Genomic DNA, 116,333 nt, shown 5'->3' with positions numbered 1-116,333 from the left:
CCATCTAGCACTAAATCAATCCACCCACACTGTTAAAGCCCATACTGAAACCAATATTCTCTAATGAAGACAGACAGTGAGTGTACAGTGTGCAGTGTGTAGTGAGTCTGTCCATCTAGCACTAAATCAACCCACCCACACTGTTAAAGCCCATACTGAAACCAATATTCTCTAATGAAGACAGACAGTGAGTGTACAGTGTGCAGTGTGTAGTGAGTCTGTCCTTCTAGCACTAAATCAACCCACCCACACTGTTAAAGCCCATACTGAAACCAATATTCTCTAATGAAGACAGACAGTGAGTGTACAGTGTGCAGTGTGTAGTGAGTCTGTCCTTCTAGCACTAAATCAACCCACCCATACTGTTAAAGCCTACATGTGGAAACCAATATTCTCTAATGAAGACATACAGTGAGTGTACAGTGTGCAGTGTACAGTGTGTAGTGAGTCTGTCCTTCTAGCACTAAATCAACCCACCCACACTGTTAAAGCCTACATGTGGAAACCAATATTCTCTAATGAAGACAGACAGTGAGTGTACAGTGTGCAGTGTACAGTGTGTAGTGAGTCTGTCCTTCTAGCACTAAATCAACCCACCCACACTGTTAAAGCCTACATGTGGAAACCAATATTCTCTAATGAAGACAGACAGTGCTTTCAGGAAGTGTTCAGACCCTTTTATTTTTTCAACATTTTGCTATGTTACAACCTTAACCTAAAATTGGTTAAATAAAGCAAATTCATCAGGCCTCCATTGTAAAATAAGAATTTGTTCCTAACTGACATGCCTAGTTTAATAAGGTTAAATTAAAAAAAGAAACCCATAATAACTAAGTGAACGCAAGTTTTGAGAAATTTTAACAAATTCAATTCAAAACAGAAATATCTTATTTACATAAGTATTTAGACCCTTTGCTATGAGACTCAGGTGCATCCTGTTTCCATTGATCATCATTGAGATGTTTCTACAACTTGATTGGTGTGCTGTGGTAAATTCACTTGATTTGACATGATTTGGAAAGGCACACACCTGCCTATATAAGGTCCCACAGTTGACAGTGCATGTCAGAGAAAAAAAACATGCCATGAGGTCGAAGGAATTGTCCGTAGAGCTCCAAGACAGGATTGTGTCAGATCTAGGGAAGGGTACCAAAACATTTCTGCAGCATTGAAGAACACAGTGGAACACAGTGGCCTCCATCATTCTTAAATGGAAGAAGCTTGGAACCACCAAGACTCTGCCTAGAGCAGAACTGAACAATCGGGGGAGAAGGGCCTTGGTCAGGGAGGTGACCAAGAACCCGATGGTCACTCTGACAGAGTTCTAGAGTTTCTATGTGGAGGATGGGAGAACCTTCCAGAAGGACAACCATATCTGCAGCACTCCACCTTTATGATAAAGTGGCAGCCCACTTATGACAGTCCACTTGGAGTTTGCCAAAAAGCATCTAAAGGACTCTCAGACCATGAGAAACTAGATTCTCTGGTCTGATGAAACCAAGATTAAACTCTTTGGCTAAAAGCCAAGCGCCATGTCTGGAGGAAACCTGGCACATTCCCTACGGTGAAGCATGGTGGTGGCAGCATCATGCTGCGGGGATGTTTTTCAGCGGCATGGACTGGAAGACTAGTCAGGATCGAGGGAAAGATGAACAGAGCAAAGTACAAAGCGATCCTTGATGAAAACCTGCTCCAGAGTGCTCAGGACCTCAGACTGGGGGCGAAGGTTCACCTTACAATGGGGCTACAACCCTAAGCACACAGCTAAGACAAGGCAGGAGTGGCTTCAGGACAAGTCTCAGAATGTCCTTGAGTGGCCCAGCAAGAGCCTGAACCCGATCGAACATCTCTGGAGAGACCTGAAAATAGCTGTGCAGCTGTGTGAGAAACTCCCCAAATACAGGTGTGCCAAGCTTGTAGCGTCATACCCAAGAAGACTCGAGGCTGTAATCACTGCCAAAGGTGCTTCAACAAAGTACTGAGTAAAGGATACTTATGTATATGTAATATTAATCGTTTTTAATTGTTTTTTATAAATTAGCAAACATTTCTTAAAACCTGTCTTACTTTGTTAATTGTGTGTAGATTGATGAGGGGGAAAACAATTTAATCAATTTTAGAATAAGGCTGTAACGTAACAAAATGTGAAAAAAGTCAAGGGGTCTGAATACTTTCCGAAGGCCCTGTATGGCCAGTTGAATTGCTTTTCAAGAGTGATTTCCCAATCCCTAAAGAGTGGCATTTATTGATACTGTTCAAGCAAATGTTAAATATGTTTCATGTTATGTCAGCGGATATCATATGCCCATGTTATTAATTGTATATTATTTAGTTTGTATGCAGGTTGCGTAGTTCAGCCTTGCACTGCTAGCGACAGTACTCTATGTGTGGTGTGGTCAGATCTGCTGACCAATTGATCAGTGATGGCGTTTCTTTGTCAGTAGAGGGCAATCCTACCCTTGGCTTGGCTTGAGCTGCTAGAATAGAATAGAATGGAGTAGAATATAATGGAAAATAATATAATGGACTAGAATGGAATGGAATATAATAGAATGGATTGGAATGGAATAGAATAAAATTGGATAGAATTTAATACGATATAATAGGATTGAAGACAATAGAATATAATTGGATAGAATAGGATAGAATGTAATAGAATACAATAGAATGGAATAGTTGTCTTATCCCAAAGGGAAGTGCAGGAAACAAGACACATAACTGACAGCCATAATGACTCTCACTCTCCTCTCAGGAGGGTCAACATAGTCACGGTTGTTAACAAGTCAGGAATTGCGAAACGCAGCCAATTTTCCTCACCTGTCATTTAGTTCAGTAAGCCAAGGAAACTCACACAAAATGTCAAGGTCATCATGTAATCTTAGAGTGCTGCCAGAACATGCCTGACGTTTCTGAGAGGTGAACCATGTACAATGAGTTTTTAAATGACTAGTCTACTCCTGTGTTAGGTTAGATAGCTTGCATGTCTGAAACTCTGAATCCCCGGGTACCTCATTTCGACCTCGATCTTGTCCCCACACGTAGACAGGCAGGTCCACTCGTCTTTCAGAGAGATTTCACCACGCTGCTCAGCTATGTAGCCTGGAGGTGTGTATCTAGGCGTTGTGTTTCTAGGGCCTTCATTTCAGAGCCAGACTCCATCCATCTTCCTCCACAACTTGGGCAGTGAAAGCACAGGAAGTGACATTTTCAAGGTGCCACTTAAACTGTGACTGCATATGAACGTTATTAGTATAACGTTTAATATATATATATATTTTTTTTAATCCAGTAGGATAAACATTCCAAACAGCCTACCCGACCGCTCGGAGGCATCCACATGGTCCTAAAGCACATCGTTGCCTCGTTTTGTATCACATTCCAATTATAAAACTGGGGGGGACAAAAATGCAATTTCAGAATGTGTGTTAGGGGACATGTCCCCAGTGAATGGCATTTTATTTTACAATCAAATAAGGGATCTATATCCTTTGACTATGCTTTGACTAACTCAATCAAGAACTACCAAATGAATTTTGAACAAAAGGCCCACAGGAAGGGGAACCTGAACAGGACATGTCTTTTATTTCAAACATTGCACAGATAAGGACAGCAGTTCTATAACTCTCTCACTACAGGGAAGTGAGGAGACCAGTCTCTGTGCTTCTGCCAGAAGTATAGCCATAGTATCTCTTTCTGACAAGTGTAGTTAGAATGAGGCTGCCAGTGGTGGGGTAGAGTGTTTAGCACACATCTGTCCAACTCTGACTAGAAAAATAGTCATGATAAAACATTGAATTATAAAATCATATTTTTTTGCCATTTGCTAGCAAAAAAAGTTTAATAGTATCATATAGATGTTTCGTGTCCGGTACGATTGTATCATTATTTAAGCGGCGCACATTATGTGCAAAGGTGATACGTTGTGTAATTTCATCTCACCTATGAGAGTGAAGAGAAAATTCAGCAACTCTCCGAGAACACTGGAAGTTGATAAAATAGTTTCTTTGTTGTCAACCATAAAACCTACGGGTTTCGGCCCTAACCTTCATCAAGGTGTACTCTCTTTGGTTTTTACAGAAGAAAATGAAGGTGAGGTTTATATATATTTCAAAATTGCCTCCGGTGAGTTCAGGGACCAGTCACAATGGGGATACAAAACCTGAGGTGATTGGTAATCACATCACGGGAGGCCATTTGGAAATATCTACAGGCCTCCTTCATGTATATCAATCAATCAATCAAATGTATTCATGAAGCCCCCTTTTACATCAGCAGATGTCACAAAGTGCTATACAGAAACCCAGCCTAAAACCCCAAACTGCAAGCAATGCAGATGTAGAAGCATGGTGGCTAGGAAAAACTCCCTAGAAAGGCAGGAACCTAGGAAGAAACCTAGAGAGGAATCAGGCTCTGAGGGGTGACCAGTCCTCTTCTGGCTGTGACGGTTAGAGATTATAAGAGTACATGGCCAAGATGTTCAAACATACACACAGTGGGGAGAACAAGTATTTGATACACTGCCGATTTTGCAGGTTTTCCTACTTACAAAGCATGTAGAGGTCTGTAATTTCATCATAGGTACACTTCAACTGTGAGAGACGGAATCTAAAACAAAAATCCAGAAAGGTAGTCCTGAGGCATGGTCCCAGGGCTCAGGTCCTCTGGGAGGGGAGGGAGAGTGAGAGAGTTAGAGGGTACGTTAGCATACCTAAATTCACACATGATCTCTAAACAAAGAGGGAAGGGCCAAAACAAGTTTTTACATTAACAATAACAATAAGCACTTTTCTCAACATCCATTGTCCTGGTTGGAGAGCGAGGTAGCTGCATCAGTGGTCTCTTTGCATCTATGACAACCATGAGCACTGGCAGGGCTGATTAGGCATCGTTAGGCCTACCGCAGTCTCTAATGCTGCAATCATAACCAAGTGGGGAGGTGGTGATTACCAGTTGTGAAGTCGTAAATATTAGTTGGATGCATTCACCTGCTTTGAACTCTCGGAGAAATGGCGATTTGCCAATGGCCAACAAGCTGCGTCAATTATAAACTAAAAGTATAGCTATCATGCTTGTAAACAAATTGTAGTGTTCAAAAACCACGTTAATAGATTGCTATTTATAAATACTGTTTTGTTGTTGCATTTAACTGCCAAAAATGCTGTTATTGAGGTAATTTCCTTAATAGGTGACATCAGAGCATGTGGGAGAAGTCAGAGCTCAGAGATGCTAGATCAGTTTACCACTCGTATTTAAAGATGCACTTTGCAGAAATCGCTATGCCATTTCCTGGTTGCTAAAATTCTAATAATTAGCTTAATTTTTGTTTATGTGACAAACAAGTAAGTATAGTGTAGAGAATCATTGTACCATCTAAACATCTGTGAAATATATTTTCCATAACCCTAAATATTGTATTTTCAGCTGTTTGAAGCTTGTGTACAAAACAGAAAGTAAAAGACAACAACAAAAATTAAGAATGGGAGCATAGAAATAGGGTACATAGAACATATTCAATGAAAATGACAGATCTATAACACACTTTTCAATGTGAATTTGGTCTGGTTGCCCAAAAAGTTACATATTGCAGCTTTAACTACCAGTTGCATTTTTTCCAGTCATATGTGTTAAATACCACCTTCCCACTTGGTTATGAATGCAGCATGAGTACCACATACTAGAGAACAACATCTTTGGACAGTTATGGTTGCACCTGTAAATGCAGAAAACCACTTGTCTCTAGCGGTAGCCTTGCCCCAGATCTGTTTGTGCTCTTGCCTACTCCATTGCTGTCAACCCAAACAAACTCAGATAATTCATGGCCAAATAGTAGATCTTAATTATTTTAAATCAATCGCTTTTTCTCTTTTTTTTGCTCCTAACTTATTCAAAGTTGGGAGCACTATTCAATACTCCCGATTAAGAAAGAAAATGTACATCCCTGACTGCTGTTGATTTTGGATGGAGGGGATCAGGACTGACCTGTGAAGAGATTAACCTTCATACTGCTGTTTGATATTGAAATACAATCTCAGAACAGAATCTAACACTATGCTTTTGATTCCTATGACTGTCCTCTTACCCAGCAGCTGGTTAGAGATAACTTCATGAGGGTGAATGTCAGAGGGACCAGCCCCCTTACATGGACAGGTGGGTCATTGTTTTAAAAAACAAGCAAAATCATATAAACTATGGTTTCTCCTTTTGTCAGATAGATATTTCCTACATGCAACAATGATAGGTAAAAATAAACATTCTTTATCCCATATCTCCATATCCATATCCCACATTATATTATATACCACATTATATCATATCCCACATTATGTCATATACCACATTATATCCATATCCCACATTATATCATATACCACATTATATCATACCCCACATTATGTCATATACCACATTATATCATACCCCACATTATATCATATACCACATTATATCATATCCCACATTACATCATATTCCACATTATATCCATATACCACATTATATCATATACCACATTATATCATATACCACATTATATCATATACCACATTATATCCATATACCACATTATATCCATATACCACATTATATCATATCCCACATTATGTCATATACCACATTATATCATATACCACATTATATCCATATACCACATTATATCATATACCACATTATATCATATCCCACATTATGTCATATACCACATTATATCATATACCACATTATATCATATACCACATTATATCATATACCACATTATATCATATCCCACATGATATCATATACCACATGATATCATATACCACATTATATCATATACCACATTATATCATATACCACATTATATCATATCCCACATGATATCATATACCACATTATATCATATCCCACATGATATCATATACCACATTATATCATATACCACATTATATCATATCCCACATTATATCATATCCCACATTATATCATATCCCACATGATATCATATACCACATTATATCATATCCCACATGATATCATATACCACATTATATCATATACCACATTATATCATATCCCACATTATATCATATACCACATTATATCATATCCCACATTATATCATATCCCACATTATATCATATCCCACATTATATTATATACCACATTATATCCATATACCACATTATATCATATCCCACATTATATCATATCCCACATTATATCATATCCCACATGATATCATATACCACATTATATCATACACCACAATATATCCAGATCCCACATTATATCATATACCACATTATATTATATACCACATTATATCATATCCCACATTATATCCATATACCACATTATATCATATCCCACATTGTAGATATCACTAAGATATAGAACCAAGATCTAGGCCAACCTTTAAAGACCCCTAAAGACAGACATCAGGGAATAGCTGGATGATGATGATGATGATGGTGGATCCATTTAGATCGAATAGGGTCAACGTGGAGAGGGTTGTCAACAATCGTCATCCTAACTAAATGAGTGGATCCTGAAGCTACAGCATGTGACCTTCCGGAGGTCATCTTCCTCTGATGCCAAGTGTTTGTGATTGGCTGTGGTGGACATTCCGCTATCGTCTGAGAATGTGGGGGTTGTATGTCAACGCTGTAGTCATACTGTTGTTATGGGCCCAGTCTTTCACCATACAAGCTGTAGTCAAACTGTTGTAATGGGCCCAGTCTCTCACCATACAAGCTGTAGTCAATCTGTTGTTATGGGCCCAGTCTCTCACCATACAAGCTGTAGTCAAACTGTTGTTATGGGCCCAGACTCTCACCATACAAGCTGTAGTCATACTGTTGTTATGGGCCCAGTCTCTCACCATACAAGCTGTAGTCAAACTGTTGTAATGGGCCCAGTCTCTCACCATACAAGCTGTAGTCATACTGTTGTAATGGGCCCAGTCTCTCACCATACAAGCTGTAGTCATACTGTTGTAATGGGCCCAGTCTCTCATCATACAAGCTGTAGTCATACTGTTGTAATGGGCCCAGTCACTCACCATACAAGCTGTAGTCATACTGTTGTAATGGGCCCAGTCTCTCACCATACAAGCTGTAGTCATACTGTTGTATTGGGCCCAGTCTCTCACCACACAAGCTGTAGTCAAACTGTTGTTATGGGCCCAGTCTCTCACCATACAAGCTGTAGTCATACTGTTGTAATGGGCCCAGTCTCTCACCATACAAGCTGTAGTCAAACTGTTGTATTGGGCCCAGTCTCTCACCATACAAGCTGTAGTCAAACTGTTGTATTGGGCCCAGTCTCTCACCATACAAGCTGTAGTCATACTGTTGTAATGGGCCCAGTCTCTCACCATACAAGCTGTAGTCATACTGTTGTAATGGGCCCAGTCACTCACCATACAAGCTGTAGTCAAACTGTTGTTATGGGCCCAGTCTCTCACCATACAAGCTGTAGTCAAACTGTTGTTATGGGCACAGTCTCTCACCATACAAGCTGTAGTCAAACTGTTGTAATGGGCCCAGTCTCTCACCATACAAGCTGTAGTCATACTGTTGTTATGGGCCCAGTCTCTCACCATTCAAGCTGTAGTCATACTGTCGTAATGGGCCCAGTCTCTCACCATACAAGCTGTAGTCAAACTGTTGTAATGGGCCCAGTCACTCACCATACAAGCTGTAGTCATACTGTTGTAATGGGCCCAGTCTCTCACCATACAAGCTGTAGTCATACTGTTGTAATGGGCCCAGTCTCTCACCATACAAGATGTAGTCAAACTGTTGTTATGGGCCCAGTCTCTCACCATACAAGCTGTAGTCATACTGTTGTTATGGGTCCAGTCTCTCACCATACAAGCTGTAGTCATACTGTTGTAATGGGCCCAGTCTCTCACCATACAAGCTGTAGTCAAACTGTTGTAATGGGCCCAGTCTCTCACCATACAAGCTGTAGTCAAACTGTTGTAATGGGCCCAGTCACTCACCATACAAGCTGTAGTCAAACTGTTGTTATGGGCCCAGACTCTCACCATACAAGCTGTAGTCAAACTGTTGTAATGGGCCCAGTCTCTCACCATACAAGCTGTAGTCATACTGTTGTAATGGGCCCAGACTCTCACCATACAAGCTGTAGTCATACTGTTGTAATGGGCCCAGTCTCTCACCATACAAGCTGTAGTCATACTGTTGTAATGGGCCCAGTCTCTCACCATACAAGCTGTAGTCAAACTGTTGTTATGGGCCCAGACTCTCACCATACAAGCTGTAGTCAAACTGTTGTTATGGGCCCAGACTCTCACCATACAAGCTGTAGTCAAACTTTTGTAATGGGCTCAGTCACTCACCATACAAGCTGTAGTCATACTGTTGTAATGGGCCCAGTCTCTCACCATACAAGCTGTAGTCATACTGTTGTATTGGGCCCAGTCTCTCACCATACAAGCTGTAGTCAAACTGTTGTAATGGGCCCAGTCACTCACCATACAAGCTGTAGTCATACTGTTGTAATGGGCCCAGTCTCTCACCATACAAGCTGTAGTCATACTGTTGTAATGGGCCCAGTCTCTCACCATACAAGATGTAGTCAAACTGTTGTTATGGGCCCAGTCTCTCACCATACAAGCTGTAGTCATACTGTTGTTATGGGTCCAGTCTCTCACCATACAAGCTGTAGTCATACTGTTGTAATGGGCCCAGTCTCTCACCATACAAGCTGTAGTCAAACTGTTGTAATGGGCCCAGTCTCTCACCATACAAGCTGTAGTCAAACTGTTGTAATGGGCCCAGTCACTCACCATACAAGCTGTAGTCAAACTGTTGTTATGGGCCCAGACTCTCACCATACAAGCTGTAGTCAAACTGTTGTAATGGGCCCAGTCTCTCACCATACAAGCTGTAGTCATACTGTTGTAATGGGCCCAGACTCTCACCATACAAGCTGTAGTCATACTGTTGTAATGGGCCCAGTCTCTCACCATACAAGCTGTAGTCATACTGTTGTAATGGGCCCAGTCTCTCACCATACAAGCTGTAGTCAAACTGTTGTTATGGGCCCAGACTCTCACCATACAAGCTGTAGTCAAACTGTTGTTATGGGCCCAGACTCTCACCATACAAGCTGTAGTCAAACTTTTGTAATGGGCCCAGTCTCTCACCATACAAGCTGTAGTCAAACTGTTGTAATGGGCCCAGTCTCTCACCATACAAGCTGTAGTCATACTGTTGTAATGGGCCCAGACTCTCACCATACAAGCTGTAGTCAAACTTTTGTAATGGGCCCAGTCACTCACCATACAAGCTGTAGTCATACTGTTGTAATGGGCCCAGTCTCTCACCATACAAGCTGTAGTCATACTGTTGTATTGGGCCCAGTCTCTCACCACACAAGCTGTAGTCAAACTGTTGTTATGGGCCCAGTCTCTCACCATACAAGCTGTAGTCATACTGTTGTAATGGGCCCAGTCTCTCACCATACAAGCTGTAGTCAAACTGTTGTATTGGGCCCAGTCTCTCACCATACAAGCTGTAGTCAAACTGTTGTATTGGGCCCAGTCTCTCACCATACAAGCTGTAGTCATACTGTTGTAATGGGCCCAGTCTCTCACCATACAAGCTGTAGTCATACTGTTGTAATGGGCCCAGTCACTCACCATACAAGCTGTAGTCAAACTGTTGTTATGGGCCCAGTCTCTCACCATACAAGCTGTAGTCAAACTGTTGTTATGGGCACAGTCTCTCACCATACAAGCTGTAGTCAAACTGTTGTAATGGGCCCAGTCTCTCACCATACAAGCTGTAGTCATACTGTTGTTATGGGCCCAGTCTCTCACCATTCAAGCTGTAGTCATACTGTCGTAATGGGCCCAGTCTCTCACCATACAAGCTGTAGTCAAACTGTTGTAATGGGCCCAGTCACTCACCATACAAGCTGTAGTCATACTGTTGTAATGGGCCCAGTCTCTCACCATACAAGCTGTAGTCATACTGTTGTAATGGGCCCAGTCTCTCACCATACAAGATGTAGTCATACTGTTGTTATGGGTCCAGTCTCTCACCATACAAGCTGTAGTCATACTGTTGTAATGGGCCCAGTCTCTCACCATACAAGCTGTAGTCAAACTGTTGTAATGGGCCCAGTCTCTCACCATACAAGCTGTAGTCAAACTGTTGTAATGGGCCCAGTCACTCACCATACAAGCTGTAGTCAAACTGTTGTTATGGGCCCAGACTCTCACCATACAAGCTGTAGTCAAACTGTTGTAATGGGCCCAGTCTCTCACCATACAAGCTGTAGTCATACTGTTGTAATGGGCCCAGACTCTCACCATACAAGCTGTAGTCATACTGTTGTAATGGGCCCAGTCTCTCACCATACAAGCTGTAGTCATACTGTTGTAATGGGCCCAGTCTCTCACCATACAAGCTGTAGTCAAACTGTTGTTATGGGCCCAGACTCTCACCATACAAGCTGTAGTCAAACTGTTGTTATGGGCCCAGACTCTCACCATACAAGCTGTAGTCAAACTGTTGTAATGGGCCCAGTCTCTCACCATACAAGCTGTAGTCATACTGTTGTAATGGGCCCAGTCTCTCACCATACAAGCTGTAGTCAAACTGTTGTTATGGGCCCAGTCTCTCACCATACAAGCTGTAGTCATACTGTTGTAATGGGCCCAGTCTCTCACCATACAAGCTGTAGTCATACTGTTGTTATGGGCCCAGTCTCTCACCATACAAGCTGTAGTCACACTGTTGTAATGGGCCCAGTCTCTCACCATACAAGCTGTAGTCATACTGTTGTAATGGGCCCAGTCTCTCACCATACAAGCTGTAGTCATACTGTTGTAATGGGCCCAGTCTCTCACCATACAAGCTGTAGTCAAACTGTTGTTATGGGCCCAGACTCTCACCATACAAGCTGTAGTCAAACTGTTGTTATGGGCCCAGACTCTCACCATACAAGCTGTAGTCAAACTTTTGTAATGGGCCCAGTCTCTCACCATACAAGCTGTAGTCAAACTGTTGTAATGGGCCCAGTCTCTCACCATACAAGCTGTAGTCATACTGTTGTAATGGGCCCAGTCTCTCACCATACAAGCTGTAGTCAAACTGTTGTTATGGGCCCAGTCTCTCACCATACAAGCTGTAGTCATACTGTTGTAATGGGCCCAGTCTCTCACCATACAAGCTGTAGTCATACTGTTGTTATGGGCCCAGTCTCTCACCATACAAGCTGTAGTCATACTGTTGTAATGGGCCCAGTCTCTCACCATACAAGCTGTAGTCAAACTGTTGTATTGGGCCCAGTCTCTCACCATACAAGCATAGAGAGTTTGTAGTTTACCTCTTTTGACATGAACGGGACAGAAGAAAGGAAAGTCCCATTGTAGCTCCTATGTAAATTGAATGTATAAAACAAACAGGATTCTCCATGCCATGTGTACTTTTATGGACCCATCCGTAGTGCAATAGAACATATTTTACATGTCTGTGGTCGTACCATAGTACGTGTTGTTTTAGTTAAGCTGTAGCTACTTCAACAATTCAAAGTGCTTCAGTGACCTCAGTTTTATTTATTGTGTTTCCATGAAACAACACCAGCTGTATGTATTGTGTTTCTGTGAAACAGATGTCATGGCAGTCTCGGGTGGTGACTCGGGTGGTGACTCGGGTGGTGAGGAAGTTCTGATGTGCCGGACGGTAATGGGTTCTGACGAATAACACTATCCTACATACACCTCTAATAAACAATGTGTGCTAACCCAGAGTGAGGCTCTGGGGGCATGAGGTGGCATGGGGCTGGGGAAGGGGGGCTGGTGATGGGGGGGCTGGGGGCTGGGACTGACAGATACTAATAAGGGAGGCCATTACCATAGCATATGCGGTGTTAGTAATGATTGACTCTCTATATGTTTAGTTATTTATGTGGATATTTATATTGGGATGCAAACTCAAGATGTAATACATTTCAACTCTATATTTGACATGGTACAGGTGTCTTCTTGTTTTAAGCCCATAACCATGTGTGTGAGGTGTATACTTTTGTTTCAAAGCAGATTTGTTTAAGACTAACAAGAATCACTCTGTGACCCTGATTTTCACTGCAGTGAAAGGTTAAATGCTTCACCAATTCTTTATAAGCAGAGTTTGAGCTCAGCAATTATCAACTACCCTTCCAGAATGTACATTTAAACATCTATGTCAATGACACATCATACATCGTCTGTGTTTACGGATGATGAGCTAGTGTGCTTGATGCCGGGAGTCACTGTCTTGGCAGGTGGGGTGTCCTCTGTGGAGATTAAACAGAGGATCTCTAGGAAGCTGATTGATCAGTCACAGAGCAGTGCTGCTCAGTGCTTCTGTCTATCTTTAGCTCCTGTAGGGTCTGTGAATGGAGGGCCAAGACTTATCTGACTGGCTGTCATCAAAACCTGTGGTATTTTTAGGGGCGGTTAGCAGCGGCAGGGCAACAGTTGTTCGTCTCCCTCCCCCTCTCTCTCTCTTTCTCTCTCTTTCTCTCTCTCTCCCTGACATTGACACACCGGGCAGGCGCCTTAGGACCGGGTGACGGAAACCACCAGGCAGTCAGAGTGGATTGTGTGGTCCCTGTACAGGAGCTCCAGACCCCCACCAGTTCCAGAAGCCACAGCCACCTCACTGGATGGACAGATACAGCAACAGGGCGAGCCTTGAGAGCTGTGGATCTGTTTGATGCTGATCAAGACACTCATTTAGCTTTTATTTAGTCAGGACATCTTGAGAGACATCCTTGTCTTAGTGAGAGAGCAGGACTGCAGCAGACCACTGAGAGCGGGAAACATATCCCTACCGGACAGAGGAGACAGCGGCCATTTTAAGGGACGCGGGACCAGACTTACACCTGGGTCAAAAGTCATTCCAATCAATGGGGTCCAAGTCTTCTTGAACCCTGACGGGAGATTCTGAAGAGTGGCTTTGATTTGTGGGCTATATTGTCAATGTGGAACAAAGGAAGTGTCACTCTGGAATCACTGGTAAGTTTCTGATTATCATAGTTTGTACGATTGTATCATTATTTAAGCGACGCGGATTGTGAATCATTTCACCTCACCTATGAGAGGGAAGAGGAAATGCAGCAACTCTTGGAGAACACTGGAAGTCGATAAAAGAGCTTCTTTATCAACAGGATCTTTGCCCCCATGGTAACCAAATAGATAACTGGGTCAATGGCATGATCCAGTAGAATGTACTGTATGACAGCCTTTTGGAGGGAATATACTGCAGCACCTAGACACATTGGCTGCAGTATCAAATGCCATGTGTTCACGTGTAAGAGAGAGAGAGAGTTATCTCTGTATTGGGAAATAGCCCCTGCATGCCAGAGATGAAACCTACAGCTGCTATAGACAAACTACAGGAACATCAACTGCACCACAATGATTTGGAAGGCTATAGCTGAACCTGATATGGGGTTACTAGTATAGCAACAATGACAGCAAGTATTAGGCATTTCTAGAGTTCCCTTTTCCTGATCCCAATCCCTGTGGGCATTCATATTGTGACTGTCTCTCAGGTAAGGTAGCACATCAACAGTAATCCAAAAATCCCAGGAGGTATCATATTTTCCCTTTAGTGTATAGGAGCTCTTATCTTGGAGAGTAAAGACGTACATACTGTATGTTTCTGTGTGGATTTTCTGTTATCTGACACAAGGCCTCCAGGCAGGGTCTTTATTTGGACAGACTACTTGAAATACTCCTCTGGCTGAGCTACAGCACCAGCTGGGAGGGCTGTGGTCTGTTCAGTTCTGACTGAGACGCTACTTTACTTTTACTGGGTCAACACCACTAGACTGAGGAGAAAGCACTGTCCTTCAGCTTGGGGCTGTATTCAATGTCCTTCTGTTATCACAAAGCAGTGAATACATTGTCCACTAGATGCAAAACATTCAGAGTGAAAGGCTGTAGTACTTCTTCCAAGACAAATCTGATGGGCTGTATGTAAGGCATTCTAAACTGGGTGGTTCAAGCCCTGAATGCTGATTGGTTGACAGCCGTGGTATATCAGACCTTATACCACAGGTATGACCCAAAAATATTTTTACTGCTCTAATTACGTTGGTAACCAGTTTATAATAGCAATAAGGCACGTCGGGGGTTTGTGATATATGGCCAATATACCACGGCTAAGGGCTGTATCCAGGCACTCGTGCATAAGAACAGCCCTTAGTCGTGTTATATTAGCCATATACCACACCCCCTCGGGCCTTATTGCTAAATTATGCATAAAAGAAATCACTAGATACTGTGTGAGAGTTATGTAGTAGCTGTATTGTTAATGTACTACGACTCATATCTTCTCTGCAGATTGAAATGCGGTAGAGACGACCGTGTGGCACAATCTACAAGAGACTTCTACTACGGAGCCCATTTGTTTTGCCCATCAGAGTGAGAAGAACGGACTGAGACAGACACAGGAAGCCAACATGGACATATTCGGTGGTGCCCCCCGTGTACTGGGCTACTCGCGCCCCGTGGCGGCACAGTGTGGCACGGATGCCGTCCTGCAATGCAAGATCGGCGGCGACCCTCGTCCCGAGGTGGTCTGGGAGAAGAAGAATGTACAGATCCTGTCAGAGGGACGCTACAGGCTGTCGGAGGAGGGCCAGGCTTACTTCCTACACATCACTGGGGTCAGGCTGGAGGACGCTGGCCAGTATATCTGCAAGGCCAGTAACAGCGTGGGTGAGACGTGCGCCCCTGCCACACTGAAGGTGGAGGGGAACAGTCAGGAGCAGGAAGGGGTACAGAAACAGACAGAGGTCAATGGGGTGCAGCAAACCAGGCTGGAGAATGGAGAGTTAGGGGGGCAACGGAATGGGGAGTTTAGAAGGCAACAGAGCAGCGAGTTGGAGGGGCAACAGAACCAGAATGGGGAATATAGACAGCAAGAGAACAGGGAGTATGGAGGGCAACAGAATGGAGAGGTAGAGCAGAGGAATGGAGAGGTAGACCAACAGAGCGGAGCGGTAGACCAACAGAGCGGACCGGTAGAGAAGGAAAATGGAGAGGAGAGTGAGCGGGAGAAAAAGAAGCAGCGCTATGAAGGGGAGCCCCTGCTGTCAGACGACAGACCTCACTTCCTCATCAAGCCCCTCTCCCTGAGGGTGGACCGGGGCGAGGACGCAGCCTTCTCCTGTAAGCTGTCGGGCAACCCTCTGCCCCAGGTGGTGTGGGAGAAGGACGGGAAGAAGCTGAGCGACATCTTCGAGAGCGCCCACTTCAACGTCAGCAGCCAGGACGGAGGCTGGTTCCAGCTGAAGATCTTCCGGACGAGGATGCCCGACGGGGGTGTCTACACCTGCAGAGCCCATAACAATCAAGGAGGGGCGCTGGCGGGCGCAGTGCTGCTTGTGGAGCTCGTCCCGGAACGGCAGGAGAGCGGGGCGTCCATGTCAAATGGGCACAGCAACGGTCAGACATCACCTCGTAGTATGAGGCACAGGATGGGAAGACACGGTTTGTCGAGACAGCCGGACGAGCCCAATCTGAACTCTGCCAATGTGAAGAAATTTGCGGTGTCGGAGGGGAAACATGCTAAGTTCCGCTGCTTCGTGACAGGGAAACCTAAGCCTGAGATCATCTGGAAGAAGGACGGAGCGCCCCTAGAGGCTGGGAGGCGTCACCTTCTGTTTGAGGACAGAGAGGGTTACTACACACTCAAAGTGATGTACTGTAAACATCAGGACACAGGGCTGTACGTGTGTGCTGCGTCCAACGCTCTGGGACACACCCTCAGCTCTGTTTACCTGACTGTCAAAGGTAGGGCTTTAGCAGTGTTTCAGGACTTCTCTTTTCTTTTCTTTCTTACAGATGTAGGATCTTAATTTGAGCTAGTTTGCTACAGCAGGAAAATAATCCTGCAGCAACAGGAAATGTGAATTATCATGTGGATTATAATTAATGGACATTTTTGTAGGGGATGACCCATTTTTCATAAGGAAAAATCAAGTCTTGAATTTCAAAGTGGAAATTACAAATTTCAGAAGCCTTTTAAACCTCAAATACACTACACATTTTTTAATTTCCTGCATTGCTGGAAAGTTCTCCTGCAACAGGGTGGTCAAATTGGGGCGGCAGGTAGCCTAGTGGTTAGAGCATTGGGCCAGTAACCAAAAGGTTGCTAGAGCGATTCCCTGAGCTGACAAGGTAAAAATCAGTCAAGGCAGTTAACCCACAGTTCCTAGGCCGTCATTGTAAATAAGAATTTGTTCTTAACTGACTTGTCTAGTTAAATGAAGGTTAAAGAAATTAAGATCCTACATCTGTACCATCGTTCTTTCCTTAATTAATTCCTTTGCCATGATGATCAACAATCAGGTTTGACTGAGACGATGAAAGCATGCTCTCACCTGCCTAATTTGATCATAATTTTGAAGGAATAACATTGTGGCAAACCCTCATGCTAGCATGAGTACGTACTGTATGTTCCTGACTAGCATGAGTACGTACCGTATGTTCCTGACTAGCATGAGTACATACTGTATGTTCCTGACTAGCATGAGTACGTACTGTATGTTCCTGACTAGCATGAGTACGTACCGTATGTTCCTGACTAGCATGAGTACGTACTGTATGTTCCTGACTAGCATGAGTACGCACTGTATGTTCCTGACTAGCATGAGTACGTACTGTATGTTCCTGACTAGCATGAGTACGTACTGTATGTTCCTGACTAGCATGAGTACGTATCGTATGTTCCTGACTAGCATGAGTACGTACTGTATGTTCCTGACTAGCATGAGTACGTACTGTATGTTCCTGACTAGCATGAGTACGTACCGTATGTTCCTGACTAGCATGAGTACGTACTGTATGTTCCTGACTTGCATGAGTACGTACTGTATGTTCCTGACTAGCATGAGTACATACTGTATGTTCCTGACTAGCATGAGTACGTACCGTATGTTCCTGACTAGCATGAGTACGTACTGTATGTTCCTGACTAGCATGAGTACGTACCGTATGTTCCTGACTAGCATGAGTACGTACTGTATGTTCCTGACTTGCATGAGTACGTACTGTATGTTCCTGACTAGCATGAGTACGTACTGTATGTTCCTGACTAGCATGAGTAGGTACCGTATGTTTCTGACTAGCATGAGTACGTACTGTATGTTCCTGACTAGCATGAGTACGTACTGTATGTTCGAGAGTTAGATCTTCAGTTGTCACAACTAATTGCTCTATGGAGAGTTCAGTAGATTGTGGAAATGCATTGCTAAAAGATCCCAGTTGAGTCACCCTAATAATTGGTAATTGTTTAGTCATCATTATAGGATAATCCCAGGGTGATCCAGCCATCACACAGCACACTGAGTCAGCTGGCTACGTAAATTAAATGGTATCTGTCTCATCTAGACATCCACATCCCTAATCCACCAGGGAGTTATTGCCATAGAGTCTTGATAGATGGAGATAAACACAGGTCTTCCTAACCCTACCTCTGTCTTCCTACCCTTACCTCCCCCCTAGTCTCTTCCCCCCTCCCCCTAGCTTCCCTTCTCCCCCTACCTCCTGCATGTCTCCCCTGCCCACCCCAATGCCTCTGTGTCCCTTTCTCCCCCCAGTCTCTTTCCCCTAGCTTCCCTTCTTCCCCTCTCCCCCTAGCTTCCCTTCTCCCCCCTCCCCCTAGCTTCCCTTCCCCCCCTACCTCCTGCATGTCTCCCCTGCCCACCCCAATGCCTCTGTGTCCCTACCTCCCCCCAGTCTCTTACCCCTAGCTTCCCTTCTTCCCCTCTCCCCCTAGCTTCCCTTCTCCCCCCTCCCCCTAGCTTCCCTTCTCCCCCTACCTCCTGCATGTCTCCCCTGCCCACCCCAATGCCTCTGTGTCCCTACCTCCCCCCAGTCTCTTTCCCCTAGCTTCCCTTCTTCCCCTCTCCCACTACCTTCCCTTCTTCCCCTCTCCCCCTAGCTTCCCTTCATCCCCTCTCCCCCTAGCTTCCCTTTTCTCCCTACCTCCTGCATGTCTCCCCTGCCCACCCCACTGCCTCCGTGTGTCCCTATATTTAGAGACTGAATCATGAGCTGAGGTATGTGTCCTGTATGTGTCCTGAATACAGAGTTTCTGCTGTGTTAACCATGTTGACCATGTTGATCATGGCCAAAGTCCACAGCAATGTCAATGGATTGGTAGAAATAACCCTAAAAGTTTACTTGAAATGTAGTTGAAATTACTGTTTGTTCAAATCCTGCAGTCAATCATAGCATAAGTCATGAAATGTGGTCATGAAATATGCTCATGAGCTCATGAAATGTGTTATACCTTGATCAAAACTCAACCAATGACTGGAATAACCTCAAATGTGTGTAAATCACTGTAAAAACAACCTCAAGTGTATCTAAAGCATTGTAAAAAGAACCTAAAATGTGCATAAAGCATTGTAAAAACAACCTAAAATGTGCCTAAAGCATTGTAAAAACAACCTAAAATGTACCTAAAGCACTGTAAAAACAACCTAAAATGTACCTAAAGCACTGTAAAAACAACCTAAAATGTGGGTTAAGCACTGTAAAAACAACCTAAAATGTGTCTAAAGCACTGTAAAAACAACCTAAAATGTGCCTAAAGCACTGTAAAAACAACCTAAAATGTGCCTAAAGCATTGTAAAAACAACCTAAAATGTGACTAAAGCGTTGTAAAAACAACCTAAAATGTGCCTAAAGCACTGTAAAAACAACCTAAAATGTACCTAAAGCACTGTAAAAACAACCTAAAATGTGGGTTAAGCATTGTAAAAACAACCTAAAATGTGCCTAAAGCATTGTAAAAACAACCTAAAATGTGCCTAAAGCATTGTAAAAACAAACTAAAATGTGCCTAAAGCACTGTAAAAACAACCTAAAATGTGGGTTAAGCATTGTAAAAACAACCTAAAATGTGTCTAAAGCACTATAAAAACAACCTAAAATGTGGGTTAAGCACTATAAAAACAACCTAAAATGTGGGTTAAGCATTGTAAAAACAACCTAAAATGTGCCTAAAGCATTGTAAAAACAACCTAAAATGTGCCTAAAGCATTGTAAAAACAAACTAAAATGTGCCTAAAGCACTGTAAAAACAACCTAAAATGTGGGTTAAGCACTGTAAAAACAACCTAAAATGTGCCTAAAGCATTATAAAAACAACCTAAAATGTGCCTAAAGCATTGTAAAAACAACCTAAAATGTGCCTAAAGCACTGTAAAAACAACCTAAAATGTGGGTTAAGCACTGTAAAAACAACCTAAAATGTGCCTAAAGCATTATAAATCCAACCTAAAATGTGGGTTAAGCATTGTAAAAACAACCTAAAATGTACCTAAAGCATTGTAAAAACAACCTAAAATGTGGGTTAAGTACTGTAAAAACAACCTAAAATGTGCCTAAATCATTGTAAAAACAACCTAAAATGTGGGTTAAGCACTGTAAAAACAACCTCAAATGTGGGTTAAGCACTGTAAAAACAACCTAAAATGTGGGTTAAGCATTGTAAAAACAACCTAAAATGTGCCTAAAGCATTGTAAAAACAACCTAAAATGTACCTAAAGCATTGTAAAAACAACCTAAAATGTGGGTTAAGCATTGTAAAAACAACCTAAAATGTACCTAAAGCATTGTAAAAACAACCTCAAATGTGGGTTAAGCATTGTAAAAACAACCTAAAATGTACCTAAAGCATTGTAAAAACAACCTAAAATGTGCCTAAAGCATTGTAAAAACAACCTAAAATGTACCCAAAGCATTGTAAAAACAACCTAAAATGTACCTAAAGCACTGTAAAAACAACCTAAAATGTACCTAAAGCATTGTAAAAACAACCTAAAATGTACCTAAAGCACTGTAAAAACAACCTAAAATGTGCCTAAAGCACTGTAAAAACAACCTAAAATGTGCCTAAAGCATTGTAAAAACAACCTAAAATGTGCCTAAAGCATTGTAAAAACAACCTAAAATGTGCCTAAAGCACTTTAAAAACAACCTAAAATGTGCCTAAAGCACTGTAAAAACAACCTAAAATGTGGGTTAAGAACTGTAAAAACAACCTAAAATGTGCCTAAAGCATTGTAAAAACAACCTAAAATGTGCCTAAAGCATTGTAAAAACAACCTAAAATGTGCCTAAAGCACTGTAAAAACAACCTAAAATGTGGGTTAAGCACTGTAAAAACAACCTAAAATGTGCCTAAAGCATTATAAAAACAACCTAAAATGTGCCTAAAGCATTGTAAAGACAACCTAAAATGTGCCTAAAGCACTGTAAAAACAACCTAAAATGTGCCTAAAGCACTGTAAAAACAACCTAAAATGTGCCTAAAGCATTGTAAAAACAACCTAAAATGTGCCTAAAGCATTATAAAAACAACCTCAAATGTGCCTAAAGCATTGTAAAAACAACCTAAAATGTGGGTTAAGCATTGTAAAAACAACCTAAAATGTACCTAAAGCATTGTAAAAACAACCTAAAATGTGGGTTAAGCACTGTAAAAACAACCTCAAATGTGGGTTAAGCACTGTAAAAACAACCTAAAATGTGGGTTAAGCATTGTAAAAACAACCTAAAATGTACCTAAAGCATTGTAAAAACAACCTCAAATGTGGGTTAAGCATTGTAAAAACAACCTAAAATGTACCTAAAGCATTGTAAAAACAACCTAAAATGTGCCTAAAGCATTGTAAAAACAACCTAAAATGTACCCAAAGCATTGTAAAAACAACCTAAAATGTACCTAAAGCACTGTAAAAACAACCTAAAATGTGGGTTAAGCACTGTAAAAACAACCTAAAATGTGCCTAAAGCATTGTAAAAACAACCTAAAATGTGCCTAAAGCATTGTAAAAACAACCTAAAATGTGCCTAAAGCACTGTAAAAACAACCTAAAATGTGGGTTAAGCACTGTAAAAACAACCTAAAATGTGCCTAAAGCATTATAAAAACAAACTAAAATGTGCCTAAAGCATTGTAAAAACAACCTAAAATGTGCCTAAAGCACTGTAAAAACAACCTCAAATGTACCTAAAGCATTGTAAAAACAACCTAAAATGTACCTAAAGCACTGTAAAAACAACCTAAAATCTGGGTTAAGCATTGTAAAAACAACCTAAAATGTGCCTAAAGCACTGTAAAAACAACCTAAAATGTGGGTTAAGCACTGTAAAAACAATGCTAAAATGTGCCTAAAGCATTATAAAAACAACCTAAAATGTGCCTAAAGCATTGTAAAGACAACCTAAAATGTGCCTAAAGCACTGTAACTACAACCTAAAATGTGCCTAAAGCACTGTAAAAACAACCTAAAATGTGGGTTAAGCACTGTAAAAACAACCTAAAATGTGCCTAAAGCATTATAAAAACAACCTAAAATGTGCCTAAAGCATTGTAAAGACAACCTAAAATGTGCCTAAAGCACTGTAAAAACAACCTAAAATGTGCCTAAAGCACTGTAAAAACAACCTAAAATGTGCCTAAAGCATTGTAAAAACAACCTAAAATGTGCCTAAAGCATTATAAAAACAACCTCAAATGTACCTAAAGCATTGTAAAAACAACCTAAAATGTGGGTTAAGCATTGTAAAAACAACCTAAAATGTACCTAAAGCATTGTAAAAACAACCTAAAATGTGGGTTAAGCACTGTAAAAACAACCTCAAATGTGGGTTAAGCACTGTAAAAACAACCTAAAATGTGGGTTAAGCATTGTAAAAACAACCTAAAATGTACCTAAAGCATTGTAAAAACAACCTCAAATGTGGGTTAAGCATTGTAAAAACAACCTAAAATGTACCTAAAGCATTGTAAAAACAACCTAAAATGTGCCTAAAGCATTGTAAAAACAACCTAAAATGTACCCAAAGCATTGTAAAAACAACCTAAAATGTACCTAAAGCACTGTAAAAACAACCTAAAATGTGGGTTAAGCACTGTAAAAACAACCTAAAATGTGCCTAAAGCATTGTAAAAACAACCTAAAATGTGCCTAAAGCATTGTAAAAACAACCTAAAATGTGCCTAAAGCACTGTAAAAACAACCTAAAATGTGGGTTAAGCACTGTAAAAACAACCTAAAATGTGCCTAAAGCATTATAAAAACAAACTAAAATGTGCCTAAAGCATTGTAAAAACAACCTAAAATGTGCCTAAAGCACTGTAAAAACAACCTCAAATGTACCTAAAGCATTGTAAAAACAACCTAAAATGTACCTAAAGCACTGTAAAAACAACCTAAAATCTGGGTTAAGCATTGTAAAAACAACCTAAAATGTGCCTAAAGCACTGTAAAAACAACCTAAAATGTGGGTTAAGCACTGTAAAAACAACCTAAAATGTGCCTAAAGCATTATAAAAACAACCTAAAATGTGCCTAAAGCATTGTAAAGACAACCTAAAATGTGCCTAAAGCACTGTAAAAACAACCTAAAATGTGCCTAAAGCACTGTAAAAACAACCTAAAATGTGCCTAAAGCATTGTAAAAACAACCTAAAATGTGCCTAAAGCATTATAAAAACAACCTCAAATGTGCCTAAAGCATTGTAAAAACAACCTAAAATGTGGGTTAAGCATTGTAAAAACAACCTAAAATGTACCTAAAGCATTGTAAAAACAACCTAAAATGTGGGTTAAGTACTGTAAAAACAACCTAAAATGTGCCTAAATCATTGTAAAAACAACCTAAAATGTGGGTTAAGCACTGTAAAAACAACCTCAAATGTGGGTTAAGCACTGTAAAAACAACCTAAAATGTGGGTTAAGCATTGTAAAAACAACCTAAAATGTGCCTAAAGCATTGTAAAAACAACCTAAAATGTACCTAAAGCATTGTAAAAACAACCTAAAATGTGGGTTAAGCATTGTAAAAACAACCTAAAATGTACCTAAAGCATTGTAAAAACAACCTCAAATGTGGGTTAAGCATTGTAAAAACAACCTAAAATGTACCTAAAGCATTGTAAAAACAACCTAAAATGTGCCTAAAGCATTGTAAAAACAACCTAAAATGTACCCAAAGCATTGTAAAAACAACCTAAAATGTACCTAAAGCACTGTAAAAACAACCTAAAATGTACCTAAAGCATTGTAAAAACAACCTAAAATGTACCTAAAGCACTGTAAAAACAACCTAAAATGTGCCTAAAGCACTGTAAAAACAACCTAAAATGTGCCTAAAGCATTGTAAAAACAACCTAAAATGTGCCTAAAGCATTGTAAAAACAACCTAAAATGTGCCTAAAGCACTTTAAAAACAACCTAAAATGTGCCTAAAGCACTGTAAAAACAACCTAAAATGTGGGTTAAGAACTGTAAAAACAACCTAAAATGTGCCTAAAGCATTGTAAAAACAACCTAAAATGTGCCTAAAGCATTGTAAAAACAACCTAAAATGTGCCTAAAGCACTGTAAAAACAACCTAAAATGTGGGTTAAGCACTGTAAAAACAACCTAAAATGTGCCTAAAGCATTATAAAAACAACCTAAAATGTGCCTAAAGCATTGTAAAGACAACCTAAAATGTGCCTAAAGCACTGTAAAAACAACCTAAAATGTGCCTAAAGCACTGTAAAAACAACCTAAAATGTGCCTAAAGCATTGTAAAAACAACCTAAAATGTGCCTAAAGCATTATAAAAACAACCTCAAATGTGCCTAAAGCATTGTAAAAACAACCTAAAATGTGGGTTAAGCATTGTAAAAACAACCTAAAATGTACCTAAAGCATTGTAAAAACAACCTAAAATGTGGGTTAAGCACTGTAAAAACAACCTCAAATGTGGGTTAAGCACTGTAAAAACAACCTAAAATGTGGGTTAAGCATTGTAAAAACAACCTAAAATGTACCTAAAGCATTGTAAAAACAACCTCAAATGTGGGTTAAGCATTGTAAAAACAACCTAAAATGTACCTAAAGCATTGTAAAAACAACCTAAAATGTGCCTAAAGCATTGTAAAAACAACCTAAAATGTACCCAAAGCATTGTAAAAACAACCTAAAATGTACCTAAAGCACTGTAAAAACAACCTAAAATGTGGGTTAAGCACTGTAAAAACAACCTAAAATGTGCCTAAAGCATTGTAAAAACAACCTAAAATGTGCCTAAAGCATTGTAAAAACAACCTAAAATGTGCCTAAAGCACTGTAAAAACAACCTAAAATGTGGGTTAAGCACTGTAAAAACAACCTAAAATGTGCCTAAAGCATTATAAAAACAAACTAAAATGTGCCTAAAGCATTGTAAAAACAACCTAAAATGTGCCTAAAGCACTGTAAAAACAACCTCAAATGTACCTAAAGCATTGTAAAAACAACCTAAAATGTACCTAAAGCACTGTAAAAACAACCTAAAATCTGGGTTAAGCATTGTAAAAACAACCTAAAATGTGCCTAAAGCACTGTAAAAACAACCTAAAATGTGGGTTAAGCACTGTAAAAACAATGCTAAAATGTGCCTAAAGCATTATAAAAACAACCTAAAATGTGCCTAAAGCATTGTAAAGACAACCTAAAATGTGCCTAAAGCACTGTAACTACAACCTAAAATGTGCCTAAAGCACTGTAAAAACAACCTAAAATGTGGGTTAAGCACTGTAAAAACAACCTAAAATGTGCCTAAAGCATTATAAAAACAACCTAAAATGTGCCTAAAGCATTGTAAAGACAACCTAAAATGTGCCTAAAGCACTGTAAAAACAACCTAAAATGTGCCTAAAGCACTGTAAAAACAACCTAAAATGTGCCTAAAGCATTGTAAAAACAACCTAAAATGTGCCTAAAGCATTATAAAAACAACCTCAAATGTACCTAAAGCATTGTAAAAACAACCTAAAATGTGGGTTAAGCATTGTAAAAACAACCTAAAATGTACCTAAAGCATTGTAAAAACAACCTAAAATGTGGGTTAAGCACTGTAAAAACAACCTCAAATGTGGGTTAAGCACTGTAAAAACAACCTAAAATGTGGGTTAAGCATTGTAAAAACAACCTAAAATGTACCTAAAGCATTGTAAAAACAACCTCAAATGTGGGTTAAGCATTGTAAAAACAACCTAAAATGTACCTAAAGCATTGTAAAAACAACCTAAAATGTGCCTAAAGCATTGTAAAAACAACCTAAAATGTACCCAAAGCATTGTAAAAACAACCTAAAATGTACCTAAAGCACTGTAAAAACAACCTAAAATGTGGGTTAAGCACTGTAAAAACAACCTAAAATGTGCCTAAAGCATTGTAAAAACAACCTAAAATGTGCCTAAAGCATTGTAAAAACAACCTAAAATGTGCCTAAAGCACTGTAAAAACAACCTAAAATGTGGGTTAAGCACTGTAAAAACAACCTAAAATGTGCCTAAAGCATTATAAAAACAAACTAAAATGTGCCTAAAGCATTGTAAAAACAACCTAAAATGTGCCTAAAGCACTGTAAAAACAACCTCAAATGTACCTAAAGCATTGTAAAAACAACCTAAAATGTACCTAAAGCACTGTAAAAACAACCTAAAATCTGGGTTAAGCATTGTAAAAACAACCTAAAATGTGCCTAAAGCACTGTAAAAACAACCTAAAATGTGGGTTAAGCACTGTAAAAACAACCTAAAATGTGCCTAAAGCATTATAAAAACAACCTAAAATGTGCCTAAAGCATTGTAAAGACAACCTAAAATGTGCCTAAAGCACTGTAAAAACAACCTAAAATGTGCCTAAAGCACTGTAAAAACAACCTAAAATGTGCCTAAAGCATTGTAAAAACAACCTAAAATGTGCCTAAAGCATTATAAAAACAACCTCAAATGTGCCTAAAGCATTGTAAAAACAACCTAAAATGTGGGTTAAGCATTGTAAAAACAACCTAAAATGTACCTAAAGCATTGTAAAAACAACCTAAAATGTGGGTTAAGTACTGTAAAAACAACCTAAAATGTGCCTAAAGCATTGTAAAAACAACCTAAAATGTGGGTTAAGCACTGTAAAAACAACCTCAAATGTGGGTTAAGCACTGTAAAAACAACCTAAAATGTGGGTTAAGCATTGTAAAAACAACCTAAAAAGTGCCTAAAGCATTGTAAAAACAACCTAAAATGTACCTAAAGCATTGTAAAAACAACCTAAAATGTGGGTTAAGCACTGTAAAAACAACCTAAAATGTGGGTTAAGCATTGTAAAAACAACCTAAAATGTACCTAAAGCATTGTAAAAACAACCTCAAATGTGGGTTAAGCATTGTAAAAACAACCTAAAATGTACCTAAAGCATTGTAAAAACAACCTAAAATGTGCCTAAAGCATTGTAAAAACAACATAAAATGTGCCTAAAGCACTGTAAAAACAACCTAAAATGTGGGTTAAGCACTGTAAAAACAACCTAAAATGTGCCTAAAGCATTATAAAAACAACCTAAAATGTGCCTAAAGCATTGTAAAGACAACCTAAAATGTGCCTAAAGCACTGTAAAAACAACCTAAAATGTGCCTAAAGCACTGTAAAAACAACCTCAAATGTACCTAAAGCATTGTAAAAACAACCTAAAATGTACCTAAAGCACTGTAAAAACAACCTAAAATCTGGGTTAAGCATTGTAAAAACAACCTAAAATGTGCCTAAAGCACTGTAAAAACAACCTAAAATGTGGGTTAAGCACTGTAAAAACAACCTAAAATGTGCCTAAAGCATTATAAAAACAACCTAAAATGTGCCTAAAGCATTGTAAAGACAACCTAAAATGTGCCTAAAGCACTCTAAAAACAACCTCAAATGTGCCTAAAGCACTGTAAAAACAACCTAAAATGTGCCTAAAGCATTGTAGAAACAACCTAAAATGTGCCTAAAGCATTATAAAAACAACCTCAAATGTGCCTAAAGCATTGTAAAAACAACCTAAAATGTGGGTTAAGCATTGTAAAAACAACCTAAAATGTACCTAAAGCATTGTAAAAACAACCTAAAATGTGGGTTAAGCACTGTAAAAACAACCTCAAATGTGGGTTAAGCACTGTAAAAACAACCTAAAATGTGGGTTAAGCATTGTAAAAACAACCTAAAATGTGCCTAAAGCATTGTAAAAACAACCTAAAATGTACCTAAAGCATTGTAAAAACAACCTAAAATGTGGGTTAAGCATTGTAAAAACAACCTAAAATGTACCTAAAGCATTGTAAAAACAACCTCAAATGTGGGTTAAGCATTGTAAAAACAACCTAAAATGTACCTAAAGCATTGTAAAAACAACCTAAAATGTGCCTAAAGCATTGTAAAAACAACCTAAAATGTACCCAAAGCATTGTAAAAACAACCTAAAATGTGCCTAAAGCACTGTAAAAACAACCTAAAATGTGGGTTAAGAACTGTAAAAACAACCTAAAATGTGCCTAAAGCATTGTAAAAACAACCTAAAATGTGCCTAAAGCATTGTAAAAACAACCTAAAATGTGCCTAAAGCACTGTAAAAACAACCTAAAATGTGGGTTAAGCACTGTAAAAACAACCTAAAATGTGCCTAAAGCATTATAAAAACAACCTAAAATGTGCCTAAAGCATTGTAAAGACAACCTAAAATGTGCCTAAAGCACTGTAAAAACAACCTAAAATGTGCCTAAAGCACTGTAAAAACAACCTAAAATGTGCCTAAAGCATTGTAAAAACAATCTAAAATGTACCTAAAGCACTGTAAAAACAACCTAAAATGTGGGTTAAGCACTGTAAAAACAACCTAAAATGTGGGTTAAGCATTGTAAAAACAACCTGAAATGTACCTAAAGCATTGTAAAAACAACCTCAAATGTGGGTTAAGCATTGTAAAAACAACCTAAAATGTACCTAAAGCATTGTAAAAACAACCTAAAATGTGCCTAAAGCATTGTAAAAACAACCTAAAATGTACCTAAAGCATTGTAAAAACAACCTAAAATCTGGGTTAAGCATTGTAAAAACAACCTAAAATGTACCTAAAGCATTGTAAAAACAACCTAAAATGTGCCTAAAGCATTGTAAAAACAACCTAAAATCTGGGTTAAGCATTGTAAAAACAACCTAAAATGTACCTAAAGCATTGTAAAAACAACCTAAAATGTACCTAAAGCATTGTAAAAACAACCTAAAATGTACCCATAGCATTGTAAAAACAACCTAAAATGTACCTAAAGCATTGTAAAAACAACCTAAAATGTACCTAAAGCATTGTAAAAACAACCTAAAATGTGCCTAAAGCACTGTAAAAACAACCTCAAATGTGCCTAAAGCACTGAAAAAATACTATACAGGGACATAGCAAATCACTACACAGAGACATACTGCAATATGTTTTCCAGACAGTGTATCAACCAATCCACAACTACCTCCCTTTCCACCCGAGTGCAGCTCCAGCGGTGCGGTTCAGGCGGTCTCTGCAAGACGTGGAGGTGAGAGAGAGAGGCATGGCCGTGTTGGAGTGTGAGGTACCTAATGAGGGCATCCCTACTGCCTGGTACCTGGAGGACCAGAGACTGCAGCCAGGTGGTAAATACGGCATAGAGCAGAACGGAACCAGGCGCAGGCTCACTATCCGAGATGTGGGAGCGGACGACGATGGGGTCTATCTCTGTGAGATGCCTGATGGAGGGAAGAGTATCGCTGAGCTGGCCGTCAAAGGTAGGTAGACGTCTTATAGTATGGAAGAAGTATGGCAGTGTATCATTCACTCATTTAATACAGTCTAGAAAATACATCTTTGAGCATCAGAACTATTGAAACAAATGTTTTTAAAAAAAAATGTTTTTAAATTATTTTCTATAAACCCAATGATTTTTCTCCAGGATATACAGCCATACAGTACATGACCCTCAACGCTCTTTCTCACCCACAGGCACAATTGTTAAAAAACTTCCTCGAAAACTAGACGTGTTAGAGGGGGAGAATGCTGTGTTCTGTGTGGAGGTAGAGGAGGAGAACATGGATGTCCACTGGTTCAAAGATGGCCTGAAGCTACGCGAGAGCCACCAGACTATCCTCAAGTCCTTTGGTAAAACCCACATGCTGGTGTTCGTCAACGTCTGCCACGGGGACACTGGGGTCGTGACCTTCGTTGTGGGAAGATCCAAGACCTCGTCCCGGCTCAAAGTCAAAGGTAAGGTGGATGTTGACCAAAGTGACCCATGACCCCTTACTTAGGGACTTTCCAAATCAAATCAAAGTTTAATCATCACGTACACAGTTTACAGTTAACTTTTTGGGGATTTACCCATGTAGATCCGAAAGGGCTAGAATGGCAGTAAGGTGAAAACTCCAGCTATACTGTGCAACATTTCCTAATGTAGCTGCTAGAGACTAACAAACGTACGACAGGCTACAAGCATCATGGCAACCAATGCTCACCTACTTTGTACTATTCCCCTTGTTTCGGTTTTCTCCACAGCTGCCAGACACAGCCCTCCCATCTGTCCAGTGGGGGTGGAGATGGATGTGGACAGGCCCAACAGCGTGCTCCTCTCCTGGGAGCCGGCCCCCACCAGTCAGACCACCACCCGCTCCGTCTATGTCCTGGAGAGACAGGAAGTGGGATCACAGGAGTGGCTGAGGTGTGCGACCTCCGACACGACGACCTCCGCAGAGGTCATGGGCGACAGCGTGCCGTGCGAGGGCGATTACCGCTTCCGTGTCTGCTGCATCAATAAGTATGGCCGTAGTGGACACGTGGAGTTCCCTAAAGTCGTCCATCTTGGTGAGTGCTGAATTGGAGAGAAACCATGTTGATGTGATCAGGGATGAAAGGCTGTCATGCACTATGGTATTTGTGTACCCTGCAGCTATGGAAATTAATTTGATGTCACTAGTTTTGAACTCTCACCTCTCAGTGCCAGGTCCCAAGATCAGGACCCATCTCCAGGGCTGTGAGGTGACGGAGGGGGAGGACGCCCTGTTCTCCATCGATCTGTCAGTGATGGTGACGGGCACCTGGTTCCTGAACAGCACCCAGCTACAGGATAGCCAACACTACTCTATCCAACAGGCCAAGACACAGCACTCCCTGGTAATCCACAGCACCAAGGTGGAAGACCATGAGGCAGAGGTCACCTTCATCGCCAACGGAGTCAGAGACTCAGCGGTTCTCAAGGTTCAAGGTAGGTGTTGGAGAACGGTGGAGTGTAAAGAGAAATAACATGATAATGGTGTCAAGCTAGACAATCTGTATTGAGGAGGCCTTATAACAAGGACTGTTTTAACATTTACATTAGGCTTGTTTGTACTGTAATGATATGCAATTGCATGATATTAGAATACTGAATACTGCGTGTACATATTTTTTGGTAATGATTCCATTCCAGCTGCGGTGGTGAAGTTCAGCCCAATGTCAGAGTCAGACAGTAACAAGAGGGTGGAGACTGGTGACCCTGTGGTCCTGTACTGTGAGGTGTCCCACCCCTCAGCCAGCGTGGGCTGGTTCAAGGATGGGGTGGAGCTACAGGTGACAGACAGCCTCAACATCCAATCAGAAGGCAACATGAGGAGGATCGTTATCCGATCGGCTGAGTTCACCGACTCTGGCGTGTACACATGCGAGACGATGGGTGAAGTCATCAATTTCAACGTGGAGGTTGAAGGTGAGTTGCTGTATGTCATGTTTGGTTGCACTCTCAACCAGAAATGGTCTATTTTCCATATAAACATCAACTTTCTATACTGGAGGTTTTCAGAAGTTTGACCATCTCTTTGAATTCACAACTTCACATGAATTTATTCAGCCATCAGCCATGATGTCATACTGAATCACGCTGACGATCACCCAAGCGAACTGAGCATCCCATATCTGCCACCTTAACCAATCACCCATAACACCCCTAGCTGTGGGAGCCATGTTCTCCCACCTCCCTGAAGAGGAGAGGACCAAGGCCGCTGAGGCTGGCGAGCCCATCGTTCTCCACTGTGACCTATCAGACCTGTATGCCCAGGTCTACTGGTACAAAGATGGCGAGCAGATCTTCAACCTGCCTGGTGTAGTCTTTCAGGAGGATGGGCATACAAGGATGCTGATTATCCAAATGCCTGACTTCTCCCACTCGGGCGTTTACATGTGTCGGACAGCTGATGATGTCAGTGTGTTTCAGGTGGAGGTCAAAGGTGAACAACGGAGATTGTTGTTCTGTCTTTTCTCTGAGGGAATTGTAATACTGTGTTGTACTTCCTCTGTGCCGGCTAGTCATCTTATGTTGTTGTTGTTGTTGTTGTTGTTATTGACAGGATTATCTTGGTCCTGTAACCCAGTGCGGTGGCTTCTGTTCTGAAAATGTTCTCTGAGTCTTCTCTAACCTGTTTTTCACCCCCATATCTTTCCTCTCACTCAATGTCCTGATCTTTCTGATATGTATCTGAACAAACCTCTGGAAGAGCATGCTTAGTTTGATCACACTGTAACAAAACAGTCCACTACTCACTCCAACCCCTCCAACACAGCAAGCCTCCTCCTCAACAACCAAACGCTAACTCTAACCGTGACCATCCAACCTCCCCAGGTAGCTCACCCTCTCCCTCTCCCCCTCTCTCCCTCCCCCACCAGGTCCCCCTGTGCAGTTCAGTGAGGTCCCTGAGGAGGAGCTCCAGAAGTCTGCCATGGAGCTGGATCCTGTGGTGCTCACCTGTGAGGTTTCCAGAGAGGACGCCAACGCTACCTGGTACACAGCTAACATACCGCTAGGAAACACAAACTGGATGTCATGATCCTTTATGATTTGGAGTCATTTCTGCTTAGAATATCGTTCATTTAGTGGGAACAGATCGTGTTCAGACTGTAAAAAATATAAGTAGGCTTATTATGAAGTTTCACCAATTGCGAGAGCAGTGTTGGCCAGTTGGGTTCAGGCTTTTGTTCCAGCCAAGCACCATCACACCTGATTCAACTAATCAACAATACTGAAGGTTCATTCTCCTGTCCGTCATGACCTTCCTCCAGGTATAAGGATGGGGTTGAGGTCCAGGCCAGTGATAACATCACCATACAAACAGAGGGCACCATGAGGAGACTGATCATCCGTTGTGCTGAGACCTCAGACGCAGGAACCTACAGCTGTCAGTCAGGAGACAACAGCCTCTCATTCACTGTCAACATCAAAGGTATGTACTGTACACTAGCCCTACATGTTTTCATGTCATGTAACAGGTGAAGTTGACTCCATTGTGTTGAGCAAAGATGAGACTTTGATGATGATGCAAACCTCAATTCTCCTATCCTGGTAGAATATGCTCATTCATATTCTCCTTTTCCCTTGTTGAAACTAAGAGCCTCCAGTGATGATCGTGGAGCCCAAGGAGGATGTGGTTATGGAGGGTCATATCTCTGAGCAGGTGGTCCTGCAGTGTGAGCTGTCCCGCTCCAGCGTTGAGGTCCACTGGTTTAAGGACGGCCTTCAGGTCCTGGAGACGGAGAACGTCCAGCTGACGTCCGAGGGACCGTACAAGAGGCTGACCATCCTCTGCGGCTCGGCAGAAGATTCCGGAGAGTACGTCTGCGACACGGATGGAGACTCTGTGTTCTTCCAGGTCACCATCACAGGTAAGATACTCCAAGGTTCCATACCTGGTTCATTTGTTGTGAGTGGTAGTGTAATCGTTTCGTCTTTTGGGGTCTCCTTCCAAACCAATCCCCCTTATCAGACGACAACTATTTAATTTACCTTTTTTACACTATTACACAATTTAATCTTATGTTAGACTATTTCATATCCAAACTTCTATTTCAATATATATATATATATATATATATATATTTTAATCGCTTCCTTTTAAATGCAAGTTGTTCTCCCTTTCTCAGAGCTTCCGGTGCGAATCGTCTCCCCCACTGAGTCTGAGCTGGAGCTGACCAGCCTGACCTCTGAGAGGCTGGAGCTCAGCTGCGAGATCTCCCAGCCTGATGCCCAGGTACGCTGGTACCGAGATGGGCTGGAGGTGGAGGAGAGTGCCTCTCTCATCCTGGAGGTCCAGGGAGCCCACAGGACACTGGTCATCCCCATGACCACTGTGGAGGACACAGGAGAGTATGTGTGTGACACAGAGGATGACTCGGTCACATGGCTGGTCACTATTTCAGGTATGTGGTCAGTGAACTAACTCTGTTCAGCGTAAGAGGTTTAGTTATGTCAGGGTTAAGTATTTCAATCTTTGGTTTTGTATTTTTCAACTATGTGAGATGAATGGACATACATAATATTATTAATATAACTGTTCACTATGATTTCTTATAAATAAGTTAGATTTTAGGTATCTATATTATGTTGTTTTGATGTATTGCTTTCTGCTGTCTGCTAATTTCCCATATTGCAATATCCTGTTGAAAGAATAGAAATGAACCATATAAATCCCCTCTTCTCAGAGCCTCCTGTAAAGCTGGCCCGCTCTGAAACAATGTCTGACGTAATGGACTGTTTCTCTGGAGACCCCATCGTCCTGGAGATCGAGGTGTCGCGGTTCAACGCTGAGGTGATCTGGATGAAGGATGGAGGAGAGGTGGAGGAGAGCAGTGATGTCACCATCACTGAGGATGGACTCATCCGCCGCCTCACCATCCGCACGCCCGTCCCGGGCGACTCTGGGAAATACACCTGTCTTGCCTCAGATGACCTCATCGACTTCCAGGTCAAGGTGTCAGGTAAGAGATGGTTGGAGGTGAATGGTACTTTGTTTTTACACAATTCCATTTGAATTCAATCAGAAGATTATAAAAATACTAATGCAAAAACTGAAAAATATATTAAGAAGTGAGGATTTCATGTCCTAAATTGACTGAATTCAAATGGAATTGACTCTCCAAATGTGAACATTCTCCCTTCAGAACCCCCAGTGAAGATCGTGAATAGGTCAGAAGTCAAGACAGAGGTCAAGTCCCTGCCCTCTGATGACATCGAGTTGGAATGTGAACTCTCCAGGGCCAATGCCGTCGCTAAGTGGTACAAAGATGGCCGCCGGTTAAACGAGGACGAGAGGTTCTATGAGGAGGAAGAAGGGGCGTTTCGCTCCCTGGTGATCCTTAACGCTGAGCTGGAAGATTGCGGAGACTACTTCCTTGATGCCGGAGATGACAGCATCACCTTCCATGTCACTGTGCAAGGTTAAGAATCACCTAATCACAAATCAAGTCCTATCTGCTATCCCCTAACCCTTAGCCCCTACCACCTACCCCATACCTCTACCCCTCATCCCCTACCCCTTACCCCTATGTACTTGTAGAGATCTTAGAGGATCGGATAGGTGTAAAACTAAGCACTATGGTGAAAATAATTCCTCCTAGCCTTTCAGAGTGCAAGGTGGATCTGTTAACATATTGATAATACCTATAAAAAATGCATCTGATTTAAATCAACAAAAAAACTTACGTCTCTTCCTCCTTCTCCAGAGCCTCCAGTGACCATCCTGGGGAACTCTGAGGACACAGAATACCAGGAGATGGTTGCCGGGGAGGACCTGATCCTGGCCTGTGAGGTGTCCCGGGCCAATGCCCGAGTCCAGTGGTACTGTAACGACAGACAGCTGACTAGCGATGACCGGACCTACATCGAGAGCTACGGCACGCTGAGGAAACTCATCCTCTCTGACATCCTGCCCTCCGACTCTGGGAAGTACATGTGTGATGCTATCGATGACAAGATGGTCACCATGGTGAAGATCCAAGGTAATTGGCTGGGCTATATGGACAAACGGGTGTTTACGTCTTACAGATTTAGGATCTTAGTTTGAGCCAGTTTGCTACAGCAGGAAAATAATCCTGCAGAAACAGGAAATGTGAATTATTATGTGGATTATAACTAATAAAACATTTTTGTCGGAGTTGATACATTTTTCGTTCGTGTAATTCAAGTCTGACATTTTAAAGTGGAAATCACACACTTTAGGAACCTTTTGTGCAGGAAAAGTCTCAGCAACAAAATCGTGATCAAATTAAGTCAAAACGAGACCCTGTCTACAGTGGAATGAACTTTAACTTTAAAATGTATAGGATGTGAACCTTTTACACCTCATTCTTTATTCTCTCTTACTCACTCTTTTTCTCGCTCTCTCTCTCCCAGACTCCCCCGTCACCTTCGTAGACAAACAGGCAGTGAACATCATCACGGGTTACGAGGCAGAGAGTGTGACGCTGATGGGGGTCGTGTCTAAGGAGAACGCTCCGGTTCGCTGGCTCAAGGACTGGACACCCGTCATAGGGGACCGCTTCCACACGGGGGTCGACGGCGCCAACCGGTTCCTCACCATTGACCCGCTGAGACGGTCAGACAGCGGAGAGTACACAGTAGACGCCAACACAGACGAGATGCATTTCAGTCTGCTAGTCAAAGGTTTTTAACTTCCATGTTCCCATTCTGTCTTTATCTAATTATATAGTAGCTGTAGATCAGGGGGGAACACTGTGTTTCTTTAACCAACAGAGGTTAATATGATGCTATAAGCCAAATCCCAATACGAAAAGGTGACCGAGAAAAATAGGCCCCGGGCCTCCCGGGTGGCGCAGTGGTCTAGGGCACTGCACCGCAGTGGTAGATGTGCCACCAGAGACTCTGGTTTCGAGCCCAGGCTCTGTCGCAGCCGGCCGCGACCGGGAGGTCCGTGGGGCGACGCACAATTGGCCTAGCATTATCCGGGTTAGGGAGGGTTTGGCCGGTAGGGATATCCTTGTCTCATCGCGCACCAGCTACTCCTGTGGCGAGCCGGGCGCAGTGCGTGCTGACCAGGTCGCTAGATGTACGGTGTTTCCTCCGACACATTGGTGCGGCTGGCTTCCGGGTTGGATGCTAGCTGTGTTAAGAAGCAGTGCGGCTTGGTTGGGTTGTGTTTCGGAGGACGCATGGCTCTCGACCTTCGTCTCTCCAGAGCCCGTACGGGAGTTGTAGCAATGAGACAAGATAGTAACTACTAACAATTGGATATCACGAAATTTGGGTGAAAAAGGGGGTCAAAAATAATAATTTAAAAAAAATTATGTTGTGAATGACTAAAGTCTTGTAAAGCACCGTGGGGTTGAAATAATGCACTATGAATGGGGTTTCAGAGGGCGATAGAAGGTATCACCAATCTTAACAGCTCTCTCTCACTTGTGGTCTCAGAGATGAGGGTGAAGTTTGCCAAGCCGCTCCACGACACCGTGGCCCATGCGGACGGCATGGTGACCATACGCTGTGAGGTGTGTAAGCCCAAGGCGGACGTCCAGTGGCTGAAGGACGGCGTGGAGATCGTCCCCAGCCGGAGGTTCACCATCCGGGCCGACGGCGTGGAACGCAGCCTGACCATCCACAGGCTGACCAGGGAGGACACGGGGGAGTACGCCTGCGAGTCCAAGGACGACCGCACCGTCGCCAGGCTCAGAGTCGAGAGTAAGTAGTACAACCCTCAAAATGGGTGCAGGATTTGGTTCCAGCCCAGAATGAATACCCCTAATTAAATTAATCAACAAACCTTCGAGCCATTCGTTAGTTTTTCTTTCCTTCTCTCCCTTTCCCCTCGTCCCCCCCCAGTGCCCCGCGTGGTAGAGTTCTTGACAGAGCTCCACAACACCATGGTGTTAGAGGGAGAGGACGCCACCTTCAAGTGCGTGGTGTCGCCAGAGGACGTGCAGCTGGTGTGGGGGATGGACGGCGAGCTCGTCGTCATGGGTGACCGTTTCCAGGCAACGCAGAACGGCCTGTGTCACACCCTGGTGATCAAGAGCTGTCAGATCCTGGACTCCTCTAAGATCACAGTGGAGGCTGAGGGGAACGTGTCTAAGGCCACCCTCAAAGTACAGGGTTAGTCCACAGCTGACCTGGGTCAAATTTATATGGCAAATACTTTCAAATACTTGAGATGCACTTGTTTAGCTTGACCTGAGTGTCAGATGGGAGCAGGCGACTCTCACACGGTTGTTGCTGTAAATTAGAAAGTGTTCTCAGTCAACATACCTACATAAATAACTCAAACAAAGCCCAAGGAAGTGGATTACCATACAAATGTGTATTCTTAGTGAACCATCCTTTTAACAGTCATGTTTTGTCCTTCCGGCATTATCCAGAAGCTCAGGTGACCTTCACTAAGAAGATGGAGGCGGTGATGGCCGAGGAGTACGGAGACGCTACCATGGAAACAGAGGTCAGTCTGGACACGGGCGAGGTCCAGTGGATGAGGCAGGGTGTGGTCATCCAGCCAGGACCTCGACACACCCTGGTTCAGAGTGGACGCAAACGCAGCCTGACCATCTGCAACCTCAACCTCTCTGACCGCGGAACCTACCGCTGTGAAACCCTGCACGACCGCACGCAGGTCAAACTCAACGTGGAGCGTAAGACAATGTCCAGACACCATGTCATACTGATTGATAAGGATATGATTTCATCAGATACAGCCCTTAGCTGTGGTATATTGGTCATTTACCACAAACCCCCGAGGTGCCTTATTGCTATTATAAACTGGTTACCAACGTAACTAAGCAGTAAAAATAAATGTTTTGTCATACCCGTTGTATATGGTCTGATATACCACGGCTGTCAGCCAATTAGCATCCAGGACTCGAAACCACCCAGTTTATTGCTATTGATATGAATGGGATTTCATCAGTTAGAGTAACAAACCATAACGGTGTCCTGTTATGCTTAGCTGATAAAACAACAGCTTGAGTCCTGGATTCTATTTGCAACTACATTTACTGTGCCTTTATATATATAGTAGCTGTCAACAACAGCTACAATGAATGTTGGCCTTCACTATCATGTATGGTGCCGCCAGCCGTCAGGCACTAAAATAACAATGGGTAAAGCCCTGTGGGTGAGAGATGAATGATGAAATGTTGGTATGTCATCTTACAATAGTAGCCTAGAGACTATAGAGTGAGGCTGTGGCAAAAGAAGTATCCTGGCTTTAGGTGTGTTATATTTTAACCATCTGTCAATATCTCTACCTCTACAGCCCGTAAGATCGCCATCCGTAAGGGTCTGGTGGAGACGAACACGTTTGAGCGGGAGACGGCCTCCTTCGAGGTGGAGCTGTCTCACACTGATGTGGAGGGCGTCTGGCAGAAGGACGGCATCCGGGTCAAACCCAGCAACCACTGGCGGGTGAGCTGCAACGGGCTGGTCCACGGCCTCACCCTGTCCAACCTTACCCTGGAGGACACGGGCACCATCGTCTTCTCTGCGGAGGGAGTCCGGACCTCTGCCAGGCTCACTGTCAAGGGTGAGGTATCATCATCATCATCAATAATCAATCAAATGTATTTATAAATGCCTTTTTACATCAGCAGATGTCACAAAGTGCTGTACAGAAACCAAGCCTAAAACCTCAAACAGCAAGCAATGCAGGTGTAGAAGCACGGGGGCTAGGAAAAACTCCCCAAAAAGGTAGGAACCTAGGAAGAAACCTAGAGAGGAACCAGGCTCTGAGGGGTGACCAGTCCTCTTCTGGCTGTGCAGGGTGGAGATTATAAGAGTACATGGCCAAGATGTTCAAACGTTCATAGATGACCAGCAGGGTCAAATAATAATCACAGTGGTTGTAATGTAGAGGGTGCAACAGGTCAGCACCTCAGGAGTAAATGTCAGTTGGCTTTTCATAGCCGATCATTCAGAGGCCGAGACAGCGTTTGTGGTACTGAGATAGAGAGGGAGGGAGAGGGTTGAGGGTCGCGAACATCATCATGAATATCCAGTTATCTAATACAGGGGTCTTTAACCCTGGAGAGCTGTGTCTGGATTGGATGCTATAGTAAAGAACATTTCTTAACATTTCTTCCATGTTGTTGTTCTTTCCCAGAGACTCCAGTGACTATCATGAAGAAGCTGGTAGACATGAGACTGGAGCAGGGCTCTCCTGCCACATTGGAGTGTGAGCTGTCCAGACAGAACGTGGAGGTCAGGTGGCTGAAGGTAATAGATGTATAACCAATAGACCTGCCGTATTTGTGTCAGTAGTGTATTACCATATTATATAGAATAGGCACAGACAGGAAGTAAACAGTTTGATCTCATTAAATGTTGTCTATCCCTGAGAATACGGTAATAATGTTGGTCCCCTGTCTTTCTTCTTGACTGTAGAATGGGACAGAGCTGAAGCCAGGGAAGACCCAGTACCGTATTTACTCCATGGGGAGGAAGAGGTTCTGTCAGCTGCTGCAGTGTAGCTTCTCTGATGCAGGCACCTACACCTGTGACGTAGGAGATCTCAATACATCCTGTAACCTGGAGGTCTATGGTAATATACTGTACACTCTCCTTATCAAGTCACTGCAGAACGGTCTTCATTTCAAGTGCATGTAAAACATCTCAGTACTCTCACCAACGGTACTCTTCGTTGACCTCTAGTGATCAGTTATAGTGACAGGAAGGCTGAAGCAGGCCAACACAGCCAACCTTGTACTGCGTGCTACTGCCACCTAGAGGTCATGGCTGCCTGACTAATGCTCTTCCATTGGCACGGTTACGTTTGCACACTGTTACTATATTCCAACGTGTTGAACCAATCTTCCAATCTCCCTCCACAGAGCCTGAAGTGGAGGTGCTACACGGGCTGGAGGACCTGTATGTCCAGGAGGACCAGAATGCTGTGTTCATGTGTGAGGTGTCCATGGAGGACGTGACTGGGGAGTGGTATAAGGATGGACACAAGATACGACCCACTAGTACCATCAAGATACGCACAGAGGGTTAGTGATACATCAGTCAATCAATCAGTTAATCCATCAAACCGTTAAACTTCATGACTGCGGTGAATAATTTGGTCTTAATTAATTGACCTACCTGGTAAAGGTCAAATAAATAATAGAATAAACATTGAAATTCCATGTCTGTGTTTATTCCTTCAGGGACCAAACACTTCCTTCTCATGTGCAACGTTAAAGCTGAGGATTCTGGGGAGATCCGCTTTGTGACCAAACAGACAGAATCAACAGCCTACCTAGAGGTGGAAGGTAGGGCTTCACCTACCGGGCTGCAGGTTTACCTCACCTATCTCTGTGTGATGTTCCAGCTGATCTGACTTCAGTTCCTATAAGCAGACAGCAACCCAAACTCTGTTGTGGGTGACAGAACTCCCTGTGTCCATGATCTGACCTGAAATCAGTTCTCTTCACTGAAATATCTGCACTTCTCTTATATTTTTTCACAGAGGCCCCCGTGTCTATCGTGAAGCCTCTGAGAGACCGCACGGCTCTGGAGAAGCACCGCGTGATTCTGGACTGCACCGTGTCCACGCCGCGCTGTGAACTCACATGGTACAGAGGCAAGGCAGAGCTGGTGTCTTCTGATAGGCTAGAGATCCACAGTGACGGCTGCTACCATAAACTGACCATCCACGAGGCGACTGTAGAGGACGAGGGTACCTATAGTATAGAGGTTGGGGAGCACACGTCCACAGCCCAACTCCTGGTGGAAGGTGAGCGGATGGTGGTTTCTTGTAAAACAATATGTCCGTATTGACATATTGTTGCTCTTTTTCTAAATGTCCCTCTGTCACTTTATTCCCCTCAATCTCTCACCTTACCCCTTTCACATTTCTCTCTCTCCCTCACACACATAGAATGATGTTCCTGACCTTTTGTGGAAAAGGTGACCCATCTCTTTTAACCCTCCATCCCCTTGCCTCTCCAGCCCAGTCCCTGGTGATAGAGACAGAGCTGGAGGATGTGGCTGTGACGGCTCCTGACCAGGCCTGTTTCCAGTGTGAGGTGTCCGTGGCCATCAGCAGGCCCCCAGTCTGGACTCTGAACGGAGAGACCATCCAGTCCAGCCCTGACGTCCGCTTAGAGAACCACGGGACCGTCCACAAACTGAACCTGAAACAGACCAGACCAGACATGAGCGGGACGGTTACCTTCGCCATGGGAAAGGCCAAGAGCAGCGCCAAACTGAACGTGATGTGGAAGTAGAGGCAAGGGGGAGAGAATGGGAAATGTTGATTCTGTTATGATCAGGAATTGAATGTCTGAGACTGTTTTAGGGTTTGAAGGTACTTTATAAGAATGTGGTCTATCTGATCTAGTAAAGCTGCATGTAATGAGCGAGACAGAAAAGTGGAATGTGATGATGAAATGTGGTACTTAAGCCCCAAACAACTGTTTCAGGATCAGTTTTGTTTTACTCAATGGTTGGGGTTATGAGCAAAGCTGATCTTCAGTCAGTTGTAAAGGGCAGAAAGTAACCTTGGAGAGAAATGTTAAGAAGGATGGATTCCAGTCAGGTCTAAAGGTCAAATCGGTATGCAACACTTGTCTGAAGGTGTTAGAATGGTTTATAATGGTGGGTATGAATGCCTGTGTGTATGGATATAAATCAATTGTACACATCTGTTACACATATTTATTTTGAAAATATATTGATTGGAAATTAACATTTTAATTCTATAATTAAGTAAAAAATATTTTTTTCTAAATATGTTATATTTTCCCCACTGACATTAAATACTGACATCCATAGTTTGAATGAAGGTTTTTATCCAATAAAACCGTCAGACAATATCTTAGGATAGAGCTTACAAACATTGTTACTTTTGAATGTGCTTCGATGTCAAATCGTGTCTTTTTGTAGACTGCCTGAACACAAAAGCACCTGTTGTATTTATGGAAGATATAATTAAACAGTTCAATACAATTGGTATGATAAAAAGACTGTCCACAAACTACGTTACAGCTATTCAATCAGAAATCACATGAATAATCCATAATATATTCATTTCATTTTTTGTTTGCTTTATTACAGTGCAAAACAAAATATACATATGTGTATAATATATGCATATATTATTTAAAGTGTTTGAATACAGGAAGAAGAGGTACAGCAATAGGTCAAGGTCCCCATGGTGATAGAAAGCTCTCTTCCAAAGCACTGTGAATAACTAGGATCAGCCCTGAAGCAGTTGAAAGGGACTGGATCTACGACAGTAAATATCCCTACTGAGTTTTTATGACAGAAATCATACCTTGAGATACACAAAAAAAAAATTAAAATGTGTGTAAATCCTAGATGTCACATTATCTAAATGGCTGTGGGTGGCTTGAATTTCAAACCAGGATTCGCCCAGTTCCTATTGTGTGTGTGTGTGTGTGTGTGTGTGTGAATCCATGAATGCATTGTTAGAGAGCCTGCAACATTCTGGACATTGTACTACAGTGATTTCTGTTCATCCTTTGGATAACACTAACAAAAAGGGCCAACCCACTTGCCAAAAGAAAAAGAAAAAGACATGTTTTTTTTAAGTATCTAACTTGATTGACACAGGCACTTGGTGAGTGTTTAAGTTGGAATGTGAAATTTAGTAAAACATGTTTTAAAAAATTTTATTATTTCTTAATACTGATAGATTTATCATGGGTGTACGGTTATTTAAACTCTGAATCATCTTATTTCACAAGGTATTTTAGTAGGCCTTTAGTCAACTTCAACACAGTGGCTTTTCCCCATGCATTCATAAAACAGTATCAATCAATACAAATCACTCAATCCATTAAACTACTCTTCCTGTTCACTTCCTGATAGACCATCTCGTAGTTTTTACTTACAAATAACAATTATTGTATTGTTCCAAACCCAGGTAAGTACCAATTAATATAGTCCTACCTTGTGTCAGAAGCTTAAAAACCAAACTACCCAAATCCTACAATCTGGTCTAAAGAAGCATAGTATTTGCAGTCCTTTAAAAAGAGGTCATGAAAAAGGGAAAGTATTCAAGTACTGTTTCCAGTAAGAGGAGGGAGAAGTGTGCTTGTCAAAACCAGATGACCAACACACAGTCTCAACACCTTTCCTCCATGGTAAGGCTGGGCGTTACAGCCAAAATATATTTTGTCGTCTAAATGTGTTTCATTAGTGCATGACCTAGAATGGCAACAAATAAATTCTTTGTGATTTTAAAATGGGCTTTCCCAATTCTGATGGTTTTATACTCAACCAAACCAGGACAAAACTGACAGTGAACTAGTCCAATTAGTAGAACTTCTCCTTTAATTTAGCACTATCAAAATTCTGTTATTGTAAAATTATATAGTGGTATGTGGATCCATACCGGTATTCACAATATAGTCGCCCAGCCCTCCTCCATGAATGTAGCGTTGATACTGCAGCAAAGGGACGACCAACAGTTTGCCTGGACAGAATCTAAATATGTTTTTCCAACACATATCCAGGTCCGTTTGCAGAATACCAAGGGTTTTCCAGGCCATTGACATGGTACTGTGTGTACATGGTACTGTGTCCATGTGTCTGAGCTGGAGCATTTAGTCTGTCTGGGTTGAGGTCCATGGTCCACAGACAATGTCATCCAAAAAAAATCCTAAAAGATTATATTGTAATTTAAGGTGCAGTTCAGTCATCTGACTACTGTATTTGTTATGAAAACGGTGCCATTACCCCGAATAAATGTTATCTGGCACATTATCGCACATATTCCTATGGTTTTAATAAAAAACTAAATGAAACAAACACGATTAAGGGACATGGAACGTTTTGATAGCTGCAGTAACTGATAAATGTCCTTCTCTATGATTCCATCCCCCTTAACAAGTACTGATGCCCATTCTGCTAGTCATTATGATATTAGCTGAGCGATGAAAGAAGTAAAACCACTTGACTTACACAAAGCCAATACTTTGCTTGTTAAAAATGTTAAATTGTCTCTTGGTGAATGAAATAAAAAACACATTAAAGTGTTAAAAGTAGTAAATATCAATTCATACAGTATCATTTGCTTTTCCATACAGAGTTCTAGAACGGTTCGGTCTTCCGGAAACTTATCGAACCGATTCTGATTGGATCCTGGGGGTTCTCTCCCATTACCTTGCTACTACATGTTTTTTCTTCATTGTGAAGAACGCTGTAGATTCCCTCTACTTGACTGTTCTGTATGCTCCAATGACATTTGATGAAAGGCACTGTATAAAAACCTAACTCATTATAACCCACAACATCCATCTACACAAGCCCATCTGTGGTTGAAGGATGGTAGATCGTGTTCTGGAGGGTCAAGTCCTATGTTTCCCCAAAAGAGGGCAGTACTAGCGTGGTTCTGACGGGTTGAAGAAGAGGGGTGGGCTTGGAGGTGAAAGTCTTGTGGTTGATCTGGTGGACGGTAGGCTGAGGGGTGTACGGTTGGTGTGAAGACGCTTTAAGGCTGCGGTTCTCGGTCTGTCCTGTAGATGGCGGTAGTAGAGGGGTAGGGTGACTGACAGCACTGCTAGCTGGAGTCCCTCTGTTGCCTGAGCACCGTGTAGACATCCTCCACTTTACTGAGCCCTTCGAAGAAGGGGATTAGATCCAGGAGCTCGGTGTCGGCCATGTCATCGAACCACGACGCCACAGGCACCTGCAGCCACACACAGACGGGACAGAGTCAGACATGCATGTAGTTACAATGAGATCATTACAATGGCGAGGCACCAGAGTCGGTCATACAGCTCGTCACAACGAGAGCCAGGCTCTGGTTTCAATCAACTAGTGAGCTAGTTAGAATGCAGCTAGAGAGACAGCTGGTGGCACGACATCCTGCTTCTACATGGTCCTTCAGTCATAGAATGGTATAGTTTATAAATTATTCATAAAGGTTTATAAAGCGTTTATCGTTTCTAAATATGTAGTTATCTATACAATTTTAATTGCAAAACATTTTCACATAACTAAAAGTTTGATAAAGCCAGTCAGCCAACATCGGCCATCTTTAAAAAAAAAAAAATTTAAGTAATGGATGCTGAAAAAGAAGGAGGAACAGAAAGAGGAGGGGGCCAAGGAGGAGGAGGATGAGGAGGAGAGTGGTTCTTACAGCGTTGTCTGGGTGGAAGACGTAGGAGGCTGGGGAGTTGTCTATGATGATGACCTTGTTCAGGTCCCTGCCCAGACGACTCAGGTCCTTCACGTAGTTCCCCCGGTGGAACACACACGACTCACGGAACAGACGGCCGCGGAACGCACCCCACTTATCCAGCAGGTCTGACACTGGGTCAGCATACTGGAGAAACACACATAGGGGTCTCCGTATCAGGTGAGGAAAACAAGTGACATGTGATTTCCTGTCTCTTGCAGCTTTTGACCAGCCTTAAAAAGCCCCAATGCAGCTGTTTCTCTCAACATCAAATCCTTTCTGGGTAACAATTACCTTACTGTCATTGTTTTCAATTAAAACGGTCAAAAAGAAACAAATAGCTTCTTAGAAAAATAGTCATTTCTCTAGCAAGAATTTTGCTAGGAATGTTTGGGAGTGGTCTGAGTGGGGAGGGGAAACTGAATGCTCTCTGTTATTGGCAGTGAGGTTTGGAACTCTTTCTTATTGGTCTATTAACTAATTTACTCCTGGTGATGTCACCAGGCAGGCCAAAACTCCCACCAAAACAGGCTGAAATTTAAGGTAGACTTTTCAAAGCAGCTCTTACACCAAAAGGGCATTTTCATTTTCACACCACTATTCCAACCACAGAGTGAAATATAAAACACAGAAATATCACATTTTTGACAGCAATGGGCCTTTTAAACTAACTTGTTTTGATTGCTGGTTTAACATGGTGCTGTCCTCACCTTAGCCAGGCTAGCTGTGAACAGAATACATTCAAACAGCTCTCCCATCCTCTTAAGGAACTCATCCACGTGAGGTCGCTTCAACACATATACCTGGATGGATACATTGTATGTTAAGTTTAAGGTTTAAACAAATACATTATCTTTTCACCTCTCGTCTTAAACAAAATGAAGCCCCCACCCCACTGATGCATTGGGCCGCCTTTCACTTCTTCTTTCCGTAGTGGTCTGCTGCCGAGGGTCATAGTCCTGAACCAAGTCATGCAGAATAGGCTTTACCTTTCTGAACAAACCTATCCTGGATTACTTGAATCAGGCCCAGGCCCAAGATACACTGTTGGCTCCAACTTCAGAACCATGTAGGAGGTGACAGTCTCTCAGTGTGACTCCAATGTTCCTTTTGTGGTAGAAAACCCAAGGCCTCAGATGGCATTCTAACCCAGTCCAGAACCAGACTGAGCAGTTGGTAACATACAGATATACAGTATTGTAGGGAACCATAATACACCTTAATAATACTAAAGGATTTAACATGGAAAGGTAGAGGCCGGTGGCATTGGTCTGTGACAGTTGGGCTCGTCACCATGCATAGTGATAGGCTCACCTGATGAACAGTTCCATCGATCTCTACGGGAATTATAAAATCAGCATTGTTCACCGGCTGTGGGAATAATAAAGATACATTATTTTGAACAAAACCACTTAAAAGACATCCTAAACACCAGAAACGCAGGATACATGAGAGAAACCATGTGTATTTAGAATATTTAGAATTTAAAAAACAGCTAGTCTGGATGTGTGAAAGTGGCAACAATGACAGAGATGTCATTGTGACTGCCAACAATAATACTGTGGAGAAACCAATTTCTTTCCTAGCTCTCAGAGTGTTTCTCATTACTATTGGACATTACTGCCTGGTGATGTCATGCTTTCACAAGAGGGGAAAAATCTCTCTCCATAAAGAGAAAACAAGATGCAAAAAGGCACACAAAAACATTTGTGTCCATAGCATTTGCGAGGATAGGACATTTTTTAAAGAAACGCTAAACCCCAAATTAAACGGTACAGCAATTGTATCACCAATAGCTTTAGAGCTCATGGATGATGGGAAAATGCATCTGTGACTATATAATTATACTAGTGTAAATGGTGAAGCAGTATGTTCCTGGTCTTACCTTGAATGAGCTGTGGACCAGTGTTTCATCCAGGTCTATGACAACACAGATCTTCCCTGCGTCTTTTGACTTGGCCTGAGGAAGCAGCGGTCTGACCTGGACCTGAACCACACACCCAGTTAACGTACACAAACCACAAACTAACATTTGTCATGATACATGTAAAATACAAACTACACTGTGACATAGACCTAAAAAACCACCATCAAGTCATGTCCTAGTTTGTAACATTTACTATGACATCATAGACACACAGACAGCATTTACCTGGACTTACGCAAACACTGCATATACAAACTAGACAACAGCATTTACCTTGACCTACACAAACAAGGCATTTCTAAACTTGACCAGAGCATTTACCTGGACTTACGCAAACACTGCATATACAAACTAGACCACAGCATTTACCTTGACCTACACAAACAAGGCATTTCTAAACTTGACCAGAGCATTTACCTGGACCTACACAAACACTGCATATACAAACTAGACCACAGCATTTACCTTGACCTACACAAACAAGGCATTTCTAAACTTGACCAGAGCATTTACCTGGACCGACACAAACACTGCATATACAAACTAGACCACAGCATTTACCTGGACTTACGCAAGCACTGCATATACAAACTAGACCACAGCATTTACCTGGACCTACACAAAAACACTGCATATACAAACTAGACCACAGAGCATTTACCTGGACCTACACAAACACTGCATATACAAACTAGACCACAGCATTTACCTGGACTTACGCAAGCACTGCATATACAAACTAGACCACAGCATTTACCTGGACCTACACAAAAACACTGCATATACAAACTAGACCACAGAGCATTTACCTGGACCTACACAAACACTGCATATACAAACTAGACCAGAGCATTTACCTGGACCGACACAAACACTGCATATACAAACTAGACCACAGCATTTACCTGGACCTACACAAACACTGCATATACAAACTAGACCACAGCATTTACCTGGACCTACACAAACACTGCATATACAAACTAGACCACAGCATTTACCTGGACCTACACAAACACTGCATATACAAACTAGACCACAGCATTTACCTGGATCTACGCAAACCATATACATAGATTCTAAAACATCCCTGAACCATTAAAGAGAGCAGTGGTACATACCTTGGAGACAGTCCCGTTCTCCTCCACCAGTAGCGGGGCGTTGTTGTTGACCGGCGGGGGCTCAGCCTGGTCATGACATAGGCAGCAGAAGAGGCTGTGGAACAGGCCTCGACTCCTGGGCTTCTTAGACGACGAGGGTGGGGGACCTGGAAGAAAATAATGAGTCCATCCGTCAGTCACACAGTCTTCCTGTATCTATTTACTCTCACTGCTCCCTGATGTGGTTTATTCACCAACTCTTAACTTGAGACGTGGACATGTTGTAGTTTGAACTCTTGCGTACCTTGTGGGGGGGATGTCGATTGAACGTATGCGTGGAAATTCCTGTAGCCCGAGTTGGGATTTGTCCCGATGCGAACAACATATTTCTGCAGATATGCTCAAAGGATAATACATGTGATGTAATGGTTGTTTTTCAAGTTAAATCCAGCAGAATTTATGTCATGTATAGCATATTTAGTCTGACCTCCTTGCGGTCATTTCGCTTCAACCTGAAGCCCTTTTTCCCAATGGTTCCAATGAAAAACAATTAACCGATATAACCAAGTAAAATGTTTTTAGTTATAAGAGGAATGTCCTTGAGGCGAGAGACATGATTGTGCAGCTTTAATATTTCCATGAGGAATATGTAAACTTAGCTAAGAGAGTCATGAGAGGGGCATGTCACTTCAAATCAGTGACAGTTTGAGTAGCCACTTAAATCATTACATCTAACTCAATTTATTATAATGTCGAATCTCTATTTCTAAGCGTTGCCTGACGATGACTGCCAGTCTTGGAATAAAACATTTTCTTAAGACTAAACTGACTTCACTTTTATGTAGTTTTTGTTTACTATAATAAAGCTCTAGAGTTCCACTACTCGCTCTCTGCAAACTTCTGCCCAATCAGAAAAGGGACAAATGCTTTCCTTAAACTCTCCTCCCTTCTCTCCCCCTTTCATTCTCTTTATTCCCCGTCTTTCTCTCACTCGCAACGTGACCGTGTTACAAACTCTTTCACTGTCCCCCCTTTCTTTCTCTCTCTCCCTCTCTTTCTCTGGCCCGTTCCAGACCTGTGACCCTCCTCTGCCCACTGCCACGTCCAGGCCAAACCAAAACAGGAAGGGGAAATGCGGGGGCAGATCAGAGGGGGAAACAGATCGTGTCAGCCCACCACCACTGACGCAGCAGGATCAGATGTCACACAACAAGGCAGGTTACAGAGAGCATACAGCAGCCTGGGAATAGGGCCCCAGCAGGGATACGGCTAATCCATTACCTCTCCTTTAAAGCTACAATATCTAACTTTTTGGGTGACCTGAACAAATTCACATATCAATGTGTGTAATAAATCTGTCATTCTCATTGAACGCAGGTTGAAGAAGCAGTAGATCTGTTCTATGTAAACTATTTCTATGCTTCCCTTTCTCAAGTTTTGTTTTTACTATTGGTTTTGTACACCAGCTTCAAACAGCTGAAAATACAATGTTTTTGGTAATGGAGAAATATATTTCACAGCGGTTTAGACAGTACAATGATTCCCTACACTATACATGCTTGTTTTGTTACAAACCGAAATTACACAAACGATTAGAATTTTGGCAACCAGGAAATAGTCTAGAGATTTCTGCATAGTGTATCTTTAAGAGAGGGGCCCAATTCCAAACCAGGCCCTAGATCCTGGTTGAGTCCCCTACCTAACAGATATGAAACGATTGAAAGATCAACCAGAGGGCTTTAAGGATTCTTATATCATAAATTATTGTATCACAGATACAGTGGATACTGCCTACCTATCAAATCCTTTCACATCTGATAAACAAGAGGAATCTCTGGGTTGGTTTGTGACCAGTAACGCAGGTTGCCCATTGGCCCAGGTCAGCTAGAGACAGGAAGTTACAATGTTAAACAGGAAGTCCATCAAAGTCATGGGCTCTCACTCCATTTGTGTCTCCTGGGCATGGCTTTCACAGTGTTTCCCTTAGGATTTATTTCAGCCATGGTGGCAAGGTATGGGGTACATTGCTACTGGCGTTAGTGCAATGACATGCTAGCTGTTCCCATAGACTTCCAGGCATTAAGCCAACGACTATCCGTATAAAAGAAATGTGTCTATGAATATAGGGAAACACTGCAACATAAACCACTCTCTGAGAATAACTGTAGTAATGTGTTATCAATACAAATAGAGGAGCTACTCATACCTGGAAGTAAAACTAGTCTACCTGGTACAATTACATCACACACACTAAATACAATCCCTACTTGGTGCCACCTCACACCTTGCTTGACACATTATCTCCAGACTTCTCTGAGGTTGATCACTGTGACACAGCTACCACTCCGACAACGTTGTGACCAAGTTGTGGACAACGAACCAAAATGGCATTTCACATATAGCCTATGGCTGTAGTTTAACTGTGCCATCCAATGAGGAAGTACAAGGTGCGTGGGCAGGCCTTAATCTCTGTTTTGAATGGGTCATTATAATGTAGATACTAGGGCTGGCTACTTAAACTGTACAGTCCTCTTGTGGTAACTGCTGAATGCATAACAGCGGGAAAAGCTTTTCAAGAACGCACCACATGTTAACCAGTCTTCTAGAACAATGGTTAATGTAAACAAGTCACACGTTTATAAATGCATCCGTCTGTAGCCTAGTACACAGCTGCGTTTTAAATGTTAAAACTCTCAACAAGTAATTTCAGAAGTGTTCGCTTTTTTAGGAGGTCTATGACAGACACCAACTGCAGCCTCGTCAATTAATTGTAGCTAGATTACGCGATTTGATTGAGTGGGCTCGTCCGTCCTCACTGCAGTAACCTTGCCTGTCAAAAAGTTGCCTCGCGTATCACAACAATGTTGCCATTTGAAGCTTAGTTGTTGCCATTCATTGTGGTTACACAATGGTAGTAGACGGTTGCAGATTTGATAGTTTCGTTTCGTTAACGCTGTCCTTGTCTTTGAAAACACCCAATGGACGACGAACTAGGCTAGCTAACTGTGAAAAGTGTTGAGTGTGGTGCAAAACAACTGACGTGCATCTTGAGAACTTTCTCCAAAACTTACCCTTCTCTCTATTCCCCTCTTCATCTCGACTAACTTGCGTGATTATTGAGGACTGGTGGTCCATTGCACCAGACTTTATCCACAATAGAAACTAAAAACTTTGTTCCGTTTTAGATTGTTCGCTGACTAGGAACATTAAATTATAAATGTGCACAAAGTTACATAACCGCAAACAGTATTTAAATACATTACGCATCCAAACGATTACATTTCTCGAATATTCAATGACGTACCAGAGCGGTATAAAATCTACAATTAAAAGTTATATACATTTAAAAGTGAGTTGGTAACTTTGTTTCAACATGGAGTTCAACTCCGCTCTCAATTTGAAGATACAAACATGGAACTCGGCGGTTTCAAGGCTTCCCATTCCTTTTAAAGTGGCACACAAATGTATGATTATGCACCGAGAGTGGCAGTCCACTTTTGCAAGAGTACTCGACAGACTACGACGGTCCCTTGAACCATAAATTATTTCGCCTATTGTAATTCTGCGTTCATAACATCTTGTAATTTCGTAAATATCAGGATATGACTGGGAAAAACCTAATTGAACGCACCTCCAACTTTTATTACTAGTGGGAAACTAGACTATCATCCCTGTGCTCCGAGTTTCCCACTTGCACTTCTCTGACCTAGTTTGTCAACAAAAAAGACAGCAAGCATGGCGGCATCTTCAGTAATTGTTATTTATGGTAAGAACAAAATACAAATTGTTAATACAAAATTAATTATGTTAATCTATTATAGTATAAAAAGTGAAAGCAGCTCTGGCATACTTGTATGCCATACAAGTATTTACAACTTCACAACTGGTAATTACCACCTTCCCACTTGCTTATGAACGCATCATAAGTAACAAGGAAACAAAGATACATTTTCAAAATGGAACTTGAAACCTTTTAACGACAGAGAAGAAGCTGTCCACAAGCTGTTAACAGGTTTAAAGCACTACGCTGCATTCTACTTCTACCTCGACAACAATCCTCTTCGCTGACTTGGGGACTTTTATTTTCGTCATAGCCTTCACTTTTAATTACCTTTGTAGCTTGATTGACAGAAAGTATTTAATACTTCATGCAAATAAATGTAATATTATATTCTCCTCTCTCGAACACTTGACATTATATTCGCCCTGCGAATGTTTACAATTTACAGTAGTAGAGTACATCAGTTGCTTTGCGTAGCCTACTGTATGTACTCTGTATAACTTTTTATATTCTCAAAGGAACGCCCAGTTAGGGAACCCTTGAAACTGACTGACGAGGGGAAAAGGATAGGGAGTGTCGTTCAAGTGCAAGCGCTGTCGGGACAACCGCTTTAGTTCAATAGGAGTCCAATTTAAAGGGAAGAATAATGAAAATGTGTGTTTTGCAATTGTATCAATAGTTTATTACAGACTATTTCATGAAAACATTTTCAACATTTCACATTATAAACACTGCAAATTAAAACATGTACACATCTTCAACCATCCAAATTCTTACAAAAAAAGAAATACTGTATGTATGATGAAAAGTAATACATAAGAGTCTCTGTATACCAAAAAAGGACTTTCTGTATATTTTTTCTTCATGGCACCTATGTCCATTTTGTACAGTAGGCCTAATGGTAGACAAAAATGCCCCAAAATTGTATGATATGAATAGTTCAATAAATTAACAGAACACATATTGCGCGTCATCTGCAAGTAAGCCATTAACATGGACAACACATTTACAAGATAAAGTTTGTAAATTGACCCATTTTAGGCTAAATTGACTCACTAACAGACTGCTGGTCAAGCTAAGAGCAACCTGTCCAATCAACAGAACATACTGTAGAATGCTAGTCCAGCCATTGGCGCAGTGATGACGTTGATGAGGTGTGACAAATCCAATAAAAGACTACAGAATCTACATAATCAAAGTCTGACCGTTTTCATCAATGAAGTTGCACTATTGTTCAACTTGAGCATCAACCACAGGACACCTGGTTGTGCCACTAAGATACTCTACTATATTCACAGGGTTGTTATCTGTGTATAGGAACAGTATAATCACAATGGTGAGCAATATTTTTGCACTGTTTTCATTGTATTTAGAAAATCACCCAAAAGAAGAAAAAAAAAGCACACATGCAAATAAATTAACATGAAAAAGGTAAACAGGTCACATACTATTTCATGAACAAAAACGTTTTTATTTTTGGTTTTGCGTTTTTGAAATGTGTAAATAAATGCAACATAAGTTAGCAGCATAAATGATGGTACATTCACATAATCACCACCAAATATCAGGATGCAGAAATAAGGCTGTGCTCTAAAATCAAACTGACAAATATGTGTGTTCCAGGTTAATTGTATTGAATGAATTTTCCAAACCAAATGTCCTGTTTTATATATTTAAAAGTTCTACACACATTGCAATAGCAAGCTCGGAGTAGTACTAGCAGACAGTAGGCCTGAAACGGAAACAAATCGTGCCAGGTCCAAAAACAAACGATAACTCAATATTTTGAAACCCTGGTATCCAACAATCCAACAACTGGATTCAAATCTCAGTTAATTAACTGTCCAAGATTCATTCTGTTAGGTCTCAGAAGAATGAGACTCCATGCAGTCTGTGGGCTGGTGCAATGCTCATGGCTCTAATCTCCACTCCCATAACTTACTCCGGCACGGTCTCACTCTGTGGAGGATGAGGACTCAGAGTCCTCCCTCTATCATGGAGCCCACTGTTGTGCACCACACATCCCCCATACCTCCACCCTCTGGTGGCTAGTTAACACTGACATAAGTCATATGCCTTCACTTAGGTAGGTTTGGTGCGGTCGATGTGGTTGAAGAAGCTGAGCTGGAGTAGGAGCGTAGGAGGACCCTGTGTTTGGTGGCAACCTCGGTGCGACGTCGATGGTGCTCCCCCAGGAACTCCTTCAGCTTGGTGGTGGTGAAGGTGAGCGTCTGTCTCCTCAGCTTCATCAGGTACGAGTCCTGCAGCCATGCGTGGGTGAAACAGTCCTTGGTGCTCAGACGGGCCCTGCGTGGCAATAAAACACATGGTCCAATCAGGGATCAGAACACAGGAGTCCTGTACTGATCTAGGATCATGACACCACCTTTTTTTTAAGTTTTACCCCTTTTTCGTGGTATCCAATTGGTAATTAGGCTTTTCTCATCGCTGCAACTCCCGTACGTACTCGGGAGAGGCAAAGGTCGAGAACCATGTGTCCTCTAAAACACAACCCAGCCAAGCCGTACTGCTTCTTGACACAATGCCCGCTTAATCCGCAAGCCAGCCGCACCAATGTGTTGGAGGAAACACCATACACCTGGCAACCGTGTCAGCGTGCACTGCGCCCGCCCCGCCACAGGAGTCACTAGAGCGTGATGGGACAAAAACATCCCTGTCGGCCAAATCCTCCCCTAACCTGGACGACGCTGGGCGAATTGTACGCCACCCCATGGATCTCCCGGTCGCGGCCGGCTGCAACAGAGCCTGAACTCGAACCAGGATATCTACTGGCAGTGGCCTTAGACCACTGCGCCACTCGGGAGGCTATGACCCCACTTTCCATGTAATCTTATTCATTATGATCTAAAAGGCAAAAATGACGATCACTCCACTCCTGGTTTGTTAAATAAGATAATGATGTAGCTATTTTTTGAAGCGCTCACCAGGCATAGCTACTCAGCATCTTCTTGAGGAACATCGAGGCACTTTGGGACACGTTGGGGTAGAGCTTGGTCGGGTCAAACTTGGCAATCTGGATTTTGGTCTCAGTCTGCTGTGGGTCTTTGTCCTGAAAGGGCAGCCTACCGCTAAGCCTGAGCAAAAGTATCATAGACAATGAGAGTTCTGAGAGAAAAAAATAAATCCCACAACTTCACAGACTTATGACTATAGTGACTATGAAATGAGTACGTTGTATATTTACATGACGTAGGTTAGAACCCCCAGGCTCCAGATGTCAGCTGGAGGGCCGACCACATCACCTTTCACCATCTCCGGAGCTTTTCACACCAGCATAGAAGGAGCAGAGAGAGAGTTCAGAGGAAAGTAGTGATCAAGGTGATGATAACAGCTTATTACCCAAGATGTACTTGGCGTGTACCAGTTCCAGATACCAGTGGGAAATTCAATAGTGTTACCAACTCACACATATACTCCAGTGTGCCCAGGCCGCTGTTGTATTGTTTGAGGGAGAGAGGATTGAAGTTCTGCGCGCTGCCAAAGTCTACGATCTTGATGACATTGAGGTTGGTGACCATGACGTTGTCAGGCTTGATGTCTAGATGGAGGACGCGTCTGTTGTGGAGGTACTCCAAACCCTGAAGGAGCTGAACCAGGTAACACACCACGTCATCCTCCGAGTAACGGAACCTTAGCAGGAAAATAGATTTATTCCACGGATATGTTGTAGAGCACAGCTGAGAGCAGTGTGCAAGTCTGTGTATGTGTGTGTGTGTGTGTGTGTACGCGTGTGTGTGTGTGAGCATCATGCTTCACACACCTGTCTATAAGGCTGTGGAGCAGCTCCTTGCCAGTGCAGTACTCAGCCACCAGTACCAGGTAACGTGGGGTGACGTAGGCCTCGTGGAGGGTCATGACCTTGTCGTTGTGGAGAGACTTGAGGATCTCATACTCCTGCAGGATGGACTTCTTAGTCTCCTGGTCGTACGGAACGATCTTAGCCATGAAGACGTGTCCTGTGGCATTCTCTCGACACTCCCGGACCACACCGAACCGCCCTCTGGCCAGACAGAGACAATACGGCAGTTTAGTCACTCAATAAAGTGTGGTTAAACATGAAGCCAGTTTCCCTGACTGAAATTAACCATATAAGTAGTAGTAGTAGTAATAGCAGCACTGTGTAGTCTAATAGTATACTACTGTAGCTGTAAAAATATTGACCACATCTCTAACATCTCAGTCACCTGGCTTTCTCATCCAGGAAGGTGTAGGGCTTCTGTGGGACTCCCTGTCGTAGAGCTGTCTCACCCGGCTTGAGTGTGGTGCGGTCCCTGGGGGTCCCTCGAACAGGGGTGCCCCGCCCCTCCCCTATTGGGCTCAGACTGCTGACCTGGAGCACTTGGGGGGAGAAGGAGGGGGCTGGGAGGGGGCTGGGGGCCATACGGGCAGTGGCGTAGGTAGGAACGGATGTCATGACGGGCTTGGTGGGGGTGGAAGGAGGTGTAACGAGAGGGAGAGGGGGAGAGATGGGCGGGGTTTGGGTCATGGGTGGGACCACGTTGACAGGACTCTGGGGTTTGGGGAGGACGAAGGGAGGAGGTTTGACTGCAGGCGGGGAGGGGAGAGTTGGAGGGGTGGTAGGGGTGACCGTCAGGGGTTCAGTTGGAGGGGTTGTGATGGCAGGGCTGGCGGGGGCCGAAGGTGTAGAGGGAGAGAGAGCTGTGGTGGGAGCAGGGAAGGTTAGAGACGTCTGTGTAAGGGAGGGTGAAGAGGGAGAGACAGTGGACACCGTTTTACCAGGAGGTTGCATTACTGCTGGTTTGACCTTTGGGATAACAGTCACTAAGGTGGTAGCTGCTGGGGCAGGGTGGGAGGGAGGTGAGGAGATTGTCTTCACAATGGCCACCGCTGGAGAGGACACGCCTACTGCAAAGCAAACACATCTCTCTTCAATATCATATTATCATAACCATTCTGTGAAACAAATATGCAACAATACAGAAAAAACGGCAGAACTTTCTTTACCACCTCTTTTGAACCAATTTAACACAATTTACAGAATTTGAACCCCCTGTCCAAAAGGTGTGTTTCAGCACCTGTTGAGTCCAGGCTGACTTTGTCCGATGTGCTGCTGTAGGGTCCCTGTCCTGCCTTGTTGACGCAGGCCACTCTGAACCTAAAGGCGCCCCCTGGTGGCAGGTCTGTGACGTTGTAGTAACAGTCAGCCACTCCAGTCGCTATGATCAGCCAGTTGGCATCACCTGAAAGGAGAAAGAAAAGAATGCTTCATTTATTTGATTGCCAATTGCGTTATGTTATATCAATATGGTCAAATAGCCAAATTATATGAGTCACTTTGACTTTACACACCACTGTCATTTGTTGCAGTACTTATAATTCACACAAGGTGGAGATAGTGTTTCATGTTGATGGTGAAAGAGACGAAGGTTATGTTTACAGTCTCAGCTGTACACTAAGGTGGTGTGGAGCCATAATTATCTGTCATAGTCACAACTCATACAGAGGAATAACAGAATAACACAATAACATTCACATGGTAATGAGGAGATAGTGGGGCACAATCCAATGAACAAACGCAGACAACAACAATCATCCAAAGCCCAGCCTGGCAGTAGCTGTGTGGTAATACAAGGTATGAAGCCATCAAATTCAATCAGTCCTGAAATCATATTAACATTCATGTCATTCCCACTTTGATACAATCCTAACGATGTAGGCTCTATGAGGATTCACCGTATTATGAGACCATAATGACTTATAAAGTGTGATGAAATAGGGCTCATTAGCAGTCTATGTGGCCAGTTTGTACTGTGACTATTTGCCCAGTGTTTGAGTTATTCACTGCACAGTAGTGTTTAAAGTGACAGCCAAAGGTGTTTCCTACCCAACCGTCAATAAGGGTAATATATTTGGGTGAAGTGGGCTGTAAAATAAATCAAACATTAATATTTGCTTGAGTTCATGGAGATGACTAGCCTGGAATCCAAATTGATATTCTCAGTGTCAGTCGTGACATCAGTTTGGACTCCAGGCTAGGAGATGAATGTCAACCCACCTTCTGTCTTCCTCTCCAGAGAGTAGCTACAGGGGGGCTTGGTGTCGGCTGGTATCCATAGCACCAGGGCTGTGTTGTTGTACGTCTGGGGAACCTCCGGGGTGCCTGGCCTTTTGGGGACACCTGGAAGGTGTGACAAGGGGGAGGAGGGTTGGGTGGAGGGGAGGATGAAGGTAGGGTGGAGGGGAGATGAAGGTGGGGTGGAGGGGAATTGAAGGTGGGGTGGAGGGGAGAAGAAGGTAGGGTGGAGGGAAGATGAAAGTGGGTTGGAGGGGAGATGAAGGTGGGTGTAGGGGAAAAGAAAGTGGGAGTGAGGGGAGATGAAGGTGGGTGGAGGGGAGAAGGAGGTGGGGTGGAGGGGAGAAGGAGGTGGGATGGAGGGGAGATGAAGATGGGGTGGAGGGGAGATGAAGGTGGGATGGAGGGGAGATGAAGGTGGGGTGGAGGGGAGATGAAGGTGGGATGGAGGGGAGATGAAGGTGGGGTGGAGGGGAGATGAAGGTGGGATAGAGGGGAGATGAAGTGGGATGGAGGGGAGATGAAGTGGGATGGAGGGGAGATAAAGGTGGGGTGGAGGGGAGAAGGAGGTGGGATGGAGGGGAGATGAAGGTGGGGTGGAGGGGAGATGAAGGAAGGGTGGAGGGGAGATGAAAGTGGGGTAGAGGGGAGATGAAGGTGGGGTGGAGGGGAGATGAAGGTGGGATGGAGGGGAGATGGGGTGTAAGGGAGGATGAAGGTGGGATGGAGCGGAGATGAAGGTGGGTGGAGGGGAGATGAAGGTAGGGTGGTGGAGAGATGAAGGTAGGGTGGTGGAGAGATGAAGGTGGGTAGAGGGGAGATGAAGTTGGGGTGGAGGGAGATGAAGGGTTAGGAGCAATAGAGAGTTAGAGGGAGATGTTGGGTTTGGTGGAGGGGGAAGTTTGAGTAAAAAACAACAACGTTTTATTGTGGGGTGTCGCAGAGTGGATGGATGGAGATAGCCGATGGAAAGAGGAGAAACCACCCAGGACAGAGTAATGGGTTTTTAGCAAAAAAAAATATGCAAACCATACACGGCACTAATAGCTTTTCACTCTGATATGATGATAGATTTTAATGAAGGCTGCCCACCACTGAGACTGATCGAGCCAAGGCCTCAGACAAGATGAGCAGTCTGGGGAATCTCTCAGCCAACAGATTGATGACAAATGGAGACAGATAGCATCAGCAGACGGTATTAGTAATGCAGACGCCCAGACAGTGTTCCCAGAGCAATTCAATTTGAAGCTGTGAAAATCGAACTGAAATGTAGCACATTGAGTCTGACACCTGAAGAGAGAGAGAGAGGCCATCAAGTGTCTGGAGTCACCTGGTTCTGTCGCTTTGCTGATGGGTATTTTAATTTTTTTAATATATTGTTATTTATAGTCTGCTGTCTGGACAAGAACCAACAGATGCCAAATCATAATTTGATCATCCTGTTGTTGCAGGAACTAAAAAAAGACTTCTAAAGTTTGTAATTTCCACTTTAAAATGTCAGACTTTATTTGCCGTAACGAAAAATGTATCAACCCCTACAAAGAAATAATAATAATACTAATCCACAAAATAATTCACATTTCCTGTTGCTGCAGGATTCTTTTCCTGCGGTGAAATACTGGGTCAAATTAAGATCCGGAATCTGTAGTAGCTAGATGGCCTGTCTGAGTGACAGTTGATTATTTGATTCTAACACATTGGATTCCAACCTGGGAGCGCATCTTTCTTTTTGTAATAAGCAGCACTCTCCTCTTGGAATGATTAGAAAGAGGTTGTAAATTCAAGGCAAAAAGCCATTAGTTTAATCAGCCGTAAGTAAACTACATTAATATTTATGCCCATGTCATTAATATGCATTGCATTCACACTCAAATACAAATCCTATTGCCTAAACCTTTCAAGGTTCATCACATCGTAAAGATTAATAATTTATGTTTTTGCTTAGAATGAAGGGCAAATACCACTTTCTGGATTCAGTGTAAATGTCATGTTTACACTAAAGGTTTTGGATGCAATTCAAATCCAACAGATTTTACAGGTCCAGGATATTAGTTTATCACATGAAGATAACGGCTTCAAAAATGGGTATTTTCCTGTTTCTCCACAAATCTAAACGACGGGATTATCGTAGATTTTTTCCTGTATAACATGTTACTCACAGGCCAGGGACAGTGTGCAGGAGCTGGTGACGCTGGCTAAGGAGTTACTGGCCACACACTCATAGAGCCCTGCGTCCCTCCTGCTGGTCTTCATGATCGTAACGAGCTGCCTGCCGTCTGGACAGGAGATCAGACTCATCCTGTCGTCCATCTCCAGTGGTCTCTTATCTGTGGACAAGTAAACCCATCAACAATAATAATTACAGTGTCATTTTACAGTCCTATTTCAAAAGGTGTTTATCTAGTATTCGATTGGAAACTTTATGGAAATAATGAGCAATCACTAACATCAACACAAGTTTAGGAAGTCGTGCTCACACAGGGCACCATGTAAGTATGAGCTATGATGGGTTATGACAATATATCATCCCTTCACAGGCAACAACCAACGTTTCAGCAGCAGCTCCTATGGTAAAGCTTTATTAGACAGCGCTGTTGCAAAGAGTGTTGTGTCTGTCAGCTCTATGAGTTCTTACCTTTAGTCCAGCTGATTTGTGGGTGGGGGCTGCCAGCCGGGAGGCAGCTAAGAGTGACAGGGTCACCCTCCAGTAAGACGTGGTCCCTCAGCTTGATGAGGAACACAGGAGGGAAGTCTGGGAAAAACAAGGGTGTGGCTTAATAATATTATTGAAAACTGAGAATGAACATAGAACGTAAAAGCAGTGTGCAGCTATTCTATTTCATTGCCAAACTCCAACTCTGTATGCACATTCAACATAAAGGCAACTGGATGCTGGATTTAGCAGACAGTACTAGAGGAAGTGCGGGAGTACTGCAGGCTGCCTGATGACCCTTCATCTTTGGCTGAGGGGAGGTCAGTCTGAGAGGGGGTCTTATCCTTCCTGCTCCTGCCCAGACCCCACCTGTCCCACCGCGACCGCCTGCCAGTCTCTGGAGCTGTGGAGGACAAGACATAATGGCAAACAGCTGAGACAGACGAACCTGAGGAGGTGAGCTAATATCTCCAGTATCTATGCTGCAATAGTTTATGTGCCTGGGGGCTAGTGTCAGTCTGTCCTATCTGGTGTAATTCTCCTGTCTTATCTGGTGCCCTTTGATCTTAGGTGTGCTCTCTCTAATTCCCCCATCTCTCTCTCTCTCTCTTTCTCTCTCTCTCTCTTTCTCCCTCTCCCTCTCTCACACACTCACTCACTCACTCACTCACTCACTCACTCACTCACTCACTCACTCACTCACTCTCCCCTCCCGTAGGACCTGAGACCTAGGACCATGCCTCAGAACTACCTGGCCTGATGACTCCTGGCTGTCCCCATCCCCAGTCCACCCGGTTGTGCTGCTGATCCAGGACCTGCTATTTTGACCCTCTCTCTCTCTCCCACCACTTGCTGTCTCGACTTCTGAATGATTTGCTATGAAAAGCCAACTGACATTTACTCCTGAGGTGCTGACCTGTTGCACCCTATATAACCACGGTGATTATTATTTGACCCAGCTGGTGATCTTTGAACGTTTGAACACGATGAAGTACGATCTGGCCTTAATAGCCATGTACTCTTACAGTTTTAGAAAAATAATGCTGTCTAGAACCAAAAAGGGTTCTTCCGCTGTCCCCATAGGAGAACCCTTTGAAGACACCCTATTGGGTTCCAGGTAGAAAGAACCCTTTCCCGAAAGGGTTTTACATGAAACCCAAAAGAGTTCTCCTATGGGGACAGCTGAAGAAACCTTTGGGAATCCTTTTTTCTGAGATTGTATAATCTACACCCTGCACAGCCAGAAGAGGACTGATGTAAAAAAGGGCTTTATAAATACATTTGATTGATATTTGATGGAAATTGCCAATGCCATCTTAGCCAGCAGAATATATCAAGATACATATTACTTACTGAGCGACTTTTGACTTTTTGACTGTTCGGAATGAAGGCTTGATGCAGACCCAATGGATTCCTTGGACACTTTGGATTCTTTGTTTGTCTGTTTGGCTAGCTGATTCTCTGGGATCCCCATCTCTTTGAGACCTCTTCCCTCGGACTGGGAATGTCGATGACGGAAAAATAGTGGAGTTTTCTTTCCCTCTGGCTTCTCTTCCTCCATCTCTTTCCTATCCTCTGACTGGCTTCGGACTTTCCCAGAAATTACTGCCACCTTGTTCTCAAACTTCTTCCTCATCGCCAAGACGGGGGAATCGCTGACCTTCTTAAAATCTTTTTCTTCTGCATCTTTCCGACTTTTCTCTTCCTCCACGCGTCGCTTGGCCTCTTTCTCCTCCTTCCTTTCCTCTGACTTGCTCCTCAAACTGGCTGAGATACCCGCTACTTTGTTCTCGAACTTCCGCCGCATGGCGAAGACAGACGACTCCTCCATCTTTTTGCATTCTCTCACCTCCTGCTCTCTCCGAGCCTCTATATTGTCCAGCTCTGTCGTGTCCAGACTCTTACTGCGGCCTATGGCCCAGGACACCCTGCGCTTACTGGCCGCTGGCTCAGTCTCCTTTGACTTCTCCTCCTTTTTATCTATGGACGGGGTCCTCTTGGTGCGCATGGAGAACCGTCCAATGATGCCCAGGGACCCTGTGTCTCTCTCCACCTCCCTCAAGTCCTGGACGGACTTGGACTTCTCCTGCAATCCTTGGGGCACCATCTCCAGCGGAGCCCCCAGACGCCCCGGCCGGTATACCTCCTCACCCTCGCCTGTCTTACGGGGAAGGGTTGGGGACTTCTCTTCTGATTTGGTCCTGATAAGTCTCTGGAGCCCACGGGTAAGGGATGACTCACGCTTCTTGAACCTGGATTCAAAGACTTCCTCCGAGTCGATGTCCTTGATATCTGTTCTGAGGGGCGTGGTAGGTTGACGTGGGGTGGTGGGGCGGACTGGGACCGTAGACGAGCTAGTCGAGATGGTTGGGCTTGTTGGGCGTTCGGTGGCCACCTTAGCGAAGACGGCAGGGTGTTCAGGACATGTGGGGCTAAGTGTAGATTGAGCTCTCCGGCTGCTGTCATGTTTTCCAGATGGTACTACAATAGTTTGCATCACGTTGGCATACGCAGACGTTTTTCCTGTAGGCGTAACCCCTGGAGAATCACAACCTTTTGCTTTCACCTCTTCTTCCTTTAACTCTATCTCCTGCTTCTCTTTCTGTTCATCTTCCTCAGTATCCTCCTTCTCTATGACGATCACAGGAGCTAACACAGTAGGATACCTGCCCTGGGAAATCTCCCTCTTCGACTCGTGTCTATCAACCCTCTCCTGTGCTTTGGTCCTTCTCTCCATCTCTTCATCTCTTTCAGAAGTCTCCTCAGACTTGCTCTTCTTCTTCTCCTCTGGCTCTTCCCTCGCTCGTTGGTCCTCTTTGGCTAAGGTGGGCTGTATGGAGGAGGAGGGCCCATGAGAGTAAGGTCTGGAATCCAGCCTGGTCTGCTCCGTAATTGCTGATATGGAAGTGGCCTCCTGGAGGTCTTTCCCCTGTGCGTTCCTCTCAATGCCCTGGGTCCTTTCAGCACTCTCTCTCCTCTCAGTGCTCTGGATAGATGTGCTAGTGGGGATCTCTAAGGGGGCTCCAAACTGCCGGTGTAGGGGAATGGGCTCCGAGTCTCCCTGACTGAAAGAGGAACTCTTCTGGAACATTTTGGTTTTGGATGTGTCCTCCACTGCACTTTCGGTAGATGCTGCTCTGGCCAGCGACCGCTCTGGCGCCCCCACCCTGGATCTCCTCAAGTTTCGGTCCAGGGATGAGGTTCGCCTCTCATCGTCCATTCCTAGGGTCTCCAGCAGGGGACCTCGCAGGCCGCTTTTGCTGTTGCCTCCCCTCAGCAGCCTCTGTCTCATCAGCTCCAATTTGAGGGCATAGTCCTCCTGGCTCATCTTAGCCGCCCCAGGGCTGGGGCTCCGATTTGGTAGCTCCATGGAAACTGCCTTTTTAAGGCTTTTTTTGCCGCTGTCTTCCTTGCCCTCCTCCACAGCCCCCTCCTCTGGCTCAATGTGTAGAAGCAGGGCCGAGTCAGCTGAACTGCCCCTCCTCATTGTCGCTCTCCGGGACTTCGTCTGAGTGTCATCCTCCTCCACACTTGAGCCCTTCTTCAGGGGGACTCTCTTCGTTTTCACTGCAGTCTTCTCCTCTTCCGAAGACCCGCCATCTTCCTCGGTTGTTACCTTTTTTCTCGTTCCTCTGCTTCTTCCTAATTCCTTGGCCTCCTTTTTGGACACCACCTCCTCTATGGGCTGTTCCCTGTGCCGGGTTAACCACGCCCCTTCCACTGTCCCATTGTCTGTGGAAGTCAGTCCTGTGACGTCCTGGTCACCTGGTATCTCGTTGAGGGAGACCCTGGAGCCAGAGAAGACCATAGATAGAGGCATGGGGATGAAGGGGAGTTCGTCCACATCTTCGTCCGAATCAGAGGATGAGGAGGGTGGGGGTGAGCCCTCTTTGAGGTGACGGGCCACAGCGATAGAGATGTGGTTGGACGAGTCGTTGAGAAGCTCAGGGATGGAGCGCATCACCATCTTGGATTTGTAGCTGATGAGGGAACGCTGGGTAGAGATAGGGAAAAGGGGACGTGTTAAAGGAGTAATTTGGAAGGTACTTAGAGGGATTCATTGAAGTGCATTAATCAATGTACTACTTACAGAAATAATGAATGCCTTACCTGCCAACGTCTTCGAGATAAGACCTGCTTTAGGATCGCTGTGTTGATGCTCTTGTCTTTTATTGAAGTCTTGAACCAGGGGTGGCGAAGGCTCTCTGTAGCGTTAGGCCTCCTGAGAGTAAAACATCACATGGTGACAAATAAAACACTAAGTCCCAAACACTTATTTTCTGGTCTTATTTTCTGGTCTTATTTTGTGTTGAAATTGTTTGTATTCCTAATACAAGGGAATTCATTACAATCAAGTTATGCCAAGGCATTATCATCAATAACACTCACAGTCTGTCAGCCACCAGCAGTTTGATGACGAATCCCTTGGCCTCTCTACAGAGGTCAGCAAACATACTCTCCTCAAAAGCCACATTTTGGTTCCTGATGTTGAGGACGGTGCATCTGTCGTTCTCCCCAGCAAAAGGAGACACACCAGTCAGGCTAGAAGGGAAATATGTTATGTTGATAGTCTTTTATTGAGACTGTTCACTAGCTGTCAAATCCATTTTAAGTGGGCCAATTGAAGCCTGTGGCAATATGCAAACAATATCCAGGTGATATGCATTGGTGTTTTGCTTACTGAGGTTATAGAGTGTGGCGAAAAATTACATTTCAAGATTGACAGAAATGTAATGCAAAAGGTGTATTGAATTCTAAGAATATCTCGACCAGACACATTTATCATGTTCTTAGTCCAACCAGAACCTTAACCACTCACCATAGGTAAGTGATAACCCCAATAGGCCTGTGAACAGAGAGAGGGAGATAAATGACTTTCAGAGGGCAAGATGAAGGAGAGAGGGAGAGAGCGATAAAATCATGGTTAATCAGGAAATTGATTAAAGGAGTCTCCAGCCCCCTCCCCCGACCAGGTGCTCACCAGATGTCTGTTGCCTTGGAGACCGGCGTTTGGTTAACGATCTCCGGAGCAACAAATTCCGGAGTGCCGTATTTGCAGTAGTGGGCTTCATTGGTCCCCAGCTTGACGGCATTGCCAAAGTCACAGATGCGGATCTTGTCACTGTGTCGGCCTGCCATGAGGATGTTCTCAGGCTGGGTGGGTTGGAGAAAAACAGGGGATTATTAAGAACATAAGCTAGGTTTCCGTCCAATCGGCAACAGATTTTCATGCTAATATTCTAAAATACAAATAAAATGTACATTAGAGACCATCCTCTGTAATTTGATCTATGTAAAACTATGACTTTAGTGTAGAAAGTGAGGAAAATACATTGGTATCTGAGTAGTAGTATTCTGGGGTTTGAAATGTTCTTTTCTTGTTATATTAATTAAATTGATAATTGCAGAAGTATCTGTTATACAGGGCCTTCTGAAAGTATTCAGACCCCTTGACTTTTTTCACATTTTGTTACGTTACGGCCTTATTCTAAAATTGATTAAATAAAAATAAAAAACTCAGCAATCTACACACAATACTCCATAATGACAAAGCAAAAAAAGGCTTTTAGAATTTGTAAAAATCAGAAATACTTTATTTACATAAGTATTCAAACCCTTTGTTATGAGACTCGAAATTGAGCTCAGGTCCATCCCATTTCCATTGATCATTCCTGAGATGTTTCTAGAACTTGATTAGAGTCCACCTGTGGTAAATTCAACTGAATGGACATGATTTGGAAAGGCAAACACCTGTCTATATAAGGTCCCACAGTTGAAAGTGCATGTCAGAGCAAAAACCAAGCCATGAGGTCGAAGGAATTGTCCGTAGAGCTTCGACACAGGATTGTGTTGAGCCACAGATCTGGGGAAGGGTACCAAAAAATGTCTGCAGCATCGAAGGTCCCCAAGAACACAGTGGCCTCCATCATTCTTAAATGGAAGAAGTTTGGAACCACCAAGACTCTTCCTAGAGCTAGCCGCCCGGCCAAACTGAGCAATCGGGGGAGAAGGGCATTGGTCAGGGAGGTGACAAAGAACCCAATGGTCACTCTGACAGACCTCTAGACTTCCTCTATGGAGATGGGAAAACCTTTCAGAAGGACAAAAATCTCTGCAGCACTCCACTAATCCGGCCTTTATGGTAGAGTGGCCAGACTGAAGCTACTCCTCAGTAAAAGGCACATGACAGCCCGCTTGAAGTTTGCCAAAAGGTACCTAAAGACTCTCAGGCCACGAGAAACAGATTTTCTGGTCTGATGATTTTTTTTTTTAACTCTTTGGCCTGAATGCCAAGCGTCACATCTGGATGAACCTGGCACCATCCCTACGGTGAAGCATGGGTGGTGGCAGCAACATGTTGTGGGGATGTTTTTCAGCGGCAGGGACTGGGAGACCAGTCAGAATTGAGGCAAAGATGAATGGAGCAAAGTACAGAGAGATCCTTGATGAAAACCTGCTCCAGAGCGCTCACGACCTCAGACTGGGGAAAAGGTTCACCTTCCAACAGGACAACGACCCTAAGCACACAGCCAAGACAACGCAGGAGTGGCTTCAGGACAAGTTTCTGAATGTCCTTGAGTGGCCCAGCCAGAGCCCGGACTTGAACCGATCAAACATCTCTGGAGAGACCTGCAAGTAGCTCTGCATCAACCCTCCCCATCCAACCTGACAGACCTTGAGAGGATCTGCAGAGGACTGGGAGAAACTCCTCAAATACAGGTGTGCCAAGTTTGTATCTTGTAGCGTCATACCCAAGAAGACTCAAGGCTGTAATCGCTGCCAAGGTTTTTAATATTTAATACATTTGCAAAAATGTCTGGAAACCTGTTTTTGCCTCATCATTATGGGGTATTGTGTGTAGATTGATGAGGGGCAATTAAAAAAAATACATTTTAGAATAAGGCTGTAACATAACAAAATGTGGAAAAAGTTGAGGGGTCTGAGTACTTTCCGAATGCACTGCATAATAGCTTGTGATTAAAGTACTGTATTTGTCCCTTGCACAGTGGAAATCTGATGTACCTTGATGTCAAGATGAGCAATGTCTTTCTGGTGAAGGTAGCTGACCCCTTCAAGCACCTGCTGAATACTGGACCGGATCTGCAGCACAGAATATCTCCTTTAACACATTTGACATTCTATATTCTACATTCTGTATTCTACATTCTACATTCTATATTTTACATTCTACACTGAACAAAAATATAAACACAACATGTAAAGTGTTGGTCCCATGTTTCATGAGCTGAAATAAAAGATCCCAGAAATCTTACTTACTCACAAAAAGCATATTTCTCTAATGTTGTACACATATTTGTTTACATCCCTGTTAGTGAGCATTTCTCCTTGGCCAAGATAATCCATCCACCTGACAGGTGTGGCATATCAAGAAGCTGATTAAAAAGCAGGATCATTACACAGGTGCACCTTGTACCGCGGACAATAAAAGGCCTCTCTAAAATGTGCAGTTTTGTCACACAATGCCACAGATGTCTCATGTTTTGAGGGAGCGAGCAATTAGCATGCTGACTGCAGGAATGTCCAACATAACTTTTGACAGAGAATTTAATGTTCATTTCTCTACCATAAGTCGCCTCCAACGTCGTTTTAGAGAATTTGGCAGTACGCCCAACCGGCCTCACAACCAAGTGTAATCACGCTAGCCCAGGACCTCCACATCTGGCTTCTTCACCTGCGTGATTGTCTGAGACCAGCCACCCGGACAGCTGATGAAACTGAGGAGTATTTCTGTCTGTAATAAAACCATTTAGTGGGGGAAAAACTATATCTGTTTGACTGGGTCTGGCTCCCCAGTGGGTGGGCCTGGCTCCCAAGTGAGTGAGCCTATGAAATCCATAGATTAGGGCCTATTTTTTTTATTTTGATTGACTGATTTCCTTATATGAACTGTAACTCAGTAAAATTGTTGAAATTGTCACATATTGCGTTCCTATTTTTGTTCAGTATATATTCTACATTCTACAATCTACAGTCTATATTCTACATTATATATTCTATATTCTACATTCTACTTTCTGTTTTCTACATTCTTGTATGCGCAACATATTAAAAAAAAACTATTTGACTGAATTTCGCTATCTTTTAGATAAAGATAATTGAGTCGTTCTTGGTTGATTTTTCCATGCAATCCAAAGCATACTCAAACATAAGGCCAACAGGCCAAGGCAAACCTCAGACTCCATGACAGTAGTCTTCTTGGTCAGTCGGTCCAGAAGTTCCTCATGGCATCTTCACACAGCAGTTAAGGAGAATAGAAGTATAGTGTGTAATAACCATAGAGATAGATAGAGGACTCTAGTGCCCAAAATCCCATTTTAGCATGGGCAGCGCCATTGAGGACTTTCACCATTTTGAAGTAATCAACTGGGTGGGACTTCCTATGGGTTAAGGAAGGATCACATGATTCAATTTGTGTCATCAGAAGGGATCAGCCAATGAATGAATACTCGTGAGCAAACAACACAGTACAGGTGGCACACTGCACCCTTTCAGTTTGTTCACCAACTCATAGACGTAGTAGAAGGTGGACTACTTCAAAATGGAGATGGCCTCAATGGCGTTGCACATGCTCTCACAGGCGCCATCATGAGACAGATACAATGATGCAATGTCTATGTAAGTCTATGGTGATAACCTTATCGCGATAGTCCAAGTGGGAGGCAAATGACATTTTTTATAATAAATGAACCAAACTCCCACACATGGCGTCTCCTGGTAATGAAACCAATCTGTGATGAGTCAGGAGAAAGTAGCGCTTCGGTTCAGTCATGCCTCCAGGGGAGCAGAAAGGACATTGAGATTAATGCTATGCACCAGTTCTCTCTCATCCACACAGTGGGAAGAAGGTGGGAAGAAGGCCCTTGGCTCTGGTATGTTCATGGAGAGGATTTTATGCAAAGACGTTGGATCAAAGCCATATTTTGATCCATATTGGATCTAGCTGTAAACAAAAATGAATATAATTTGAAAACAAACAATTCTAGGAACCACGATGTTGGTTTCTGGTTGAAATCTGGGCTAAATTGAGTACATTGATGGCTTTAGTTTTTGATGCAACATACATAGATGAGATATGTTAGATTAACAGGGAAAGAACCTTGTCGCAACCAATACAATACTGTCTCAGGGGATATGTTACATTCAAAATGTTCATCTCTTGTAATGTGGCTTCTTACATGCTGACCAGACTGCCCACGGTGCGTGTGCGAGCGTTGCAAAATAAATGTACACATACATGTTATTCAATCATTTCATCCAAACTGCTCGTGAGCGTCTGTGTATCCAGGTGCTAAAATAGTTTTATTTTAGACACGTGACGCGCTGCAAGTCCCGCCTCTCCATATGTTTTACAAACATATACCCACATGGGTGATTGAAAGATGAACGGGGTCCACACTCCAGTCAAGTTGGTGGTGGTAATGCCAACCGCCATATAACATCCACAGAAGAAGAAGAAGAAGAATGAACGAGGAGAGATGAATCAAAGAAAACTAAGTAAAAACTAACTAAGTTTCCTCTTTATCTGTGGATTAATTGTTGGAGTAGAGAACACACGACTTTGAGTGACTCAAAATGGGTCAAAATTTTACAAAGATCCAGAAAAAAAGGACCATAAGCATTTCAGGTAAAATAAACCAATGTTTTCTAAATCCAGAGGCGCTACATCGCAAGACTTAAGGGAACACTTGTGAAACAGAGCAAACAGACTAGACCGGGGTTTGATGTTTGAGAAGGGAAAGATTCTTCTCAAAATCTAAAGACACAACCTAGATTGGAGCCAATGTCTTAAGGAGTTGAACATGTTATTTTTCCAACCTTGTCAAAGTGACAAAAACAACTTTATATGGAAGGAATGCCTTTGATTTAATGGCCTGCACAGTCGCAGTTCGGCGCGAGACCGAATGACCTGTTTCTATACATGAGCTTTGTTAGCCAACGTCACCATGACATCGCCTACAAGTGTGATCAGGGATTTCTATTGGAAAAGCAGTTTTAGCCTATCTGAATACTGTACTGTCTTTGGTTTATCGCCCAGGACAAATTAGTTAACAACAAATTAGCTAAATGTCAATGAATGTTTAATGTGTTTTGACCTCTCCCCAAATGAATAGAGTTGGTTCACAGTTGGTATTTTAACCTGCGTGTGGTGAAAGCGTCTGGTGGGGATAGACAAAATCAACATGCGCATGAAGGGTCTACGATGGCGAACGCGGACACATGCGCAGAACCGGTTAGGTCATCATGTTATGGGTTTTCTGACAACTGAAATGAATCAAAGAATCAGTCAGTGAAAGGATACAGCTCAGTGATGATGACAACCATGTTCTTCTTCTCAAAGGCGTCATGGAAGTAGAGGATTTTCTCGTGGTTCAGCTCTGACAGAAGGTTCATCTCTCTCAGGGCCAAGGCCTTCCTCTTGGCCCTCGCAGACACGAACTTGGCCGCGTACTCCACCTTCCCCTTCTTCTCAGACACCCTCTTCACATAGGAGAACGCCCCACTGGAAAACAGTCGCACAATGATGATATCATTGCAATAACTCTAGGAGAATTACCAAATATTTCAATGGGATTGAGTTCTGAGAAACCAAAAGTCCTAGTTGAGAAAGTAAAGGGACATGAGTATTAAACAGTACGTGACACCTTGTTATCGTTCAACTTCTGGTGAGTCAAGCCAAGCTCTACCAGAGAAAAACAAAAAGCCTTTGTGATGTGTTCCTCTATTGACGGGTGACTCACTTCTCCTCTATTTCTGTCTGCTATCATTATGCAGTCAGGGTGTTGTTTGGTGTGGTGGAATTCCCCCTACTGACCTTTGTGGCCACCGTTCACAGTGCAATTTAATACAGATAGTAGCTACCACTCGCAGAGCCTTTAAATACAGAAGAGATAGCCTGGCTGAGCGGATGATGCTGGTGATTGCCTGGTCCATGACTCACCGTCCTATCTCCTTGTGTACATCGTAGTAATCAGTCAGCCTCCTCATCTTCCTCAAAATGGACCCCTCATCCTCCATGGGCTCCACCACCTCCTTCCTCACTGCAGGCAAAGGGTTGGAACAGGGGGCAAGGTTAATGTGGGTTAGTTGGTGTGTGTGTGTGTGTGTGTGTGTGTGCGTGTGTGTGTGCGTGCGTGTGCGTGTGTGCGTGTGTGTGTGTGTGTGTGCGTGTGTGTGTGTGCGTGCGTGTGTGGGCTGACAGATGGTTTAATAGTCTCAGACACCTTGTGGTCCAACCCATATGGAGCAGATTTGGTTGTTTAACTCTCGATTACAAGAAGCTTTGGCTGAGATATTACAAGGACAAACAGATGCAATCCAACTAAAACTGACATTTCTGGCACCAACAAATAATAGGAAAAGCCTTGGTACCAAGGAAAAGCCTTGGTACTATGTTAACAATATTCAGTATGCAGAAAAAGCACACTTTTCAACAAGAGTGTGTCTTTAATACCTTACCATAAGGGTGTGTTAATCAACAGTAATTAATCAATTATATAAGCACTAAGTATCATTCTTGTAGATGTTTTCCAGACTTATTCCAATATCTATATATATCCTTATACTTTTCAGACAATATAGACTATGGTCCTGACCTTTGTGGACGGTGAGTTCAGCCTTGCAGGAGACTTGTCCAGCCAGGTTCTTGGCGGTGCAGGTGTACACCCCTGAGTCCTCAGGCCGGGCGTTCAGCACCACCAGGGAACACTCCGTATCATCGTACACAAAGGTGAAGTGACTGCTCTCTGACAGCAGAGTGTCATCCTGGAACCACAGAACAGATAACCACAATCAATTCCACTTAATCAACTATCATGGAGGAGTAGGTTTGTTTTCCTGGAACCACAAAGGAGTTAATCATCCAACCTGCTTAATCACTGCAGAATAAGTTTATGTGGTTAATGATATGATATCCATCCATTGACTCTTATCATACCTTGTACCACAGAATATCAGGATCGGGTTGTCCCTCGACAACCACAACAAAGCGAGATGTCTCTCCTACATGTATTTCCAAGTCCTCCATGATGGACTCAAATTTAGGACGCACTGTTGGGAGAAAAGGAGGATAGAGAGTCTGGGGTCAGTTCGTCTTTTTACCTCATCATAGTTACAGTAAGCACCAGGGCTGTTAGCTGATTCTAGATCTGCACATAGGGGTGAACTTTGACCCCAAACTCACCTGCCATGGCCAATAGGATGGTACAGAGGTCGCTGCCAAACTGGTTGTTGGCTGTACAGACCAGCTGACCAGTGTCAGTGCTCTTCACCCTCTGGATCTTTAGGGTGTGTTGGTCGTCGTCTGGCATGCTCATCTCAAACATCCCTGGCTTGTTGAGCAAAACCACTCCCCTCCTCTTCCAGGTGACCACAGTATTGACGTGGTTAAGGGTGAGGGTGATGCTCACAGACTGGTTCTCCACCACGTACACAACGTCAGGCTTGTCCAGGATGATGGGAGCTTTCCTCTGATAGGGACCTGATGGGGATCAAAGGTCAAATGATCAGGGGATCAAAGCATCATCTCGGATGTATTGACAGACCATCATTCTCTCACAATAGTAGATCCTATATATCTGGCTACATATCCGGCTCGAAGGACCATGTAATTATAATATTTTTGTACACCTGCTGCAATGTGTTTGGTGACATTGCTTTTGCACTATGTTTACATAAATCCATTTAACCTTTGACCCTCCAACATAACTGTAGAGACTTGGAGCTTATATAAGCACCTCTATCCATGAGCTGCACCAGGTCAGTGGAGGGGGAGGGTTTGCTGAGGAGCTTGGCGGTGGCCGCTAGGACCCTGAAGGCGTAGCGGACTCCCTTGGAGAGACCGGTGACTGTGTAGGTGGTCTCTCTCAGGTTGGAGGCTATGATGCTCCACTGGATGGAACCCAGAGGCTGCTGCTGCACTGCATACATCAAAGAACTGCCATCTGGAAGTACAACCATGAGGGTTACTGTAGTGTAGCGCATTTGGAGGGCAGAGGAGCCTGAAAGGAACTCGAATCCAGGTCCCTGTGACTCTCAGTTATATTGAGGCATACCTATGGAAGAGTCAAGCCTCTTTGGTTTCTTCCAGCTGAGTGTTATGGTCTTCCCTGTTACGGACTCTACCACTGGAGGACCATCGGGGGGATCCGGAACAATATCTACCAAAGGAAAATACAAATGTACCAACACACCCATACTGTAATCAGTTGGCACAATGATTCTCGTGGCTTTTTTGGTTGGAGCACCTGTTGCTGTGATTGCTGGTGGATGGTCCCCATCCATACCTGTGATGTAGAGGTGTGCGTAGCAGGCTGCCTTCCCCACTTTGTTGGAGATGACACTCTTGTAGACGCCCCCGTGGCCATGACACACACAGCGGATGACCAGACTGTGGACATCCCTGTCTGGAGGAGGAAGAGAGAGAGAGATGACACAGGTAGAGGAGGGAGCGAGAGAGAGATAACTAATGTAGAGGAGGGAGAGAGAGAGAGAGATGATGCAGGTAGATGAGGGAGAGAGAGAGATGATGCAGGTAGAGGAGGGAGCAAGAGAGAGATAACTAATGTAGAGGAGGGAGAGAGAGAGATGACGCAGGTAGACGAGGGAGAGAGAGAGATGACTAATGTAGAGGAGGGAGAGAGAGAGAGATGAGGCAAGTAGAGGAGGGATGGAAATAATGAGAGAGAGCAAACGAGAGAGAGAGAGAGAGAGAGAGAGAGAAATAGAGAGAGACAGAGAGAGAGAGAGACAGAGAGAGAGAGAGAGAAATAGAGAGAGAGAGAGAAATAGAGAGAGATTGCTTCCTTACGCTGGGTCATCTTCCTGTCGTCTGTACTGTGTATCTTCTTGCCGTTGTGGTACCAGGCGATGGTGGGGTAGGGCAGGCCCGCCACCTTACACTTTAGAACCGCCTCCTTCCCCTCGATCATCTCCAGGTCAGCCAGGGGCTTGACGAAGTCAGGCATGGTCCTCTGCTCCTGCTCCACCTCGCTCTCCAGAACCTCCGGCTCCTCAGCGATGGAAGGCATCTTCTCCAGCTTCGCCCTGGAGAGAAGAAGGAAGCAAATAGAATGAGAGACCGAAGGAAAGGGAAATACAGAAGAGAAGACAATGAAACACTCCTATTATTTGTTTTTAAATTACTGAGATGAGGAGAAGAAGCCACTTCAGACTAGTGGGATCACCCCACGTCTATGGTTTACACCGTACATGTGAGAAGAGATAGCGGGCCGCGGTTCCTGCGTGTAGAGTTCGGCTGTGGACTCCGCCTTTCCGTGTGCGTTCTTTGCGACGGCTGTGTAGAAGCCTTCCGTGTCGCTGCTGACGTGGGTGATGACCAATGAGTAACGGCCTCCTTCCTGCAGGAGACGCACATTCTCACTCTCCTCCACCGGGTTCTCTGGATGGAGATAAACACAATATGGTAGATTCATAAAGAGTCAACCATTGGGGTAACAAAGAGACATTACGAGCCATACTAGCCTATATGACCAATTTGCTGTCCATTCTGTACCAATAGGAAATACAGTACTTTCTAAGAGAGATACTTACCGAAATGGTTCCAGGTAACGATGGGAGATGGGGACCCGCTGACCTTGCAGTCAAAACGGGCGGTGCGACCCTCTATGACCTCCAGGATGTCCAGCTTGCGGGTGAACAGGGGCTCCCTGGAGGGAGTGACCTTTAGGTGGGCACTGGAGGTCAACTCCTCTGGAACAGGAAGGAAAATTACCAGCAATTACATTAATGGTTTTTAAGTAGTTTATAGACAATAAGTGATTTACAAATGATTAAAAAAAGAGGTTTTAACTCATTGGTTGAAATTGTGTGATCATCAGTTTTGGTTCTTGCCAAATAGTGTGGCTGTATCATTACATTACTTACAACGGCAGCAATTCATTACTGTCGTATAAACCCATTATTTGGCAAGGCAGTTTTCTTTCTGGAGTTGTCATTTACCGTTGGCAGTGCTCAGCTTGCAGGTGTAGGTTCCACTGTCGTCTTCATGTACTGAGTTTAACAGCAGCCGGCACCTGTAATAGAAATCCCCTCTGTCAGCTGCCTGGACCTTATTACACGCTCCATGAGCTAACACTGCCTCACATCCACTTGTGTGGGCTGTTTCCTTCATTACAAAAAGTGAATGTCCATTCACAGTTTGCTTACGGATGAAATGTTGTTATGTCAGAAATAGAATTTTGAAGGCCCCCTCCATATTGCTCTGACAAACCATCCAATCTTCTCAGATCAGAGTGGATGAAGGAGAAAGGGGCATGGAAAGGAAATCAATTCAAAGATTGGAGGCACACCCTCTATCGCTCTCATCCATTCAATCAAGGGAAGGAATTAACTTAAAAGTATTGAGGCACCTTTCCCTTTCATAGTGTCTAGGCCAGGGCACTCCAACCCTGTTCATGGAGAGCTACCCTCCTGTAGGTTTTCACTCCAACCCTGTTCCTGGAGAGCTACCCTCCTGTAGGTTTTCACTCCAACCCTGTTCATGGAGAGCTACCCTCCTGTGGGTTTTCACTCCAACCCTGTTCCTGGAGAGCTACCCTCCTGTAGGGTTTCACTCCAACCCTGTTCATAGAGAGTTACCTTCCTGTAGGTTTTCACTCCAACCCTGTTCATGGAGAGCTACACTCCTGTAGGGTTTCACTCCAACCCTGTTCATAGAGAGTTACCTTCCTGTAGGGTTTCACTCCAACCCTGTTCATAGAGAGTTACCCTCCTGTAGGTTTTCACTCCAACCCTGCTCATGGAGAGTTACCCTCCTGTAGGTTTTCACTCCAACCCTGCTCATGGAGAGTTACCCTCCTGTAGGGTTTCACTCCAACCCTGTTCATAGAGAGTAACCCTTCTGTAGGTTTTCACTCCAACTCTGCTCATGGAGAGTTACCCTCCTGTAGGTTTTCACTCCAACTCTGCTCATGGAGAGCTACTGTCAGCAATTGGGTGCAGAGATATAGCGGAGTCAGGCGCAGGACACAGGTTTGAGCAACACAACTGAGTTTACTCACAAAAATCCAAACAATATACCAAATAGGAAAATACATACAAACTAACACCTACAACAACCACTAAGACACCAACAATCACGGACAGAACAGAAATGTATGCCAGAGGGTTAAATAAGGAACATGATATGGGAATTGAAACCAGGTGTGTGTAATACAGACAAAACAAAACGAAAATGAAAAATGGATCGGTGGTGACTAAAAAAGCCGGTGACGTCGACCGCCAAACACCACCCGAGCAAGGAGAAGGGCCAACTTTGGCGGAAGTCGTGACAGCTACCCTCCTGTAGGTTTTCACTACAACCCTGTTCATGGAGAGCTGCCCTCCTGTAGGTTTTCACTCAAACCCTGTTCATGGAGAGTTACCCTCCTGTAGGTTTTCACTCCAACCCTGTTCCTGGAGAGTTACCCTCCTGTAGGTTTTCACTCCAACCCTGTTCATGGAGAGACGCTCCTGTAGGTTTTCACTCCAACCCTGTTCCTGGAGATCTACCCTCCTGTAGGTTTTCACTCCAACCCTGTTCATGGAGAGTTAACCTCCTGTAGGTTTTCACTCCAACCCTGTTCCTGGAGAGTTACCCTCCTGTAGGTTTTCACTCCAACCCTGTTCATGGAGTGCTACCCTCCTGTAGGGTTTCACTCCAACCCTGTTCCTGGAGAGCTACCCTCCTGTAGGTTTTCCCTCCAACCCTGTTCATGGAGAGCTACCCTCCTGTAGGGTTTCACTCCAACCCCAATTGTAACAAACCTGATGCAGCTTATCAACCAGCTACTTATTAGATTCAGGTGCGCTAGATTAGGGTTGGAGCGATAGCAGGGTTGGAGAGCCTTGGTCTAGTCCTACCCACCTCTTCCCGTTAAAGGTCATCTTGCAGTTGAGCAGTGCCGGCTGAACCAGTTTCCCATTGGACAGCCAGTCTACCTCCACATCCAGAGGCCCGGTCATGTGACACTCAAACATGGCCGACTCTCCGGCCGTCACCGCCACGTCTCGCACCTCTCGGATGATGGCCAGGGCTTCCTGTGCTGGGGAGGCTGGGGAAAAGACAGAGGAGAGACCAACACAGATTTGTTACTGTTGCAGCTAGAAACACAAGCATTTTGCTGCACCTGCGATAAGAATACACTTTGATTTGATTTTGAGCTTTTTCAAAATGCAGCTGGCACCAACCATAATGGTCAGTCGCTGACGCTGGTCTTGTGGATTTTGGAGTGATCTTTACCTTTGACCTCTAGTTTGCATTCGCTCTGCTTGGTTCCATATTTGTTGATGATCTTGCAGGTGTAGAGTCCTGCATCAGATCTCTGTGCTGAAGTGATTATCATTTCACTGGTGCCGTCCTCTGTCTCACGCACAATGAATCTGCCATTGGTTTTTAGGGTCCCTTTGTCCCTCAACCTATGTGATAAAAACAGGTACATTCTGAGCTCTTGCAAAAGCAGACGAGAGAAAGACATGACAAACTGTACTGAAACACACTGAATACTGTATTCTTACCAGTACACCATAGGTTTAGGCTGTCCTCTGACTTTGACAGACATGGTAACCTCCTGTCCCTCTGTCACCCCATGGTCATTCAGTGCTGCCTATCAAACCAAAAGACTAAGACTGTCTAAAAGCCGGTACATTGAATACTCAATGGCGAGGGGAGAAATCCCCCTTAGACTATTGAGATGCCCCCTGAATCTTCTTTACCTGAAAGGAGGGAGGATCTTTGAAGAAGGCGTATTTAGACTGTGGCCCCACCCCTCGTGAGGGTGGTTCTCCGATCTCCATGACCTCCTCCAGGGGGCTCAGGTACTCCTCGTCTGATTGGAGGGGACTCGTGACCTCCACCAGGGGCAAGCTGCTCGGCTTCCCACCATGCACCTGGGTCAGCTCTGGAGTAACAACATAATACTTGTTTATCATATACTGTATCATTTGAATGTATTTTAAGGATGTCCCCACCAGAGGAGGCCGGTGGGAGGAGCTATCAGAGGACAGGCTCATTGTAATGGTTGTAATGGAACGGTACCAAACACATCAAACATATGGAAACCACGTTTGACTCATCTGCATTAATTCCATTCCAGCCATTATAATGTGCCCATTCTCCTATAGCTCCTCCCACCAGCCTCCACTGGTCCCTACAAAATGGTGCCCCATGTGAGCATGATCCTTTGCAGCATCAAAATGAACAGAACAAGCGCATTGTCCTGTCTATGCAACACAGAGCGAGGCAGGGTAATAAAAATGAATTTTGAAATATAGATCAAACATTACTCACAATAATTCCACAAAGACATTTATGGACCAACCCGATATGGCAACGTAGTTAACAAAATGGACACATTGTAACTTGATAGTGTTTGTGAGGCATAAAGCTCAGAGACTGTAGCAATAAGCATTAACTGAATTGCTAGAATATTTAAAATTAGCTTCCCAACAAGCAGCGTATGAGTGCTCCACTGTCTCGTGTTCTGCTTGTGTGTTGCTCTACTTGTCACCATGGTGACAAGAGTGTTTGAAGAGATGAGAGATTTGGCTGGAGCGATGGAGACACACCCACACACACACACCCACACACACATCCACACCCACCCACCCACCCACCCACACACACACACACACACACACACACACACACACACACACACACACACACACACACACACACACACACACACACACACACACACACACACACACACACACACACACACACACACACACACACACACACACACACACACACACACACATACATTGCTGAGAGACCCTTTGAAGTGACCAGCGCTGGACAGATAATGGATTAATCCCTGAATCCCTGACCCAATCATTCTGTGAGACTAGCCCAGCGCCACAGGAGACACACTGTCTCCACCACCAGCCTCTCCACAAGTCACAGTTAATTCATCTCCACAGAGGAACCATAGTATTGTAGCAGCCACCTATTTACAAAACCATGGGCTCCAGAATTCAATTTCACTGTCAAGATAAACAGACAATGTTCTGACAATAGAACGAGAACAATCGACAGAAGCTATAGATAAAATATGAAAAGCTTCTCTCCTGTTAGGAAAAAGAACAGGGTAGCTTAGTATATATAGAAACTGCTTGCTTCGATTGCTTGGCCACACACATGAAGAGATAAAGTGATCAAAATCACAGAGACTAAAGCTAAACAAGGACGTCTGCAGAAAGAACAAAGGACATACAGGCATTCCAGATGTTTCGAGGTCTTAGAACCAGAAATGAATGAGTAAACAAGTGAAAACCCATTGATGTTAAAATGTTCCAATTTCTTCTAACTATGCCTAAGACGTTTCAGATGTGGAGATCGAGGACTCACCTAAGAAGTTACATGTCTGAGTCGAGCCTGTGCACAGACAACCAGCACCAGCTTTATTCCTGTAATGCTGCCAACGTTTACACAAATGCTGCATGAAGCAAGACTTCCTAGCCTGCTGCTAATAATCTACCAATTCAATCTCATTCTCTCTCTCTCAATTTCCTCCTTCTTCTTCAGCTCCAAATTCTCTTCTTCCTTCTCTCTGTCCTCCAGCAATATTACATCAACCCACATTCCCTGTAGCCTAAAGGCTTTGATACAACATTTTTTTTAACTGATAAAATCAAGTCAGACTGCAATATTGCAGTATTTACGTGATTCATAAACACCAAAGACTTTTGGAAAGCATCTCATATTGTGGGTATATACTCCAGTTGCAAAAACTCAGCATTTGATGTACGTGGGTTAAATTCAGACGTTTAATACCCTAAATCTCCTCTAATACACTACCGTACAAATCCCAACTTGATGCGCCAAAATCCTCACCCACCCCACAGAACCATAGCAACATGACTCATAATCTCGTTGTGCATGAGTTTGGCAATTCCCCTGACTCGAGCATCTCAAGGTGGAATCATCGCAGATGAAGAAAGGGTCTGTGATCGTAACATTAATCTCACACTGGGACATACAACAGACCGCTATTGAGAACAAGAGGCTGCTATAAATACCTAGTGGTAGCCTCCACTGGCCTAATATGGCCAAGCAGGCCTGGACGCTGAGCTAGTGCCAGAAAACTACAGCAGTAGCGTTCCCTCTACAGGGTAACACTGTGCAGAGACATTACAGGACTGGATAAAGAGCTTGTGGCACATTCAAAGGAAGTTTAAATAGTTTGGCTTCCTCAAAAGATATGGAAGGAGTGGCTCTAAGAGAGCGAGAGACATTTATGAGCATATTGTATGTTTATTGGATTGTCACAGAGATCTGTGTGTTTCTGTTTGAGGTAATAATTGTATTATTGCAGCCATTACTCAAGTGACTGCAAAGGACTGTGGTTGCATTTTGATTTGATGCAGGAGTGGTACTGTTTGTCTGCATTGAGAGCTGTGGTGTGATTTATATTTTTATATAATCACAATTCTAACTATTGACTATTGATGAAACCAACAGACATCTCAGCTAATAATACACAAACTAAAGTTTTATGTCCAAGAGGAATACTCATTCTGTTGACAAAGACTAATCCCCAGTTTTGAACATCCGCCTAACTGACTGAAAACCCGGGGACCTTTAGTGACTGGAGGGCAAATCTTTGTTTTGAAATACACCAGGGGACCCAAATGCCTTTCACAAATTATGAGTTGCCATGGCAACTATCTGTGAATGGAGCTTGTGCTAGGGATGGGATGCCCCTTTGTTGTTATGAAGACAAAATGTCAGAGCAGAGCTGGCAGGGGATTAGGATGGGGACTTGTGGTGTTTGCGTGTGCGTGCATGCATCTGTCTGTGTGTGTGTGTGTGTGTGTGTGTGTGTGTGTGTGTGTGTGTGTGTGTGTGTGTGTGTGTGTGTGTGTGTGTGTGTGTGTGTGTGTGTGTGTGTGTGTGTGTGTGTGTGTGCGTGTGCATGTGTGTGTGTGCATCCCAGACAACAACAACAAATGGTGTGCCTTTAATTCCTAGTAAATTGATCAACTAGAATGTATGACCTTCTGTGTTCATGCCTGTGTGAGTGTGTCTGTCTGTAACCCCGCTCACCTGATTTGATGTAGAGCGTGGCGTTGCAGGATGCTTTCCCGGCCGCGTTGACAGCGGTGACGCAGTACGTCCCAGCGTCTCCAGACCTCATCTGGGTTATCAGTAGGGAGTGCTGCTCCCCCTCAGCCCTGACCACATGGGACGAGCTGCTCCTTATCAGAACGTTACTCTTCTTCCAAGTCACTGCATTCCAAGGGGTCACACACAAAGACAAGTCTCAGACCACGCTCAGACAACTTAATCACAGTCCCTTCCCCTGTGTCTAGGTGCAGAATGATGTGTGGCCCCTAAGCACCAATCCAAGGTCAGTTTGACATACAGGAAATATTCAGTCCCCTTCCCTTTGTCCAGATTTTCTGACATTACATCCTTATTCTAAAATAATTTTTATTCTAAAAATGGTTAACTCATCAATCTACACACAATACCCCATAATGACAAAGCAAAAATAGTTTTTTTGCATTTTATCAAATATATAGAAAATAATAAACAGAAATATCTTGTTTACATAAGTCAGACCGTTTGCTATGAGACTCGGAAATGAGCTCAGGTGCATCCCGTTTCCATTGATCATCATTGAGATGTTTCTATAACTTGATTGTCCACCTGTGATAAATTCAATTGATTGGGCATGATTTGGAAAGGCACACACCTGTCTATATAAGTTGACAGTGCATGTCAGAGCTAAAACCAAGCCATGAGGTCAAAGGAGTTGAGCTGTGGATTCTGTCGAGGCACAGATCTGGGGAAGGGTGCCAAACAATGTCTCCAGCATTGAAGGTCCCCAAGAACACAGAGACCTACATTATTCTTAAATGGAAGAAGTTTGGAACCACCAAGACTCTTCCTCAAGCTGGCCGCCCGGCCAAACTGAGAAATCGGGGGAGAAGGGCCTTGGTCAGGACCAAGAACCGGATGGTCACTCTGGCAGAGTTCCAGAGTTCCTCTGTGGAGATGGGAGAACCTTCCAGAAGGACAACCATCTCTGCAGCACATGAAAGGGCACATGACAGCCCGCTTGGAAAAAGCCACCTAAAAGACACTCAGGCCATGAGAAACAAGATTCTCTGGTCTGATGAAACCAAGATTGAACTCTTTGGCCTGAATGCCAAGCGTCACGTCTGGAGGAAACCTGGCACCATCCCTACATGTACGGTGAAGCATGGTGGTGGCAGCAACATGCTGTGGGAATGATTTTCAGGGGCAGGAACAGAGAGACTAGTCAGGATCGAGGGGAATATGAACAGAGCAAAGTACAGAGAGATCCTTGATAAAAACCTGCTCCAGAGCGCTCAGAACATCAGACTGGGGCGAAGGTTCACCTTCCAAAAGGACAGCGACCCTAAACACACAGCCAAGACAACGCAGGAGTGGCTTCAGGACAAGTCTCTGAACGTCATTGAGTTGAGTGGCTCAGCCAGAGACTGGACTTGAACCAATTCGAACATCCCTGGAGAGACCTGAAAATAGCTGTGCAGTGACGCTCCCGATCCAAACTGACAGAGCTTGAGAGGATCTGCAGAGAAGAATGGGAGGAACTCCCCAAGTACAGGTGTGCCAAGCTTGTGTCGTCATTTTTAAAATATATTTTATTTAACCAGGTAGGCCAGTTGAGAACAAGTTCTCATTTACAACTGCGACCTGGCCAAAATAAAGCAAAGCAGTGCTACACAAACAACACAGAGTTACACATGGAATAAACTAAATGTACAGTCAATAACACAATGGAAAAGTATATATACAGTGTGTTCAAATGAAATAAGATTACGGAGGTAAGGCAATAAATAGGCCATAGTGGCAAAATTATTACAATTTAGCAATTAAACACTGAAGTGATTGATGTGCAGAAGATGAATGTGCAAGTAGAGATACTGGGGTGCAAAGGAGCAAAAAAAGAAATAACAATATGGGGATGAGGTAGTTGGGTGGGCTATTTACAGATGGGCTATGATAAAGTGCAATGATCTGTAAGCTGCTCTGACAACTGGTGCTTAAAGTTAGTGAGCGAGATATGAGTCTCCAGCTTCAGTGAGTTTTGCAATTCGTTCCAGTCATTGGCAGCAGAGAACTGGAAGGAAAGGCGACCAAAAAAAGAGTTGGCTTTGGGGGTGACCAGTGAAATATACCTGCTGGAGCGCTTGCTACGGGTGGGTGCTGCTATGATGAACAGTGAGCTGAGATAAGGCGGGGCTTTACAGAGCAAAGACTTATGGATGACCTGGAGCCAGTGGGTTTGGCGACGAATATGAAGCGAGGGCCAGCCAACAAGAGCATACAGGTCGCAGTGGTGGGTGTATATGGGGCCCAAGAAGACTCAAGGCTGTAATCACAGCCAAAGGTGCTTCAACAAAGTACAGAGTAAAGGGTATGAACACTAATGTAAATGTGATATTTTCATTTTCAATTTTTAACAAACTTGCAAAAATGTCTAAAAACCAGTTTTTGCTTTGTCATTATGGGTTATTGTGTGTATTGTGTGAAAAAACGGTTTAATCCAATAAGGCTGTAACGTAACAAAATGTGGAAAAAGTCAAGAGGTCTGAATACTTTCAGAAATCACTGTATTACCTCATCATGGTCCAAATGTGTTTGGGAAAGGCAAAAGCTGACCCCAGAGCTTTGCTTAACCTCTACCTGGAGATGACCTACCTATTGGGAGGGGGCTGCCAGTGATGACACATTTGAGCAGGACCTCAGAGCCAGAGGTGGCGATGGTGTCCCCCAGGGGCCTCTCAAACGCTGGTTTCTCAGCTGGCCCCTCATCTGCCGACATGTAAGAGTCATCTGAATCGTCTCCTACAACAGAAAGGCAGGTGCTGTATTACTTTCCTTCTATACTGTAGATGTTAATCTATTTAGGACGGTAGCACATTAATGTCTAGCTGATGTGTCGCCCAGTGGATACCTGCAATTCAGTGTCCTACCTGTCTCAGGAGACATAGGCTGACTTTCCCAAGGCTTTCCCGATACTTTTCCCTTCTTCTGTGTCTTGGAAGCCCTGCCCTCCTTCTTCCCTGCTCTTCTCGTCTTTTCTCTCTCTCTCTTCTCTCCGGCCTCCTCCTCTTCCATTTCCATGAGCTCGTCCTCCACCAGGATGGTAGGAATGGTCATCTTCAGCGAGGGAGACGTCCTCCCCGGCTCTCCCTTCCGTCTCTTCGTTAGAGGGCTGATGGAAGGGGTGGACATGGGGGTGGGGGAAAGCCGTGGGGGCTTGGGGGGATAGGCAGAGGCTGGCTCTTTGGCAGGGGTCGGTGATGGTCCTCTCTGCATGGTGGGGCTTGGAGACCTGGGGCTTGGAGGCCTGCGGTGGTGTAGAGGTTTCTCAAGCTCTTTAGGAGAGGAAGGCCCTTTGGGGTAGGTAGGAGGTGTTCTTTGTGCGGTAGGGGTTGGAGACCCGGGGTGGTCCATCCTGGGTGGAGGCTGCTCCAGCTCTTTATCAGCCAAAGGCCCTTTGGGTGTTGGAGATACAGGTGGTTGTTCCTCGGCCATGTGTGGAGGCTTCACCGCTGTGGGAGAGCTCCAAAGACCTTCCCTGTGTCAAATGCATTATGTAATGTTGGCACATAAAATAGAATAGAAAGGAATATGCCATTTATATCTGTAATGAGTGTGTACATATATCACTATTGAGCTGTCAGAGTAGTGTGTACCAACGCACACAGGCACACACACGCGTACACACAAATCGACCAACACAAAAACACACACACAATGTTAATGGATCATCTCAGCCTACCTGGTTGGGCTTTTCCGCGTGACTCTTGATGAGGGTGATCGTTGTCCTGGTAACTGGTTAACCAGTACTGTCTCCATGGAAACAGAGCCTTTCCCCACACTTTTAGACTCAGACGGCTGAGCTGACGCTGAAGCTGAATCATGCTGCTCCCGTTGAGGAACATTCCTTTGGTCTGTCAGACCCTTCTCATGGGATTGGGATGATTTTCGGGACGAAACACTCTCTTCAACACTCTTCCCTAATAGTCCTCTCTCCTCCAGGACCTTCGCCCTCTCTTCCAGCTTCTTGACCACCTGAGGGGGAATGGGCTCCAGCTCGCCCACGGACTGTCTCTCCATCTGGGGCAACTGCTCGGTGGAGTAGGCCTTCTTCAGGTTGGGCCTCCCCACCAGCTTCTTGATCCTGGCCAGCTCCTCTGTGAACTTGTTCTGGAAGCTCTGGACCCTCTGCTGGTAGCTTGGTTTGTCCTCCAGAGACGAGGCCCTCTTCTTTCCGAACGTGGAGCGCCTCGAGGCCGCGGCATCCGGCTGGCTTGTCCCCTCCTCTTTGGAGACCCCCTCCAGATCGCAGGATGCCGCCCGGCCAAAAGAGCGCCCAGATCTGACCCCCGCACTCACCTCCCCCACCTTTTGTTCAAACTCCTTGATCTTGTCAAAGATCTTGGGTGCGGCGCGGGCCAGTTTGGGTGTCTTGCCACCACTGCTGCTGCTGCTTGAAGTATGGGAGGAGGCTCCTGAAAACATCCCTGGGAGTTTTTTGTTTTTGACTACAGCTCCTCCTAGGGAAGGGTCTTGGGTGCTGTGTGAGGTGACACTGTTCTTATGGGAGCTGAGAGATGTTGTGGGTTGGGATACAGTTTGAGTGGACTGGGGTGAGGCAGGACTGAAGGATGGGCCTGTTTGGGTTTGGGGGAGAGAAGGAGATGGGATCCTGGAAGATGGGGGTTTTAGGGAAATGGAAAGTTAGACGTATAAAGAAGGGACAAGGAGAGGCCCAGGTTTTTGGAAGAGGAAGAAAAGCCATTGGATGTTTGTGTGCTCGGTAGAGGATATCTGCTTGAGAACGTTTGTTTGAATCTCGTAATTGTGTGTTTGTGTGTGTTTGTGTGTGTGTGTGTGTGTGTGTGTGTGTGTGTCTACTTAAATGAGTGTCCACTGCTTTATGAAATAGTAATACTGTTTATAGTCAACATAATTTGAGTGTTGATTTCTCATCAGGACAGAGGTACCTTTCACGAATAAACAGAACATGGGAATGGCCATAAATGAAGTGATTTTAGCACAGATAACACTTCACTTATATGGACACAAATCTTAATACACTATAGTAGATAATGCATGGGTCTAACACAACATGTGTAGGAGCCAAATAGATCATATTCATATTTGTATGTTTCCAATTCATGATCCCTGTCAAGTGTATGTTCCCCCTCTACAGGCCAATGGAGAATACAGTTAGAAGTCATTCAAGCTCCAAGGCCTACTGGGAGTGACTGGAATGGCAGCACACAGGCTTTTGCCCAGACCAGACCATGACATGAATGGTCAATGTCACCATGTTGGAGTGACACATTGAGAAATAATACAAGCGTTGTATGAATTAATCTAATACTAACTCTTCCAACATAACCAGGAAAGACCCCTATTCATCAACTATGAAAACAATCACACATGCCGTTGACACACACACCTCTCATGTTAGCTAGACACACAGTCAGTTTAGTTGGGATGAAACTAGCTCGCAAAGACATGCAGACAAACATCAGCTTTGATTCACACTTCCATTCATGCGTGTGACACCAACGCTATGAAGATATCCAGGATTATCTGACGGTAATGCTAGTAGAACACGGGAAACCATTTGGTCAATATACATGGCATGCAGAAAAAACCCAAGGAAACCGAAGGCTTCAGTGGTACTTTTTGATATCATAATAAACTGGAACCAAGCTCAAGACAGAACTGAACACAGCTGGAAAATGTCATGGCATGAAGTCAAAGGAAGGTATGATTTAACAAACAGAAATAATATACTATCGGAAGCAATGATGATTTGTGAAAAGCTAAAAGACAAGGACACAAAAGGAAATTTAAAATACATTATCAATTTGATAGAAAATATGAAATCTTTGGGAATAAATGGATCTAGGAAAATCATGATGTGTAATATTTTGTGTTTGTTGTATCTGTTAAAGTTGGGAAATTGGTTTGGAGGCCACTCTTTTTCTAATCAGTGAAAAGAAGAAGTTGTTCCTATAAAGGCATGGAAAACGTTCTTCCCCTGTAGAGGCTGAACATGCTTCCATAGTAGTCGCTTCCTACAGACACACTTTCCTCTGACCCCAGCATGGGTTGGTTAGTGCGAGCCAGGTTAGCGTGTGACGCCCGGATCAAGGGCTCCACACCCAGGTGTCTGACTAGGGCCCCTGGCCCCCCATCGGTCCCTCCGCAGAGAGCTTGCCTGCCGGGGTGTGTTGGGTCCTGGGCCCCTGGGGGCCGCGAGCCCAAAGCCATGAGCTCCCTCTCCACCACTGGGTCATGGCCCCCAGGAAGGGTGGCCCTCCGGTCAGGGCTGGAGTCCATCATCCTACATCCTTCACCTGCAGGGACAGAGGACATGGGTCAGGGGTCAGTCTGGAGATGGAGACTTAGAGAATAATGTGGATTAGAGAGAGAGAATTTAAGGAATAAAGGAGAGAGAGCGAGGGAGGAAAGAGAGTGGGGGAAAGAGAAGGAGAGAGCATGAGAGACAGGGAGAGGGAGCGAGAGAGAGGGAGAGAAAGAGAGAGACAGAGAGAGGAGAGAGAGTGGGGGAAAGAGAAGGAGAAAGCATGAGAGACAGGGAGAGGGAGCGAGAGCGAGAGAGAGGGAGAGAAAGAGACAGACAGAGAGAGGAGAGAGACAGGGAGAGAGAGCGAAAGAGAGAGACAGAGAGAGGAGAGAGAGAGAGAGAGAGAGAGAGAGAGAGAGAGAGAGAGGGAGAGAAAGAGAGAGACAGAGAGAGGAGAGAGACAGGGAGAGGGAGCGAGAGCGAGAGAGAAAGAGAGAGACAGAGAGAGGAGAGAGAGAGAGAGAGAGAGAGAGAGAGAGAGAGAGAGGGAGAGAAAGAGAGAGACAGAGAGAGGAGAGAGAGAGAGAGAGAGAGAGAGAAAGAGAAAGAGAGAGGGAGGGAGGGAGGGAGGGAGGGAGGGAGGGAGGGAGGGAGGGAGGGAGGGAGGGAGGGAGGGAGGGTTAAGACAAGCACTAGAGGAATGTCTAAACCAACAAAGATGATTGATTAAGTAGAGAGGCGGGAAAGAAGGAAATAAGTAAATGTGTTCCACCCCAAGCCCTGAAACAACCCCCGAGCTCGATCAATCAGATAGTGATTGACATTTTATTGAGTGGAGTTGGAGACAGAAATGCGTCGGCAGCTGAAACAACTTGAAGTCAGCAGCTTCCTTTAATGACTAAACCCATTTATTGGGACGAGACTAGGAAACAAGGGAAAATAAAGCAAGCAGCATCTCCCACGAGCACTGAGGATTCTAAACAGACTCAGCTCCACAGACAAAACACAAGTTCAGATCTCTAAAAAGCTCAATATGAGCAAACTGTAGTAGACAGAGGATGGGGCCTACTAATAAAAGCACACAGCCTTCCAAAATCTTGCCATGCAGATCCTTAAAAGCCTCTCTGGCAGTGAGGTGGATTCCCTCTGGCACTGCGGTGGATCCCCTCTGGCAGTGCTTCTCCGGGCGCTCCGGGTGGAAGGAAGGGGAGTGGTCTACTAATCCTCCCACGCAGGTGTGGAACGGGATTTGTTTTAAATGGGTCTTCCATTTTCCATGACTCATTCTGAAGCTAATGATGATGAAAGACATTATCCTCACACAACACCTTACTAACCACAAGCACCCTACGTGTATGCATTATCGGTTAACAAAAGGTTCTGTTGGAACCAATTAAGATTTTTATTTTTATTTTTGGGGGAAAGGAATTAAATGATCTGGTGGAATATAATTGACATGCATTAGCTACATTATTAGTGAAGATGATTTCTGTGCTGTGCTAAGGGACAGTTATTCGAGGAAATGCAATTTGCGTTGTTTTCTGGTTGATACTTGGTAATGTATTCAACATCTCACTGCAGGTGGGGCGATGAGTGAAAGCCAAGTCTTTGTGTTGGTTCCTTCGTATGAAAAGAACAAACACTGAATCCCTCCTCCACTCTCATTTGATAGCGCCATTCTCTCTCTTCTTCTCTCCTCTTTCGGGAACGACTGCACTCTTGGTCTGTCAACACAAAACCTTCGAAAGTGCAAACAGTCTCTTTACAACCGAGCAAGGAGGACAGAATTGAACATAGATTTGTGCTGCTAGAGGAGTGTATCCATATTCATGGACTACATTTAGACAGGCTGGTGACCCCTGTTGTGAAGCATCTGCTTTGGTGGCACCGATGAGCACTGTGATACCCCCATAACAAATCATCATCAGTTCCCTACCAAATCCTGTTTCATCTATATTTCCATACACAAAGAGTTGGGTGGCATGATGTGATGTTCACGATGGGGAAATGCTCTGTTTTCTGAACGCCAGGGCTCTCTATCCAGACCATAACTCTGTAGGGTGGCAGTGACACACACACACACACACACACACACACACACACACACACACACACACACACACACACACACACACACACACACACACACACACACACACACACACACACACACACACACACACACACACACACACACACACACAGACACAGGCAGACAGACAGACAGACAGACAATGCAATGGCTCCAAGAGGTTACCTGGCAGCATGTAGGTCAGAATGTCACATTGTCACACCATTACATCATGGCGTGAAGGATTAAAGGAGTCTGTCACATCATATATACGTTTCATTCAACGAGTAGGGCTTATGCCAACATACACATAGTGCCATAACCGACAGTCACGCTAAAGCCATGCAAACACATTCATTTACTTAGTGCCCGAAGAATTATGCTTATGTCCTAATCCCGGGAAACCTGATTTACAGACTTGATTAAGGACGGGCCTCTAAATCACAGATCATGCTCAAGTTAATGAATTAAGTGAATTACCTGCAGGCACTCTACGGCCAGCCTTGTCCTGGTGCCGTCCGCCAGGTCCTTCCTTGGTTTCAATTGGGACCTGGGGCTCCGTGGCTTCATCCTCTGTGGTTTCAGAGTCTGAGGGGAGGAAGATGAGGAAGAGGACGGTGAAAAGAAACCGAGAGAGGAATAAAACAACAGCTGAGTCTGAGTCACAGTGACAAATGACACTTTGTTTTCACTTAGCGACAGAGAGGATAATGAGCAATAGAGTTGAGCCTTGGCAGGTCTCCTTCAGAGGTAATACAAGGGGGAGTCACTGAACCGTGTGATAAAATAATTGATACGTTTAAAGATAATGATTAAATAGTTCTACCCTGAAACGTAACCATCAGGGAGTATAGTTGATGTAGCATGTATAAGGAATAATTAAAGTATTCAACATAAGTCCAACTAGGTTGGACTGGGAGGGAGAGAAATGTGTGTGTGTGCCTAAGAAAATACAGAGAACAATTAAACTGTGTTTGAACCGACCTGGCAGGAACTCTGAGAAATTTATGAGGACAGGGAGTACTTCTCAATGTTCCCCTAATCTCAGAGGAATGGAACCGTCGGCTGGGTGTGATACACAGTGGTGAGAACTATAAAACTCACCTACTGTTTGTGTGTATGTATGTGCGTAGGATACCTACTGTTTGTGTGGATGTATGTGCGCAGCTATAAAATGGATGTCTTTGTATTCTTGACTGTTGAACGTTCTCTGAATAAACTGTACTATCTTTTTGCATAAGCAGAGTCTTTGACTAATTATTATTATACCCATGGTCTTACAAACCTCGGGGATTGGTCAGAGCTATTGTTTGTCAGTTATTATCATTGGGATTGAAAATTCTCGTGACACCGTGATGTGAAGTCAAATGTGGCATCTAGAAATACACCACTAGACTGGTTGAAATACCTTTATAGAAACGACGTTCTAGACTGGCTTCCAGTCTAGAAGGTCGTCACCTACTCTGCGTTTCACAAAGGCACGGCGGTTGGAACCAAAAATAAAACTTTTGGACCGGTCTAATGTCCATTGCTCATGTTTCTTGGCCCAAGCAAGTCTCTTATTATTATTGGTGTCCTTTAGTATTGGTTTCTTTGCGGCAATACAACCATGAAGTCCTGATTCACACAGTCTCCTCTGAACAGTTGATGTTGAGATGTGTCTGTTACTTGAACTCTGTGAAGCATTTACTTGTGCTGACATTTCTGGGGCTGGTAACTGTAATGAACTTATCCTCTGCAGCAGAGGTAACTCTGGGTCTTATTTTCCTGTGGCAGTCCTCATGAGAGCCAGTTTCATCATAACACTTGATGGTTTAGGCGACTGCACTTTAATAAACTTGCAAAGTTCTTGAAATGTTCCGATGTCTTAAAGTAATGATGGACTGTCGTTTCTCTTTGCTTATTTGAGTTTTTCTTGCCATAATATGGACTTGGTCTTTTACCAAATAGGGCTATCTTCTGTATACCCCCCAACCTTGTCACAACACAACTGACATATATTTAGATTAAATATTCTACAATGTAGAAAATAGTAAAAATAAAGAAAAACCCTGGAATGAGTAGGTGTGTCCAGACTTTTGACTTGCACTCTATCTCTTTAATAGATATTAGCACCCAATATGTACTGTAGCTGTGGAGGCCTTGTGCAAGTCAATTCAGCGACCTTTGATGAGATCAATAGAGATGTTACAAAGAAGCTGACATTTCTAGGGAACATGTTAAGAAAAAACATGAACCACTTATTAAGAGACTTAAAAGGACATCATTCATGGGTGAAACACTAGAAGAAACTGTCACATGGTCAGAACTAAATGGCGTGAGGTGCAAAACCCTGTGGAAATGTTTGGAATAGAGCAATAGACATATTCAAGAGACAGAGAAATCAAATAGATGGAAAATGATAAAGAAAGAAAGGGAAGAGGAAATGAGTCCAGGCAAACATGGGAGGACCTCTTTCACAACAGTATCTTGGCTTGTAGACGTAACAAGAATCTACAAAAAGTCCCCTAGGGGCTTAGCACATTGATATGGCAAATCAATAGTAACAAAGAAGAGAGAGAGACAGAGAGAGAGAGAGAGAGAGAGAGAGAGAGACAGAGAGAGAGAGAGAGAGAGAGAGAGAGAGAGAGAGAGAGAGAGAGAGAGAGAGAGAGAGAGAGAGAGAGAGAGAGAGAGAGAGAGAGAGAGAGAGAGAGAGAGAGAGAGAGAGAGACAGAGAGAGAGAGAGAGAGAGAGACAGAGAGACAGAGAGAGAGAGAGAGAGAGAGAGAGAGAGAGAGAGAGAGAGAGAGAGAGAGAGAGAAAACAAGACTGGTTTACCATAGCTTTGCTTTCGGCAGGAGCGGAAAACTTCGCTTCCATAGCGGCAGGAAGAGAGGGCAGACGGGAGGGCACAGTTACTATAGAAACCACCATCTCTCTCACCCACACGACCCATCGGCTCCATACCCATTAGAGTCTAAAATCACCAGCCCAACTGCCAACCCTGACACATATGCTTAGATAGCCTACTGCTGGAGCTTGCTGAGGAAGAGGCAAGCAAATGGGTTATGCCTCATTTCACTGACATGTTGCTTTGGATAAATGCTAAATGACAGAAAAGGGAGTAAATGTGAAATAGACAATAACAGTGATCATACAGTTTTAACAGTCAATTTCCTTGTATATTTTGGTTCACCCATCTGTACCAAGTGGGATGGGACTAAATAGCTGGACACACACTGTGCAAGGAATATCGACTCAGCAATATGAGAGGCTGTAGTTCAAAATGTCTCGCTGCAATACACACCGTGGATTAGATTAACAGTTGGGTGGAAATATGATTTGGAAAAGGAGCTGTGAGCATTTCTGTTTGACTGAGATTCCAGATGTAATGCTAAACTAAGACCCTCAGAAATGATTCATTCTGTGATGTTATGCAGAGAGGCAACAATATGGTTACAAGAAAATTGCTTGTGGGGGTGGAGGAGAGGCATTCTGACAGCTAAATAATGAAAAAGCCCACTGTCTTTTTCCTAGCAGCAATTAAAACATGAAAAATGCATGAAATCTCAGCACTAAATCATTTTCTTTAACAAGGATCTTTTTTAATACAGAAAGCGTTAAGTGGTTCTCAGATACAACAACAAGCTAAATACGCACAGTAAAACTCAGTTTCTGTGTAATAACTATGTATTAATAACTGTGTAAAAAACATTATTAACGGTGTAATAACTAGTATTAACTGTTTAATTACTAAGTAATAACTGTGTAATAACCATTAACTGTGTAAAACCATTGTTAACTGTGTAATAACTATGTATTAATAACTGTGTAAAAAACATTATTAACGGTGTAATAACTAGTATTAACTGTTTAATTACTAAGTAATAACTGTGTAATAACCATTAACTGTGTAAAACCATTGTTAACTGTGTAATAACCATTATTAACTGTGTAATAACCATTATTAACTGTGTAAAGACATTCTTAACTGTGTAATAACCATTATTAACTGTGTAATAACCATTATTAACTGTGTAAAACCATTCTTAACTGTGTAATAATTATCATTAACTGTGTATTTACTATTATTAACTGTGCAATTACTAAGTAATAACTGTGTAAAAACTCATACAGAAAACACACCATGGGTGAACCTTCCAAAGGTCTTGGTGGAGTGTCCGGTCCTCTGAAATAATAGAGAGATAGAGGGTTGCATGAGTCAAACCAGCAAACAGTACAACAGTCATGAAACTAAATGAGTTACTGAAATCAGAGGACAACATTTTTGTCAGAATCCAAAAGAAAAGGCCCAAACAAGAGAAGAAGCTCATATCTCAAACTCCATAATGTCCTGCATCCTACATCCTTATAACCTAATCTAAAACCCTACACACTGATAACTTGATAAGTCATTACTTCCAATGACTCCTATAACCTTTGATGACTCCTATGACTCCTATGACCAACCATCGATCAGGACCTTGAAGAGCTCACAGAGAGCTCAATGGAATGACTCATTACAGTACAGAGACACAGAAAACACCTGAAGTCAGAGTAAAGTAGTGATTCAACTGCTAGATCAATCAGGCTGCTCTGCTCTCTAAGTACCATGCCTACTGCTATTTGCCAGCCAGAGCCTGTTGATGAAGTGTTGCCTGGTGGCCACAGTGAGACAAAAAACAACCGAAGCAACTAGAAGCGTCCATTGTCAATCTCCTGTTCCTGATTATGGGGAACTCTGGGCAATCATATCAACACATACAGATGTAGGATTTTAATTTGAGCCAGTTTGCTACAGCAGGAAAATAATACTGCAGCAACAGGAAATGGGGATTATTATGTGGATTATAATATTAATATTAATTATAATGTTAATATTGTTATTATTAATGGACATTTTTGTAGGGGTAGATACATGTTTCATAAGGGCTAAGTCTGACATTTGAAAGGGGAAATTACAAACTTAAGAAGCCTTTTTAAAACTTGAATAGACCACAAGTTGTAACGGTCGTCGTATGAAGAAGGTGAGGACCAAGGTGCAGCGTGGTAAGGGTTCATCATTTTAATAAACTGAACTGAACACTAAATGCAAAGTGATAAAAGAGAACAACCGAAACAGCTCCGTCAGGTGCAACACACACTAAACAGAAAATAACCACCCACAAACAAAAGTGGGAAAACAGGCTGCCTAAGTATGGTTCTCAATCAGAGACAATAATTGACAGCTGCCTCTGATTGGGAACCATACCAGGCCAAACACATAGAAATATAACACACAGAACAAAACATAGAATTCCCACCCCAACTCACGCCCTGACCAAACTAAAATAGAGACATAAAAATGGAACTACGGTCAGGACGTGACACAGGTTTGCATCTCAGCAACAAAAGAGTGATCAAATTAGATGCTACATCTGTAGTAGGCAGAACCAGGCACAAACTGCATTTCTGCGCAGCAAAGGTTTCTGGCTTGGCAAGGCTAGGGAATCATTGGGCACCATAGTTTCCTCAAAGCTCTATACTGTTCATCGCAGAGTTTGGAGAGGATATTTCACAAGGTTTATATGGTTATTTCTGAATATAGACTGTGTCGTACATACTGTACCACATAATTCTACTTGGTCATCTGGTGCTACATATCAGTTGTCTGCACTGTGGCCCAGTGACACACTTCTCTATTCTCCACAGATCACATTTGGGATAAACCCAATGTCAAATCCAAAATATCAGACGTTCTCTGCCAGGATACATGTTGTGGGGTAGACATATGCTAATTAGAATACAATGTCTTACAAATGGAACATTTATAATATAAATGGAGAAGAAACAATTTGACCGTGAAATTTGTCCGAAAGCTGATTTTCCACCCAGCTCCCAAAGGCATCTTCCCACCAGCCAACAGAATGGGACATTGTCCCCCAGGGTGGCATTCTTTGTTACCATGTCATGTGGAACTGGAAAGCCATACCCTCTGTGCCACAGAGGCCACTAGAACACAGAGGACACTGAGGACATTCCACTGTACAGACCTGGATTTATTCATCTACAGCAACAATGATCTGTGTTTACTGGTAAAATGGTAAAAGGGTGGGCAACAAAGTATGTATCCTTTTCCTCTTGGTTCTAGTAATCTATCACAAAGCCATTATAGCTCTGTAGTTCTCCATGAGAAAACGGCTTAGAAAAGAGCATGCACTAAGTGTAACAAAGCAACTTTGTGTCTGAAAGGTAGAGACTCACCTGGAACCTCTTCTTGGACCAGATTTTCTTCATGTCTAGATGTAGTGCCTCTGTATCTCTCTTACTCTCTCTCTTTCTCTCTCTCTCTCGATGCCCAACTCTGGGTTGCAGATTACCTGTGGCACTTGCTCAGCAAAACATCACTGCTGGGATCCTACCCAAATGGAGTGTGTGCCAACCACAATAATTGAGATTGAGCTCTCTTCACACGTGTGTGTGTTTATAATCCTCTGGTCTGGATGAGAGGAGGAACGTTCGGGGATTACAACCCACAATATCCAGGTGTCTTTGTGTGAGAGTGAGAGTGTTCATCCGCCAAGGTGAGCAGCATCACTCTGACGTAGCAGACTCTGCTCTGACTGCTGCCGGAGGAGAAAATGTTCAGCCGAACGCTGACACAAGCCGAGCCGGTCTCCATCCCCTCCAGCCCATCCCTCCCTCCTTCAACCAAGCCCCTCCTCGGAGCAACAGCAGCCAGGCAGAGAGGAACAGATTGAGACCCCAACCCGTGAGGACAACAGTGGAGAGGTGTGATCCGGAGGAAGGAAAACTACCTGCTCCTCTAAAGCATCCTCTCTGTCTCCTCTCTCTGACACAGCAACAGCAGCAGGAGGAATGAGAGGAGAGGAGAGATAGCCGCCAAGAATGAGAACGAGCGAGAGAGAGCAGACAAAGAGAGAGCAGAGAGGAGGCACAGAGGGAGCAGGAGAGAGAGGAGAGGGTAGAGAGAAGACAGACCAATAGAGATGGAGGGAGAATAGAAAGTGGGAAATAGAATCAGACAGAGTTCCCTCCGTTCTGTTGACATCATAAACCCACAGTTGAAGTGTGCCCCGCTTCGAACCCCACCCTCCCCAAAATCCAAATCCTTAATCCAAACTGCCTCTTTTTTCAGGATCCCTCTCTCCTCTCCTCCTCTGCTTGATTCTCTTCAGCTCCAGTATCTTCACAGAGGAGAGGAAGAATGCAGCCTTCAGAAAACAGCCTCCCCACCCCCAGGGCATCAATTATACATTCATGGTCCATGTCTGTGACGTTCTACTAAATCTGACTTCACGCTAAATAGCAATCAGTTATTTGCACCAGTGAACAGAGCAGAATTGCCCCTCTCCATTTCTCTCGCTCTGCTTCAGCTCTGTCCCCAACACTACAAATTGCGTAGATAGATTAGCTTGATGGCTAGCTGGTGCAACATGCAAGCTATGCACGCCATATACTCTGACAGATACACAACTAAATAGGAACAACAAACAGCATGGATACATTCACTGTACATTTGACATCAACAGTAGGTTGTGCGTTTGTCTTTGTGGTGTTTTATACACAGTGTATCTCTTTCACTACGTTAGTGTAGGGTTTCCCAAACTCGGTCCTGGGGCCCCCCTGGGTGCACGTTTTGATTATTGCCCTAGCACTACACAGCTGACTAAAACAACCAACTCATCATCAAGCTTTGATTATTTGAATCAGCTGTGTAGTGCCAGTGCAAAAAACAAAATGTGCACCCAGGGGGCCCCGGGACCGAGTTTGGGAAGCCCTGAGTTTGTGTGTCAGCAGGTCAGAGTGTGTGAGGGAAATGGAGTCTTAACCATCAATAAATGATGTGGGAAAAGATGATGATGTCTTTCTACACCGCCTCCCCGTTCTACGGGTCTCACAGGAATAATCATCAACTAGGGATAACAGATCATGAAACAAACAGATGTGGTGAAAGGAATTAGGGAACGAGGAAAGGTGAAGAGAACACATCATCCTCCCACTGCTATCACCTGACACTACAAATCTTCCCTTCTTATTACAGGCCTGTCACACACACATGCGCTCTCTCTCTCTCTCTCTTCTCTCTCGCGCGCGCGCACACGCACACACGCACACACACACACACACACACACACACACACACACACACACACACACACACACACACACACACACACACACACACACACACATACACACACAGCATAATGTATTGTTCTCTGTGTCCACCATATCCATCAAATTCATCTAAAAATAATAACAGGGGGACCCAGATCTCATTTTAAAAACCATCCAGACACTAGATGGGCATGTTTTTTCAGATTTAGGCCAAATCTTTGACACGGCGATTGACTGCTATGCTGAGAAATCCACTTTTTTATCGTTGTTACGTGAGACACGTTATTGTTTATAGTGTCAATACCCAGGGGATATTACCACATGCCCATAAATCAGAGAAAGCCAACCATTTACAGACGTAGATGAGTCTTTTTTATAGCTAAAGCATCTATTGATCGTAATAATGTTGTTTTTTACCCATTTGGCTGTTTCTAAGTAAGTGAATGCACTCTAATTCAAAAATACAGCCAATACAGTGTAGCTATATAATAGCTATATCAATAGCTATAAGCCTTCTCCTTCCTTCCTTCCTTCCTTCCTTCCTTCCTTCCTTCCTTCCTTCCTTCCTTCCTTCCTTCCTTCCTTCCTTCCTTCCTTCCTTCCTTCCTTCCTTCCTTCCTTCCTTCCTTCCTTCCTTCCTTCCTTCCCCTTTTCCCCATCCCTCCCTCTACCCCCCTTCGTCTCCCTCCATCCCTCTTCATCCCTGCTCCATCACCTCGCCCTATGCATCTCCAGAAAGAAGGGATTTTCTCTGGCAGTGAGTAATCAATACCAAGGGTCTCTGTGAGATACAGGATACACCACGATAGTCACAATTCACTTGACCGGGATCAATATGTCCCCGGACCAATCATAACACTGCCTTCTATTACAGCAGTCCAATGAAAATCCAAGAAGCAGGTGTCAAAGCTACAATACGTTGTCAGACAAATGACCTAAGGGGGATTCAGTTACTATGTCACAGTAAGTCACCATAGTAACACAATGGGCGTATCTTTTATAGTCTAAAGAAGCTTCCTCTCCCCTCTTTCTTCCCCATCATCAGTTACATGAAAATGAATGAAAACAACATGACTTCCATGCAGATATCAATTAGCTGATACAATACAGTAGCCAGCATACCATTTACTCTACTTGAATGAGTTTACAGCAATGAGAAACAGAGCAGACTTCACGGAAGCCAATTGATTTTGTGACAGAGGGGGGTTTCAGTGGCGCAGCTCTGATGAACTCTCTGCAGGCCCACAACTCTATCAGAGGCATTTATCTGGCATTAGCTCCGTGAGGTAGAAAACAGACCCCGCTGTGGGCGCATCTTAATCGAGTTGCTTTTTTATACGAGTCACTTTGCACCACAGGTCCAACCACAGGACACGGTCATACCCAACAGAGGAACCCAGAGCCTTCTCCAAAACCTGTTAGTCACAACCCTTATCTAGACGTTTGCTGGGGAATACAAGGTAATCATTCCTCTTGCCCTGAGGTTTCCCCGGGTCTACATGTTCGTTTCCGGTTTCCCTGTCTAGTTAGAGGAAACTTCCTACCGGGCACAGTCAGTTCAACGTCTTTCCATTTACATTGGGTTAAGTTGTCAGCTAACATGAATTCAACATGAAATCAACAAAAAATATCCCCCTGTCATTGGATTTAGGTTGTAGGTTTTTGCAAATCCAATCAGTTTTCCACATTGATTCAACATCATCACGTTTCATTTTAGGGTTGAAATGACGTGGAAACAACGTTGATTCAACCAGTTTTTGCCCAGTGGGTTTGTACATTCTACCACTGTCATAGCCTTTTAATAGAACAGAAGCCATTCCTTTGTTGTAAATGTAGCTCAGAGTCAGACCCTGTGGAGATACAGGGTGGTGTAGAGGTCCAGGCCCAGGTGACAGACACAGTGGGCATGTCTGTACTGACTGCTGACGACCACACAGAAACCTGATCCTATCACCTAATCCTGGCCCCCTCCAGGCCTCAGACCATGGGACTGACGCCTAACTAGAGAGAAGGAACATAAACAGGACGCCAGGCCAAACACGGAGGCACCTCATCTCATGATCCGGGGTGAAATTTCCCCTTGGTACAGATCTAGGATCATCTTTCCTCACCTGACAAAATAGGTCAGTTCCCTTAATATGGCCAGTGGTGGAAAAAGTACCCAATTGTCATACTTGAGTTAAAGTATAGATAGATACCTTAATAGAAAGTTACTCAAGTAAAAGTGAAAGTCACCCAGTAAAACAACACTTCAGTAAAAGTCTAAAAGTATTTAAGTATCAAAGTATCAAAAGTAAATGTAATTGCTAAAATATACTTAAGAGTCAAAAGTAGAAGTAAAAGTATAAATCATTTCAAATTCCTTATATTAAGCAAAGCAATTTTCTTGTTTTTTTAAATGACGGATAGCCAGGGTCACACTCTGACACTCAGACTTTATTAACAGAAGATGCTGTTGTGTTTAGTGAGTCCTCCAGACCAGAGGTAGTAGGGATGACCACGTGTTCTCTGTTTAGTGAGTCCTCCAGACCAGAGGTAGTAGGGATGACCACGTGTTCTCTGTTTAGTGAGTCCTCCAGACCAGAGTTAGTAGGGATGACCACGTGTTCTCTGTTTAGTGAGTCCTCCAGACCAGAGGTAGTAGGGATGACCACGTGTTCTCTGTTTAGTGAGTCCTCCAGACCAGAGGTAGTAGGGATGACCACGTGTTCTCTGTTTAGTGAGTCCTCCAGACCAGAGGTAGTAGGGATGACCACGTGTTCTCTGTTTAGTGAGTCCTCCAGACCAGAGGTAGTAGGGATGACCACGTGTTCTCTTGATTAGTGCTGGAATTTCACAATGTTCCTGTCCTGCTAAGCATTCAAAATGACTTTAGTTGTCAGGGAAGTACTTTAGTTGTCAGGGGAAATGTATGGAGTAAAATATGGTATTATGGTACTATTATGGTACTATTAATATTTTCTTTAGGAATGTAGTGAAGTAAAAGTAAAACTTGTCAAAAAAATAAATAATACAGTACAGATACCCCCAAAACGACTTAAGTAGTACTTTAAAGTATTTTTACTTAAGTACTTTACATAACTGAATATGGCGATACATTGTGGTCCGTGACCATGCACTGTGATGCATTCTGGGAATGTAATGGGATTTCACATCACACAACACTAGCCTCTTGCTAGTTTATCTCATTCTCTAGGTCTGGTCTGTGTTAGTCACAGGTCTGGATAGTGTACTGGGGTGACAAAGAGGGGAGAGAGAGGGGGCAGAGACAGACTGAGAGAAGGAGAGAAAGAGAGAGGGGGGGGCAGAGAGAGACTGAGAGATATACTATGAGATACTCTATACCTACAGTATGGACTAAAATTAGGAGGTACTGTATCTACCATGTGACATACAGACAACTGGGGGGGGGGGGGGCTCACTGGTGGGAGATAATGTATTTACAACTGCTCCCACAGAGTCTTTGAAGTACTGCAATATTATCCTTTGAAACAGTGTACTCCCTAGTATTTGCTGTAGCTGGTACAGTCATTTTATGGATGCAATGCCCAGACATTTTTCTCAGAGTCTGTTAATAGTTGAGAGCCTAGAAGAAGAGACTATCCTCAGAGGCAGTGCGTGTCTAGTTATCATCATCGGGGGATGCTGTGAATAGCCGGCTCATTAGATGAGTATTATTGGTTTGCACTGGAGGCCTGTCAGCCAGCCAACACCTGTTTGAAACATCCTGGTCCCCAACAAGAATTAGAAGAATAGGTCAATGGCGTTGTACCATTCAATATTCTACAAGGAGGTAATGGAAGAGAATGAACAGTAGACAATATGAGTCTGATGAGGTCTTCTGTGTCTGTTGTGACCTCATCATGGTCCCGTCCTTTTTTACTTCAGACTTCGTCCCAGTAAGCACAACAACATCAGATTGTCAGAAGATAATAGATAGCTGAACAGTAAGAACGAACCTACTCAAGAGCCCAGACACTTCCCACCTTTTCCGTGTGGTTGGCTAGAAAGAGTTCTAACACTCACCTTTGGGTTTCTTTCTCCTGGGGCCGGTCACATCGTCGCTCACACTTCTCAAAGCCTTCCGAGCTTCCAGATACTCCTTCTTTAGCATGGCTCCAGTTGATATCTCTCTCACTCTCTTATTCGCTTAACATTGGGCCTCTCAGATGTGTAATCCTCGTTAATCAAACGTCCGTCTTCTTGTCAAACTCTCAAATCCACATCAAATCCCAATCTAAGCCCGTTCCTCTACACTTGACAGTTCTTCTTGGATTTACCCTCAAATCCTGACCTTAGTGAGGTAAGAATGACATTTCAAAATGGCCACTTCTCCTTAGTTGGAATGTGTATCCCAATCCCATAGAAGCAAGGGTGAATATGAGATCCTTAAAATGGCTTCTCCTCCCAGACTCCTAGATGTCCTGTCTACTTCATGGCCAGGGTGAGGACATATTCCTTAAGATGGCTGCCTCAATGCGCCTGATGGTTCCCTCTGCCTCGCTCAGGCCCTCTCTCTCTCTCTCTCTCTCCCCCGTTCCCCCTTACTCCAACACAACAACACCAAGCCCGGTGGTCTATTTCGAGTGGGCTATTGTACACCCCTGTTACCCCTGCTCTGTACCCTTACAGTGGACCTGCCCTCCTGTAATAATGAGATTACAGACAGGGCTGAAACGACCTTTGCTGTCCTGTCTGACTCTCTGCTTGGACTGAGAAACCCCCTACTAGTGACAGACTGAAGAAGGCTTCCTGTGATCCTGTGATGCACTGAAACAGAATCTGAACTCGTTAAAGAACAGAGAAGGTTTGAACACAACTTATTGAGTGGGAGTTGTTCACATTTCTGTCTGTTTTGACAGCCAATGAACATGGCAAAGATATCGTTGTCAGCCATGAATAACTTCAACAAGCTGCTTTAAAGCTGAAATACTTAATGGTGAAACTGCTACGTCTGTTGAGTCTTGAAAACCCGTCCTTAGGCAACACAGTGACTAGGTTTCAATGATGGACTTTTTGGCGTAGAGGAAGTACATCACTGCCTACGTCGATAAAGAAAACAAATCCGGGGACTCAAATCACAAGAAAGACATGCCAGAACGTCGCAACTCAAAACCAAAGTTTGCAGGCAAAACCGTTGCAGTGGTTTTAGTGAAGGTTGAAGGTGATCTCCGTATTGCTAGCTACTATTTTGTATTTTATTCAAGCTGATAAAGTATTGATGTAGGCAGTGAGGTAGTTCCTCTTTGCCAAAACAGTCCATCATTGAAACCAGACCCTAGTCGCTGTGTTGCCCAGGGTCGTGTTTTCAAGGCTAACATCTGCTTGAGATATTTCAACATTACACAAGTAACAGCAAACAACAAACACTGTATTTCCCCCTCTGACATCATCACACTTGCGATGGAACAATATGTACTGCCGTTGTTTTTTCCATGCTGCGGAACATGCCTCCACCTCTGTTCAGTCATCAAAACAATCACCATAACAAAGGCTCTGGGCTGTGGGGTAAAGTACTGAAGTAAAAATACTTTAAGAAAGTACGTAAGTCGTTTTTTAGGGTTTCTGTACTTTACTATATTTACTTTTACTCCACGACATTCCTAAAGAAAAGAATGTACTATTTACTCCATACATTTTCCATGACACATTAAAGTACTCGTGTCATTTAGAATGCTTAGCAGGACAGGAAAATGGTCCAATTCACTCACTTCTCAAGAGAACATCCCTGGTCATCCCTACTGCCTCTGATCTGGAGGACTCACAAAAGCTTCGTTTGTAAATGATGTCTGAGTGTTGGAGTGTGCCCCTGGCTATCCATAAATTTAAAAAACAAGAAAATCATGCTGTCTGGTTTGCTTAATATAAGGAATTTTAAATGATGTATACTTTTACTTTTACTTGAGCCATATTCTATTAATATTAAGATATCTTTACTTTTACTCAAGTATGACAATTTGACTTTTTCCTCCACTGGCTCTGAGGGAGAACATTGTCTCTGTTTCCCCTAAAGCCGATTCGATCTTTAAGTAACTATAAAAAGTAGAGGTGAACTTTTGAATGACAAACCAAAAGCAGAATCAATTTGACAGGCTAAAAACACATGTACAGAGTGTGGTGGTGGACTACATTGTATTCTAAATCTGAAGGGGATTGTTCACCACTATGTCTGACGTCACTAAATTGGTCTCCTGCTTGAGGATATCAAATGTTAGACACGTAGACCAAATTCTGGAGTGCATATATACCCACCGACAGTGTGAGTCTAAGACATGGGTCTATAACTGCACAGGAAATATATTCTGAGGGTGGGAATCCACCCTGTCAACTTGTCACGGGGTCATAGCATAGCTAGCCACACTGAAACTCCCTAGATCCACAAAGACACTGGAGTGGAAAGTCACGATATTTGGCATAACAAACAGTAGTTGTGGAATATGGGCCAGAGGCGTGGGAGAATCAAGTTCAAGTCCTCCCAAGCATGGGAGTATCCATGTACTGTTGCATTCTGGTTTCCTTCCCAGAATAACAAAATGACAGAGGTTTGAGAGGCCAGTCTAAGAGCATGCATGTTTGGTAACTTGAAGGGGGTTTATATAAGGCAGTCATAACACCTTTATGTATGTTTCATGTAGTCTAAATACCATGTCAGCTAAAATACCAGTTACTTGGATAGCGCTCAGAGAAACATGATGTAACCATTGCGGTGGTTTACATCATTAAACATCTATCGTGGACGTATGAAACTGACAGATTCTCGTGGACAGATGAAACGTTGAGGATCTGTCAAGGCTCACGTATAATTATGTGATTACAGGCAACAATAGTTTCTGGTTTGGGCTTTCGTTGTTGATTTTTGGACCAATCAGTACGGGGAGAAGGCGGTGCTTAAGCAGGTGCAGTGATTTTCAAGCCTGTGTGTGGATGATATACAGTTTCCACTAGATTCCACAGCCACAAAGTCAAAATTGTCTGTATCGTAAAAATTCATGAAGACAACATTTGCCCATGAATAACACTGGTGAAATTAGCGGAGGGGAGGGGCTTGGCTGAGAGTTTCCGTTTGCGAGGGAGGAGACTTCACTTCCTTCCATTGCGCAAAGGTAACCACAATTGTTAACAGCATTCCCCCCAGAAGTAAAACAGCAAATTACAGATTTTCGCATGCGGATTTTACTTCTGGGTAACCAAGATTATAAGAGTTGTAAAATCATTGAATGTGTGAGGGAGTTACGTTTACAGACTGACCTCATGTCAAGTCATTGAAGTGATTCAGTGGTCAAAGCGTAAACACTACTAAGCCAAATATGATGTGTGAAAAAGTACAGTCACAGACTGGTGGCTTGTTGTGGTCAGTACTGACATATGGTGCTTTTTGACTTCTTAAAGGGCCAGCCTCAAAAAAGACCTACATGTGATGCATCCAGTCTTTTCTACATGCATCTATTACCAGAAAAAACACACACACTTCCTCTATCCTTTTATACATCTATATCTCCCACTCCCTCAACCCTCCCTCCCTCTCTCTTTCATCATAATGACTGTGATTGAGTGTGACTGTCCATAGTCTCAGCCCCACTGAGGCACTGTGGTGTTGCTATAATTACTTGTGATGTGTACTGGTGCAATAGGAGAGCCCGATGGCATCCACACATCTCTGGAACACGAACCCCCTGGCACATACCATGCCACAAATAAGAGAGGAGGGGATAGAGGGAAGGGAGGAGGGAGAGAACCACACAGGGGTCTGGGGGCAGGGAGGGAGGGAGGGAGGGAGGGAGGGAGGGAGGGAGGGAGGGGTGAAAAGAAGGGCAAAGAAAGGGGAGATAGAGTGTCTGAGAAGAGGCTTATTGGTCATGGTGAGACATAGATGATCACATGCAGGTTGAATATCACCAGGAGGGACAGAGACAGAGACCCACAAGGGGGAGAGATAGACATAGAGACCCACCAGGAGGAAAGAGACACAGAGGCCCACCAGAAGGGAGAGACACAGAGACCCACCAGAAGGGAGAGAGACACAGAGACCCACCAGGAGGGAGAGAGACACAAAGACCCACCAGGAGGATAGACACAGAGACCCACCAGGAGGAGAGAGACACAGAGACCCACCAGGAGGAGAGATAGACATAGAGACCCACCAGGAGGAGATATAGACATAGAGACCCACCAGGAGAGAGAGAGACACAGAGACCCACCAGGAGGAGAGATAGACACAGAGACCTACCAGAAGGGAGAGAGACACAGAAACCCACCAGGAGGAGAGATAGACATAGAGACACACTAGGAGGAGAGATAGACATAGAGACGCACCAGGAGAAGAGATAGACATAGAGACCCACCAGGTGGAGAGAGACACATAGACCCACCAGGTGGAGAGAGACACATAGACCTACCAGAAGGGAGAGAGACACAGAGACCCACCAGGAGGAGAGATAGACATAGAGACACACCAGGAGGAGAGATAGACATAGAGACCCACCAGGAGGAGAGAGACACATAGACCCACCAGGAGGAGAGAGACACAGAGACTCACCAGGAGGATAGACACAGAGACCCACCAGGAGAGAGAGAGAGAGAGAGACACATAGACCCACCAGGAGGGAGAGAGACACAGAGACCCACCAGGAGGAGAGAGAGACACAGACATGACAAGAGAGGGGTAGAAGGTTCTAGGCAGAGACTCAAGAATAAGACCAAGATGTCAACAGGACAGGGGAGAGAGGTGAGGAGAAAACAAGAGGGTGTGATGGCTGAGGAGAGAGGGGGAGAGGGCTGAGGAGCGAGGGGGAGACAGCTGAGGAGAGAGGGGGAGAAGGCTGAGAAGCGAGGGGGAGAGGGCTGAGGAAAGAGGGGGAGAGGAGAGGGGGAGAGGGGAGAGGAGAGAGGGCTGAGGAGAGAGGGGGAGAGGAGAGAGGGGAGAGGGGAGAGGAGAGAGGGGAGAGGAGAGAGGGGGAGAGGAGAGAGGCGGAGAGGGGAGAGGAGAGAGGGCTGAGGAGAGAGTGGGAGAAGAGTGGAGTGAAAGGGAGAGAAGGTATGGGGGCAGAAAGTGATAAGCAGAGATTGTCTGGTGAAGGCCAAATACTTCCCCAGGAAAGGGAGAGAGGAGCATGGTGGAAAGGAAGGGCAGCGAATGCAGAGGAAGAGGTAGATCAACAGAGAGAGGTGAGAAGAATGAGAACCGATAAAAGGGCAAGGAAATAGATTAATAGAGGGGGGGGGGGGTGAGAGCTGAAGGGGAGTATAAAGAAGATGAGATGAGAGGGGAGTGAGTTAGAGTTCCTCGTCTAGCCTTTCAAAAAGGCCGATCCATCTCTATCAGACGGTTACGGTGAATTCATGCAGTCAGAACTCCCACCCTCAGCAAAGGAGCCCTCCAAAGCATTCTAATTATAGCTAGTATCTTATGAAACAAGGGGATCAGGGCAATGCTTTCGGCTTCACCACGCACAAAGTACAAGAAGTGTCCTTCGTCGTACCGTCTTCCCTTTAATAGCGTTCTCACCGTAAGATTCTGTCCTGCGTCCCAAAATGGATTCCTATGTCCTTAATTGGGGAAGACGGGCTTGTGGTAATGGCTGGAGCGGAATAGGTGGAATGGTATCAAATACATCAAACACATGGTTACCATGTGTTTGATGCCATTCAATTTACTCTGGCCCAGCCATTATTATGAGCCGTCGTCTCTCAGCAGCCTCCACTGCCACTATATAGGGAGTAGAGTGCAATTTGGGACACAAGCAGACAACGTGTTGGATGGCATTGGGTTGTGGGACACTACGTGGGGAGCTCCAGTTACATCTGTTCATTCTCTCATGTGATGTGGTCCAGACTAATGACATGGCCTTTACTGACTGGTGAGAAACATAGCATTTGTCTGATTCCTTTACTAGATTTATTAAAGGGACAGCTCTGCAGGCCCAAATGTGATACTGTAAACACACAAATAAATACACAAACATCTATTAACAGTCATTCAAATGGAGTAATCTCTCTCTCTCTCCATCTCTCAGTTACACCCTGGACAAAATGGCCGCCATATCACTTCAGTTTGCTCCAAACTGCAAAACAACAACAATCATCCAACCAGAGGGTCAGAAGGTGAAGGGTTCAACTGCTAAAAGATCACAGCGACAGATGACATGGGGGGGGGGGTCACACCAGCCCCACCCTAAACCTCTACGTCTCAATTTAGACTGAGGAGCCAAATTTAACCTCACCCCTCTCAAGACAAGTGTTGCTAGCTGACGGCTTCTACAGTAGAAGTCTTTTTGAAGGAGCAGGGTTGAAGTACTTTTGAAAGAGCAAGGGTTTTCTAGAGTGGAATGGACAGCTATTTGAGATGGAATTAAATCAATATACCACCAGCAAACCTGTTGGGTACATTGCTGTTGGCTTTTGTAAAGATTGGTCCTTTGCTTACCGAGCACCTTTTAAAAAGTAGATGGATAACAGATGTTCCCCTGCATTGCTTCCCTTGTAGACTTACACAATGTTTTGTGAGGGTTGTCCCTATGTTTCAATACTTAGCAAACACAGATGAATCATAATGTTGTCCCAATGTTTCCCCAATGTTACCTTCTCCCAGGTCCATAACGGCAAGCAGGGCGCTGCTCTGAGCCTCCCCCAGGCAGTTGCTGGCCACGCAGGTATAGAGACCAGCGTCACTGGCCTTGCAATCCCTGATCCACAGACCCCCAACATCCTTCTCCCCAGGCGGGGCCAGGAGATAATTGTTACGGTACCAAAACAGAGAGGGGGCAGGTTGACCCCCCACAGACACCCTCAGGCGGATATCACACCCGGTCCCCACTGCAGCCTTGCGGAGCTTGCGCAGGAACACCGGCGGGGTTCGACCTGGGTCCCCTGTGTCCGGAACTACCTGGTCCTGGGAAACTTTGGCCCGTTTGGAGGGGATACCAGGACTGAGGTGTGTGCTGCCTTCTGCCATTTTCTTTGGGTTGGTGCTCATAGTTCTGAACACTTCATGTTCAACAAGTGACAGCCTTTTAGATATGGGTTGCAGTTACTGAGTGTATGGAACAATCCTTATGAAATCATTCATTGGTACTTCTATTCCTTGGTTGGTCAGAGGTACCGCTCAGCATTCCAATTTGATCTGGAGTCTGTGGTTACATAGATATACAGTAAGTTACTGCCACAAATGAAATGAACATGCAGCTGCAACGATGAAGTCCACTTATGGAGACACAAATAAAACACAGAAGGTAACCAATTAACTTATCATCATAAAGTTACCCCAAATCCCTCAATAAATATCATGCCAGTGTAGGGACAACATGCCTTTAACCCAATTATGAACCCCTGATAATGAACTTACCTCGTCACCTCCCAGAAAAATATGCAATCCATTTTTTTCACATCCTCGCAAAGTCCAGTTAAGGTAACAAGATCTGGGAAGCCAAATATTTCATCTGGAACAAATGAGTGTCCTCTCTCTGCCTGCCCTCCTGTCCACTGGAGCCCCTGGTGTAAGTCCACCTGGATCATCTAGACTTAGCCGCCATCGCTACGGCCCTTTGAAGGGGGTCTGGGGCTCTGCTTACACCCCACCGAAGAGTGGAGAGAGAGAGAGAGATCTGACCTATGGAGGCTCCAATGTCACCACTATCCAAACTGGCTCTACTTGGACTCAAGGAGAGTGGCTCTAGTGCACCCACACTACTCTTTAATTCTTGTCAGGAGTTAAGCTCCCCCTCTCTCTCTCGCTCCCTGTCTCTCCCTCGCTCCCTCGCTCCCTCTCTCTCCCTCGCTCCCTGTCTCTCCCTCGTTCCCTCTCTCTCCCTCACTCCCTGTCTCTCCCTCGTTCCCTCTCTCTCTCTCGCTCCCTGTCTCTCCCTCGTTCCCTCTCTCTCCCTCGCTCCCTGTCTCTCCCTCGCTCCCTGTCTCTCCCTCGCTCCCTGTCTCTCCCTCGCTCCCTCTCTCTCCCTCACTCCCTGTCTCTCCCTCGCTCCCTGTCTCTCCCTCGCTCCCTCTCTCTCCCTCATTCCCTCTCTCTCCCTTGCTCCCTGTCTCTCCCTTGTTCCCTCTCTCTCCCTCACTCCCTCTCTCCCTCGCTCCCTGTCACTCCCTCGCACCCTGTCTCTCCCTCGCTCCCTGTCTCTCCCTCGCTCCCTGTCTCTCCCTCGCTCCCTGTCTCTCCCTCGTTCCCTCTCTCTCCCTCACTCCGTCTCTCCCTCATTCCCTCACTCCCTCTCTCTCCCTTGCTCCCTGTCTCTCCCTCGTTCCCGCTCTCTCCCTCTCTCTCCCTCGCTCCCTGTCCCTCCCTCACTCCCTCTCTCTCCCTCGCTCCCTGTCCCTCCCTCACTCCCTCTCTCTCCCTCACACCCTCTCTTTCCCTCGCTCCCCGTGGTTGAGTCTCCTGGTAGGTGACGGGCAAGTGCCCCCAGCCTTGAGGTGACAGCTGCATCCTGGATAGGTCACATTTTTTGGGCAGCCGATGTGCCCCTGCCCCTGCCTCTCTCTCACACACATGCAAACCAAGCTGTGGGTGCGTGTGTGTGTGTGTCAGAGTAGAGAGGGGAGCCAAGGGCAGTAGATAAATGTGTTCTGATTCATAAGTCAAAGCTAGGCACCCAGCAACATGAGAGCACATGCATACTAACAACTACTGGTAGCTCACATGCACACTAACAACTACTGGTAGCTCACATGCATACTAACAACTACTGGTAGTTCACATGCATACTAACAACTACTGGTAGCTCACATGCTATACTAACAACTACTGGTAGCTCACATGCATACTAACAACTACTGGTAGCTCACATGCATACTAACAACTACTGGTAGCTCACATGCATACTAACAACTACTGGTAGCTCACATGCATACTAACAACTACTGGTAGCTCACATGCATACTAACAACTACTGGTAGCTCACATGCATACTAACAACTACTGGTAGCTCACATGCATACTAACAACTACTGGTAGCTCACATGCTATACTAACAACTACTGGTAGCTCACATGCATACTAACAACTACTGGTAGCTCACATGCATACTAACAACTACTGGTAGCTCACATGCATACTAACAACTACTGGTAGCTCACATGCATACTAACAACTACTGGTAGCTCACATGCATACTAACAACTACTGGTAGCTCACATGCATACTAACAACTACTGGTAGTTCACATGCATACTAACAACTACTGGTAGCTCACATGCATACTAACAACTACTGGTAGCTCACATGCATACTAACAACTACTGGTAGCTCACATGCATACTAACAACTACTGGTAGCTCACATGCATACTAACAACTACTGGTAGCTCACATGCTATACTAACAACTACTGGTAGCTCACATGCATACTAACAACTACTGGTAGCTCACATGCTATACTAACAACTACTGGTAGCTCACATGCTATACTAACAACTACTGGTAGCTCACATGCATACTAACAACTACTGGTAGCTCACATGCATACTAACAACTACTGGTAGCTCACATGCTATACTAACAACTACTGGTAGCTCACATGCATACTAACAACTACTGGTAGCTCACATGCATACTAACAACTACTGGTAGCTCACATGCATACTAACAACTACTGGTAGTTCACATGCATACTAACAACTACTGGTAGCTCACATGCTATACTAACAACTACTGGTAGCTCACATGCATACTAACAACTACTGGTAGCTCACATGCATACTAACAACTACTGGTAGCTCACATGCATACTAACAACTACTGGAAGCTCACAAGAAAATAAAACCAAAACAACGTAAATTACTTATCTAACTCTGTTAAAATGTTGTTAATCTCACAATCTTGTGTTTTTGTTTTGCATTAGGTTGCATCATATTAGATTATTAATTGGTCATTTATAACCTCATACGTCATTGACAGCTTGTCATCATGACTAACTCTGAGTCACAGCAGTAGGAGGAGAACCATGTGTGCTGGTATGGGATGAATAAACCCCATCTACAGCTCCTCTGTCTGTCTGGTCACCATGGAAACAGACTATATAGGGCCGTGGACTTGGACCAGAGTCATATATTTAGAGAGTACATTGCTCTGACTTGGGCAAAGACCATCCTCTGGTCTAGGCCTCAAGCAGAGCATGGACCAAATGGTGATGTGTGCAAAGAGGAGACATATTGCTAATAAACAATACAGTGTCTGTCTGTCTGTTTGTCTGTCTGGTTTACCAATTATAGTCTTCACACCAACGTGCAGTGTTGGGAAATTATTTTTCACGTTGAATTATGTGCACCTAACACTCTGTTAAGAGGTTACAAATGTATCGTATTGATAAAAGAACGCCAGTTCCGATTATTTGAAGCAGCTTTGGATAGAAAACGCGCCATTTAGGATGCACCTGCGGTGATGATGGTAGCGCATCTGGTGTTTATTTTCAGGCAAAAGTCGCATGGCAACAGAGTTTATCCATCTATCACACGAACTTGGACACAGACCGCTCCCTGCTAGCTGGCCAACAGTTGGGTAAAACATTAATGTATTTTATGAAAGTCGGGTTTTGCGGAGGTCTAAACTATATTTAGGCCTATAACTTTGCCGGTTGAAGCGGTTGGCCTTAAAGTCAAAACGTGTGCAAAAATGTATCCTTTCATTTTATTGCCTAAACATTTATTGTCTGAATTTCGCTAAAGATACCTTTGTATAAACTATACTGTAACAGTAGTCCTGTGCCTGACCTACATTTATTGAATATTTTCGTATAAAACAATTGTTTATTTATGACAATAAATAAGTTGCGCGCTACTATGGAAATGGTGCTCCTCCATGCGCTCCTTTATTACGACGTTTCGTCCGTAATAAACGCCCCAACAAACGTAGAATTGGAACTAAAACGTTTAGTTTGCTTATGGACGAAAGCTGGAATAGCTGATTTAAATCGGCAAACCTCCATCCTCATTCAAAACGTTGAATTAAATCTTAATGCCTAGGGATCATTTGGATAACTGAGTGTATTTTAGGCTACTTAATTTAAAAAAAAATTGTATTGAACATTTTACTGTTAAAATTAACTGATCTGGGACTTGGACATTTTTTTTAATGCAAATTCAACTGCTTGTAAAGTAAAAACACAATTTCCCCACTTTCAGGTATGGATAGCATTCAATCTCTGTCTCCATAGTGACAGTTCAAGTCTCGAACATTTCAAGTCTTTGGTCTCCAGGGAAAACCACCCAGCCACAGCTCCATCTAAATCCTCCAAAGTCAAACCTCTGAAAGTGCTAAAACTGCTAACTTACGCCGCCCTTCAAAACCCAAAAAGGCTCAAGCCCTCTGGGAGTCCATCCTGTTTCCGTAAGAAAACAACCCTGCACTGTCAACAGAATGATCCCGAGGATGGTTGTTAGTCCAGACTCAGAGAGCCCAGGCCCATCCCAGAGTGCTGTGCAGCAGCTGGGCGACAGTGCCAGTCATGCAGAGACCCCAAAGCCCAAGAAGCCCAAATGGGTCATGAGGATCAGAGCCTTCAAGGACCCTGATACCCTCCCACCGAAGAAGAAGCGACAGAGGAAGACGGAAAAGATGCCTGCTGTGCCTGCCAGGACTACCGGTTGGTCAGATGAGGCGTCTGGCATCAGGGAGCACAAAAGAGCAGCCAGCCAGAGTGAAGGAGGAGATGGAGACCTCAGTTCACCACCAACCAAACGCTCCACCAGCCAGACAGAGCAGGGAGCTATTGTCTCTGACACTGATATTCACTCCTGTGTGTTTGCACCCACTCACCTATTCATGCACACATATGCAATGTCGCCCACTGAGAAGAATGAGTGTTAAATTTAGGACTTTATGATTTTATAAAAAATTGTAAAAAATGTTGCATTACTCCTGAGCATGTTTTTATTCACTATCTACTACTACTACTTCTTCTACTAATACTACTGTTTGTGCTGCTACCACTACTACTACTGCTGCTGCTGCTGCTACTACTACTACTACTACTGTTACTGCTGCTAGTACTACTACTACTACAACTGCTACTACTACTACTACTGCTAGTACTACTGCTACTACAACTGCTGCTACTACTACAACTGTTACTGCTGCTGCTACTACTGCTACTACTACTACTGCTAGTACTACTGCTGCTACTACAACTACTACTGCTAGTACTACAACTGCTGCTACTACTACAACTGTTACTGCTGCTGCTACTACTGCTGCTGCTACTACTGCTAGTACTACTGCTGCTACAACTGCTACAACTACTACTGCTACTACAACTGCTGCTACTACTACAACTGTTACTGCTGCTGCTACTACTGCTGCTGCTACTACTGCTAGTACGACTGCTACTACAACTGCTGCTACTACTACAACTGTTACTGCTGCTGCTACTACTGCTGCTGCTACTACTGCTAGTACTACTGCTGCTACAACTGCTACTACAACTACTACTGCTACTACAACTGCTGCTACTACTGCTAGTACTACTGCTGCTACAACTGCTACTACAACTACTACTGCTACTACAACTGCTGCTACTACTACAACTGTTACTGCTGCTGCTACTACTGCTGCTGCTACTACTGCTAGTACGACTGCTACTACAACTGCTACTACAACTACTACTGCTACTACAACTGCTGCTACTACTACAACTGTTACTGCTGCTGCTACTACTGCTGCTGCTACTACTGCTAGTACTACTGCTGCTACAACTGCTACAACTACTACAACATCTCTCTATATCAGTGGAGGCTTCTGAGGGGAAGGCGGCTCATAATAATGTCTGGAACAGAGCAAATGGAATGGCATCAAACACATGGAACCCATTCCACAGATTCCGCTCCAGTCATTACCACGAGCCTGTCCTCCCCAATTAAGGTGCCACCAACCTCATGTGCTCTCTCTCTCTACACTGAGTGTACAAAACATTAAGGACACCTGCTTTTTCTATGACATAGACTGGCCAGGGGAATCCACTTCAATCAGTGTAGATGAAGGGGAGGAGACGGGTTAAAGAAGGATTTTTAAGCCTTGAGACAATTGAGACATGGATTGTGTATGTGTGCCATTCAGAGGGTGAATTGGCAAGACAAAATATTTAAATGCCTTTGAACAGGGTATGGTAGTAGATGCCAGGCGCACCGGTTTGTGTCAAGAACTGCAACGCTGCTGGGTTTTTCACACTCAACAGTTTCCCGTGTATCAAGAATGGTCCACCACCCAAAGGACATCCAGCCAACTTGACACAAGTTTGGAAAGCATTGGAGTCAACATGGGCCAGCATCCCTGTGGAAAGCTTTTGACACCTTGTAGAGTCCAGGCTCCGATGAATTGAGGCTGTTCTGAGGGCAAAAAAAGGGGGGGACTCAATGCCTCCTCCTCCTCAATATTAGGAATGTGTCCTTAATGTTTTGTACACTCAGTCTATATCTATGTCCCACTCTCAACGTCCTAGACACATCGGATAACACTGAGGTTGGGCGGAAGTTTTGGCAGGATAATGAAAACCTGGCAATTTGCAAACACTCATAACTAT

The 116,333-nt window shown here is 43.9% G+C and overlaps 3 protein-coding genes across 18 annotated transcripts; 1 reads left to right on the top strand and 2 right to left on the bottom strand.

The window, feature by feature from the left end:
* The first annotated feature begins 13,533 nt into the window (after nucleotides 1–13,533).
* Nucleotides 13,534–43,835, top strand: LOC139373025 (obscurin-like protein 1). 2 transcript variants are annotated; one of them, XM_071113011.1, is made up of 26 exons: nucleotides 13,778–14,014; nucleotides 15,347–15,824; nucleotides 15,873–16,801; nucleotides 29,363–29,632; nucleotides 29,847–30,107; nucleotides 30,396–30,701; nucleotides 30,835–31,101; nucleotides 31,306–31,581; nucleotides 32,535–32,649; nucleotides 32,928–33,088; nucleotides 33,255–33,527; nucleotides 33,786–34,061; nucleotides 34,344–34,619; nucleotides 34,803–35,078; nucleotides 35,364–35,639; nucleotides 36,034–36,303; nucleotides 37,069–37,335; nucleotides 37,477–37,746; nucleotides 38,010–38,276; nucleotides 38,900–39,166; nucleotides 39,743–39,855; nucleotides 40,024–40,180; nucleotides 40,470–40,631; nucleotides 40,791–40,895; nucleotides 41,093–41,359; nucleotides 41,575–42,923. In XM_071113011.1, the coding sequence occupies exons 2-26, from the start codon at nucleotides 15,466–15,468 to the stop codon at nucleotides 41,850–41,852; spliced, it is 6,744 nt and encodes a 2,247-aa protein (XP_070969112.1). In that variant the 5' UTR covers nucleotides 13,778–14,014; nucleotides 15,347–15,465; the 3' UTR covers nucleotides 41,853–42,923. The 2 variants fall into 2 exon arrangements, with proteins under 2 accessions (XP_070969111.1, XP_070969112.1); XM_071113010.1 differs by having other exon boundaries at nucleotides 13,534–14,014; nucleotides 15,347–16,801; nucleotides 41,575–43,835.
* LOC139373026 (carboxy-terminal domain RNA polymerase II polypeptide A small phosphatase 1-like) lies at nucleotides 42,269–52,258 on the bottom strand. The gene is made up of 7 exons (XM_071113013.1): nucleotides 51,871–52,258; nucleotides 48,821–48,966; nucleotides 47,658–47,759; nucleotides 47,087–47,143; nucleotides 46,483–46,575; nucleotides 45,734–45,919; nucleotides 42,269–45,280 (listed from the first exon to the last, which is right to left on the bottom strand). The coding sequence occupies exons 1-7, from the start codon at nucleotides 51,932–51,934 to the stop codon at nucleotides 45,152–45,154; spliced, it is 777 nt and encodes a 258-aa protein (XP_070969114.1). The 5' UTR covers nucleotides 51,935–52,258; the 3' UTR covers nucleotides 42,269–45,151.
* Nucleotides 52,259–53,239: 981 nt separating this feature from the next.
* On the bottom strand, nucleotides 53,240–110,828 carry LOC139373023 (striated muscle preferentially expressed protein kinase-like). 15 transcript variants are annotated; one of them, XR_011627526.1, is made up of 44 exons: nucleotides 110,160–110,828; nucleotides 109,397–109,944; nucleotides 94,844–94,886; nucleotides 93,536–93,570; nucleotides 91,196–91,303; nucleotides 88,555–88,693; nucleotides 86,095–87,024; nucleotides 85,283–85,890; nucleotides 85,008–85,154; nucleotides 82,359–82,541; nucleotides 79,022–79,206; nucleotides 78,824–78,912; nucleotides 78,549–78,724; nucleotides 78,174–78,360; nucleotides 76,268–76,341; nucleotides 75,860–76,018; nucleotides 75,518–75,707; nucleotides 75,117–75,352; nucleotides 74,554–74,712; nucleotides 74,362–74,466; nucleotides 74,044–74,250; nucleotides 73,491–73,787; nucleotides 73,245–73,357; nucleotides 72,904–73,072; nucleotides 72,249–72,348; nucleotides 71,610–71,810; nucleotides 69,481–69,538; nucleotides 68,312–68,389; nucleotides 66,270–66,442; nucleotides 66,108–66,134; nucleotides 65,678–65,830; nucleotides 65,399–65,510; nucleotides 62,642–65,282; nucleotides 61,548–61,691; nucleotides 61,271–61,387; nucleotides 60,795–60,962; nucleotides 58,618–58,740; nucleotides 57,638–57,802; nucleotides 56,786–57,467; nucleotides 56,362–56,601; nucleotides 56,008–56,188; nucleotides 55,786–55,861; nucleotides 55,526–55,675; nucleotides 53,240–54,887 (listed from the first exon to the last, which is right to left on the bottom strand). XR_011627526.1 is itself a non-coding variant. In XM_071112995.1 (44 exons), exons 2-44 carry the CDS (start codon nucleotides 109,788–109,790, stop codon nucleotides 54,659–54,661), a joined length of 10,794 nt encoding a protein of 3,597 aa, XP_070969096.1. In that variant the 5' UTR covers nucleotides 109,791–109,944; nucleotides 110,160–110,828; the 3' UTR covers nucleotides 53,240–54,658. The 15 variants fall into 15 exon arrangements, 14 of the variants coding, with proteins under 14 accessions (XP_070969096.1, XP_070969097.1, XP_070969099.1 ...); XM_071112995.1 differs by having other exon boundaries at nucleotides 56,008–56,231; XM_071112996.1 differs by having other exon boundaries at nucleotides 56,008–56,231; nucleotides 56,786–57,464.
* Nucleotides 110,829–116,333: the final 5,505 nt, after the last annotated feature.

Source organism: Oncorhynchus clarkii, chromosome 18, assembly GCF_045791955.1.
Source record: "Oncorhynchus clarkii lewisi isolate Uvic-CL-2024 chromosome 18, UVic_Ocla_1.0, whole genome shotgun sequence".
Taxonomy (NCBI): Eukaryota; Metazoa; Chordata; class Actinopteri; order Salmoniformes; family Salmonidae; genus Oncorhynchus; species Oncorhynchus clarkii.
The sequence above is the reverse complement of the archived record's forward strand: the minus strand, read 5'-3'. Positions and strand labels throughout refer to the sequence as shown.

Excerpts from the sequence above, each read along its gene's own strand:
- LOC139373025 (XM_071113010.1), top strand. The coding sequence starts at position 15,466 with ATGGACATATTCGGTGGTGCCCCCCGTGTACTGGGCTACTCGCGCCCC. Across the intron at positions 39,167-39,742 it reads TGCCAGGCTCACTGTCAAGG|AGACTCCAGTGACTATCATG; the intron begins GTGAGGTATCAT and ends GTTCTTTCCCAG. Across the intron at positions 40,181-40,469 it reads CTGTAACCTGGAGGTCTATG|AGCCTGAAGTGGAGGTGCTA; the intron begins GTAATATACTGT and ends CTCCCTCCACAG.
- LOC139373026 (XM_071113013.1), bottom strand. The coding sequence starts at position 51,934 with ATGGACCACCAGTCCTCAATAATCACGCAAGTTAGTCGAGATGAAGAG. Across the intron at positions 47,144-47,657 it reads TGGTCCACAGCTCATTCAAG|CCGGTGAACAATGCTGATTT; the intron begins GTAAGACCAGGA and ends TTATTCCCACAG. Across the intron at positions 45,920-46,482 it reads TCACAGCTAGCCTGGCTAAG|TATGCTGACCCAGTGTCAGA; the intron begins GTGAGGACAGCA and ends GTGTTTCTCCAG.
- LOC139373023 (XM_071112995.1), bottom strand. The coding sequence starts at position 109,790 with ATGAGCACCAACCCAAAGAAAATGGCAGAAGGCAGCACACACCTCAGT. Across the intron at positions 94,887-109,396 it reads CGTTATGGACCTGGGAGAAG|AGGACCGGACACTCCACCAA; the intron begins GTAACATTGGGG and ends CTATTATTTCAG. Across the intron at positions 56,232-56,361 it reads CTCCACAGCCTTATAGACAG|GTTCCGTTACTCGGAGGATG; the intron begins GTGTGTGAAGCA and ends TTTCCTGCTAAG.